The 102,156-nt window shown below is 37.2% G+C and overlaps 1 protein-coding gene across 1 annotated transcript; it reads right to left on the bottom strand.

The window, feature by feature from the left end:
- Positions 1-1,755: 1,755 nt before the first annotated feature.
- On the bottom strand, positions 1,756-89,966 carry cntn3a.1 (contactin 3a, tandem duplicate 1). Its single transcript, XM_051880840.1, is given in 23 exon segments — positions 1,756-2,792; positions 2,967-3,135; positions 3,326-3,438; positions 6,619-6,805; positions 7,152-7,267; positions 9,327-9,561; positions 9,962-10,032; positions 10,834-10,983; positions 12,852-13,010; positions 13,633-13,750; positions 13,878-14,053; positions 16,365-16,492; positions 27,791-27,941; positions 31,724-31,853; positions 44,220-44,362; positions 45,743-45,927; positions 47,147-47,249; positions 47,342-47,545; positions 50,892-50,987; positions 60,899-61,074; positions 67,813-67,945; positions 79,531-79,670; positions 89,539-89,966. Coding segments are annotated over 22 exon segments (3,078 nt in total). The 5' UTR covers positions 79,586-79,670; positions 89,539-89,966; the 3' UTR covers positions 1,756-2,712.
- Between the last annotated feature and the right edge of the window lie 12,190 nt (positions 89,967-102,156).

Here is a 102,156-nt window from a genome sequence, read left to right as displayed (position 1 = left end):
GGTAACCAACAGCCGGATTAATGGATTTAAGAAAAATAAAAAGTAAAAATGTAGGGTAGGGGCTTGATTCTGTTCATGATTTTGTTGATTAAATGGAGGCAGAACTAAATGTGAGCTTGCAGTTGATTGCAAGAAAGGGCCAAAGTTTAAGCAGGCTATTTGATTGGAGAAGTCACCAGAAGCTTGAGTTATGACATTTTGATTAAGAATTACGAGGTCAAATTAAAAAATGAAACGCATGTACAGTTAGAAAAAAAAACCTGTTTCAAGAACATGCTACCTGTTTTTGTACAGTTAATTAGCCAGAGCTTGATGTTTAATTTTTTTTCTGTATTTTAATAATTAAATTGGGCATTAAGCTCATTCTCAAAATAATAATAATAAAACATTTCCACCACTCATGAATTTGCATCTCTAAAGGTATTAAATGGGTTAGTTCACCCAAAAACGAAAATTCTGTCATTAAAGGTATCCATTTTTTCAACAACATTGTTTGGAAGTTAGTCGGGCGATGCCAACAACCAACGTGTAACCAATCAGCATTAGGGGGCTTATGACGGTTGAGGAGAGAGAACGAGCAAGAGGGAGATTTGAAAAAGAAAAAAAGAAAAAAACGCAAAAAGAGAAATGATGAGACAATACAAAACAGCTCAAAAGAATATCACTGGAATGAAGGTTTATGACTGGGCAAGCGCTTTAGGATTAACTGGGTGTACTGTACGTTCATTTTTGTGCTTCCTTGTCATTCGTTCATCAACTGTGCTTTATTTTTCGTGAAGCATTATTTTATTGTGCGTCAGCTGTGATAAACAGACATCCACTCTTGTATTGCGTGTGTAACAGTGGCTAGATAGTGAGAGTTGTGCAGGTAAACCACTGCACACTGACAACCGCTGGAGAATGTGGTGTTTAGCGTCATTGTTAGTGCACTCGCCTCGCCTGCCAAGCGGACAGACTCGGAGCAGTGTGGTTAGGATTAGAGTGTGAGTTTTGGAGGCGGAGCAATGAAGAGAGGGGTGGGTTTGTTTGGGTTGATTTCAAATGTCAACAATGTCCAACAGCGTTTTTGAAAAAATGGATACCCCACCTTTAATTACTCACCCTCATGTCATTTCAAACCCATAAGACCTTCGTTCATCTTCAGAACACAAATTAAGATATTTTTGATGAAATCCGAGAGGTATACTGTATGACTCGTCCATAGACAGCAATATAATCAACAATTTCAAGGTCAAGAAAGGTACTAAAGACATTGCTAAAAAAATCGACGTGACTGCAGTGGTTCAACCTTAATGTTACAAAGCGACAAGAATACTTTTTGTGCGCAAAAACAAAACAAAAATAACTTTATTCAGCAATATCTCTTCTGTGTCATTCTCATACGCTGTTTACGTTCAGCGCTTCCAGGTTCTATGCCAGAACATAGACTCATTATTGACCGGCTCCTGCGTCAGCATCACACAAATGCGTTGTGCTGCTCACTTGTACAGCCTCTGCCAAAACTGAGCTGGACCTTGAAAGTGGTTATTAAATTGCTCTCTATGGATGAGTCATACAGTATACCTCTCGGATTTCATCAAAAATATCTTAATTTGTGTTCCGAAGATGAACGAAGGTCTTATGGGTGTGGAACGACATGAGGGTGAGTACTTAATGACAGAATTTTCATTTTTGGGTGAACTAACACTTTAAATTTGCATTCTACAACAGTCGAAATTATGATGACTTACAAATATCTTAAGAACATTAGCCTACTTGGGTTCCTTCATTTATTAAAAGCAGACAGTCCATTCAAATACTGTATTTCAAGCCACTACAGAGCCAGTTCATGCTAAACAGCTTGAAAATGGAAAGTAAGCATTATGACCTAGGTATTTCAATGATCACAGCTATTACCTCTAGAAAGCACCTTGACGGAAAACGAAAAGCTGGTCTTTTACAATCAAAATATTATCTGTTATACATCAACAAATAATGGAATTGTAAATGAACAAACTAAACAAGAAAAGAAATCAAGACAACTATTTAAGGCTGTTCTGGTCCTGAGGATATTTTACATACTGTTTCTCATTAAAGAGGCACACACACTAACAAAACAAAGATCTCAGTGCATGACTGAAGGAACAACCAGCTCGAGCAGCCAATGAGCTCTTTTACTGTATAGGTAAGGCCAGCAGCATTAGCTTCGTCTTTCAAACAGACAGGGGGCATGTCAACACCGGGGGACTGTAAACTCTGTCTGATTTGAGGACGGCTAATTTAATGGGTTGATGTTCTTCGAATGAAAGTGTCTGTGAGGTATGGCAGAAGGGATTCTCTTCAAAGGAGTTTATTACTCTCAAGGTTCCTATGAAAAAGGCATTTGTGTGGTTCTCCACTGCCAACCGTCTAATGGATGAATATGGATTCATCTTGACTGCACAGATGTCCTTGTATGCGAATCCTTAAGCGTGAACTGTATGTCATTTTATGCCCTTAAATACCCAGTTTCTGGTTGGAAACCACGTGGTCTGTCGAAACATTCCTCCAAAAACAATGAGATAGCTCTTACTCCCCTCAGCTTTGGTGTCAGTGATCAAAACCAGGTTAGCAAACTTCCTCTTTTAAAAAAGCGAGAGGAAAACTTTCCATCCGAAGAGTCTCGTTTGTAAAACATACTGGAAAAAAACAAGTGGATCCACTTGTAGATGTCTGTACAGTTCAGTTCATCTGTCATAAGAAAGTCCTGACCGTACAGTAGAGTACTAGTGTTATGAGTTGTGGTAGTGCTTTCCTCTCTGGGGCAAATCCAACTGCAAATAAATAAACAAGATTTTTACAGTTTCTGAAGTATTTTTCACTTGTTTATAATATATAAAATAACTACAAAATGCATGATTGACGTGATAGGCTGAAAATTATAAACCACAAGTTCAGCATACTGAAGAACATTACTTATGAATGCCACAAGGGCCTTAAGTTCAGACCTGCTATCCTGGGGATGGTAATCTGTTTGCTGCTGCTTCCCTCACCACCTTCGCTGACTGGTTTAATCTGGATGATGTAATCCTCATCCACAGGCAGAGAGAGCTCAAGTGATGTGCTGTTAGTCTCCACCACGCTGGGCCGGCTCTGTCTGCTTTGCTTGTACATGACCTTCAAAACAAACACAGATACTTTAAAACTAAGTATATATGTACGGAATAACAGACGTTGAATTCAGGGTGTGTGCTATTATATATGGAGCTGTAATCTGTCAACCAATCAGAATCAAACATCCAACAATGTCGTGATATAAAAAAATTAGATATACAGATCAGAGGCAGTGGTGTTTGTATGATCATACCTTATAGCCCATAACTTCAGACTCATTCTCCAGAGCCTTCACATGATCCCACTTGAGGATGAGTTTGGAGTCTGTAGTATTCCACATGACTTTCACTGGAGACTGGCTCGGCGCTGGAAAAAACACATTCAAAGAACTGAAGGTCACATTTCAGAGCAGTTTAAAACTGTTGTACTTTTAAATGCTGGTGTTTCAAAGCATTGAAGGGATAGTTGAAAATGAAAATTCTGTCACCCTCATTCTTCAAAACACAAATGAAGATATTTCAAAAATATATTTTTTTAAAAGAAATCCATATGAATTTACTGCTTTTATTGACATCTAAGCATTGATTTGTGCACATACATAGACCTCATCAAATATGGCAAATGGAAGCTCAACCCTACTTGCTTGACGTGCAAAAACAATCATTGGTTCTTGTGCATCAAGAAAGTATGAGTATCTGTTTACCATATTTGAAGAGCTCAATGTATGTGCATTGATCAATGTTTATGTGTGAATAAAAGCCAAGACTTGGATTAAACCACTCTATTCATATGGATTCATTTTACAAAGTTTTAATGAACGTTTTGAAATATGATATTTTTGGGGGACTTTCAGTGCAGGGACAGAAAACTCTGGGGATTCATTAAAATATCTTCATTTGTGCTGCAAAGATAAAAGAAAGTCTTATGGGTTTGGAACTCAAATAACCCAAATAATTCAAATTTTTGAGTGAATTATCTTTTTCACTTTCCTTACTAATGATAAAATGGAAAAAATCCTGAAATATGCACTATAAAATAAACTTGTTTTTACAGAAAAAACAGAAACGCTAAACTGACAGCTGTGGTTGCCAGAAAAATCCAGTAAAAACATACTTACAGAAAAAACTGTAAATTTTACATTTTCAAACTGTAATTTAAATAACAGGGTTCCCACTGGTCATGGAATTTCTGGATTATCATGGAATTTTTAAAGGTCTATTCCAGACATTGAAAGTCAGGGAATTTTATATTTGTTTTATCCAAGTCATGGAATATCAGGGATTTTTGTTTATCCCTTTAAATTTTAGTTTCCATTTATCAAAATGCAATTTTTCTATACCTTTTTTTTTTTATCGCATTGTTTCACGCATTTTGCGTATTGTTATAGTTAGGCTATTTTTCAGCGGCATTTTATTCCCTTCCCACTGGTCAACTTAAGTCAAATGCAGTCACCTGTACCTGTTAACTAAGGCAAACATGTCAGAAAAATGTAAATTTCAAGAGCTTTGGCGACAAAATCACCACTTCAAAGACTGTCCTAAACAGCCGCAACACAACTATTTTTGAAATGGTTTCTATATTTCTGGTATTTTGTCACATGACCAAACCAGAAAACTGGTCTCATTGCATCCACTTGTCAGAGAAAGTGTTAACAGCAGTATGAACTGACGGCATATCTATGGACTTTTAAGGTAATCAGTGAAACTACCTAGTTCACATTGTTAAAGGTGTTTTATTCTATTAAATATGTAAATGTTACTGTGAAGAAGAAAAATGAAAAAAGCTTTTAAATATCTGCATTTCCGGAGGACATCAGTTATGCTCATCTTTGCTCGCTCTGTTTAAAGGGGGGGTGTAATGCTATTTCATGTATTCTGACTTATTTACACTGTTAAAGAGTTGGATACTCATGCTAAACATGGCCAAAGTTTCAAAACACGAGTTGGACGAATGACAGAGTATTTCTGTGCCAAAAATTGGATTTGGGTTTTTTTTTTCGAGTATGGGCCTGAGTGACGTAAACGGGGGCGGAATTCCTTGTACGGGCACTTCTCCCGGAAGAGCATGTGCGCACACACGTCGACCAGAGCGAGAGAGCAAGAGCACGCCCATCAACGAGCGTTCAGGTTTACAGAAATCGTCGGCAGCGCTGCACAGGTCACTGGACTTTACGAAATCAACAATGTCACCAAAGAAGTGTGTTTTTGGTTGTGAGGGAAAGATAACCTTGCTTCCCAAAAAACCCAGCATTAAGTAGAGCTGAGATTTTTGTGCTCACGCAATACATTGATGCGCTCTCAACATTTGTTATTAAAATAACCATAGAAACTGATAGTTGCAATCACTTTTTTATTGGTTCAAATGAATGGAGAATATCTCGTGTTTTTCCGTGGCTGCTCGAGCCCTCAGGATCGGTGCTTATGGTTTCATAAACAAGGCCCAGTTCTACGCTGGATGTACAGATCGTTTGAAACTGAAAGATGGAGCGGTCACAGCGATAATGATCCCGGTCATGAGTCGGAACCGCAGGTGGTGAGTAAAACTGCTTCAAATGACTGTTTTGTTGGCAATAGGCGCCTAAGTGCATATAATGTAAACAACACGAACGTAGTGAATTCATAAATTCATTATTCATTATTCACTATACGCTATATTCATTATAGTGATTCAAAAGTTATCCAGGGATAATGTGATGGTGTATTGTGTGTGTTTAAATACATCTGTTAAGCTGACCATTGATAGCTTGCAGCCGATCTCTACACAAAAGCTGCGCGTGCTCGTGATAGCTCGTCTCTCTATCTCCGGTCACATGTCACGCCTCCAGGAGCTCGGCTGTTTTCAGAAATACTCGGTACAGCGTATGTATCTTTTAAAAATATGATAAAACTAAAGACTTTTTGGATATATGAAGCATGCACTACTACTCTATATGTACTCAAGATTAACATGAGATTGGCAGAACCCCCCCCCCATAACCCCTATAGTTCAGAGGGAACAAGGACAAATGGACAATGAAAAGTATTTATTGCTTTCAGTTTGAACGTTCTTGTTTCCTTTAATTTGAATTGTCCATTGTTGCTCTCATAGTGGCTATTAAAGTCATGCAAAATGATGGGGGGGTGCAGAATTTTCAAATTGGTCGTGCGTAGCTGATACTGTCGTTTAGTCACCATGGTAGAATGAATAAATATGAATAAATTAATATATACACATTGGATAAACTGTTAATATTACTTCTGAAGGAAAAATATTATGGGTTTTCCAGGACTTAAATAATTAATAATTATTAAATAATTATTTCAGACTTAAATAATCATAACAACCATTTTACAGAAATAGCCTAGTGTCAAACAATCTAAGACGATCTGCAAAAACTAAATGTGAAGAAATAAAAAGACTGAATGATGAACTTGATGACAAACAGAAAATCCTCTAGAACGTTTAACCCCTAACTTAAAACTATAAATTAATTTCTGTAGAAATAGTACAGAAAAATATCAAAGTGCATTTAACATTTAACCATGGCCAGGGCCATGTCACACTTACGGGGTCTCTTAGTGGTGACGTTCACCACAGCACTATCAGGTCCAACACCAGCACTGTTATAGGCTTTGAGTTTGATGTGGTATGTACTGCTGGGGTCCAGTCCACGAATGACCGCAGATGTCCTGTTTCCCACAGTCCTCATCAGACTAGCTGTATCCGGTCTGTCCTTTGTACTCCAGTACCTCAGCTGAAATTCACAGTCAACTAGCTGTCATGATCAGCATCACAAAGTGTTGTTCATTTGAGAAAATTATTGGAGCTGTGGTGCCCATGTGAGCAATATGGGGTCACATGTAATATAGGTCGGTCTTGCCTATTAATATTCTATTTATAATGTAAAAATCTCACTACCTTAAAACAAAGATCTTACCTTGTTTTCGCCAAAATATTACTTCATCTTTATAGCATTGCTTATAGGTAGTTACTATATTAAGAACACTAGCAATGCTGTGAGAATTGTTATAAGAGCACAGGGAGTGTACTAACATAACTATAATGTACAACAAAGCCTTCTTTAGCTGTGTTGTCCTCACCTCATAGCCCATTATGCGTGTCCTACTGGTGCTCCATGGTAAAGGCTTCCAGCTGACCTCCACTTCTGAGGCTGACAGGCTCTTGGCACGGATGCGGCTGGGGGCACGACTCGGCTCTATGGTCAGAATAATCATTACTGTAATGTCTTAGCAACTTTAGGCTCATTATTAGAGCAATGATGCAATAGCAAATGTTCAGAACATTCAGTTCTCCCTAATCAAACTGTAGCTACAGTACATAATATTGTCTTCAGAATCTGAGCATTTCATAAACCTGTTTATACTTACATTTCTGATCTGGCACTGTCTTCCATTGTACAAACAAAAGTCATTGATTGAGCCAATGTTGCCTATGTTGAGCCACTCAAATAAAGAATATTGTTTCGGAGCACTACAGAGGCAGAGTGTTTTTACTTTTTAGGGTTTGAACTTGCAAATGGCCTATTTATACACTACCGGCCCTATCACACACCTGGTGCAATGCAATGCCAGGCGCGATGCAAGTGTTTTTTGCTAGTTTCAGCCCGACGCAGTTATCATTTTCACGTCCTGCTCCACGTTGTTTAAATAGCATGGGCGTGCTGGTCTGAAAATGAGGTGTGTTCAGGCGCATTGTTGCCATGTTGCTATTTTGAGGCAACTAAAAAAGCCATTGACCAACTGAAACCTGATCTAAAGTCAATGGCCCAATATTTTTTTTGTTATTTAAAGAGCGTGTTAATAATATGTGCCTATGCAACGCGTGTACATTCTGCTTGTTACACAACACAGGGGAGCACAGCAGCACACAAACATGGCAAATATTAAAAATAAAAGGATTACAATGTAAAAGATTTTTATTGTGCGCATAAAGATAAAAATGCTTTAGTGGAATCCGGCTTGTCCTGTAGATGGTCTGCTCGCGCACTTTATCCTCGCGCATGAGCAGATCCGTTTCCTCGCTAGAGAAGCATTCAGTTTTTCCGCTTGCAAATGTAAATAGCGAATCCACCATGGTGCGAGCGCACGTTACGGCCAAAACACACCCATTACTCATTAAGAGAATAGGGACAACCCTTTTAGACCATGTGCCGGGTGCGCTGACCATTTTTCCAGTTGTTAAACTAGCAAAAGTGGATTCGGACACGCCCTAAGTGCACTTGCGCCATGCGCTTTAGACCATGCGCATTAGATCATTATAGGGCCCCAAATGTTTTAAATAATTGCATTTTTTAAATGTTTTTGAAAGAAGTCTCTTATGCTCAGCAAGGCTGCATTTATATGAAAAATACAGTAAAACAGTAATAATGTGAAATATTATTACAATTTAAAATCGTTATACTTTTTTAGGATTTGATGAATAAAGTTCAAAAGAACAGCATTTATTTAAAATATTGTTTTTTTTTTAAAAAAATATTATTGTCTTTACTGTCACTTTAGATCAATTTAATGTGTCCTTTACTGAAGTACTATTTTTTTTTTTTTTAATTGTATTTACCCTAAATTTTGAATGGTAGTTTATCATGGGTTTCCACAAAAATATGAAGTAGCAAAAAATATTTTGACATTAATAATAAGAAGGATCATGTGACACTGAAGACAGGAATAATGATGCTGACAATTCAGCTTTGCATCACAGAAATAAATAACATTTTAAAATATATTCAAAAAGAAAACTTGTAATAGCATTTCACAATATTATAGTTTTCACTGTATTTTTCAGCATCTTGCAGCTTTGGTGAGCACAAAATACCTCTTTTAAATACATAAAAAATATATATTATTCCAAACTTTTAAACGCTAGTGTAGTTGTTTCTGCATATTAAACTTATTAAACAAAAAAAGCATTGTAGGATTGAAAAAAATTACGGTAACACTTTATTTTAGGGTCTTTTAACTAGTTGCTTATTAGCGTGCTTATTACTAGAATATTGGCTGTTTATTAGTACTTATTAAGCACATATTAATGCCTTATTCCGCATGACCTTATTGTACATTCTTAATCCTACCCAATACTTAAACTTAACAATTACCTTACTAACTATTAATAAGTAGTAAATTGGGAGTTTATTGAGGGAAAAGTCGTAGTTAATAGTTTATATGTGTTCCCTATACTAAAGTGTTACCAAAATTACACACTGCATCTTCAAGTTAATGAGTTTATACCATAAATGGAAGTTGGTAAGTTGGTTTTACCCTCTTCTGCTGAGTAGATAGTGGTCACAGGCCCAAAAGGACCTTCTCCTTTGTTGTTGTAAACTCCCACTTTCACATGAAATGGAGAGAATGGAGGGATGCTCTCGTTTTTGAAGATGTATCGAGATGCATCAGGAGACGTCACGGCTGCCTGCATCCAGCTTTGACTACCAAGAGGGCGAAAAGCAACCACATAGCCGAACCCTGGACCACACTGCAACTCTTCTGGGACTGGCTGGAGAGCCACACAAGCACACACAGACACAAACACAAGAAGAAAAAAGGGTGAGAGAGAAAGAGCAAGTGAAAGATAGATGCATCATTATATCACAGCAGTGTTATACAAGAGGCTTTGTCTCAGTATGCTCAGCACACTATGGAAAATCCCTTTCACGGTCCTTGAACATATTTTTCGCTTTTCACGTTTTGAAACATAATTGCCAAAATCCATAAACATTTTATCTGCCTCACTGTAGAGTGTCTGCCTTTTTTTTTTTAAACAAGGGCTGTTTAAATTACAGACCAACCAAGCTGACAGCATGATGGGTCTGTTTTTGATACAGGCCAGTGGACAGTCCACCATTCACAGCTGCTTTTGTGCACTTAAATGTGCAAGCAAGAGCTTGTTTTGTTACCTCCCAAGTGATGACAAGCTCAGAGCGACTTCCACCTCCTCCGCTGACTCTGGCTGGGGTCGTCCTTGGCACTGTGAGAAAAAAATAAATACTTTTAAAGCCAGTTTTAAAAAATGAGAAACACCAGAAGTGCAGACAGGGCATTTTTTCCCCCTCCATCTGTTTAGCATGATGCCACAGAGACAGTTTCCTGGCTGCTACTTAGTCCCTTTTTCTCCTTGGTTCCGCTACTTGATTCTGAGTAAAAAGTTTAGGTTTTATGGTTGGAAGAGTCAGTCTTATCAAATCTTGTAGAAGTGCCATGTACTATTAAAGCAAACCTGTAAACTTTAACAAACCTTATGAAGACCACACTTGTGGTGAAGTTCTTTTTTTGTTCTTTGCTTATAGGGGTAGAAAAAAGTTCGAAACAACTTTGCAGCAGCTATACTATTACGAACATCCTGACACCACACACAATGCTGAGAGCGAAATTTAGGTGAATATGTAAATACTGTATGTGTTGTGTGCTTTCCTCTCAATAACAATTCAGCACTCCAGTCAAGTCACGTCACATTTATTTATATAGCACTTTATACAATAGATTGCTTTAAAGCAAGCAGCTTTACAGTATTAAAGAGGAAAAAAAAGAGTGTCCGTTTTGCTTTCAATAAGAATTACAACTTCAATTTTTACTATAAAGCAGCTCTCCAGTGTTTGTTTTCACTCGCGAATGTCTGACCTTGATGGACTGAACAAAAGAAATGGACCATATCAAATTATGTCACACCAGTTCATTCTTTGATTTCACTTGAAGAAAATCGAGGCCTTGAGGTGACATTTAATGTGTGATAAGTGCCTGAGAGTAAACAAATAACTACATATATACGTACATGTGTCCTTGGTCCTGATTTTTCGTGAGGGTTTGCTGGGTTCCCCGGTGCCTATGGAATTAGTGGCCAGCACTCTGAACTCATATTCAACCCATGGACTCAATTCAACCACACGAGCTGTCAGCTGTTGCCCTCCCAGAGACTCTGGCACTGCAAAAAGATGAGGTAATATTAAGATATTTCAAGAAATCTGAAACTAATGAAAGGGTTAGTTCACCCAAAAATGAAAATTATGTCATTAATTACTCACCCTCGTGTCGTTCCACACCCATAAGACCTTCGTTCATCTCAACTTCAGAACACAAATTAAGATATTTTTCATAAAATCCGATGGCTTAGCGAGGCCTGCATTGCCAGCAAGACAATTAACACTTTCAATGCCCAGAAAGGTACTAAAGACGTATTTAAAACAGTTCATGTGACTACAGTGGTTCAACCTTAATGTTATGAAGCGACGAGAATACTTTTTGTGCACCAAAAGTAAAGCTTCGAAGCTTTGTACCTTTCTAGGCATTGAAAGTGTTAATTATCTTGCTGGCAATGCAGGCCTCACTGAGCTATCGGATTTTATGAAAAATATCTTAATTTGTGTTAGGAAGATGAACGAAGATCTTACGGGTATAGAACAACATGAGGGTGAGTAATTAATGACAGATTTTTTTTCATTTTCATTTTTGGGTGAACTAACCCTTGAATCACTTGGAGACTGAGTGAGCAATATGAAATGCAATCAATTATATGCTTTGTTTTTACATCCTGTGTACTCTTGTAAAAAAGAACTGCACTTAATTGTATTGAACGTGAACTTGTAGCGTACTTTGAATATTAAACGTATATATATATTTAAAATCTGTACGTGCAGATAATGGAATATTTTTTAAATAAAAGACCACTTAGGTGTATTTAAAAGAGTTCATTTTTATGAGTTTATTAACACAGGGAACTTTGTAATAATATCAAAGTAAACTTTTTACTTTAAAGTACTTTTTAAATCTTTTTTTAATAATCTTTTGTCATGCTTTAAAGAAGTACACTTATAACATTGCAACTTCATCATTATAAATGTGTAATTACAAATATATTTAAATACATGACATGCTGTGTACTTGTTTCAATAGAATTAAATTTTAGTTTGCTATAAATGTCAGTACATTTGGCAGTATACTTTAACCACATTTTAAAGACATAATGTACTTATATGTACTTAAATCCTACTTAAGTGCGTCAAAAAAAAAGCACTCTAAAGTTCAGTTAACTGCAATACATAATATAAATTTAATTATACTACAGGGCTGTTGAATGCTCGAATCTGATTGGTTGACCAGCGTTCTAAGGTGTGCAATTATTTTCAGGGAAACGCACGGCTAAAGTAGTTCTAGCAGGTCTTGACCGCATTGCAGTTCCATTTCACTTCGACAACATTTCAAAAGGTCCTTACAGCTTACAACCGCAAAAGCAATAAAACCCACAACGACACCGACCAAGCAAATAAATATAGTAAACAATAGGATGAAAACGACAAATTATTGTCATGGTTTTTGCCACAAAATACGTTATATTGTGTCCTGAAAGTGCATACTCTCTCACGCTCTCTCTTTCTTTCAAACGTACACATGTACTGTATAGTACGGACACACACTCGCACAGAAACGTTTGGTCAGCACTGCTCTGATGAATTAATCAGTAAAATAATTTAGCAACTTAAGATACATGACTCACCAGCAATGTAATAATTGTCCGGTTATTGAGATAAACTTATAGTTTCACTATTAGTAGAGACAGTGCTGCCATTAGACGCTTTGCGTCATGACCGCATTACCACCTCGGGTGTGCATTATTTTCTAAGGATTCAACGGCCCATCGTCAATTATTCCTTACATAATGTATTTTCATTTAATTGCAATTAGCATGCAATTGAATTATGCCAAACTAATCAAACATAAGTGGTGACTATACAACACTCACAGATCATTATGATAAACTATGCATTTTAATCCAAAATAACAACTCCTGCACACCTGTTTTGGCTGCCTGCCATCCGAGAGAGAAGGGGCTTCGGATCTGAATGTTGTAAGCAAAGACAGGACTGTGGTTATCAGGGCCTGGACTCCAGGACACAAAGGATGTTGTCTCTGTCACTTCATCAACTTTGATGTCCAGCGGTGGGTCAGGGGGACCTGTGAGGAAATGATTTTGAAACTTAAAACAGTAATTGCTGAGCCAATTTGTGTGAACATGATGGTTATTGTAGTTCTTCTGCAATCCAGAAAGGTTTGTTTGAGCTGCGCCCTCTACTGTACAGGCATGGATTTGCATTTCCTTCAGCTTTATTTATTTAACTTTTGGTATGAAAGGGCCTTTACATTTGCCAAAAACTTGTTGTTTTTATTGTTTTAAAAAACAAACAAGCAAGCCCAGCCCAGGTGAGGAATAGTAATGCAAAAGTAATGTAACACTTTACTTTCCATACAAAGTAACTAACACAATTAGTTAATATTTTAGGGAGTAACACAATATTGTAACGCATTACTTCCCCAACACTGCTTAAAACTAACCATACTTCCAAATCTGCCCCTAACCTCACCCTTAACCTCAATAGCAGCAAGTGTTCTGCATTGTAAATACACTGTACCTAACATTTTTTTTTATGTAAGTACGTAGAAGTTCAAGACATCTAATATAAAGTTGGACCAACTTTTTATTTTTATTCTTGGTGGGTTTTAACCTAGTGAGTTTTATACTTTTAAGTTGAATTCTAGTAGGGTTTTGCGTATGAAATTTTGTTTGGAAAAACTTTACCTCGTACCACAACATCTGTTGCTATAGATGCACTGTCCACTTTAGTCTGTACAGCACATGTGTACCTTCCTGCATGCCTTAGCTGAATGTTACGAATCATAACGTCCCCAGCAGATGTCTGTGAGCAAACACACAAGACAAATTTTGTGGTCTTGTTAGATTCTGTTTTTTTAGTGCCTTTAAAAATTTCACAAACACGAATATCCGAAAGTAAAATTATATCATGCTAAAAGAATGACACGTACCCCACCAACTTTTTCAAAATACCCCCCATGGCTTCCAAAATTGATCAACTGCTCGTTGAAAAACCATGTGAATCTCACGTCCAGGGAGGGGTCACGAGACACCTGGCATGGAATAACAACACTCTCTCCGACTGTAACATCCAGCTGGATGGCTTTAGAAGTGATGATGGTTGGCTCTGAAATAACAATGAGATGGACAGCAGCTAATACATTTATAATTGTACATTATCAGTAGCTTGGCAGATAAAACAGCAGTTGTCGTATTTAAGTATATTATGACCTGGTTCTTAAAAAAGAGCTTGTAGCTCAACACGTGTTAACCATTATTCGACCTGGTTCTTTTGAACTGAGGCAGGCAATGCATTGATCAGCACACTTCTGCCACCACTAGATGTCACTATGCTGTTAGATTTTCATCTTCTGAAAGAAACGACACCTCATATAATCAACAATTTTTAATGTCCCCCTAAAATAACTCAAATAAGCCCAACCTTTCAAAATATAACTTTATTTTAAAGAGTAAATCTATCTATCTATCTATCTATCTATCTATCTATCTATCTATCTATCTATCTATCTATCTTCACCACTGTAATTGTTTTGAAGTCACCGTAATGGTGATTAGTGTTCCATTAACCTGGAATATACTGTAATTTTACTCTAAAATATCTATCTATCTATCTATCTATCTATCTATCTATCTATCTATCTATCTATCTATCTACCTTCAGCACTGTAATTGTTTTGAAGTCACCGTAATGGTGATTTGTGTTCCATTAACCTGGAATATACTGTAATTTTACTCTAAAATTGTCTATCTATCTATCTATCTATCTATCTATCTATCTATCTATCTATCTTCACCACTGTAATTGTTTTGAAGTCACCGTAATGGTGATTAGTGTTCCATTAACCTGGAATATACTGTAATTGTACTCTAGAATATCTATCTATCTATCTATCTTGACCACTGTAATTGTTTTGAAGTCACCGTAATGGTGATTTGTGTTCCATTAACCTGGAATATACTGTAATTTTACTCTAAAATTGTCTATCTATCTATCTATCTATCTACCTTTTTCTTAATTGTTTCAAAACAACACATCAAGACACACAACAAAATATTAGTTATATCATCACACCTGTTTGATATTCCTCTGATGAAGTTGATTTAAGGGATGTCAAAGAAAAGGGTCAAGATGACAAAAACGACAATATTGCATATTAATAAAACAGCCGGTTCAGCTTTAATTTACGGGATGAATCATTACTGATTAGTAATCTCTGGATTCCCCTGTACTGAATTATTCATGCTTTATCACACACTATGCTGTGAACCTCTTGCATAGATGTCTTTTTAATACGGCAAACACGTGAATTTTGCTGGAGCAATTTTACTTAAACTGTTTGCAAATTAACATGTCAAATGAACATGTATTCAGGATTCAAGCTTTCATGTGAAAATGAGAACAAGAGAATAGACCAGATAGTTTCTATAGAAACCAATTTCAAAAACAAGAGGGACCACCAAACCGCCGTTCTACTAGAATGCTGGTATTGTTCACATCGTCTTGTCACATGGGTGAAGAATGGAGAAAGTTGCAAAAAAGGCTGTTTTAGATGGATCTAAGCCCTAATGAAACACAGCACAGTTATTCCCACACATATCATGCATCTCTAATGCTCGCTGAATAAATCAATTCCCCATTAGCCACGAGCACAGTTCATCTAGAGAGCGTGGAGATAAGGAGCTTGTGCTTTACTCTCAAAGTGCTCTCAAGACTGTAGTAAATCATTATTTCATCACCTTGGAATTAAAAGGTTCTATCTCACATTTTTTGTCAAAATTGAGTTATTCACATATTCTTATTCTGTGACAACTTATTTACATTATGTGATGTTTTTTTTTTCTTTTTTCTTTTTTAAGTTATGTACATTTTGGGAGGTTCTATTTACAAAGTCAAATGTAATGCAAAAACTTTGAAGCTCAATATCTCAAAACTACTCAGAATTCAAAAAGAACCTTATAATTCCAAGGTGGATATTTTATGTCATACAAAATATTATGTAGTTCAATATTTTATTATATACACTACCGGTAAGAATTTTGGGGTTGGTAAGATTTTTTAAAAATGTTTTTGAGTCTCTTACGCTCACAAAGGATACATTTATTTGATCAAAAATACAGTAAGAAACAGTATTATTGTGAAATATTATTACAATTTAAAAGAACTGTTTTCTATTTTAATATATTTTAAAATGTAATTTATCCCTGTGATGGCAAAGCTGAATTTTCAGTGTCACATGATCCTTCAAAAATCATTCTAATATGCTGATTTGATGATCAAGAAACATTTATTATTAACGATGTTGAAAACAGTCATGCTGCTTCTTTTTTTTCTTTTTTTTTGGGGGGGGGATAGAATTGTTTATAACAATGTAAAAATCAATTCAATGTATCCTTACTACTTAAATGTCCCAGCATACCTTTCACCACTAGTGTGCCTGCACTGCTTGCCACTCCAAACTGGTTTCTCGCCACACAAGTGTAAAGACCTGCGTCTAGTTTGGTGATGTTGGATATCCGGAGACTGCCATTATCCAGCACGGAGACTCTAGACAACAAAAGTAACATGATGAAACACCATTCATACCTACTGTATACAAACCAGTTATTATATTACACTGAAGATCAATGAACTTTAGTCTGGACACAGAGATCAATAGAACTTAAATAATAAGACATAATTAAACAATTTTACAGAACATTATCTAATTTCACATGTTAGATAATATTATTTATAATTTGTATTATAAATTTACATTATATTATAAAATAATCTGCAGCTAAAACCTGTGTTTTAACTGTATATTTTACTATTGTATCTCAGATAATTGGGCATTTGGTTTTTTACAATCATGTGAAATTAAACATGTAAAAGCCAAACAGCTAAAACAGCTCAGATATATTCACTTCCAAGCTCTTCCTCAAATGATTCTTCAGTAGTTTCTTCTGCTACTTTCACTACCAATGCTTTCCACATCCCATAATAACATCATTCTGGTGATTCTGTCACTATTTAATCACCTTCATGTAATTCCAAACCCATATTATACTTTCTTTATTCTGTGAAACACAAAAGGTAAACTGCTCAACAGTCAAGCTCTTAAAAAAAAATGAGCAAAAAAAGCACCATAAAAGAATGATAAAATTGAAAAACAGACTGATGATACTCTCTATATTTTGCCTTGCAAAATACCAATTAAAAGGGTTAGTTCACCCAAAAATGAAAATTCTGTCATTAATTACTCACCCTCATGTTGTTACAAACCCGTGAGACCTTCGTTCATCTTCAGAACACAAATTATGCAGTGGTTCAACCTTAATTTTATGAAGCGACGAGAATATTTTTTGTGCACAAGAAAACAAAACAAAAATATGGCAACAATTCAACAATATCTTCTCTTCTGTGTCATTCTCCTGTCATTTGTTTTTGCACACAAAAAGTATTCTCGTCGCTTCATAAAATTAAGGTTGAACCACTGTAGTCAATGACTTTAGTAGCTTTCTGGACCTTAAAGTGTTGATTATATTGCTGTCTATGGAGAAGTCAGATACCTCTCGGATTTCATCAAAAATATCTTCATTTGTGTTCCGAAGATGAACGAAGGTCTTACGGGTGTGAAATGACATGAGGATGAGTAATTAATGACAGAATTTTCATTTTTGGGTGAACTAACCCATTAAGCTTAATAAAATCTACATTACATGTTCTGCTACAAGTGCAGAAGAAAAGTGACAATTACGCTTTATTTATAGTAGTGCAGGGGCCAAAGCAATGAAAACTAGAGAAGAGACAGAGCATGAGATGTGCTTCATTTACACCGTGACCTTTCATTATGCAGTGGTCTTCTTCACAGCGCTGCTGAAGGGGGAGAAAAATCTGCTCCCACCACTATGGCAAACAGACCTTTTTTTATGAACATGCCAATCTTTGCAAGTGTTTAGTAAGTGCAATTTTTAGAAATGGAAGAATGTTGACATGAGAGCTTTCAGCAGGCATATCATCTCATGTCTCGTATTATCTTCAATGTTTTTACTCTAGCTGAGGCCACAATTGCTCTTCCATCAAGCAAATGATAATGTGGTACTTTTTTTTTTTTTTTTTTTTTTTTAATAAAAGAAGCAGTAATAGGTCGCATTTAGACTGCAGGTCTTGATGCCCAATTCCGATTTGTTGACTATATCCAATTTTTTTTAATGACCAGCTTACATCTTCTTTTAAAGTCCCCCTGTAGTCAATAATGTTATCCCTTAAAGCTCATCTTTGATCACCAAAATGACATATTTAAACTTTTTTCCTGTGAAAAAAAAAAAAAAATCTTCATTCCTTAAAATAGCTTGAATGTAACTCTACACCCTTGCCTCATTTAATATACTCTGAACCATGATTATGCGAATTAACCCCACCTCCACTCAGAATAGCTGATCTACTCAGTCAACTTTACTGTAGTAAACGGTGCACGATGGCAAGTGGAAATACTGGTTTAATTCAGTCATATATGTTTGAACCAGAATCTGATTCAGAAGAAGAAGAAGAAGTGGAAGAGTGAATTATACAGGCTCGTCGATGTATCAGATTGGTAATGCGTTTTATGTATCACTCTTTACAGCGTCGGACACATAACGGTAATTGATATGATTAGCCTTTTGCTTGACTACGTTATAGAACATATATATTGCTAAATGTACATGATATTTCATATCAACAGAAAAAATTAGCTGGATAACCTTGCTTCTCTTAAGACTCCCCTGCTTTGCAGCATAGTTAATGATAAGCTAAAGCCTGCCGACACATTGACGTGATTGGTTACAAGGTAGTTTGTGACGTAAGGAACACCAGCGATTTCAATCTCATACTCTGCAATGGTGTTGACTTGACTTATGAATTTATAAATTTGCACATGGTTTGTCTTAAAGCATATTAAAAAACACAAATAAACATAAGCAACATTAAAAACTTGATTTTCACCACAGGGGGACTTTAAAATGGACCCATATCTGATATCTGCATTTGTACTAACACTTGGTGAAACAATGCAAGATAGACATACTGACCTGGAAAAGCTTAGGCTGAAAAGGATGTAAAAACGGCATGATTTGCAATGGAAGCAGATAAAATGATAATACAAGCTTTTGCTTTTGCTTTAAAGGTCAGCAAAACATTGGTCTCTTAAGGTGGAGAAAAAAGAGGAGAGCCCTTGTTGCAGCCTAGGCGAATGTAGCAATGATCGTGACTGTAATCGCTGTGATTGGTGTCCAGCTGAGTTGACGTTATTCGCCACTGTCACTTTTTCATTGATGTACGACTCGCATTGACAGGGGAATATCCGATCTGTCCTCTTAAATGGCAGATATCAGATTTATATCAGATTTATTTCCACATATGAATGAGGCCTGAAACTGATCGGAGAATCCATGTGCTTTTTTCCTGCTTACACGTTCATGGGTCATATCCAATCTGTGCCACATGGGAGGAAAAAATCGGAATTGGGTCAACCATGTAATGTAAATGTGGCCATATAGAACACATTGCCTAATGTCAATGTGTAAATGAAAGCGGTGTTTTATTATATATCCTAATGAAAATTGGAGTTTCGTGGCTTTTCGTTCATGTCTTTTAGCATACTGTACATGTGCTAGGTTATTTATGAAAGTTAGCAAATTTAAAATTTGCATTCTTTCTCTTTCAGAAAAAAAGAAATACTCATCTTGTATTCATTGGCATATCCATATTTTTGTCTAATCAAATGCTGTCTAGAATGAGAATGTCCTTCTTGTAATAGAGTGCTGCAGGGATGACGTCAAAACCCGGAAGACTAATTCGTCACTGGTTCCCTTGAGATTTTCCTATGGGATTTTATAATGTTTTTTTTTTTTAATGAGTAAAATAAGGTCTGTGGTAAATAACTTGACTATACTTTGACGTTTTGCTCTATAAGGTTAACTGCACACACTCACACCCCAAACTTTCTTATCTAGTTACTTATTAAATAACAGCTTCAAAATTCATGTTTTCAATATGGGTGTGTGTAATTTACATTATAGAGCAAAATGTATTGCCAACTTATGTTTACCACACACTTTATTTTACTCATAGTTTGAAAAACCCCATTATAAAACCAGGTTACACTTTATTTTAAGCTGTCCGTGTAATTAGGGCCCGGGCACCGATGGTGTGAGGACCCTATTGTAATTGCTCAGTCAAATTCTTCTTCTTCTCTGAAATGAATTGCATTTTTGAGGGCCTAAACATGCTGGAAAACTCATGAAACTTTGCACACACATCAGAAGGGGTGAAAATTTACGTCTGATATAGGTTTCAGAATTAGGTGTGTGCAAAATGGCTTAATAGCGCCATCTGCAAAATTTCAATTAAGCGCCCTTCGCGCCACGTTTCAAGTACAAGTATGGAATTCAGTAGACACATGTAACAGCCCAATCCCTATAAATTTTTACCTGGGTGCAAAATCTGTAAACCCAACAGGAAGTGAGATATTTTGAGTTTTCTCTGTAAAATTTTTGCAGTTTTTGCCATTTCCAGATGTTGTACTTTAACGAACTCCTCCAAGAGATTTAATCAGATCAACATCATATTTAATCTGTCTAATCTAAAGGCTTTTGTGACGTTAAATTGCGAAGATCTAGACTTTTCACTGGAGGGTGTGTCCGTGGCAGCCTGGCAATGTTTTATGTTTCGCCATGAAACAGGAAGTTGTTGTAACTCAGGCATACAATGTCCGATCTGCCACAAACTTCACATGTTTTATTAGAGTCCTGGCCTAAAGACATCTACATGCTAGTATTCAGTTAATCATAGTGCCCCCTGTGGGTAATAGGAAATGTCATGTTTTACACTGTGATTAACTCCTTATAGAGATTAAACCAGTTCAACATCATATTTGGTCAGTCTAATCTTCAGTTAGTTATAGCGCCACCTGCTGGCAACAGGAAATGGCATGCTTTGCACTGTAATTCACTCCCAGAAACACATTTCAATATGCCATGAAGTACCAAACATGTTAGAAACACGTTAAATCATGCAACACTTGGCTAAGTGCTAAAGTATGCGATTAACACCACGAAACAGGAAGTTGTTGTAACTCAGGCATACAATATCACGTTTGATAATAGTCTTAGCCTGAAGACATCTACATGGCAATATTCAGTTACAGTCAAAGCGCCACCTGTTGGCAGCAGGAAGTGTGGCCTTCGAAATGACTTTGCCATATTTCTCCTGTATTTACTTGCTTACATGCGTGTCAACCACTGTTCACTGTTTTCCTAAGGCCACTGGGTGGTGGTGGCCTCGGGGTGCAAGGGCCCTTTCATCGCTGCTTGCAGCTTTAATTATTAGAGTATAAATACTGAGTAATAATAATTAACTACATGTACTTACTATAGGGTTAGGATGAGGGTTTGGTTTAAGGTTAATTGCATGTAATTATGCATAATTTATAGTTATTACTAGAGTACATGTGTAACAATGACACTGTAAAATAAAGTGTTAAAAAACCCCATAGGAAAATCTCAAGGGAAGCAGCGGAAAATTAGTCTTCCCTGCAGCACTCTATACCACTAAATATTCCTTGCACAATAAGTAGCAAATCTTGGAACAAGGCTGTGATGTAAAATAAAGGCTATCTATTTCTATTAAAGGGACAATCCCTTTGATATATGATGGCTAAAATTCAATGGAAATACTTTTGAAACTTTTTGCGTGAAGTCACAGCCTTACACCTGGAAAGCCAAACAAGGCTTTTCTCCATTGCCCGCCAGTTATTTTTTACCTGGATTGTACTAAGTACTTATGTACTAAGACAGTGATATTAAAAGAGTAAATTCAGCATACACCTTATTAATTATACATACTATGTACAGGTAAGCAGATTAACCCTGAATTTAAATCCAACACGCAGTTTCTTGCAGTGTTTTTCCATAGAAAACCATTATAAAGATGGTTCATATTCTGGGCTCATCTACTCGCCTGTATATAGTATGAATCATCAATAAGGTGTATACTGAATTTGACCTTTTAATATCACTGTTTTAGTAGGCTACATTAAGGCACTTTAAGTGTTTTTCACATTAAGCGTTTTAGAGTGTCCCGCTGTTTTTAGTGACTGAAATACTGCAGCAGGTGCTTTTTATGGATCACAAGTGCCCAAAACTTGCATTTTGTTCACATATTTTTATTTTTTTTTATTTTGACAGGTGATCTAAATATTCATGCCTTGAAACAGATAAAAAATTGATAGGCCTGTGCTGCAGATCTCTGTGGAGGTTTCGCCCTCCAGGTCACGTGACTGAAAACTATGAATATGTTTTATCTATATTAGTAAACGCAATAGCTAACATGAAATTGTCACGGTTCCTACCGTGTAAAGAAGACGAGGAATGCAGGATACAAATAACCTAAAGTTTACTAGAGAATGACTGGTAGCAAACAGCATGACCACATACAATGACCGACACAGGATGAACAGAACGGGGAGTACAAATACACAGAGTGATGAGGGAGCTAAACAGGTACAGGTGGAGGAAGTTAAACTAAACAGGGACTAACGAGAACAGGTGCAGACAATACAGGACATCATGGTGACATTACACCCTCCCTCGGAAAGGCGCGTCCTCGCGCCGTAACAAAGAAAGTCTATGAAGAGGAGAGAGTGCGGAGGCTTCGGTGGAGGGCGTGGAGCTGGTGACGGACAGGAGCCTGGAGGAGTTGGCCATGGGCACCATGGTGGAGTTGACGGGGGGAGGAGCCAGGGTGAAGCCCTGACTGCAGTGGCGGACGGAACCCTGGGACCGATCAGCGGAGGCGGAACCATGGTGAATGGAGGCGCCGGCAGAATGTAGTGGCTGACGGACCTAGGCGACATTGCAGGCCTGGAAGCCTGGCGCTGAGCTGCTGGCTCCCGGGACCGAGGCGATGACGGGGACTCAGATCACCGGGGTGACGATGGGGCGAGCGAGCACGACGGGGAGGTCGGAGGAAGGGAGGAGCCCGATGACGCTTTAGGGGTGCAGGGTTCCGGTGCAGCTGGAGTCACGGAAGTCCGTAGCGGAAGCTGGGCGTCAACCGCCAGAGGCCAACCTGGAGTGGCGAGTGAGCCCAGCGGAGCATCCGGACAGACGGCCACGGAGGCGTTGAGGGAGCGGTGAGCCGAGGCGATGGTGACAGGCTGACGGGTCGAGATGGAGACGTGGGCCTGGAGGCCTGAAGTTGAGGCGGGGACACGGCATCAAGCCGAGCTGGTGGAGGTGAAGGCTGAGGCGAGGAAGATGAGTCGCACGGAGTAAGTGGCTGGGACAGAGCCAAGGAGCTTGACGACACCGGTGGTACCAACGGATCCAGGGGGCTGGTCATGACCAGCGATGGAGACGGGACCAGGAAGACAGGCAGGGTTACAGGCTGAAGGTGATGTCTTTACGGGACCGGAGCATCCAGGTAACCGGACGGGACCGGCGAAGATGAGGAGGATTCGAGGGTGGGGACTTGGGTGGGAATTGGATCCACGGACCAGAGATCGATCAGGTCTAGATCTGCTCCTGGCTCTGCGGTGGATTGACCAGCCTGCGTCAACTCCGGGGCTTCGATGTTCTCTGGCTCCGGTTTTGGAATGACCTCGGTAGACGCCTCGGGCTCGCTAGCTGTGAGGGAGAGGCTGCCATTCTGGAGCATCCAGGCCAGGTAGCCCAGATACAGCCTGATTTCTGGGAGCATGAGAAGCCGCAGCGCTGGTGAGTCCATGATACTTATATCTTGTATCAGAGAGGTCGGTTATTCTGTCACGGTTCCTACCATGTAAAGAAGAAGAGGAATGCAGGATACAAATAACCTAAAGTTTACTAGAGAATGACTGGTAGCAAACAGCATCACCACATACAATAACCGACACAGGATGAACAGAACGGGGAGTACAAATACACAGAGTGATGAGGGAGCTAAACAGGCACAGGTGGAGGAAGTTAAACTAAACAGGGACTAACGAGAACAGGTGCAGACAATACAGGACATCATGGTGACAGAAATAACAACAAACAATACCTTTACTTGTTAATGTATTATGAACAAACATTAATTAACAATATTTCAAATTAACATTAACCAAGATTTAAAAACGCCGTAAAAATGGTTGTTGTCATTATACCTTTGCATTGACTAATAACAAATTGAACATTGTAACGTTACCAGCAATTTCACCACAGCGCATTTTTAAAATCTGTAAAAGCTACAGGATCTTGATGAAAAGTGGAAAAAAATTATAATTATGCATGAATAAATTTGTGCAACTGTTACTTATTTATGCACAAATGTGAAAAGCTGGAAACTGTAAAAGGCTACAATCATATTTGCATAGTACAGTCAGCATATTTCTAACAACTACTACATTATAAAAGCCAAATTGTGCATAAAAGACTGAAAGCAACATTTTCCCTTCCCGCATGATCATTATAGAAGAAGCCTGAAAAGCTGTTCTTCAGCTCTCTTCTTCTCTCTCTCGCAAACACTCTCCCAGTAGTGCAGCTGTGTTTAATGAGAGACCCTGTCCCTCTCCTACCCAGAGCTCTAGATCGTGGGTGGATGTTAGCACAAGGCTGATGGACAGTGATGGCTACTAATGATTTTCTTACAGAGGCTCCAGACTCAAGAGTTCACTGGTACTCTCTCCACGAAGACAGTGCCATACTGCTTTATTCCTCAATGGATTCATCTAAAGTGTATGCTAATGAGAATTCTGTGATGCTCTTCCTTACATTTAAACTTGAGTCCTTGATCTGGAGGCACTAACAGTGTCTGAGAGGAGGTTCGAAGCTGTTTTCAGGTTATAACCCAGTCATTTACATGCACATTCTTAACCCGATTATATGCTTAATAAGCCGAAAATGAATGTGGGCATGTAAATGCGTTAACCCATTTTCCTTTCTTTTGCCTGGCATGTAAACACACAAAAAGCATCATCTAGTAGATTTACGTGCAGCCAGCCATTTGGGGTCGGTAAGATTTTGCAATATTTTTGAAAGTCTCTTATGCTATTAAATATTATTACAAATTAAAATAACTGTTTTCTATGTTCACATATTTTAAAATGTCATTTATTCCTGTGATCCAAGCTGAATTTTCAGCATCATTACATGATCCTTCAGAAATCATTCTATCCTGATTTGATGCCCTGATTATTATCAATGTTGAAAACAATTGCTTAACATTTTTATGGAAACAGTGATACATTTGTTTTTCAGGATACATTAATTAGTAGAAAGTTCAAAAGAACAGTTTATTTGAAACTTTTTTTCCCAGGTTGGTCTGGACCACTCTTAGCTATACCTTATCACTGCTGACAGTCTATACAAATATAATTCTGAAGTTGTAATACACCCAGTGTTCAATTAGGATAAAGCCAGAGACAGAAGCGCTCAGCTCTTGTCATATATTACAACTATTCAGTGTTTTCAACCACATCAGGTTTATTTTAGGTTTCAGACATTAAAATACACATTCGAATGAAGTACTAGGCTATATAAAAAAGACATTTATAGTTTGTTAAAATCAAATTCCATACATTGATGTCTATGGAAGCTGCAATATTAACCCTTTCAAATATATAATTTGACGAAGTGTTTTATTCATATCAGATACACATTGTGTATGAAACAAAGTTCACTCTGTTCTTCTCCCAGTTCACCAGCCACATACTTTTATGTATTTCGGGGAAAATTTCATAAATCCGACAGCTCTGAATTGTGGTGCAAACCCATCGCGCAACAAAACACATTCATTTCCACATATTTTACAATCGGAATATATCATAAAATTCATGATAAAGTTAGCAAGTTTGTAAATATTTTGAATAAAAAAAGAAAAACGCTATAAACACGATACCTACATACAGTATCTGTCAGCTTCATGACGCATCTCCAAGGAATTAACACATTCTAAAATAATGTTCTAAAATAACGGTTGCCTTAAACTCATGCTGGGGCTCAGCTAGAATATAGAGCCCTCAGAATATAGATAAATTACAATATAGATGTAGTTTGCAATTTGCATTATTATTTTTATAAGATCCCATGAGTCCTGATAAACGCAATTTCTACTTCTGAAGTGCTTCTTTCATAAAGACCACCACTTTCTCACATAACACAGTGAAGCAGCCCCTGTATAGAGTGGATTCTCGAGCCATCGATATCAACCAATTCAGCAGCACCGTTATGGACAGCACCTGGTAACGGCACACTTAAGAAGATATACCTTAAGCAACCTCCTAAGGTATAGTTCGGGGAACACGCCTAGAAAAGGTATATCTTCAGTTAAGGTATACCTTTAGAGTCTTCGTAGCACGTTAAGAGACAACGTTATCGGGAAATCCAGCCCTGACTATTTCTAAGAATATTTCAAATAAAATAACAATGCAGATTTTACAAGGATATTTTGGTAAAACTTTATTTTAGTGTCATTTTCACATGTGTTAAATGTAGTTATTATAATACAAACTATAAATTATGCATAATTACATGCAACTAACCCTAAACCTAACCAAAACCTAATCTAACCCTATAGTAAGCAGTGCTGGGGTAACGCATTACAAGTATCTTGAGTTACGTAATCAGATTACTTTTTTCAAGTACAGTAACTAGTAAAGTAACACATTACTTTTAAATTTACAACAAAGCATCTTAGTTACTTTTTCAAATAAGTAACACAACTTACTTTGTTTAAATCGGGAGTAAGTGCAGAGGAATTGTGTGTGCTTGACATGACTGGTTCTAGACTAAATGTGAGCATTCATTTACTCATTTACCTCTTCTCCTGCATCCTATTCTTCTGTATTCCAGAATGGCAGCACAGCTGAAAGGCTTGTTTATTTGAACTGTGCCCACTACCTTACAGGCGGGAATTTGGATTTCCTTCAGCCCGAGGCTTATTCATTTCACTTTTGTTGTGAAAGGGCCTTAACATTTGCCAAAAAGAAAAACAAACAAAACAGCCTAGCTCAGATGAGAAAAAGTAACACAAAAGTAAAGTAACACATTACTTTCCATAAAAAGTAACTAAGTATCACAATTAGTTACTTTTTTATGGAGTAACACAATATTGTAATGCATTACTTTTAAAAGTAACTTTCCCCAACACTGATAGTAAGTACATGTAGTTATTACTCAGTACTTATACAATGTATTATTACATTGTAACAAAGGCACCTTAAAATAAGGTGATATTTTAATTTAAACAATGTTATGCACAATTATAAGGCAATTTCATGTTCTAGAATTGTGATCTAGGGAGAGATCCCTATTATTTATTGTTATTTTATTGTAAAAGCTCACAACAATTATTCTTTGCTTATACAGACTGCCGCTGACTTACATTATTAACCTAAATGAATGGTTACCATATATTGGTACATTTTGAAGAAAAAAATATTGGAAACAATTATATTAATTGTTTTTGAATGAACTGAATTAATTTTGTGATTGAATAATTTATGCATCAGAGGGTTAGACATTTAAATCAACCATCTAAAACTATTTAGAAATGAAAATGAATGTTGGAAAACAACAGTTGGAAAATCGAATTTTCTACTAAATACAAAGAAATAATGAAACTACAGCTTCAGTGGTTGGTTGATTGTTCAAGCACTTTTGATGCTATTCTGTGACCTGAATTTTTTTTTTCTTCTAGATCAAGTAAATGCAAATGCACTGTTGTGTTGAGACGTTTTGATGTGAATAATCAAGCCTTTGATCAGTAACAACTCTCTGCCTGACCTGAATCATATTGCTCTGTCTGTATCACTTTAATAAACAGGTTCTTGCCAGACAAAGGGAAATGGGTTGGTAAAAATACCTGTGGCTCTCTCGCAAGGCTTCTTTGCCCTTCCTCCAGGAGATCATCCCGCGTGGGGACATGCGAGGCCTGCACTCAATCAAAACATCGCCACCCTGCCGAGCCAATGTCTGTGCCTTTAGCACACTATTGGAGAAATCTGGTGCCACTGCTGATGTGAAGAGAAAAATAAGCATCTTACAAAACTGACAGAAAGAAAGATAGATAGACTGACGCCTAAAAGTGTAAAGTTCATAAAAACACGTAAAATGTAATTACATTACAAAGACAAATATCAAAAAGTGTCAAACATTTTAAAGAAAAGCAGCTCAAGAACAGTGACCAAACAAAACATTTCATGTTTTCTACACAATAGACGGCTTGGAATATACAGACACAATATTTTTTTTCTAATATTATTGTATCATTATTTTAAGAAATAGGTTTTATTATCAAGAGTTTTATTCTTCTAATGAGGCTTTTTTCTTCATTACAAAGGGTAAGTTCACCCAAAAATGAAATTTCTGTCATTAATTACTCACCCGCATGTAGTTACAAACCCTTCATCTTCAGAACACAAATGAAGATCTTTTTAAATCTGAGAGCTTTCTGTCCCTCCATTGACAGCCTACACAATATCACTTTCAAGCCCCAGAAAGCTCTCGTGTCAACATAGCACGCATATGTCACAGTGCTCTTGTGAACGTGCGTTGGAGATTAATATTTTGTAAATGAAGTGGTAAATTATGTTTTTTTTTTGTAAAGTAACATGTAAATGATGAGAGAATTTTCATTTCTGAAAAACTCTGAGATTTTTGTCCTTACACTTCCCCCAAAATAATATCAAATTTTAATTCAGGAATTTAAATATGCTTATCATAGAAGAGGTGCATTTAAGTCACTGGTGTATGAAATACATTTTTAATGTACATTGCCATTTAAAAGTTTGGGGTTGATTTGTTTTTTTTTTTGTTGGTGGTTTTTTTTTTATGTTTTGGAAGTCTCTGTAACACTATTTTAAGGGTAAGCATTTACATGTTACATGTACTTACTATAGTAATAACCGTAAATTATGCATAATTACAAGCAACTAAGCCTAAACCAAACCCTAACCCCAATATTAAGTACATGTTCCCCTGGTTTCACAGACAAGGCTCAAGCTAATCTTAGATTAAAATGCATGTTTGAGCTTTTTTAACTGAAAGTAACTTGTACTGACACATCTTAAAATATGTCAGTGCAATTGTTTTGTCTCAAGATGCACACCAGTAATGTTTTTTTCTAGTGTACATTTCTAAAAAATTACTTAAATATCCTAATTGAACTAAGGCCTAATCCTGGCTTAGGCTAAGCCCTGTCTGTGAAACCGGGCCGTAGTTAATTAAAACTACTTTTTTGTATAATTATACTGTAATAACGCCACATTAAAATAAAGTGTAAATGAAATCTCTTTTGCTTACCAAGGTATCAAAAATACAGTAAAAACTGTAATATTGTGAAATATTATTTACATTTACAATTTAAAATAACTGTGCTTCACCTTGGAATTATAAGGTTCTATCTGAAATTTTTACATACATATTTACATTATGTGATGTTTTTTAAGTTGTATACGTTTTGGGACTTTTTTTTAGAAAACAAAAAGTTTCTATCTACAAACGAGTATGGCATGCAAAATATTTGAAGCTCAATATCTCAAAACTGCTCAGAATGCTGATAGAACCTTATAATTCCAAGGTGGTGTATTTTCTATTTGAATCTATTTTAAAATGTGATTTATTCCTGTAATGGTAAAGCTGAATTTTCAGCATCATTACTCCATTCTTCAGATCCTTCAGATAATCGGATTTGATGCTCAAGAAACATTTATTATTATCAATTTTGAAAACAGTTGTGCTGCTTACTTTTTTTTTTTTTTTTGGAAACTGATATATTTTTTTCAGGATTCTTTGATGAACAGAAAGTTCAAATGAACACCATTTATAAGAAATCGAGTTGTTTTGTAACAGCATTACAAAACTTTATATTTGTAAAAGTCTTTACTGTCGCTTTTGATCAATTTAATCCATCCTTGCTGACTAAAAGTAGTAATTTACTTAAAAAAAAAAAAGGAAAAAAAACGTACTGATCCCAAACTTTTGAACGCTAATGTATTTTTGAGTTAATAAACAGGACAAAACATTTAGTTTTATGTCACTGACCCGTTTCTTCCACACAGCCTGTCTGCATCTCTGTTTGCTTCCCTCTTAGCTAAATTTGATCGTCGTTTCACTTTCCAGAGGCGGGCGAGAAGGATGTTTTTAATGCGATATACTCACTTAAGAGCACACTCAAGAGCTCACACTATCCCCCACACACCACTAAGTCAAACCGAGTCAAGCCAGCCAGCACAAATCTAACGGCTCTAAAGTGTGAAGACCTCACATCTCCCCCAGGCAGCAATTTCAGCATACTAGACTTTCCTGCCTGTTTGGCATCCATCTGCACTCAGTGCTGACAGCATCAAAGCACCCATTGTGCTGACAAATGACAGGACTAGGGAACAGAGCACTTCTCTCATCTGCCGCATGATAAAATGGCCTCGAATGTCAACTCCTTTAATCTTCACCGCAGAGATGGGTTTGATCATTGATCCTGTCTAAAGCTATTCTGCTCCTCATAATAGCGGGTCAACTGTTTTTAAATGCAGCGTAAAAGGGCGTAGTAAGACTAATGGGTGGTGGCGTTCACTGACAATGTGGTTGGAATGAGGAAACAAAACCCAAGTGCTGCTACACAGCACTGCTGCTCCAAACCAAAACAAACTTCACATCATACACACAATTGGAAACATATTGTATAACAGCATATGACCCACTGCATATTGGCTACATATTTCAGAGCATAAGAAGAGTTGAGGGGCTACATCCTTCATTGGGAAAACGTGCTTGTTGCGACATCTCTATTGTTGTACATATTGCGGCAGTTCAGAAATGAAATGTCCAGTGAGTGGCGCTGAAAGTTTAATGCTCTATCAGGTTTAAAATGCTCTACCACCTACACTAAACCCTATACATACCTGATAGTGTTAAAAAAAAAAAAAAAAAAAAAACATGAGATAAAAACTAAAAGAGATTAAAAAAAAAACTGAGATTTAAAAAACCATGCCATTTTAGCGGCTTCTACACTGTAAGAAAGAATGGTTGGTTTAACTTAAAAAAGTAAGTTACCTGGTTGCCTTAAAATTTTGAGTTCATTGAAATTAAAAAGTTGAGTTAATACAATGAAGGTGACTGATTTAATCAACAGAAACTCAAAATATGATGTTATCTGAACCACATTAATTATCTAAGTTGATTTGACAAAAGAAAAAAAAGTTGTGATAACAAATCATGAAAATCACATGAAAACATTTTTTACAAGTCTTTGAGCTCTTTTATCGTGACTTGTATGTAGGCAGAGGCATGTTTTTCCATTGAGTTTGTGTTGATCTTTAGCAAACGTCTGTTCACTCGGCGGCCATATTTGCAACACCTCCAGGCAGCTATTTCAGGCATCCAAGACCAAGTCCTATCTATTTGAATGGGGGAATCCTTAAATCTCAAAAACTGCTTGGCGAACTCACAATGGAATAACATATTTTAAATCAGCAACAAAATCTGACATGAACTGACATGACATGACATGTTTCTTATGCTCAAATAGCGTTAAAAAAAAGCTTTTTTTTCAGGCTAGATGAGAAAATGCGTATGAGCAGTCCTAAGCGCGAGTCTCGGGTTTCTATGGGAACCGGAGCTTCTAATGGCAGCTGCAGTGACACAATGACTTTATCAATCAGCGATTGGCTCTTTTACTTAGAAGGCGGGACGTATTCCACCATTTTGTATGTTGCCATTTCTCCCATTCATAACTAATAGGAGTGAACCATCTTTCTATTCTTTGTCTTTAGTTACTATGAATTTAGTGATCCCTTACCAATGGCTCTGAGTTCAGCGTTGGCAAACACCCGGCCATGACGGTTCTCAGCGATACACTGGTACATCCCAGTATCTGACAGGGTCAGACTGCTGATGGATAGTGCCCCGTTTACCACCTGGATTCTGTCCTGAAAACATAACAACAACAATCCCACAATACAACTTAAAACAAAAAGTTTAATGAAAATATTTCTTTTCAATTGTATTGGTATAAATTAAACAATCAGAGAAGTAACTTGAGTTACATATTGAAAAACTAACCTCAGTATTATTTTACATGTACACATATTCTACATAGAAATTCATTCTGAGAAATCACTGATATAGAGTATGTAATCTGCCGTTTTCCTCTTTTTTTGGTCCTTGTACACAATGTTCACATATTTAAACATTTAAAATGTGCAACTTGTCCATGAAACAACACAAAATCATAACCAAACAGTTTTGACAGTTTTGATCAACTGTCTCACAAAGCTTTCTCCTTCTGCTCTGTGGGTTTAAGTTTTTAGTGTACTCAAGCAGTATGTCATTGACAGAATTAGGGTTGTCCGCAATGAGAACACAAGCCGATAGGTCTCACCTGCCATCACAGACCATGGCCTTTCCCATCAGTCCCTTGCTGAATTACTGCTAGTGACCAAATAAAAGACAAAAAGTCACTCCTGAGTCATGGAATGTGAGGAAAATGAGACACTTTCTATGAATATGGTGTAAAATACCCTTTTCCATTTTATTCAAAAAATAGTCAGTGAAAAGATGCTTAACCTTTATAAACTTGCAACAACTTGCAGCAGTCACATTACATTTTATCTGAAATATTTTATTTTATATCCTTAAATATGGATCATTTATATCTTTGTATATCTGTGTGTGTGTGTGTGTGTATTTACACACTGTATATATTTTTTAATTATTGACCACAAGGCAGCGTCATTATTTCAACTAGGGGATACACATATTTCATGTGTTTAAAGGTTGTAACTTTTTTATTTATTTATTTAACAAAATATAAGTCAATATATCATCAATCCTTCTTCCAAAACATGTTTTTGTCTAATCCTGATTCACTATGGTAAGCCTATTATATGTTTATATTTCAGACCGGATGGAATGGTTTTCATGGTAAACTGTGTACATACGTCACTTGCCTGTGAGTGTCTCACAAAAAGAGAATGTGACAGAGCTCGTAATAAAACAAGAATCAACACTGGATTGGCTTTTTGGAGATGGCGAGAACTGAGGGATTTTAAATGTTGTAAAAGCGACATGGACATGGCGTTTTTATTGCTCAACAGGTGAGTGAGGTATTTTAGTGGCTTAATTTAGGCTTTTACTGGCATGTAAACATTGATCAGCGAACATCCTCTTCCGGAAGCTCAAACGTGCTTCATAACCAATGAGGTTCATTCTTGTGTGTTACGCAGCATGTTTGACCTTCCGGAAGAGGTTTGATCTTGTGCATTATTCATGTTAAGTTGAGCTTCTGCTTATGTTTGCTACTCAATGTTTACATGCGAGTAAAAGCCTAAATTAAATCTGTTCATCATACCAAGCGATCGATTCTCTTCAGAAAATTTGGACTAAACCACTCAATTCATATGGATTACTTTTCCGATCTCTTTATTAAGTTTTTGAAGCTTCAAAGTGGTAGTTACAAACACAGTCTATGGAAAGAAATCTGACAGCATTCTGTCATCAAACATATCTTAATTTGTGTTCCGAAGATGAACGAAGGTCTTACGGGTGTGGAACGACATGAGGGTAAGTAATTAACGACAGAATTTTCATTTTGGGGTGAACTAACCCTTTAAACTAGTTACAGCTTATGTTAGGTACATTTCATGTATGATACTGTTTTTAATATGTCAAAACAACAAATGCTTTTGTTGTAATGTTGTAATGCTTGTAATTCTTAAAAAAAGAAGTAATGGGACACCACCAAAGTGTACCATATTCATGGAAAGTGCCTACTATAAAATAATTGACCGATGTGAAGGGAGCAGAACGGAGGATGAATTTAATCCACAGTAGCTATGGATTGCTGCTGATGGGCAGTCTATATATATTTTTTATCCTGGCCAAACACTTACTCGTAAAGCCCCTGTTATGCTGCCATTGTGCTCACTTGAGTGTGAAAAATTTGAATGGTGCATTCAGGTTGAATGAACTGAGATTTAAAGAGCTCAGATATCTGCACTCACGCTCGGGCACTTCAGAGTCTGATGGCATTAGCTTTATGCCACTTGAATTTCATTGTTCCAGTTCAGCTAGGAAAATGGTGTAACTCTCCGCCCATGTGGTCCGCTCCGACATGAAGCATCACAATCTAACTGATATCATAAACAAAATGCTTCATACGTGTGGTGTTGACTGGGGTAAACTGAGAAGATCAGTACAGCCTCCAGCAGCAAAGACAAATGGTGGCATAAATCAGCTTTATGGGGGTAATTAATTAGGGGTGACATTCCACTGAAATCAGCACTTTCCCCCTCGACGGGAGAGCGGCATTTGAGTGGGCTGTGCTGCACCAGACTGATTAAGTTGCCCACCTGAATAGACATCACAAAGATTGCCCCAACATTATGGGTATTGGCTTGGCAGGCGAAATATTGTTGCTGAGGTAAACATTTACTCAAGCAGATGATGATTTGGTGGATTTGGTGTGGTATCAGGGACTATATATATATATATATATATATATATATATATACAGTAGTGGTCAGAATTATTGGCACCCTTGGTAAATATGATCAAAGATGACCGTAAAAATAAATCTGCATTGTTTATCCTTTTGATCTATAATTCATAAAATTAGCGAAAATCTAACCTTTCATTCAAGGAAAAGAATTGAAAGTGGGGGGAAACTCACATGATAAAATAATTGTTTTTCTCCAAAACACGCTGGCCACAATTATTGGCACCCTTTTATTCAATACTTTTTGCAACCTCCTTTTGCCAAGATAACAGCTCTGAGTCTTCACCTATAATGTCTGATGAGTTTGGAGAACACCTGACAAAAGATCAGAGACCATTTCTTCATGCAGAATCTCTACAGATCCTTCAGATTCCCAGCTCCATGTTGGTGCTTCTTCTCTTCAGTTCACTCCACTCATTTTCTTTAGGGTTCAGGTCAGGGGACTGGGATGGTCATGGCAGAAGCTTCATTTTGTGCTCAGTGACACATTTTTGTGTTGGTTTTGGATCATTGTCTTGATGGAAGATCCAACCACAGCCCATTATTGGATTTCTAACAGAAATGGTCAGGTTTTGATTTTTTATCTGTTGGTATTTGATAGAATCCATGATACCATGTATCTGAACAAGATGTCCAGGACCTCCAGCAGAAAAATAGGCCCACAATATTAAAAATCCAGTGTTATATTTAACCGTGGGCATGGGGTACTTTTTATCCATGTGTGCACCAAACCCATCTGGTGGGTTTGCTGCCAAAAAGCTCCTTTTTTAGTTTCATCTGACCATAGAAGCTGGTCCCATTTGAAGTTTCAGTCGTGTCTGACAACTGAATATGCTGGAGATTGTTTCTGGATGAGAGCAGAGGATTTTTCTTGAAACCCTCCCGAACAACTTGTGGGGATGTAGGTGCTGTTTGATAATTTTTTTAGGCATTCTGAGACTCAAGACTCAACTAATCTCTGCAATTCTCCAGCTGTGATCCTTGGAGAGTCTTTGGCCACTCAAACTTTCCTCCTCACCGCGCATTAGGACGATTTAGACACACGTCCTCTTCCAGGCAGATTTGTAACATCTTTAGTTGATTGGAACTTCTTAATTATTGCCCTGATAGTGGAAATGGGGATTTTCAATGCTTTAGCTATTTTCTTACAGCCGCTTTCTATTCTGTGAAGCTCAACAATCTTTTGCTGCACATCAGAACTATATTCTTTGGTTTTTCTCATTGTGTTGAATGATTAAGGGGATTTGGCCTTTGTGTTTCCTAATGTTTATACTCCTGTGGAACAGGAAGTCATGGCTGGACAATTTAATGTTCCTGATCACCCTGGTGTGCTAAGAAAATGTATATATGAATGGGAATATACTTCAGAGATATTTTACTCATAAAAAATTCTAGGGGTGCCAATAATTGTGAACAACATGTTTTGAAGAAAAACATTTATTTCATAATGTGATTTTCCCCCACTTTCAATTCTTTTCCTTCAATGAAAGGTTAGATTTTTTCTAATTTTATGAATTAAAGATCAAAAGGATAAACAATGCAGATTTATTTTTACAGTCATCTTTGATCATATTTACCAAGGGTGGCAATAATTCTGACCACCACTGTATATATATATATGAAGAGTTTGGTTCCAAAACACTATAACTCCATTTTGATTAATTTGAGTAAAAAGGTGTTTTCTTTACCAAGAAAGTGGAAAGATGAAAACCACTCTTTTCTGATTCAAACTTTCACATAGCATCTTTTGGTTATAAAAACATTAAAAATTCAAATCTACATTTTGATTTTAAAAGGTTTATTATAAAAACGGATTATTTTTTTCCCCAAAATGCAATAAATCCATGACACGTTTTTTCTTCTTCCAAAAAGCAATTCAACCATCAATATAAAACTTATTTTTCATATTGAAAATACACAACAAAGTAAGTTGATTCACATATATGACAGCCTCCGTCAATGTACCGAGTACATTGGTATTAAAAACGGCTTTTAAAAACTGTCCATGATTCAGTTTTGGGGACCGTGACAGAAGTTTGATGCTGTCGTGGAACAAGCAACAGCCAGCATTTTTCTTCCTCCCGACTCGAGTGTCAATACTGATTTTGGCGGAAACTCATTTTTTTTTTTAAAAAAATGGTGTTTATCGCGTTTTGGAACCAAACTCTTCATATATATATATATATATATATACATACATGTATATAAATGAGTCTTGTACCCAACCAACAAAAATATGTTCTAATAACATTTTGCTAATGTTCCCATTAAGTTATGAAAACATTATTTCTGAGTGTTCTATGAACGTTCTTATAAATGTTTTTTTTTTTCTTGCGTATGAAAACATTAAGGAAACATTGCATTCTATCATTCTTAAAAGATTATGGGAACGTTACTTTTGAATGTTCTCTGAATATAACTTTGAGAGAACCTTTCCAGAACGTTAGCCAAAGAGCTGGATGATGAGCTCTTTATATATGAAATTATATATTAAATTAACTAATTTAATAATTGATGATCTTTACAACGGAACTGAATCTGACTTCAGCTGACTTCAGCTGAACAATGACACTATTTTCTCTTTTAGAGCTGCTATACAGCCAAAATGAACTTTCAAAATGAAATTTTCCTGTTATGAAGTGAAGCAAAGTATGGTGTCCCATACCCATCCAAGTGCACACACAGAGCAGTGAGTATTGAACACACGCACACACACCGGGAGCAGTGGGCAGCAATTTTTTTGCTGCGGCGCCCAGGGAGTGATTGGGAGTTAGGTGCCCTGCTCAAGGGCACCTGAGTTGTGGGTTACAAGAGTGGAAGAGAGTGCTGTTCATTCACTCCCTTCAGGTTGCAAGTCTGACTCTCTAACCATTAGGCCAACTGCTCCATTATCACTGTAAAGCTGCTTCGAAACATGTATTGTATAAAATACATAACTAAAATCACATAGACTATACAGCAGTTCCAGTGCACTAATTTTACTCAATAAGTGGGGTTACAACATCGCTGATATTTTGAATGATAGCACTGGAATTTTACTATTTATATCTTCTTCTTTTTTTTTTTTTTTTTTTTTTGGACAAATACTTTCACTTCTGTGGTTCCAAAACCTGCCTATATTGTGTCTGAAATGTCTCTTCAGCCTGCGGCCTCATGCCTACTGGCAAATCACTGCTGTGCTGAAGTTCAGTACAACCAATGTGCCTTCAAGGCAAGTTATTTTACTTGATGGCCATCTTGGTAACGCCTAGGGCTATTTTCTATGTAGACAGTAAACAAACACACTGAAGAAAAAAAATAAATAAATAACTCACTCATGTTGTTCCAAACCTGTATGCGTTTCTTTCTTCTGTTGAACACAAAAGATAATTTAATATTTCAAAAGATATTTTGAAGAATGTTGTCAATCAGATTTTTATAGTATTTTATCCCTACTATGGAAGTCAGTGGCTACCGTCAACTGTTTGGTTAACAACATTCTTCAAAATATCTTCTTTTGTGTTCAACAGAACTCATACAAGTTTGGAACAACATGAAGGCAAGTAATTGATGTCAGAATTTTCATTTTTAGGTGAACTATTCCACAAAATATTAAAAATTCCACAAAACAACAAACAAAAAATAAATAAAAATTAATAAAAATAAATAAATAAATTGAGGTTGGTAAAGATTAAACAAAAATCACACTATCTGGTATAAAGCAACAAACTAAATAAATACTAAATGCAGCTAATTAAACTTAAAATATGGCCTAATTTATAAGTAAATTGAAAACAGAAAGATAAACTGTATTATTCAACTAAATCTTTATTTATTTATCAGAAAATTCTAAGACAGTATGTATGCTATGTAAAATGCATTGCTTGGACTTTTGGCAACACTACTGAGCGATAACTCAAACAAATCAAATGGAAACATTAAAATGAGCCATCTATACAAACCGATTTACTCAAATGAATCAGACTCGGACTCAATGCTACTCAATGATGAAAATCTAGATTTTACTTACTAGTAATCTAGATACTACTTACTGCTACTACAACTCACTGTACAGTTATTCTCTAACAGTGATTATATATGGAGCTTCTGTGATGTGCTCTGAATACTGCATTCGGGTGATGGTGGCTGGTAAGGAAATGCAAAGCCTTTGTCTGTTCATTGTAATCATCAAATAACAAACGACACTCTTCTGACTACATGGATGACCTTTGGTCTGGAGATTGATCAAAATGCTGAGGTAGACGATGGTGACATTTACAAAATGGTAACACCTAAGCTCATTAAGAGTGCAGCCTCACACGCTGAGATCTTGTTCGCTATCTCTCAGAGTGATGAAACAAGCTCCGTTGTACTCGACACTGTAATACAGAAACAACTTGACACTACAAAACAACTAAGAGGAATCTAAACCAGATCTCTGGAAATACACATACAGAATCCTAAAAATAAACAAACGTGATAATGAGCAACGCAATAGAAAGTCATCATGTCCTCCTTTTTATTTTTTTTCACTTGTTTTTAGAATTGCCATACATGTGATGTTGCTTCAATGTACCTCGACAGCCTTTGTTCCCATTCAGTCAGTCACGTTCGACATTACGTTGATACTGATGTAATGGGGTCTCGCCTGGGAGCCCAATCACCTCCAATCGAGATTGGCCAGTGAGATTTACATGCCGAGCCACACCTACCCGGCACATACAGGTATAAACAGGACCGGCATACTCAATTCATTCATACTTTTGCTTCGGAGCAGAGCGGTTGTACAGCGATCGCTCTTTCCAATTCACCTCTATTGAGAGTAAATTTCTGAGCAAATAACAGCAATTTTAATTGCTATCAGGAGAAGACTCTGAAAACAGCAATTCTTTATTGCTATTTTGCTTGCAGCTCATCGTGGGATCTTTCTGCAGGTGTGATGGTGCATTCCAGCAGTGTTTGCATCCAGCTTGCTGTGCACACAGGGCAGCATTCGCCCCTGGGCGCTTCGGCTAAGAGTATTTTCATATAAGAGCAAGCACGGGCAGCGAGCCTCTTTTTAAAGACGCCTCTCTGTCCGTGCATTCCTGTATGCGGTCATTTCCTGTTATCATCCGACGGCCATGGTCGCTCAAGGGAACATGATCACATCGACATGCAGGTCGTGACTCTCCTTTCTCGTAAAAGTTTGAGTTCCCTTTGTTGTTGCCCAGTCGCCGCTTGTGTGTAAAAGCACAGTCGTGGGTCTGTTCAACACTTTGGGAGACTGAAGGTTACAGCAAGAGCTTTCCGCCTGGAAAACCCCCGTGGATCTCCCGCTCCTCAGCGTGTCGTGTGCCGGTGTGCTGCCTGCTGACAGCGCATGCTGCCACAGCAACCCAGCACATCGTTGGCTGCTCTGGATGAGGATTAGATGTAGATAGCTGCATCGGTGAGAGGGCTATCGTTCTCTGGAGAGGAAGATGAAGCTGAGCTTCCCACTTCGGCGGTGTTTGCTCATGCTAAATCGGATTCAGAGTTGACAGCCATGCTTTCCCTGGCCGCCGCACACTCAGACTCATTCTGAACAATCGCAGCTGGACGACTGGTTCTGGGCTCTGAGCGCGATGCGAAAGATTGCCTCGCCGCGCCCCCATGCCTTTCTTCTCGGAAGTGCATGAAGAGCTTTGGCAGTATGGAGGTACATTAGTGCCAAAATTTGAAGATCAAAGTTTTTCTTCTCTCACTACCCTTGTCTATGCGGCGGTCAGGGGGTTCATGGGGCAGCACTTTGCGGGCATAAAAATGCACCGCAATTGCACAGTCCACCTGAGGAACCATCTGTGGCTCCCATCCAGTGCCTGTGAGGTGACGGCAGCTCTAGCTGTTAAGCCTCACAGTGCCACTGGACAGACCGCCTCCTCCTTCAATGCAATGGTCGTCCTGCAGGCCAAAGCAACACACGAGAGTAGTTCTGAGCCGGGGTTGATGCAGGACCTGCGTACGCTGACTGACCTTGCCCTCTGGGCGAGAGAAGTCACAGCACAGGCCCTCGATCAGATGATGTCCACCTTGGTGGTCCAAGAACGGCATCTCTGGCTAAACCTTGCGGAGATGCGAGATGTCGACAAAGTGCGCTTTCTTGATGCTCCCACCTCACAAGATGATTGCACAGCAGTTCCTGACAGTTCAGAAGCAGACATTTCTGCCACTGTGGTCCAGTCTGCTTGTGGGACCGTTATGAGACCGCTTCAGCACTGGCTACACAACCGAGTCCAGAGATGGACATGGCACCAGGGCACGCTACGTGTGGCCACCACACCGAGCCATCCCCAAACGTTCAGCCGTGGAACAAGTGTCCAGGCATGTTGTTGTCAGAACAGATGCCTCCACCACCGGCTGGGGTGCCGTATGCAATGGGCATGCTGCATCAGGCTCCTGGACAGGACCCCAACTGCAGTGGCATAACAATTGCCTTGAGTTGCTAGCAGTACTCCTTGCCCTGCGCTGGTTTCAGCCACTGCTGCACAACAAGCATGTACTGGTCCGGATGGACAACACATCTTCCATAGCGTACATCAACCATCAAGGTGGTCTACGCTCCTGTCGCATGTCGCAACTCGCACGCCATCTCCTCCTCTGGAGTCAGCAGTGGCTCAGACACAACTGTCCCTGGGGCCTACGCAAATACGCGTTTCCCCCAGTGAGCCTTCTCGCACAGACTCTGTGCAAGGTCAGGGAGGACGTGGAGCAGGTCTTGTTAGTTGCACCGTACTGGCCCAACCGGACCTGGTTCCCAGAGCTGATGCTCCTCGCGACAGCCCCTCCCTGGTGGATTCCCCTGAGGAAGGGCCTGCTTTCTTAGGGATGTGGCACCATATGGCACCCACATCCCGACCTCTGGAACCTCCAAGTGTGGCCTCTGAACGGGATGCGGAGGACATAAGTGGCCTACCACCAGCGGTAGTTGAAACTATCACTTCGGCTAGAGCCCCCTCTACGAGGCGCGCTGAGAAGTGGAGTCTGTTCGCTGAGTGGTGTTCTTTCCGCCGGGAAGACCCCCGGAAATGCCCGGTAAGCTCTGTGCTTTCCTTCGTACAAGATGGTTTGGAGCGGAGGCTGTCCCCCTCCACCTTGAAGGTCTATGTAGTCGCCATTGCAGCACATCAAGATGTGGTCGGTGGCAGGTCACTGGGAAAGCACAACCTGATCATCAGGTTCCTGAGAGGTGCCAGGGGGTTAAATCCTCCTAGGCCTCGCCTTGTTCCCTCTTGGGACCTCTCTGTCACCCTGGCAGGACTACAGAGAGCTCCCTTCGAGTCAGTCAAGCTTAAACATCTGTCTTTGAAGACCGTGCTCGCTTCCTTTAAGAGGGTCAGGGACCTACAAGCATTTTCGGTCAGTGAATCGTGACTAGAATTCGGGCCGGCTTTGTCTCACATTGTCCTGAGACCCCAGCCTGGATATGTGCCCAAAGTTCCCACCACTCCCTTTCGGGACCAGGTGGTGAACTTGCAAGCACTGCCCTTGGAGGAGGCAGACCCAGCCCTTGTGCTGCACGTTACGTCCCCTTGCCATAGCCCTGAACCACCGCTGAATGGCTGTGTTCCCTGTCTCAGCTCCTCAGCAAAATAGGAATGAGTATGCCAGTCCTATTTATACCCGTATGTGCCGGGTAGGTGTGGCTCGGCATGTAAATCTCACTGGCCAACCTCAGTTGGCTTGTTTTGTACCAGTTGGAGGTGACTGGGCTCCCAGGTGAGACCCTATTGTGTCAGTATCGACGTAATGTCTTCGTTTCCTCCTTCAGGGAACGGGGGTTACAACAGTAACCTAGACGTTACAACAACCAATGCTCCACAAACAACCAACTTAATTCAGTGTTATTTGTGTTAAATCTGAAACCAAATATTAATATTAGATGAAATACTTAAACTTACAAAAAAAAAAAATTAAAAATGTTGTCTTACCAACTAAAACACAGATCTCTCAAACTTCTCTCAAAGTTATGAACAAATGTTCTTCCATTAAAGTTAATAAAACATTTCTTCACAGGTCATCTGGTCTTCTTGTTCTCAAAATGAAAAGCACAAAAACATCATTTACACATCGTTCATGGAATGACTTTACCGGAGACTCCAGAGTGTTAAATGTTTAGTTGGATGTTCGCCAATGTCTTTTAAATGTTGCTACTTTTAAATGTTTCAAATGTTCCCATAATGTTTGCAAAATTATAAAATGGAATGTTTCCTTAATGCTGGAATGTTCCAAACAAGAAAAAAACATTTAAAAAAAAAAATGGACATTATGAATGTTCATAGAACATTCAGACATAACTGAATCTTTAACTTATTGTAAACATTAGTAAAGCGTATGGAATCTTGTTTCTGCCACGGAATAAAAAAAAAATTAAAGATAATTGCGACTTTTTATTTTACAGTTCTGACTTATTCTGACAATTCTGGCAAGACTGATTATTTTTCTCAGAATTGCGACTTTATATCATGCAATTCTGACTTTATAACTCGCAATTGCGAGCTTGTATCAGAAAAAAGTCAGAATTGTGAGATAAAAAGTCGCAATTACCTTTTTTATTTTTTATTCAGCGGTGGAAACAAGCTTCCATAAAAACGTTCTTAGACCATATTTTTGTTAAAATTTTTTAAAGTTAAGTATATTTATATATTTTTTGTTTTTGAGCGAGACAGGATAAGTATGGAAGCTTGTTTCTGCCACTGAATTAAAAAAAAATAAAATAAAATACGTCACAATTCTGACTTTTTTCTCAGAATTACATGATGCTTGCAATTGTGAGTTATAAAGTTAGAATTGCGTGATATAAACTCACAATTGGGAGATATAAACTTGCAATTGCATGTTATATAAAGTCGCAATTCTGCCTTTTTTCTCAGAATTCTGAGTTTACATCTCGCAATTCTGACTTCTTTTCTCAGAATTCTGAGATATAAACTCAAAATTGCGAGAAAAAAGGCAGAACTGGGAGAAAAAAGGTCAGAATTGAGAGTTCATATCTCGCAATTCTGACTTGATTAATAAAAAAATATTAAATAATTATATTTAATATAATTAAATCACAACGTACACAGAATAATAAAAAAAGATAATTGTGACTTTTTATCGCAATTCTCACTTTTTTCTCAGAATTACATGATATAAACTCGCAATTGGGAGATATAAAGTCGCAATTGCATGTTATAAAGTCAGAATTGCGTAATATAAAGTCACAATTCTGACTTTTGTCTCAGAATTGTGAGTTTATATCGCAATTCTGACTTTATAACATGCAATTGCGAGTTTTGAAGTCAGAATTTTGAGATGTAAACTCGCAATTCTGAGTAAAAAGTCAGTCTTTTTTTCCCCTCACAATTGTACTTTATAACATGCAATTTCTCACAATTCTGAGAAAAGTCAGAATTGTGAGATATAACCTCACAATTGCGAGAAAAAAGGTAGAATTGCGAGAAAAAAGATCAGAATTGAGAGTTCATATCTCGCAATTCTGACTTTATAACTCGCAATTGCGACTTTATATCACGCAATTCTGAGCAAAAATGTAAGAATTACCAGATGTAAACTTGCAATTGGGAGAAAAAAAGTCTGAATTGTGAGATAAAAAGTCACAATTATCGTTTTTTTATTTTTTTTTTTATTATTCCGTGTTGGAAACAAGCTTCCACAGAAAAGAGAAAGACTTGATAGAATTTAATGTCCATTTATGTTGAGATTTAGATTTCCATTATGTTGGGATTTACTTCCAAACTTCCTGAATCTGCTAACCTGGTCTTTCAGGTTCACTAAAAGGTACAGTGGACCGGATCACTCACCTCAAGGACTCGATCGGCTCTCCGTTCTTCAGCCACCTGTAGGAGGGTTTGGGCTTGGCGCTCGCTTTACACTCCCACAGCAGAGATTCATCAATGGCTTTCTGCACATCCTGAGGCTTCTCCACCAGATGAGGGGGAGCTGAGATCCATCAATAAACACACAACACACAGCGAGATATCAACATCTTACAATGTGCTGCTTATAAAAATGAATTTTCAACAGCTCCCTGAATCCCAGACACACTTAGAGCTGGATATTGATTAGCCCACAGTAAACCAGCCAAGCAGTTTATGAGCCAATTAATGAACAAATCCAGTTATTAATCAATCAACATGGCATTAGAATGAGGAAAAAAGCATACTACTTTATGAATAATTTACAAGGACATTTAGTATACCACATTCATTGAGCTGAAGAGATTACAGCACACAGCTCTCACTAAATGTGGGTCAAGTTTTATGGATCTTTAGGTCATCTTTTGTATATTGCTTTAATATTCATCTTGCTTTGATGAACAACACACACCTTCTCCAAACACGCACACATAACAGCACACAGCAAAACATCCAGTGTTAAATTAACACTTCCAGTGTCACCCGGTGTTTATATAATCCGGTGTGGATTATATAAACAATGGCAATGTTAATTTAACACTAACAATGTTCATTTAACACTGGAGGTTTTACTGTGCGGAAATAACAAAATAGGTGCTAGGAAGAAGTGCCAATGTTACAGTTTTAACCTTGATTACATATTTATACTCAGAGCTAAGTCGATTTTTTAAAAAAAATAGCTTGAAAACATATTAAAATGAGATTGATTCTCTTGGTTTTGATGAAGGTCAATGCAACTTGCAAAGGCTTAACTTTTCTCATAACTGAACAAGATGAGAGAATGGTGAATAAATCACAGAAAAGTGTGAGCATGGACAAAGTAGGATGCTTTATAGGTATCAGTCACACTTCTGGAGTTCATAATTTTGACTTCGACCATTATGTTATAAACAACAGTGAACCATATTGATTATTCCATAGCACCAACAGTGGTGATAGATGGAGAGTACAGTCTATGGGAGATTATGGATTTTTACCTGGCAAATAATTGCAGTGACAAATAATTACAACAAACAGACATCCTGGTTATAAAAAATCATGGGGTAATACATTAAACCACAGAATATTGATATTGAATATTGAACTCAAATATATAAGCATTCATAAAACCTTAATGGTGCACATTGATTGTGTGTTTGTCTGAATCTTATTTGAATGTCAAAACTTCTCTTTTCTATACAATGAAAGTAGTAGAACCAGCGGTAGTCACCACTCTCTTAAAATGAGAAATGTACTAAAATAACTCAAACTAAATTAACTACAATAGTATATCAATGATACTAAAATTACACTGGCTTCCTTTTGTGGTAAGAAAAAAAAAGTCATACAGGTTTTCAAATAGGGCTGAATTGTTCTTTCAAAAGAAAAGTGTGTTTATTTCATCCCTGAAATAATTCTGCCCTACCATAGAAGGAGAGCCGACCCTTCACTGTGTTTTTGCCTCTTGAGTTCTCAGCTATGCATTCATACGGCCCTGCGTCTTCCTGTTGGAAATATGGGATCTCCAGCACTTCACTGGATTTGCTAATGTCCACTTTTCTGGGAAAAGGAACTCCATCTGGTCTTCTCCAGCTAATAGCAGGTACTGGACTGAAAGCAAAAGGTAAAGTTGACTGATTAAAGTCACCATAAAATCAAAATGGTCTCTTGTGTTCTCTGATGATGTGTTTACTGGTTCGTGGCTGGGACAACCTGTCACTCACATGAGATTTACCAATAACAAACCACAACCATCCAATCAATCCCAATGGGCAAAATTAAGTCCCGCCCTACATTTTTTCTTATTCGGGAAGCTGTTTCACTCAGATATATGTCACAATAGGGAATAAAAGACTATCACAACTTCCGTTTCATGACGACTTTGATGAGGTATGTTTTTATTTTAAAGGGGACCTATAATGCCCCTTTCACAAGTTGTAATATAAGTCTCTGGTGTCCCCAGAATGTGTCTGTGAAGTTTCAGATCAAAATACCCCACAGATCATTTCTTATACCTTGTCAAATTTGCCCCTATTTGGGTGTGAGCAAAAACACACCGTTTTTGTGTGTGTCCCTTTAAATCCAAATGAGCTGCTGCTCCCAGCCTGCTTTCCAGAAGAGGGCGGAGCTTTAACAACAACAAATCAGTTGCTCAACAACAACAAAGCTGGAGAATCTCACGCAGCCAAAATGATGATTGTCAGTAACGGTGTTCAGCCTTACATTGTTCAAACCGGAGTCAGACACTGATGGAGAGACTCAGAAAGAAGTTACTTTTAGAATGCATTTGGATGTTTCTGAACGATTAGTGGATAAATTTATGTAGTTGCTGTGGAGTTGATTCAACTCATCGACTAGCATGTGCCATCATGTTCATCTTTTGTGCAAATCCAGCATTGAATTGACCCTCGTTTGTGAAGCAGTCTGGCGTAAAATGACAGCATGGTAACAACACTCTACTACAACAACTCTTCCTCTTCTCTAAAGCAGCCCAACATGGCCTCACCCCCTTTGTTGTATGTTCCCGGGGGCAGGGTTTATGTAAAGAAGAAGCTTGTTGTAGTCCCTACCAGCTGTTTGTTGTAGTCCTTAAACAGAGAATTCTTTAAAAGAAAATATCTCCCTTTGCATTGAACTTTGTGCGTCGTAACTTTGCAGACATTTTTTTATGCTCTAACAGCAACATTACACACTGACTAAAGTTAAAAAAGTGAAACCATAATCAACCACCCCTTTAAATAATATTTTACTGTGGAAAAAGTGTTGATGTCAGTGACCTTTGATATTATGTAAGTAGGCTATTATATAGAAAATCAACTGTAACATTTACTTTCCCAAGGCGAAGCACTCCAGTTTGACCGTCAACCCTTTGGCAACAGCCAAGACTTCTGGAAATTGGACCTCAATTTTTGGCTCATATTCTCCCATAATGCCTGAAACATAAAAAAACAAGTGAACATTTCATGTTTAAAACCACAAATGAGTCATTTTGTATGAGCTGAATACATATGGTAAGACCCCTCACCATCACTGCGGAGTATAAGCGGCGTGGGAGGTCCCTGCACTCTGCTTTGGGTCACAGTGTTAGTCACAACACAAGTGTAGTTTCCCACATCTGACGGCTCCACTTTAGCTATGTACAGGTTGCCTGTTTTCTGTGACACAAAGCGCCGTGTGTCCTGCTTCACAAATGAGGGATATTCATTGAAGATCCAAGAAAAGGTCAACTCTGTAGGGAAGACAAGAGGTGAAACTAGCTGTTATGCACCACATTGCTTTGTTTCAAAAATGTTTAGTGAATTTAATATTAATCCATTTCAGAAACCCAGTGATGTGAGTAGACTCACACAATCCTGTTCATGGCTGATAACACTTTACAATAAGGTTTCATTTGTTAACACTGGATAACTACATCAGCTAACATGAACTAACAATGACAAATACTTCTAAAGCATTTATCAATCTTAGCTGATGGTAATTTCAACATTTTAAAATCAAAATTTGATCATACAGTATAATTTAATGGACCTGAGCTAACAGTTGTATTTTTACTAACTAACATTAATAAATACTGTAATAAATATGTTGCTCATTGTTAGTTAATGTTAGTTAATGAATTAACTAATGTTAACTAATGGGATCTTATTGTAAAGTCTTACCAGTAAATCTAACTTAAAGGGTTAGTAGACCCAAAAATGAAATTTCTGTCATTAATTACTCACCCTCATGTCGTTCTACACCCGTAAGACCTTCGTTCACCCTCGGAACACATATTAAGATATTATTGATGGAATCCAATGACTCAGTGAGTCCTGCATTGACAGCAAGTTAATTAACACTTTCAGATGCCCAGAAAGCTATTAAAGACATATTTAAAACAGTTCATGTGACTACAGTGGTTCAACCTTAATGTTATGAAGCGACGAGAATACTTTTTGTGCGCCAAAAAAAAACAAAATAACGACTTTTCAACAATATCTAGTGATGGGCGATTTCAAAACACTGCTTCATGAAGCTTCGAAGCTTTACGAATCTTTTATTTCGAATCAGTGGTTCGGAGCGTGTATTAAACTGCCAAAGTCACATGATTTCAGTAAACGAGGCTTCGTTACATCATAAGTGTTTCGAAATTTCAGTGGTTCAGTGGTTTCAGTGGGTGTGACTTGGCAGTTTGATACACGCTCCAAACCACTGATTCGAAACAAAATATTCGTAAAGCTTTGAAGCTTCATGAAGCAGTGTTTTAAAATCGCCCATCACTAGATATTGTTGAAAAGTCATTATTTTGTTTTTTCAAAAAGTATTCTTGTCACTTCATGACATTAAGGTTGAACCACTGTAGTCACATGAACTGTTTTAAATATGTCTTTAGTAACTTTCTGGGCATCTGAAAGTGTTAATTATCTTGCTGGCAATGGAGGCCTCACTGAGCCATCGAATTTTATCAAAAATATCTTAATTTGTGTTCCGAAGATGAACAAAGGTCTTACGGGTGTGGAACGACATGAGAGTGAGTAATTAATGACATAATTTTCATTTTTTGGGTGAACTAATCCTTTAACTAGTAAGAATTGCCAGTATTTAGCCAATCCAAGTATGAAATAGCTACATAATCTATTTAGTAATTAAAGAAAACTGTTATTGCATACACAAGAAATGTGTTTCTTTTCAAGAAAAATGAAATGTTTTTTATGCATGAAAATACAAATTCTCTTTGAAACATATAATGTCATATAAAACATATAATTGTCTTCCCTTTCTCAGTCTCATCCATCCATCCATCCATCCATCCATCCAAAAGTGAACTTTTATCATGATTGCAATGATATATTTATGGGAAAACAATAAAAACTATTTAAAATAATTACAAGTATGAACTCAAGCATCTATTCTTTCTTATATTTCAAAACAAAATATATAATGAGAGTCTCGAGTCTATCAGTACAAAAGTGTCTGAGCTTTACCAAAAAGAACTCAGGTTATGTCCTGTTTTCTTTTTTCCCCCCTTACCACATAAAAAAAAACAAAAACAAAACAAAAAAAAAAACAAGTGATTTCAGCCTTCAGTAAGTTTTAAAAGGTCTGGCTCCATTAAAGCAATGAGGTCTGAAGTGTTCAGCCCAACACTAAACACAGTAATCAAGACAGCAGGGGACAGACGAACACAACACTAATGCAGCACAGCTGTACTAACTACTTTTCATCTCAGGCAGAGCTTTTTGATGAGAAGTGAGTAGCCGAGAATAGACCACTTTAATACATAAACATCCAAAACATGTTGTGTATTTGTAACATGTTGAAAACGTTACCTTACATTAGACAGCTTAAACATATTTTCTTATAGGGAAATGACACTGCTTATGAGATGTCTCAATTATTAGCAAATAAACATTGTTGACCTCATTTTACACATCAATGTAACAACAGCCTTTGCTGTTTGTCGTTTTGAAAGTGCCCTTTTTTTTAATGTTTTTTTTTTTGCAATTTCCACATGTTCAGTGCTTAAAAATGTCTACTATCTGATTGACGGCATAAGAAAAGGTTGAGTAATCAGTCCGTTCTGGGTTTTTAAAGTGTGGCCACTCATTGAGTTAATGGCAAAGAGCAAAAAGTTTGCCTTGCATAACATTTAACTTGTGATCTGTAGTGTGCCACTTAAGGGCACTAACTCAAGAGCAGAAAAAAGGAGGTAATATGTGTTTATGCTGTTATATGGGCAGTGAGGGTTGAAAAGCCTTTATGCTGTGAGCTAATTACAGTGGACTCTAATTGCTGCTTGGGGTGGGGGGTAGAGGATGGGGGGCGGGGTTAATTGCAACAAACAGTAGAAACTGCATAGTGCAAAGTCTCTCTGATCACACTTTGCTAACAGGTAATATCTGGACGTATAACTGTATAGCCTATGTGTGAGCTTTGAACACTCATATGAGGCACAACATATTGTAAACAATAATCCAAAGTTCAGAATGACAATATTATTAATCAATATTAAATCGTCATTCATCTTTTTTTTTTTTTTTCTTTACCATTCTATATTGGCAGATATTGGTAGACATTTAGTATTACTGGCAGAAGCCAAAGTTTGTCTCATTTTCTATCATTAAACAGAATTATATCATACATGTAAGGGGTAATGTACAGTCAGTCAGTCATTGTCCCAAAATAAACCTAGGCCTTGCGATACCCGGAAGGGTTTTATTTAGCAATAATGTCTGGCTGGATGTTCATTATCCAGCTATTACACGCTTCTTACCAAATAAATAAATAAATATACATGAAATATTAATTTGTGAGGAAATGGTTTTATTATATGAGAAGGAAAAGACCACAGCGTGATACAAGGGACATGAAAATTGTATAATAGTATCACACCTATGTAGAAAATTGGTTGCCAGTTTGGTCATTCAAGGAAAATATTAGACTTAAGAATCCTGCAACTCACTAATCAGAATCAAGTATTCCAGAGAGCCATGTAATACATTTTGTCATTACATTGGCCATGTCTATCCTGTTTTCTCAATATCCATTGAAAAACCCAAATCAGTCAACCAGTAATAGACAATAAAACACCTCACCTCCCATATGCGCTGGCGGCCCACAGAGAAGAACCACACCTTGTCCCTCTCTGACACTCACTGGACTTCTCCTCTGGGTTTTAAACTCCTCCAGATCTATTAAAAAACAAAACAAAAGTCAGATAGAAAATACTGAAATAAGCAATAATGGTAATATAAAACAATTTAATCTAGTCACAATTTAAACCTAACCGCATTAAAACAATGGCTTGTTTGATAGACAAAGTAGTATTTACTTTAAAAACAATTATATTTACTGTATTTAACATTGTATACCATTTTAAACAAATAGGAAATCATAAAGTTTGAAATCTACTTTCCATAAAAATAGTTTCCCCCAAAAATAAACTTCCCCTCATGATGCTATAGACTTTCTTTCTTCTGAGAAACACAAAAGGAGACGTTGAGCAGAATGTTCACGCTGCTCTTTTCCTCACAATCAATGTAAATGTTGATCAGGAGCTGTCAATCTTCAAAAATTATATAAAGCTCCAAAAAATTTACTGTATTTACTGATTATTGAGTCTGGCACCTCTTAAATCTCATTCACGTTTGCCTACACTCAAATGCCAATTATGTCAAATGTCAGCAGTTCTTGCGTGTCTCAAAACTGATCACGATGCACAAAACTTGAATACGGAAACTGCGTATGAAATCTGAGAGTCTAAAGATTAGATTTTCAGTCTGTTCTTTTTGGAAAAAAAAAATAATAAATCTGTGGCTTTGGAAGATTTTGAATATAGTGACAAGACTTGGAATATAAGTCACTACATTTATGATTTTTTTTTTTATTTTGCTTTGCTTTTCTTTTCTTTTCTTTTTTTTTTTTTTTTGAAGTCCATGGTCACCATCAATCACTTTCATTGTTTGATAAAGAGCAGCATGAAGATTGTGCCTAAATAACCCTTTGGTGTTCAGTAGAAGAAAGAGCATCGCTTAGGTTTAGAATAAGTGTGAATGATCAAAGAATTTTTCATATTTGTGTAAATTATTAAAATGAAACAATGCTTTTCTCCTTGATTGCTTTTAAAACCCACGAGGATAAAAAAAAGAATGAAAAATAAACCAACAAATAAAATAATAAACTGCATACTTTCATTAGTGAATATCTTAAGCTTTTTTTTCTGCGAAGGAAACAAACAGAGAATTGAAGTTGATGAAGGTTGTGTTTGCCTCACCTGCACCGAATTCAGTGAGGGGGTTGTGTCTAAAGAACGACAAATTCAAACGGAATATGCATGAACAACACATCCGCTCAAAACACAACAATCCCCACACGCCTCCGTGACACAAACTATTTCGACACCATCCGCAAAGTAGGGGTTTGATCAGGCTTTAAAGCATGTCTCTGGCAAGAGAGGGTACTTTTTGTGCTTCGCACGTAAGTTCCACTGAACTACCCACATCGAGAAAAGTTTTCTTCCAGAATGTTCAGTCGACAAATTTTTCAGTTCACATAATATCTCATTACAGAGTCCTTACAAGACATTTCTACGAGGCCAAAATAAATAAACCGACAGCTCTCTGCTATACATATGCAATAAAATCATCTGCTCCTTCGGATGCTGTACATATAAAGCATTCATCAAGAAAAAGACACACTCCACTGCCTCTAATTGGCTTCTTGGTTATCAACTATACGTTGTGTTCTATTCCTTGCTTTCAGCAAAGTAAACACCGTAAGCCCTTGTGAACCTGCAGAGATTGAATACAGTATTGTATTGAAAGTAATGAATTTGTGATCTGTAAAAGACAGGGTGAAGAAAAGTGCTTTGTCTAGCATCTCCATAATAATACGATAACAACGAATTTGCGAAAACCAAGAGGTTAAATGTATCATAATATTCCTTTAACACTTCAATTATTTTAAATGTACAGCAAATTAGCAATAATTAAGTGAAGCTCCTAAACATAATTTAGGGAGGAGCGAGCCCATCTAATCTTCCAATCAACAGCCAGAGTATATAAGCAGCTGCTTACCTCTCTTCAGTCTCAGCTGTTCCAGCATCCCTCCACCTCCCCAAACTCTACCTTCATCTCAGGTACCTTGCCCTATGTAATCATATCCTATATTTATTCACTATGGGGGGGTATATCAGAGCTCGAGTTGAAGCTGCTTCATCGAGCCCCTCCTTAGTGGACAGCAAGCCAAATTACCTAACCTAATACCCTAAAGATTATATGGGCAAACAAACTCATTAAAAACATATTTAAGTGTAAAGAAATCTAAACATTATCTTTGCATGCTTCTGAAAATAAATTAAATCAATGATACATAGGCCAATGCTGCTAATGGGATATTTCTGTAGCAGTTATTGGAATAGCAAAGTGATTTTTGGAAATCATCTAATACATGTGCATGTGAGATGAGTAAGCTTTGTTAATTTTGATGGTATATCTCTTTTAAATGCCACAAAATGATCTGAGAAGTTGTGACTGCAAAGAAAAACAAATTCTACTTGTACAGCAATAAAATAAGTAAATTTGGTAACATAGATTTTGGACACTGGAGGCCATTTTTCAGTTTATACATTCATAGTCATTTATAAGAGCCATAATCTGCAGATTAAACCAGCACTGCCTTAGGCAGACTGAATATGCAGCAGCACAAATATTTCTTTTGATTATTATGCAGGCATCTCATTCAATAGTACCCTGTTGTTCAAAAAAGCCAAATCTTTACTGTAAATAGACTATGACTAAATCAGTTTAATCATAAGTAGAGATTAAGATTTAACATGATCTCTAAAACATTCAACTGCAATGTCTCAGAGTTGTCTTAAAGAATCCAGGTGAAACATTTACTGAAATGAAAGGTGATGTACTTTCAATAGGACTGAGATGTAATTTACTACGATATGAAATATACTAGCAATTTCTGAGTGAAAAAGTAAATCCTACACCAAATTTGTTTCAGTGTGTGTTGGCAAAATGTCACTCAAGTTGACACATTTCCAAATTAAATTTAGCTTTGTTCTTGGAGCCATACTGAAGGTTAGGCTTGCAAACAATATTTTGAAACAACCAGAATTTATATCTGCACCCAGAAAAAGCTTTAGTCCTTCACAGCTTGTCCTCTGCTGTCTCCAGACACCAAAAATATATAGGGCTATAGTGGACCACACAGGAGATTCTCTCTAGGGTAGCTGTGGAAATGCAGTGCAGCTTTATTGATTTAACACTTTAATGCTTCACTGTAAACCCTAACGCTCAAAATACTTAATTGGTTTGAATAGGATAGACTTAAATGAAACAAATTAGTTAGTTATGAGTATCTATAACTTTCTTTCTTCTTTTGAGTTCACAGCACTGACATATTTCAAGTAATATGAACTGTTTCATTGTTTTGAGTTGTATGAACTCATTTCTTTTAATTTAGACTAACTTAAGTTTAACTGAAACTGGGCTGGGATTTTTTATTTCCCAGCATGCTTTTTTTTATGCTAATTTAGAAGAGTTTCTGTTGATGTGGGTATTTGGAGAGTTACAATCATGGTGATCATGGTGAATCATGGCGCATGTTGCTTGGTTTGAGAGCAGGTAAGTTACATGTTTTAAGTTGCTGTACTCACTCAGTATGCTATACCATGCTATTGTTAACATGTTAGCAAATTAGCAAGTTGGCATTTTCTGAATTAGTTTGTTATAGCTAGCAAAATATTTACATTGAGATAACCTAATAGTTTTAAGTTAAATGTATGAATAAGTGTACTCAAATAATTCAAGTTAAGAACAAAAAAAAAAAAAAAAAAAAAAAAACGTATCAGTACAAAATTAAAATCTTACTTAAACTTTGAGTATCTTAAATTTTTTTTTCAACTTTCTGGCAACTGATTAGGGTTTACATTGCAGTAAATAACTCGTGATTTGCAAGAACTCAAAATAAAACAGTTAATTAACTAAATCTTTTATGTTAATTGCTGAGTTAGCTAACTCAGTACTTCAAGTTAGGAGCAATTAAAAGTACTACAAACTCAAAACTTGATAGTTCTGCTTACTTAAAATTGGGAACATCTGTCTGCCTAAACACTGTAATCCTGAATAAATTGGGGTAACTCAAAAAATTTGAGGTAATAAGTTACATACATTTTTTTGAGGTACCCCAACTTATTCAGGATCACAGTGTTTAGTGTTAAATTAATCAGTCCAAAATGTTGTATTCTTCAAGTAAACATCTACCTTTAACATTCAGTGCAGTTATAATGTAGAAAGCATGAGCCACTCTGGCTCAACAACAATAGCCTTGCCGTAAAATGATTAACCATTCTCAGGTTGTAAGCGAATCATCATGAATTATTAGAGTACTAGTGTACCATGATAAAATATGCAGATGCACACATATGTGCCTCATAAAATTAAGGACATTCACCAGGGAATCATCAGCTTGTGAAGCATTTTAACTAACACAGCTTGCTAGCAACCATAGATACATATTAGATACAGATGTCAAACCAAATGAAGCAGAAAAGCACAAAAGATCAACATGATTAAGTGAAAGAAGAATAAATGGCTACGCTGCACCAAGTGACTAAGAGTTCTTAAAATAACTAATCAAGCTAACATTAATGGCTGATAGAACATACTAGGCTAGCATGAATATTTGGAGCATAGGTAAAGTAATCCAGCAAAATGAGACCAAAAATATACCTCACAATTTCACACATATTTTGTATATAGCAGGGGTGGTGAACTCCGGTCCTGGAGAGCCACAGTCCTCCAGAGTTCAACTCCAACCCTGTTAAAAACTTACCTGTCTGTAGCTTTCTAGGAAGCCTCCAGAGCTTGATTCGCTTGTTTAGGTTTAATTAGGGTTTAAGCAAAACTCTGCAGGACTGTGGCTCTCTAGGAATGACGTTCGCCACCCCTTGTATATAGTGTGATAAATTTAGCTCTTCTTTTTGAAATCACTTTCAGTCAACTTTAAATATAACCATGGCTGCAACACCTTTTGTATCACTCCGCTGGAAGCGACTGTCATGGCAGCCAAGGAAGTACACCATATATTTTACAAATAATACACTTGTTGTACCACGAACTGTAGTTATAAGAGAATTTTAGGTGATACTGTAGTTGTTTAGACCTGAAATATGTGACTCATATTTAATCATAGTGCCTATTTTACAATTTGTTTAGATGTTTTTATCAGCGGCCGTTCAGTGCTCGCGTACCCGCCGAGAACAGCTTCATCTCGGCCAGTGCTTTGGGGATTTGCTGCTGGCTCTTATAGTGTTTAAACCCAAAATAATATTCATCTTGGGTACATAAAAGAGGCAATCTTTGGTCTTATTATTCTATTACTTGTTCCTGAGCAAATTGAATTGGGCTATGTTAAATTTAATAATTTAATATTAAGGCTATATTTAACTTGCACCCTGTAGAGCACTGCTTTTGTACGTTTGACTGAATTGTACAATTGTGTTTATTTCCTATTGTCATTTATAATGGCTATTGTTAATTTAAATATTGTTGTTCAATAAATATTATTTTATCTAAATAATATGTTGTATTTGGTATTGAGAAAGGGTCCATTAGTGCGTAATATGGATTGAGTGGAAGTTACATTACGCTATTAGATGGGGGCAAAACTTTACGAGTAAATGAGTCGCAAGAGACTTTTAAACTGAAAGGGATTTTTTTCAAAGGAGTCATTGTTTTAGCGCTGTTATGGAAAATTGTAAAAAGGACAAATACAAAGATCGCTTTCCTCAACAGACATTCAAACGGATTTTTATAATGGATATAATATTATGGACATCATCCTGAAGAATGAATGTTATATCAGACACAGGTAATGCTCGCTCAGGCGATCTCTCTCTCGCTCTCTCAATAATACTGTACAAAATATGAGTTTCAACATTCCTTCGTTACTAGTTTGAAAGTGACATTTTAGAATTATTAACGGAGCCTTGGTCAAACTGTCAACCTGAGATTTGAATCCGTGGCGGAAGGAAGTAGTTCTGGACAAACCACTCAGCCTGCGGCCTCGTGCCTACAGCCGAATCACAGCCGTGCTGATACACAGACATATCGCACGGCTATGAGTGTGATATTGCTTATATATACTGTATAGAGGTTGAAATGAGATTGAGAATCTTAAATGCCCTGCACACATACTTCCCAGCCGCCCAGTATATTTTTTACTTTTTACTTTTTGAAGGTGACACAATGCCTTTCTGACCTAATTTAATCCTTGGCAACAGCCCATACTATAAAGTCACTCTTTGGTAAAGTTTCTGCTACTACTTGTGTAACCTGACCAATTTTGTGGACTAATGGAATTATAAACAGAATGTGTATTTTGTTTGTTCTTTTTTGAACAAAATACATACTACATCTCATTCAAATACTAAGCATTTCATAGACAAATCATTTTGTGACAAGCTGGATGCATTTTGTTAAAGGGGACCTATAATGGCCCTTTTTAAGAGATGTAAAATAAGTCTCTGATGTCCCCAGAGTGTGTATGTGTAGTTTTAGCTCAAAATATCCCACAGAGAATTTTTTATAACATGTTAAACTTGCCACTTTTTGGGGTTGAGCAAAAATGCGCCGTTTAGTGTGGTTTCTTTAAATGCACATGAGCTGCTGCTCATGGCCTAAGAGGGCGGAGATTCAAGGGCTGATGCTCCGAGCTCCAGTGACAGAACAATCTCACGCACTAATAATGTCAGAAACTCTCTGTAGCTGTGTTTAGTTTGAATCGGAGTCTGAAAATGATGCCTACAGAGCCAGAGAATATATGCTGCATGGAGACAGAACAGGTATAGTTAATTACATTTATATCTTATGTTGTCACCTTGCTTTTATCCACTATTAGTATGAGCCTGTTGTAGCGAACCCATCCAAATGATGGCCAAAACTTTACTGATGAGTTTATGAAGTTTATTGTACATCACACAAAAGATGACGCGTACGTTTTCACACCAGAAAATCACCATAAGAGCTGAATAAAACACAGTACAAGAAGTGCGCATTAAAGTCTTTTATCTATAAACTCTCCCTTGCATTATCATTAACGTACACAGCGAATTACACAAAAACACTTGTTACAACTAACAGTAAACAAATATATACAGACCTACCTTATGCCTTTTCGGGGGTGCTTAATAAACTGGTAAACTTTATATCCGTAATGGACTGTAATAAAGTGCGCGCACTCTTTCTCTGCCATGACCAGTATCGCTCCGGAGAGGATCACGTACAGTTTGTACTGACCCATACTTGAGTAGTAACTTCAACTACAGTGTCCTCAGTGACTCAGATGGAGGGAGTCTATGGAGCCTCGTATGTTCGTTGGTACATCCAACAACAGAACATTTGTAATGTTTTTGGGCAAAGACATTGTATATCTTTAGCTGATACAGCGAGTACACAGAAATGGCGGACTGCTTCTCGCTCAGGGGTGTGTCTATGCTAACAGGGCAGATCGTCACCAGTCATGGGCGGGGTTTCCCTACTCTTACGTAGGAGTAGGGGGAAATATCAAACAGCGTGTTCTGAGAGATTGGAAATGATAAATGGGGATTATAAAAAAAGTATTGGGTGGATTTTTACCATTATAGGCTGGTTGTTTACACACACTGTGGACACACATCTGTGTTCAAACACCTTAAAAAGTGAATTTTGCATAATAGGTCCCCTTTAATGAAAGGTGTTTTCTGTTGTACACAAAATGACATTCACTGTTGTGCATGAAATTGAAGCAACTTCAGTTAGTTTTGGGTCTAGAATTTTCTGCACAAAATATAGCGCCGACTTTACTGTACATTGCCATTGATGAAAAGCAATTGAATTGAAATTATTCAGGTCACGCTTTGAGCTCCTTACACTACTGTCAAACAGTTAGTCTTTGGCGATTATCTGCCACTAATGTATGGCAAACCTGTGAAAGCAACAGACAACTGAAGTGAAATGACAAATCATGTCAACTATTTCAATTTAATTTGTAAATATAAAACTCTATTTATAGTGTAAAACTATATATTTATTTTTTTAGGGTGTTCAGATGTGGTTAACCACTTTTTGTCTTCAATATAACATAGAGGAAGGTCTCAGATCAACCTCCCCTGCTGCTTTACAGGTGCTGGACAATAAGAGAGCGATCAATTTGGAAGCCACAGCAGGTCCAGGCAATCGAGAAAAAACATTGATAATACATAAAGCTTGAGGACCTGCATGCGTTCCACCTTCACTCCACATACAATATCACAGAAGCCAGAGCTGTTTTAAAGATCACACTGGGTTTGACAGCAGGAAACAGGTTCCTGAACTCAGTCTCACATCCATCACAGATGAGCCAGCTATAGTCATCAAAAAGAGAAGCACCAAGTTCACCTTGCCTCCAGAGTTCCAGCAGACATCACACAGAGAAAACAGGTAAACAAGGGCCATGAAACAGCACTTTCAGCAGCCCTACCAAGATCTCATCAGCCTATGATGTGGATCATAATGACTCAAAATCCAGACAACCGGAATGCTTTAAAATTCCAGTACAATAAAACAAACTCTTGTACACTCTTAATGAATCTTGCCAAATCATTTCTTATTTAGAGTTTAATCTGGAACCACACTGTTCAAAATTGTTGGCCTGTAATTTTTTTTTTAACATTTTCCAAATAATTCTCTTATTAAAAATCTTTTGTAACATTATAAATGTGTATGAGTATGAGTATATGAGTATATACTCATACTGGGTCACAAGTGGCTTACACCTGGTAGTAATGTTCTGTGACACTTTGGGATCAGATTTTGAGGGAATGGTTACTGATATTAAGTCTCTGTTTGGATTTTAATTGACAAATACTTAAGAGTCTATGGATGGATAAATATTACAGTGATTATTATGTTTGTATCATGTTATATGTTTGGTAACAGTTCTTTTAACACCAAAAAATGGAGTGTATAGCTTTTAATTTCTTAAACAACCATGTAGGAAGATTTATCATGGCCATATTCCAGGATGACAATGTCAAGATTCATCAGAGATAAAATTGTGAAAGAATGGTTGGGAGGGAGCATGAAGCATCAGTCCAGACCTTAAATTCATTGAAAGTACTTGGGATGTGCTGGAGGAGACTTTACAGAGTGCTCACCTCTTGCATTGTCATTACAAGATCTTGACCAAAAAATTATGCACCTCTTGATGTAAATAACACAACATTTATTTCCATCACGAGGTGCATCAATCTTTTAAAACCGTTTGAACTGTAAGAGGCGTTGCGCTTTCTTCCTAAGTTGAATACGGAAGGCGGTCTGGCGGAAGCTACTGTAGTTTTTTTTTTTTTTTTACACAAATGCGTCGCTTCGCTTCGGAAGACCTTTTTTAACCCCCCCAGAGCCATGTGGAGTACAAGTTTATGATGGGTGAATGTGGATGGAGACACTTTCTTCAGCTCATACTCGTTGGTATCACTCGCTGCCATTATAAAGCTCGGATGCATCAGGATATTTACCAATATATCTCCGATTGTGTTCATCAGAAAGAAGAAAGTCATATACACCTAGGATGGCTTGAGGGTGAGTAAAGCTTGGGGTAATTTTCATTTGAAAGTGCATTTTTGAATACCTTTGAATATGGTTTGATTGATCTGTTCACAAAATGTTTTGAAACTGTTTCGAAAGTTAGAACAATATGTTTAGCATTCATACAGTAAATGGTTATTTTATCTCGGAAGATCAAGGAAAATTTTACCATAAGCTGCAGAGAAAGTGCTTTGTAATTCCAGAAATACCAACCCTCAGTTTATGGTTAATTTGATTCATCATTAACGAGCCATTTTTATGTGACATGGATCATCTCTCCGCTGTGCTGCTTGCGATATTAACTCTGACTACATTCAGAGCCCATGCAGTATTTACAGGACCCACTTTAATGTACAATGTGTTTGCAGGTCGCAAAGGTGTAGCGAAAATCCACTGAAACCACCTCAACTGATGTAGAAAAGACTAACCAAGCATCATTGGTGCCTGAGTTTTTAGGAAGAGAAATGATTTAAACGGAGACTCACAAGCAATGTGAAGACTAGCTTCTCTGCTGAGAATGGTCCCGAAAGAGTTGGAGGCCAGGCATTGGTAAATACCAGCATCTTCTTCCTTATTGAGCTGGCTGATTCGAAGGTTTCCTCCTGAGATGCTGTATCGAGAGCCAGGTTGTGGGGAAATGAAGCTGTCATTCATTTTCCACCTATAAAACACAGGGGGAAGTTAGCAGAGAGTGAATGGAGAGTTTGGAGTACTTGAAGATAGTTTCCTCCTTATTTGAAGTAAAACATACTGAGATATAGTTTGATATTCGTAATATATATGGTATTTTCCACAAACAGAATACAAAATAGAACCTCAACCTTTTAAAAAATGGTCAGTGAAAGGTAGTATTGACTGTCCACCTCAAGCATTGTTATTGTTTTTCCCTATAAAACAATAAGTGCAAATAGCCCACCTTGTTTGCAGAGGCTTTTTAAACTAACTCCGCCCACTGATGTCTGATTGAGCCAGGCAAAATTATGGAAGACGCTAGATCGTAAACAATTACAATAGCGTAGGGGAAAGGCTTGTGGCAGAAAGTTTTGACGCAAATAGACCCGAGTTTGAATCTGCCTTTTGCTGAACTCGCTCTACTCCCTTTTCCCATCACATATTAGATCAGAAAGGCATTTATTTTCAATAAAAATGAAAAAAATATTCGAAAAGTGGAAATAAGGTGTCTAACGTGTGTTTATCGGTTAGAGTTATTGGTAGGTGTATGGAGGGCTTTATTGTCCCAACAAGGTGACATCCATTTAATAATTTTAATAAATATAATCATTTACACTCTATGTTATTATAGCATAACGTTTAAAGGATTAGTTCACTTTGAAATGAAAATTAGCCCAAGCTTTACTCACCCTCAAGCCATCCTAGGTGTATATGACTTTCTTCTTTCTGATAAACATAATCGCAGAAATATTAATAAATATCCTGACACATCCAAGCTTTATAATGGCAGTGATAGGGATCAATGAGTATGAGCTGAAGAAAGTGTCTCCATCCACATCCATCCATCATAAACGTACTCCACACGGCTCCGGGGAGTTGATAAAGGCCTTCTGAAGTGAAGCGATGTGTTTGTGTAAAAAAGTATCCATATTTAAACAAGTTATGAAGTAAAATATGTAGCTTCCGCCAGTACGCATTCTGTGTTGAGTTTACGAAGAAAGTGTAAACTGGCGTCACGTCAGTTACACTTTTTCCGTAAGTTGAATAGGGAAGGCGTAGGACGTAGCGTAAGCTTTGTGTACTGCAAGAGTTTTACACTTTCTGCGTACGTTGAATATGGAAGGCGGCTCGTGCGGAAGCTAGATGTTTTACTTCATAACTTGTTAAATATGGATATTTTTTGACACAACGCATCGCTTCGCTTCAGAAGGCCTTTATTAACCCCCTGGAGCCGTGTGGAGTATGTTTATGATGGATGGATATGGATGGATGCACTTTCTTCAGCTCATACTCATTGATCCTGTTCACTGCCATTCTAAAGCTCGGATGCATCAGGATATTTATTTATATTTCTGTGATTATGTTCATCAGAAAGAAGAAAGTCATATACACCTAGGATGGCTTGAGGGTGAGCAAAGCTTGGGCTGATTTTCATTTCAAAGTGAACTAATCCTTTAATGTACATCAACATTGAGGTGCAAATAGTATGTGCTACTATTTATAAGTATGAATGACATCTAACTACTATTTACACTTATTGAAATTAAAATAATTCTACTTGCACTTAGTATAAATAGCAGCTATAGCTTTTTGAACTTATTGTAAATAGCATCTATTGCTAAGAAGATATGCTAATCTAGTTGCTATGTACACTTAGTGTAAATTGCATTTATCGTTATTTGCACTTAGTGCTACCTAACTAAAACTACCAAAAAACTTTATTGTTAATTGAAATAAAGCTGAAATAAAATAAAATAGATGAAAAACTTAAAATTAAAAAACTTAAATGAAAATTTAAAATATTTCCTTAAGAACTAACTGAAATAAAATAAATTTAAATTGATGTACTAAAATTACTAATACTAAAACTGAAATAAAAATAAATAGAAATATAAAAACAAAAACTAATAAAAATGTCAAAATCACATAACATAATTACTAAAACTTCAACTAAAATTAACTGAAGATTGAAAACATGAACATAAAAGCTAATCCTAAATATAAATAAATATTGAGTTTCATTAAATGACCATCCCTACAGTATAAAATCCGGGTATCTTTTGTTTTTTGAAACCACACTAATGGGGAAGACTGCTGACTTGGCAATGGTCCAGGAGACAATCATTGACACCCTCCACAAAGAGAGTAAGTCACAGAAGGTCATTACTGAATGGGGTGGCTGTTTACAGAGTGATGTATCAAAGCATATTAAATGCAAAGTTGACTGGAAGGAAGAAATTGGGTAGGCAAAGGTGCACAAGCAACAGGGATGACCGCAAGTTTGAGAATACTGTCAAGTAAAGCCGATTCAAACACTTGGGAGAGCTTCACAATGAGTAGAATGAAGCCGGAGTCAGCGCATCAAGAGTCACCACACTCAGACATCTTCAGGAAAAGGACTACCAAGCCACTTCTGAACCAGAGACAACGTCAGAAGCATCTTACCTGGGCTAAGGAGAAAAAGAACTGGACAGTGAACAGTGGTCGAAAGTCCTCTTTTCAGATAAAAGTAAATTTTGCATTTCATGTTGAAATCATGGTCCCAGAGTCTGAAGGAAGACTGGAGAGGCACAGAATCCAAGCTGCTTGAAGTCTAGTGTGAAGTTTCTGAAGTCAATAATGATTTGGGGGGGCGTGACGTCTGCTGGTGTTGGTCCATTGTGTTTTATCAAGTGCAAAGTCAATGCAGCCATCTTCCAGGAGATTTTGAAGCACTTTATGCTTCCATCTGCTGACAAGCTTTATGGAGATGCTGATTTCCTTTTCCAGCAGAACTTTAGCACCTGCCCACAGTGCAAAAACCACTTCCAAGTGGTTTGCTGACCATGATATTACTGTGCTTTATTGGCCAGCCAATATGCCTGACCTGAATCTATGGGATATTTTCAAGAGAAAGATGAGAAACAGTCGACCCAACAATATACAGATGATCTGAAGGCTCAATAGTGCCTCAGCAGTGCCACAGGCTGATCACTTCCATGCCACACTTCACTGATGCAGTAATTTGTGCTACTAACCTAATATAATAAATAGTATATAAATAATGCTAAAATAACACTGACCTCAAGTCTAACAAGTCAACTGTTTTAATTTTTTATTCATATTTTGTTATATATTTATTCAAGATGTTTGCAAGTTTTGAAACCCCATTACCTTGATTTGAAACCTTGATTTGTGTAATTGTATAATTTTATAGAAAAAAATAAATTAACTTTAAATAATTATCTTTTCATTCTTTTAGCATTTAACATGAAAAAAAAAAAAAAAACAAGAACAAAAAAAGACAACAACAAAAAGAAAGAAAGAAAGAAAGAAAGAAAGAAAGAATAAAAAAGAAAGAAAATTAAATTTATTTTGATCTATCTAAAAGAATGTTCAGCATTCATGGACATAGAGTGACAAAAACACTACAACAGCAAAGGCTGTTAAGCATAAAGACATGACTTTTACAACAGATCGATGGCCCAGTCCAGTCACCCCTAAGACATCAGAAACCACAAAACCCAAGAGACACACATGAGTTCAGATCCACTGCTACAAAAGCCTCGTCTTTACGTCATCACACAATTAATCAATACAGTTGAGTAACATAATCACTGCCTGTCCTCATTATTAAATCGTAATCACTGGGGAAAAAAAAACAAAAAAACAGACCTCTCTGTCAATGTAACCTACAAATGAGAACAAATGAGTCTGCAGTGTACACCACAGAAAATAAGGGCCATTTTAATTGACGAACAGGAGAAAACAGAGAAGGGCACTATAGTGGCCATCTGGATTTAATGTGGACAAAGACATGATCCATGTCAATTACCTGTCTGAGTAAATGTGCAATGGAAATCAATATAACACACAAAAAACTGAAGATACCATGAGGTCATGTTTCCCTCCCACACACTAAAGGCCACGGCTACGACCTTTCCATACTGATAGAAATCTGTACCGTGCAGCACAAGTTAATGCATGGGACTTGGGAAATATATTTGCATGAACAGCCCACTGTTTGCTCTGCCTGTCACTCAAATTCAGTGACGCACTTTAAGAGAAAAAAAAAAATAAAGAAATAAATAGGTTCAGCAGAATGGAATTCTTTCAGGGACTATATGCTCTAGACATATTATATTCTGAATACGTTGAGCATGTTTTCCAGACTACTGAGGAGGGTAAACGCCCAAACAGTGCAGTTAGAAACATTCCACTCTTTTCAACTTCATCCAAGTGCTGAAAAAATATTCAAATTTATGATTTATCAACTGAACAGAAGTACAAAACTCCAAGGGCAGACTGTTTCAATGTGTCTAGTGTGGAAGAAATTTTGAGTTTCTGTATAATTTCCATATGATTTTACTTATATGTGTAAAACACTGAAGTGGTAAACATGTTCCTAATATGGTAAAAGGACAGAGGCTTCAGCCTTGGAGGTTAGAGATATAAAAGTGAGGGGAAGCTTTCATTCTTTGTCTTACACTCTGCAGCTACATGTGTTTGGATGAGACACTTGGACATTTGGACGAGTTTGTCTCTTATGCAGTAAAAGTTTTTATTTTGCCACAACACTAGCCTTTAAAATTGTGCACTTTAATTATTATTTTTTTCTTTCATTGTAGACTGATGTCAGAGCTTTAAAGTGGTGGATTTCCTTTCAAATGTTTTTTTTTTCTTCTTCTTTTTTTCCGGTTAAGATGAAAAAATGGAGATATATATATATATATATATATATTTTGCTGCCAAAACAGCCCTGACCCATCGAGGCATGGACTCCACTAGACCCCTGAAGGTGTGCTGTGGTATCAGATGTTAGCAGCAGATCCTTTAAATCCTGTAAGATGCGAGGTGGAGCCTCCATGGATCGGACTTGTTTGTTCAGCACATCCCACAGATGCTCGATTGGATTGAGATCTGGGGAATTTGGAGGCCAAGTCAACACTTCAAACTCATTGTTGTGCTTCTCAAACCATTCCTGAACCCATTTTTGCTTTGTGGCAGGGCGCATTATCCTGCTGAAAGAGCCACAGCCACCAGGGAATACCGTTTCCATGAAAGGGTGTACATGGTCTGCAACAATGCTTAGGTAGGTGGTACGTGTCAAAGTAATATCTACATGGATGCAGGATCCAAGGCAGAACATTGCTCAAAGCATCACACTGCCTCCGCCGGCTTGCCTTCTTCCCATAGTGCATCCTTGTGCCATGTGTTCCCCAGGTAAGTGACGCACATGCACCCGGCTATCCACGTGACCAGGCCATCATCAGACCAGGCCACCTTCATCACCTTCTTCCATTGCTCTGTGGTCCAGTTCTGATGCTCACATGCCCATTGTTGGTGCTTTCGGCGGTGGACAGGGGTCAGCATGGGCACCCTGACTGGTTTGCAGCTATGCAGCCCCATATGCAACAAACTGCGATGCATTGTGTTTTCTGACACCTTTCTATCAGAACCAGCATTAACTTCTTGAGCAATTTGAGCTACAGTAGCTCATCTGTTGGATCGGACCACACAGACCAGCCTTCGCTCCCCACGTGCATCAATGAGTCTTGGCCGCCCATGACCCTGTTGCCGGTTCATCACTGTTCCTTCCTTGGACCACTTTTGATAGATACTGACCACTGCAGACCGGGAACACCCCACAAGAGCTGCAGTTTTGGAGATGCTCTGACCCAGTTGTCTAGCCATCACAATTTGGTCCTTGTCAAACTCGCTCAAACTTGCCCATTTTTCCTGCTTCTAACACACCAACTTTGAGGACAAAATGTTCACTTGCTGCCTAATATATCCCACCCACTAACAGGTGCTGTGATGGAGATAATCAGTGTTATTCTCTTCACCTGTCAGTGCTCATAATGTTATGCCTGTTCAGTGTATATAGTATGTAAACACACCTAATTGACCCTAAATGTTTGAATGCACAGGTTAATTTTAGGAAAAGTTTGTGCCTGATAAAGACCTGACTGCTCAAAACATTGCGCTGTTTGGTAAATACAGTTTTGGAGCTGCGATTTCAGTGTGCGGACATCATTTTTCTTTGTTCATTTAGGTTACTTTCATGCCATTGAGGAGAAACACAATACAGGCTGTCTGACTGGAGAAACTTCCAGTAAATTTGTCTTTGAGCTTGAATAAAATTAAGTAAATTGACTATGACCCTTTTGTACCAAAATTATGTTTGATACATACACACTGCAGTTAAAATAAGATTAAATTCTGAAAACAAAAGAGATCAGAAATCAAGCACAAGGACAAGAGGGAGTCAAAGAAAGACAGCAACCACAGAAGAGAAGTGGCTAAAGAAAATAGCTTTTCAAAGAGAAATTAAATCCAATTAGACTCAGCATGGGTCTCCTGCAAAATAAATATATAAAACAGAAAGGCCAAACCAGCAGAGACTAGTTCAGATTGGTTTTAACTCAAGATGAGTCAAATCAAGGACTGTAGAGACAATGTAAAGGGTTCTCGACAATGGAGAGCTCCACTCTTTGATAAATGAATGTGTCCTTGGCAGCCTGAAAAAGAGTTCCCTTCATGTTAGAAATACCCAACATGTGCTCAATGCTCAGGAAAACTTCCAAGGTCCATACACTCAAACTCAAGCCTAAATTGAACAAGTTAATCAAGTATTAAGGATTGTCTAATGGATTGTCTATTTGTCTTAGCCACTGACAAATAAATAAATAAATAAAAATAAAGCTTGTCTTGGCCCTTTTATACCAAAATTCATAGGGGATCTCACCTGTAGGACGGGGGCGGATGTCCCTGGGCTTCACAGCTGAAGGTGACATCCCGGCTGGGCTCATTAAGATGGAGAGGGAATACAATACTTCCCGGCTGTTTGGTGAACACTGGCCTCAGAGGACCGCTGCCGTCTAAAGGTGAGGAGGAAAAGATCACAATTTCACTGCTAGTCAATGCTAAGTTTAGCTTAGCGTGCTTTTTACAGCAAAGCTGTTCTGAAAGGTATCCATCTGTTCACTGGATGAAAGTCTATCTGTCATTCAATAGTTGTCAAGTGGGCAGCATAAATTTGGCGCAATCAGAGTAATCTTAAAAACACTTGAGATTATTGTTGGCAGGATGTTAGCAACACTACACGTTCAAAATGCTAATATCACAAACCCCAAATGAGCAAAACATATGTTAAAATACAGAACTTTTGAGCTTAAACACTGTATTGAGGCAGTAAATGTCCTTATATACTGTATACTGCTTATCCACCACCTATGTTTACAATTCATAAATCTAGTCACAGAAAAAACAAGAGCTTATTCAATTTGCTAGAAACACATGGTGAGCCACTAAGCTTTCTAATGCGATTTCCTCATACCAAAGACGCTAACTTGCAGGAAAGTAGCTTAATTGTGTGTATCGTGTAAACACTTAAAAGTCTGGAAATTTTGTGGTTTATTATTCTCCGTAATTACATGTTGATGGTTAGCGCAAACCACTTATCCTGTCTTATTAAGCACAAATGGCCTTCAGCAAGATGAGACATCCACCCAACAATGAGCAGGACGGAGAGTTTTTATGCGAGAGTGAATGCAATTTGCATAATCTAAAACTCATTTTATGCCGATTAACACAACATAGAGCTTATGTTAGTGCATTGTGTCCAAAACTCCACAAAACCTTTCCATGGTTTGTCTCAAAAAATGTGATAAACTAAATTTTTGAGTATTTAAATGACATCTGCACTGTCTAAAACCATTCGACATGTCTTGCTGTATCTGCTGTTAGACTTTCATGACCTTTCAAACAAGATATCCAGAGAAATTAGCTGCTAATTTGCTAATTTTGTTACTAAAATAACTAACGTGAAGTCTTGATTTTCTAAAAAAGCAATAATCTAATTTATAAATGGTTTGTAGCCTGCTTTGCCTATGATGTGCCATTTCCTCAAACGCAACTTTTTTTTTATGTAATTGACCTTAATAATAATTATATCAAGAGCAATAATCTCCAATTTTTGTCATAAATGCTTTATCAGATGCTGCTTCTTTTCCACCATTGCACTGTAAAGATTGCTTTTTTTGATGCTAATACAATTTTTTATTGGTATAGTATTCTTATAGATTGAAGTAATTGGTTAAATTAGTATTTGACATAAAGAACAACAGGCCTTAATAGCAATAAAAAACAAAGATATGACATCCAAAGTATGTAAGGTAGTACAACTAGATCTCTTTTATTGAATCCAAAAGGTTTTAATTATATTTTGCTAGATATAAAGGTATTTTAAAGATTCTGAAGTGTCAAAAGGTCATTCGGTTTAACCGTCCAAAGGCCAATACAGCCATTTCATTTGTGATTAAAATATCTTGAAATGTAATAAATGTATATATTTTTTATTCTGGCATGATTTTATAACATCATATATCAACATTGAAATTATGTGAATTTTAATTTGAAATTAAAATTATGTGTAGAAGTCGTTGCTTTGTTATGAGAAAGAATGCCCGGAAAAATGAATTTCATTGATGTCATTCGGGTTAACAATATAAAGGGACCATTTTAAATCAAGTCATGCGGTCAATATCATGTGACAGGATGTGACATCATTCAGACACCTGCAAAGGACCACATGGTCATGAAGCAAAGTAACTAACTCTCTCTTAACTATTTTAAAAATTCATGTTTTCACTTGCTCATACGCATGTCCTGAAACATCAGGTCATTCGGTACAACCGCTATAAAACATGGAAAATGTTGTAATATTTTAAAAACTTGTACTAAATATAAAATGTTTGATTGTCCTTTTGTTAGCTAGCTAGATATTAGCCTGTTAGCATTCTTTGAAAATATCATCATTCGGTATAACCAAATGTGTCATTCGGTAAAACCACAATTTTGGTTAAACTGAATGACTTTTTGATGACTGATTTTTTTGTTACTGTTGTTTTGTTTTTTTTTAAATGCCTAAATTGTAAAAAATGTCCCTGGCAATCAAGTCCAAGGGGCAAATATTGCCCCTTAATGGAAAAGTTAATTTCTGACCTTTATATATTCCAGCGTAACTACTTCTGAAAATCTTTTTTCAATAGTCTGAGGCAACAGACATGCATTCACAGCTCACCAACTACTTTCTTAACCTATATTTAGTGGACTAATTTCAGGGGAAACCATCCTCTTGAGAAATTACTTCATGTTAAGCACATACTGCTGGTTGTTTATTTACCTTGTGCAGATATCAAGTTCCAGTGGGGTGCAAACTGAATTAATGCATCTGAAAATTCAGGACTAACAGTTTTTTCCATGCTAAATTGGCCTACCTAGTGTTCAATTAGCATCTCACTAACGCAGGAGAGGTGGAGTTTATTGTGAATTTGGGTGATAATAGAGCACAGAAGAGCTCTCAGTGGAGGTGTTTGAAATCTATTGAATGGGGAATACACTGCACCAGGGCTCATTTCAATCTCACTGTCATCAAGGGCTTTAACTCTTAAATGCAACAGGAAACATGAGAAGATGAAAAGACGTGAGTGAGAGCAAATGATAAAGTGATACTTCACAACCATAATATTGACTCAGATTTCCCATTAGCTACCACAGTGCTTTCCACTGTTTAGTTGAGTCATATTTCCAACTGCCCAGCCTGCTCACATAGCATCCTCCCTTATGATTTTATTTTTTTGCACTAAAATGTCTGTTAATGCTTTTACAAATAATACATGTCCTGATTTTGCGGAGTTTGCAAATAATGATTTTGCTGAGTTTGCAAATAATGTGCTTCCTGATTTTGCTGACACATTCCTAGGTCAGCATATTTTGTTAATCCTGGAACAACATTCCTGTCTGAAAATTTAGTCCTAACCCTATCCCTTACCCCTAAACTTAACCCTACCCAAAACTTATCCCTAAAATCAGAGGGAAATGAAACTGATGTACAAGCACTAAACTTGTAGAAGCCTAAACTTGACATAAACTGTAAACTTGTCCCTCAAATCTGATTGGTTGATTGGAATGTTGTTCCAGGATCAACAAAGATGTTGATCCAGGAACATGTTGTACTTGGTGAAATCAGGTTCTGCACAAATAACTGTGCAGCTAAACAAAACATCTGCAGCACTTACTATATACTACTACTACTAATAAACTACTATAATACATGTGCAGCAATATTCATAACTTATACAATCATAAACTCAACCCCATGCTCATGAAGAGGATTCATTTTCACGTTTTGTCATGGCTGATTTGGTTTAAATGAATTTTGGACATTCCTAATTTTGCTTACATTTCGGTTTTGACTTAATGATGAGAAAATCCTGCTCATCATGGGGCTGGATTCATGAAACTTTCTTAAGAATATAATTTTTCTTAACTGAGTTTCTTGTTATTAAGAAATATATATAAGAATATTGCGTAACACTTTAGTTTTGGGTCCAATTCTCACTATTAACTAGTTGCTTATTAGCATGCATTACTGGGATATTGGCTGTTTATTAGTATAAAGCACATATTAATGCCTTATTCTGCATGATACATCCCATAATCCTACCTAATACCTAAACTTAATAACTACCTTACTAACTATTAATAAGCAGGAATTAGGAGTTTATTGAGGCAAAAGTCTTAGTTAATAGTTAGTGAGAATTGGACCTAAACTAAAGTGTGACCAAATATTTTGTATTCCCAAAAACAGTTCTTAAGAATGTTCTTAATTTTTTTCTTAAGATTGTTCTGAAGAAAAAACCTAAGAAGAATTGTCTTAAATCACCAAATCGATAACGATCAATAATGTAAACAATGATCGGTCATGATTACGCACAATGTAAAGGGTTCTCTGTAATGGCGGTAATGGAGAGCTCCACTCTTTGATAAATTAATGTGTCCTTGGCTGCCTGAAAAAGAGTTCTCTTCATGTTAGAAATAGCCAACATGCTCAGCGCTCAGGAAAAATTCCAAGGTCCCTACACTCAAACTCAAGCCTAGATTGAACAGGTTAATCAAATATTATGAACTGTCTATTTGTCTTTGCCACTGACAATAAATGATCAAATAAATCTTGTCTTGGATTTTTATGCCAAAATCTAACACACAACTATGTCACCTTAAAGGGGTCATGAGTTGAGAAATCAACTTTTCCTTGAGCTTTTGATATATAAGAGGTCATCGTACTATAAGAATATCCTGTAAGTTTCAGAAGTGAAAACTTCCTTGTTAGTTCAATAAAAGCTTTTATTGACACCAGACCCAGCAAACGACTCGTCCCGGAATGTGCCTATAGGTGAAACGCCGCCTCCGCAGAATAAATCAAGGCCATCATTGCAACGTTAGTCCCACCCACTGGCGTGTTTGTGAGATGAGGAGGAGAGAAGAGCGATACAGGACTAAAAATAACATTACCTTTTAAAGGATCCTAATGCAACAACATGTAAGTAACTGTGTTTCTAATGCCTGATCTGATATTAATGTTTCATGTACAGTCAGATGTTCTTTGTCTATGTGTCAGTAAATCAAACCAGTGACTAAACGGTCAACTTCATGTTGTTTCTCTTAGTAGGATGAAAATAATCTGTTATTTAAACAGTGATTAAATTACATATAGAAACCGATCAAAGAACGCTTCCTTTACAATCGTTGGAGCTGTCAATCAAACAGCACAAGTTTATCAGTGACTTGCGCCCAAACTCCCGTTTTAGTCAACGAATCTCTTAGTTACATCGCGTTTGCCCTGTTAGTTATGGTGAAAGCATTCGTTAGTGTGCAGAAATTGAGTTGCAATGACGAGATCACTGCTTTCATGCGCTTAACAACATGTCTGTGATCGGCTACACTGTTCATCACTGCAACCTTTCATGCCACAATTTAAATATAATGCCATAGATCTAAATGTAATGCTATAATCAACACTTTTCACGATTAGTTAACCTTGAGAGCTGTAATAGTAAAACCATGCTAAATGTTTTCGAAAGAGTAATTCTTAGCTATTTCATATGCAAAGATGTTAGCCAATCACAGCAGTGGGCGTTTACACTGAAGTCTCACAGCAGACACGCCCCTTAAAGGGAACCCCTGGTTTTAAGACTTGTATGGCTTAATATAACTTAAATTATGTCTCTTACTGAAATATGCAGTAAAAAAACCCCTGAAAGATTTACATTATTTAAAAAATCCACATCGTTTTATACATATTTTGGACAAAGGGCAGCGCCATTTTGTTTAGATGCGCAGTCGATGACGTCAAATGGTTGCACTCAGCAAGCAACTGGCACTAACTGTTGCTATTTTTACCACAACACAACCCGAAAAAATATAATACGATGCCACATTGTGTGGCTTTTGGCTGTAATTTTCAGTCGAAGGGCAACAGGAGAAGTGATGTAAGTCTTCACTGCTTTCCTAACGTTAAGAAGAGGAGAAAAAATGGGAAGATGCCTGTGGACGAACAAAACTTCCTAAAGACCTGCGTCTCTGTTCTCTCCACTTTAACCCTGATGACTTTAAGGCTTTTAGTAGACCACAGCTACTGAAAGAGCTTTCAGGTGGTGATGGATATAAGCGTAGGCTTAAACAAAATGCCGTACCGTCGGGAGTCTAAACGCCCTCGGATATCGAGTGAAATCCGCACTGTGAAATGGCAGAGACAAAACACGCTAGATGCCATCCTTACAGGATGTAAACATGACACCACAGCCACTGACTGGGGAAGTTCAAGCTTGTTTGTGGAGGAACCTGATGATTCGTCAGTTTGTCGATTCAGTCAGTCAGTAATGACACATCAATCATACATTAGATCGATCCATAAACTTACCTTGAACAGATCCAGCTGTCAAAAATGGTGCCGCCCTTTGTCCAAAATATCTATAAAACGATGTGAATTTTTTAAATAACGTAAATCTCTCATGGGGTTTTTACTACATATTTCAGTAAGAGACATCATTTAAGTTATATTAAGGACGTCCCCTTTACAACACAGCATTCAAATAAAGAGGGCTAAAATCAGGGTAGGAAAAATGCCTTTTATTCCTAAATTATGACAATTTTTGATGTAAAAAGCATACTAACATTATAAGTGCACCCCAGGAAACATTATAAAACAATAAAACAACACAGTTTATGACCACTTTAAAATAAAGTGTTGCTGAATTTTTCAAGAAATGCACTTAGGAACATTTGTATGAACTTCTTAGAATTTATCTTTAATTTCTTAACTTTTTTCTTTAGAAGAATTTTGTGAATCCGGCCCCACTGCTAAAGAATCCAGCAATAACCAGCATGAACTCCATGTTGGTCAATGCTGGTTTATGATGAAAAACGTAACTATTTTACAAGCTTAATATTTCATCTGAATTTGTATGAATGGAATCGTACAAAAAAGTACAATAATTATTACAAAAAAATAAAAAATGTATACGCTAAACAGACCCGTCACAGATCGCACGAAACGTATGAATAAAATCACACAATTTAGCCAACAATCCCCCAAAATATGAAATAGTTATGAATTGCCATGAGATTGTTTTGAATGAATAGAGCTGGTATAGTGCTGGACTAGCTGGTGGAACATCATAGTCACGCTGTTCTCAAGCAAAACTGGTCCCAGCATGCAAAACATATATTATGTTGGTGACCATCAAAGCTGAATTTTTCAGCAGACTATTTTTTTTTTTTAATCAAAACTCTGAAAGATCATTTTAAATCATTTGTTCCTAATTTAATTTTCATGCTCTAAGCATCTGCCATTTCGTGACATCAAAACCTCCTACCGCCCTCTCTATTTTTTAAAGTAAAATCACGCCCATGGGATTTGTAGATATACAGTATTGTGTTCCACATGTACCCGCCAAACACTTCTTATGCAATCTTATGATGCACATGGACATGAAAGTCAGTCTGCTGAGATGTTATCAAAGGCTAAAACACACATTAATTATCAAGTGACTCATCCATGCTAAACAAAGACTGGTCTCATAATCAGGGGTCTGGAACACGTCAATTGGGGGCGTCAATATTGACACTGCACTAAAGCATCTGTCTCTTTCTGATCAAGCTGTTCAAAATCCGCATGAGCAATTTTCCATGGAACAGCTAAATGAGATATAATACCAAAATCTGGTACCAAAAGAGGTGAGGCATATGTACATAAAGACAAGGGTGAGAGAGATTTCAAAACTTCAGGTTGAGCTTGGAGCTGATGCAAACCTGAGAAATGCAGCAAAGTGCAAATTTCTATCACACAAGGAATTAATGCTGCAATTAAGGTTCGTATTTGCCAGAGGACAAGAGGACGAAACTGTCTGTTTCAGAAACACCATGTAATTACAAGCTTTAGTGATGCTGCAAATATTACAAGATGTTATTAAAATATTGATGGGGAGTAATCTGAAGCCATGTCGTCGCCTGTGGGTTTGACGTTACGTTGTGAGGATTCGGCTAAGGGCTTTACTGGTGCTGTGATTTCTGTCAACAGACCACAGCTGTCCAAAGAGACACACTGTCGCTGAGAAATTATCTATCTCTGTTCAGCACAGAATACTAACAAGAGGTTTACAACACAAAGCCCATCTTGGTGGAAAGGGAGGTCATTATTGAGGAAGTTGGAGAAAGCAGGTCGCTCTCTCTCTCTCTCTACCTGAGTGGAGAATTTATATGGCAGTGCAGCCCCCCGGAGCAGCACCGGAGCTGGAGGGAAAAGCCAAGGAGCAATTTGGAGGCCCAAATAAAAACTAATCTCAAATTCAATACCATCTGACAAGCCGATGAATTCGGCCAGCTTACCTCAGCATGAATATCCAGTCACAGACAGGGCGCACAGGGCGAGGGAGGGAGGGAGAGGGTTTAGACATTTGTGTGCCCTCCAATTCGTTTGATTCTGATTCAAGGGTTTTATTCATCAAATGAAAAAGCCAATCTTGGTAAGTTAAAATACACACCTGCACACACCCACGCAAACAGATACTCACCGCACACACAACGAGCCCTGAAGCTCTGAGTGTAGAGAACTGTACATTTAAGGAATTAAGTGTGGCTAACTCAGTTGTTAACTGTAACAAACTTGCAGAAAACTATGCAATAATGTAATATATCACAATGGATCAATTATGTTAAGTGTATTTATGAATTTGACCTTTTTCAAATTGACATTTCTGCTTAATCTTGTTACTGAAAGACAAAAATGCATCAATTATCTGTCAATAATGGTCAAAATATAATTTAATGATAACTATTCTTTGTAATTGTTTTAAGATGTGTCTAGCCTTGTGAAAAAGTGTGCTTAATTGTATTGAATGTGCATTTGTAGTGTACTTCAAAGCTTAAAAGTATATATTTAAAAAAAAACTGTACTTGCAGAAAATGTAATGTTAATGAAATAAAGTTCACCCAAAAATGAAATTTCTGTCATTACTCACCCTCACATCATTCGACCTTCATTCACCTTCGGAACACAAATTAAGATATTTTTTGATGAAATCTGAGAGCTTTCTCACTGCCCTATAGACAGCAATGTCATAACCAATTTCAAAAACCTTAATTTCTTTTCGACTGAAGAAAGAAAGACATGAACATCTTGGATGACATGGGGGTGAGTAAATTATCAAGAAATTTTAGTTCTGAAGTGAACTAATCCTTCAAATTGAGTCGAATTGAGATTTTTCCCAATCCCATTTCCCTTCATTCTCACCAGTATCTTTCTTACACTCTTTAATATATCTGCTCCTGATAAAAGTTAATAAAAGGGAAAAATCTTCCCAAAATGTAATTAAAGTATCTAATTCAGTTTGGCTTCAACTGGTGAGAAACACAACTAAATTAATCAGGACTACGAATATGTAAATGCTTTTCTCTGATTGTGCTCTGTGTTTTGTGTCTCTACTCCTCAATCAAAGCACATTTAATCAACCACAATTACATCCTTGTGTCCATTGTGTTCTACTGCAGTTAAAATTACCTGGCACCATATGCTCAAAAGATAAAAATTAAAGCAGACTGTTTAACTGGTTTAACTTTTTACAGGTTTTTCAGTTAAAACAAAGCAAACGAATGGAGTTATAGTGGCCATTAGCATGTCTTTTACACGACCAGGGACACATGTAATATTTTACTTTCAAAAGCGTATTGAGTGCTGGCAATTAAATCACAAAGGTATCCAATAATCATTTCGAGTGGGTTTGCTGTTAATGTAATTATTTGGTTGGAGTGGATGAATATCAGGACCATTTCACAATGCTGTAAGATCTGTTTTAGCAGTATCAGTTTTTTTTTTTTTTATTATTATTTTAAAGGGGTGGTTCATTGCGATTTCACTTTTTTAAACTTTAGTTAATGTGTAATGTTGCTGTTAGAGCATAAACAACATCTGCAAAGTTACAATGCTCAAAGTTCAAAGAAAAGGGAGATATTTTCTTTGAAAGAATTCTCTGTTTAAGGTCTACAACAAACGGCTGGTAGAGACTACAACGAGCTTCTTCCCAGGTTGGTGACATCACAAACCCTAAAATTTACATAAACCCTGCCCCTGAGAACACGCAACAAAGGGGTGAGGCCATTTTATTGCAATACAGTACGTAACACAAAAGCAATAGCATGTCATTAAAGCAAGATGACAACATGACAAGTTATAACTGTAATTAAACTAAACTATACCTGTTCTGTCTTCATGCAGCATATATTCTCTGGCTCTGTAAGCATCTTACAACAGTTCCCACACTAGCAATTTATAGATTATCATGACAGAATATGCTAATCAATGACTTTAAAATATCCCACATCAGCTACATAAATTCATCAACTAACCATTCAGAAACGTCCTGTTGCATTCTACATGTTGTCACTTCTTCTTGAGTCTCTCCGTCATTGTCTGACTCCGGTTTGTACATAAAAGGCTGAACAGTTTCTGACATTTTCAGTGAGTCTGAGGTAATCGCCGCTGCTAACATGAGCTCTTGAAACTCCGCCTTCTTCATAGGAGCAGCAGCTCATTTGCATTTAAAGGGACACACACAAAAACAGAGCGTTTTTGTCACCCTCAAAAAGTGACAAATTTAACATGATATAAAAAATTATCTGTGCGGTATTTTGAGCTAAAACTTCACATACACACTCTGGGGACATCAGAGACTTATTTTACATCTTGTAAAAGTGGCATTATATGACCCCTATAAAAATATGAACACCATTGGCAGAATGTAAAAGGTTGCATACATGGCATAAATTTATGTTTTCCGGACAAGATATTATGTGTGTTTTTATATATGAAGTTTATCAATAATAGTATCACTAATATACGTTTTGTATATTTTTAATAAATAGTTTTGTGATTGATAATCAATTCTCATTTTGCTAAAAAGCCAATAACGCAGGTTTACATTGTGACATCATACCCCATATAGTGAGAGATAATAATTCTACAATGTAACTGGCTAGCGAAGAAAAGAGTGCTTTCAAAAATCCTGAACATCATGTAAAAGAGCAAACAGCCCTTTTTAAATCAAAGACTTAGAGGATTAAGTCTGACCCTCCCAGTGACTGAAAGACAATGTAACTGCTTCATCAAAAAGAGATCAATAAAAGGGCTTTTGTGCTTCCACTTGGCTAAATGAGAACATAAATTGCGCTCTCCAATAAAATAATGGCTGGTAGATTCATTTGCACATTAACCTTTTCATGTCTCTCAAAGGGCTTGTTAAATTACATATTATCACATCTTTTCTCCAACTTTGACACAAAGTAAGATGGTCTTTAAATCACAAAGTCATGGTATAATACCCACACTGTAGGAGGTCTATACTCTAAAAAAAAAAATCTGTAAAAATAGGGCACAATGTACTGTATTAATTTAACAGAATTTTCCGTATTTGTTTTTTTACAGGTGTTTTACCTGTATTTAGAATATTGCACTTCATTGAGTTTTGTTTTAGGGATATGTCCGTAAAATAACTGGATAATGTCCAGGTAATGAGCTGCCAGTACTTTTTCCATTATTTTACAGATTTATTTTTTACAGGGATGTAATAGGGCACAATTCAGTGACAATGGAAATATGTCAAAGGTATGTTCTGCCCAAGACGGATGAGTATAAAGCCTAAACGTCAAATCCCATAATTTAAGATAACAATAAAGTGTTGCCAAGGAGAACATAATGGCACCTTAACACCGCTGCCATAAAGGCAACAGCACCTGTTCTCTTACCTACGCTACAAGTAAAACAACCCCACTCTAAATTCAGCCCCATGTCTCCTTGACCGCTTTATGTTGATTTAAAGTTTATTATTTAATATGATCCACCTCCCAGACTATCTCACACATTGTGTCTTTGCTCACCTCGACAGTGCCCACCTGAGAGAGTTCAACGGCTTTAGCGTTCACAAACAAAGTGAAACCTTTAATTGGTTCCAGAAGATAAGAGACATCCATGAATGGGAGGTCTGTCCTTAATAGTAAATGACAAGGACAAATGTATGCCACTGAAACAGACAGGAAAGTCTATAGAGCAGGTTATTAGGATGCCTACCTGAAAGGCATCCCATGAATAATTGCAGCACCAGCAGTTTCCATGACAACCCCATTTTAAATATTAGAGGTCAGCGAGAGCTCACATTCAATTGAGGGTAAATAGAATGCCGTCTTTGTCCAGACTTGAACCTCTGAGTCCTGAAATCAAAAGAAAAGATGAGAAGAGTTAGAATAAGCCAGACTATATTCAGCAGCATTTCAAACTGAGAAAGAAATCACAGCTGACATCAGATGAATATACCATTATTATACCATTACATTTTCCAATTGTTATAGTTTGAGTGTGAAAATGTAAAACTACAAAGAAGTTTTAATGTACAGATCAAGACCTGTCAGATGTCTAAGCAACATCTTAGAAATGCTTTACCACAGGTACTGTGATAATCTTAATCTGTGATCATGAAAAAATAAAACTGACAGACAGTGTGGCGTATCTACACTGATAATACTCAAGGATTTAATTAGAGCCTTTACTTAAATAAACCTTTTCTGCCAACATCACACAAGGCTTTTAGGAGGGTTAAGAACTTGGCCCAAGGTGCAAATCCCCTTATGCCATTCTCTGGCCTCCACAGCTCTGATCATCTGGAGGGCAGACTTCAGGCAGCTGGCTCTCACACATCTGCTCTAACACAAGATTACTCAAGATTACCCAGTACACACACTCAAGCCATTCCTCTTTTCTCTATATGTTCTTTTTAGTAAAATCTATCTATCTATCTATCTATACAACAGTTAGTTCTAGTCCTTGAATCTGATGCGATCTCATGCGATATTCCACCATTATACTGTTTACCATTTTGGCAGCATTTCTCTGAGCAAACGCAATAGCGGAAGGAGAAAACCCACTATAATTTTCTAAATACTCCTGTTATTGTGTCACGGAATGTAGTTTTAAGTGTTTTCTGCTGAGAATGTAATTTTTTAAACCTCAAATCTGCAGTTTATTTATAAAGATAGCGTCTATTTGAAAATTTGCTCTGATGATTTTGGAGTTGTGAGTTCCGGGTGAGTTAAGATCTTTGCACACTGACTCTGAAATTTTCGTATGCGTTTTTTTTTTTTTTTTTTGTATTCATCATCCTTAAAATTATCACACACAGAAACCTTGCACACTGAGTCCGATGCATATTAATGAATCTGTTGCGAAAAAATTCACAAAACAATACTAAATGGAGTCTTCAAGCAGTGAGGATGATTTTGTTGTCCTCTCTCTTCTTAAAAAGAGGAAAAGAAAGAGGAAATATTGGGTCCATCCAATCCTGAGATCGCGTAGAGAGGAAGGAGAGTTCCACCTCCTTATCAAGTTTACTTCAGGATGTCAGTGGCTAAGTTTGATGCTTTGCTAGCGATATAGTAAATAACTGTTTTATTCCTTTTTTTATGACTTTTAAATAAAAACATCTCAACCAAGTTTTGTGTCCAACTAAATGTTTTAGTTTGAGTTGGACAAGCATTAAAAAAAAATCTTTTTTTTAATGAATCCATTTCATTTCAACTGTATTTGATAAAATTAAGTTGGACCAACTCAATTACATTTCATTGCATGAAATTGTCTTTTATGAGTTGGGGCTACACATATTTATTGGATGGAAAAACTGCCCTCAATTAAATTGAGTTCATCCAATGAGTTATTTTTTTTGAGTGTATAGGAGCCACATATTAAAAAGAAGACCACCAATATATATGTATTCCGCACTTTGTTTGTCATACATTGCTTTGTGCTGCGAGACAACGTCGATCAACTTGTCAGATGCCATTCTGGATTTTGACGTTAGCATGTATGGTGGCTCTGAATTGTCAAAACACCTCTCAAAATGCTTGCTACGGATGCGAAAAACGCAGAAAATTGAACCAGATCCGAATTTTTTAATGATGGACGAAAGTTTTGGAGGCAGTGTGTAAATGTGATTGACACAACATGAGGTCGTATTTATTTTTTAATGTGCGAAAATTTCGGACTCAGTGTGCAAAGACCTTTAGGGTTAGGACTCGACGGAAATCATGTTCTTGGGAGCAGAGATCGCTCAGCGAGAGGGGCACCTAAGAGGGCAGAGGGGCAGTGGCTCCAGCCACCGGAATTGTAATTTTTTTAATGTTTGTAATTTTTATCCTATTGTTAGTTATATCTGTTTGCTTGGTCAGTGACTGTGAGTTTTGGTTGTTTTGCTATTGTAGGCTGTAAGGACCTTTGAAATAACTGAAATCATCTGGTGATATGGAACTGTAATGTGATTGACAGACCTGGAACTACTTCATATCTGTGCATTTAATGGAAAATAATTGCACACCCAAGAAGAGTCCTGCACGGGTCCTGTTTGGTAAACCTGCACCTCCCCCGCACCCGTAGTACTTAACAGAACACCCGACCCGTTATCCAACAGCAGCACCAATTTAAAACCAAATTTCTTTTGCCTACATCATGTGAACAATCTGCCCATATAGGCTATTTTGAACAAATGTGCATAAATCACACCATAGGCTATATAAATGCTTAGAGGTCTTAAAAGAACATAAAGCCAAATTTGAGCCTTTACTGTCATATAATATCGGGGATATTTTAGCGCATTTAAATCTGGTTGTCTCTCCTGAAACTCTGCAGTGTATACATGGCCACTGGTCCTCTTAGCAGCATAAAAAAACAACTTTAATTTAAATTTTGAATATATACAGAGAGCGAGCAAAGAGCCCTCTCTTTATAATGACTGAAGCTGTCAATCACTTCAGTTGCCGCACGATTGGCTGCAATGCTCAACGCTGCAAATCGCATTGTATTTAGAAATGGTCTTCAGACTACAGATCGTGAACACAAATAAGCTCAGGACTGTTTAAAAAGCAGCTGCCTGTCAGTGGGTAACAAATTGAGTCAAAATAGTCTTGGCTATTGGACCACCCGTGCTTATTGATTCCTGAAAGTAAATATTATTCCACCCGTTACATCAAGTATTAGAGGTTCACCCATCCGCGTGCAGGATTCTGCCTAAGAACGTTCGTCAACCAATCAGAATCAAGCATTCAGCAGTCCCATGGTATAATCAAATATTAACTTACATTTTGGAGACATTATTGCCAGTTTGTTTGTTCTTCCAACTGTCTGAAATCGCTCCCTATACACATATATAGTGCACTATTTGAGGAGACAACCATGACTCATCCGTCATGGTGTCCGAAACCATAGTTGACATTAAGTGCACTCATTTAATCCCACAATGCACCTCAATAACAAGTGTACAACCATTGGACACTCAACAGCAAGCCACTAGAAAATACATAAACTGTGAACGTCACACTGAACAAATTCCCACATCTTGCCAGAAGATGACAGGACTTCTGGAATACTGTTTGAATTCACTAATTCATTTAAATTCAGTGGACTAATGTAGGGAATAGTGAATAAGGATATAAAGGTGAGGATTTAAGCTACAGCCATAATGTTTTGAACAAATTGCTTGAGTGAACGATTCAATGACTCACCCATAAAAACACTTGACAAAGTCATTTGTCGCCACCTACTGGTGCAACAAATGTAACCTACAGAAAGAGTCACTGAAAATCACCAAAAACTAATGCACAAGGTCTGGAGTGTACCAACAAATTCAAGTGGAGTGATACAAACAGTGGAAAGTCCTATTTATCTATTTCAGTTTTGTGACTTTACAAAAATCCTGGATTTTTCAGTGAATTCAGTAACACCTAAACAGACAGCAAGAAAAAAAAATGTTAATCTTTGGATATGATTCATACCATGTATGGTATATAAATATGGAGGATGAGCCTTAAACGTCACATGACTCATATCAGGGCTCTTGGAACTCGCCTGGGCCAATGAAAACTCTGTTAATCCTTTGATCAATGTTTTGCAATCTGACTCTAATTTTATGTGATACTTTTATAGGCTGTAATACCCATGTTGTAATTTTAAAATGATATTCTTGATTAGCTTTGGTATCACTTGGCAACATTAAATTTATTTTACTAAAAGACTGCAGATGTGCAAGTGGTAAGGTCTGAAAATTGCCATGTTCAATGGGGCTTCAACTCGCAATGTTCATCCAGTAAGCAGGTGCTTTACGCAGCAAAACAAATTTGAGTTTATTCACTACCCATGCAAAAAATCAAATGCTCGAATGCTCACCAGTGGCAGACGTACTAGCGGGAGATGAACTGAAGGGCAGATTAAAAGTATATTATCCAGCCAACAACCCACATCTTTACCTAACCTTTTGGGAAGACACAAATTAGACATCCTTTATCTGTCACATCCAGGGAAGTCTAAAATTTCTGGAGAGAATTTTCCATTAGCATTGCTATTCATCTCAGACAGTTTCTTTACAAATCATATATTGCTAAAATTTTATTTTGCTTGAATGCTTGGCTACTTTTCAATAGCTGTCCATAGAGAGATGCCTTTTGCCCACATAAGGATGTGTATATGCCATCTACTAATAGCAGGGGTAAAATGACCATGTTAACCAGCCAAACCTTGACCCCTTGCAAAAGTGAAATAATACTCAGGCATCCACATATCACAAATCTGCGCACACAAAGACAACAAAAACAGCATCATTAACCATCTATTGTGGGTCTACATAAAATCAGTAAATGGGTCTTACAACATAAACTTGGAAAGTGACAGCATAACAATCACATGCCTCTGTAAAAACTTGTCTTTATCATCAGGATCCATGCATGCTATTAGGGCTTTAAATGTTTGCTTTGTTTGTGTGACTGGCAGTCCATCCATTATGGCCTGTGGATGCATTTCAAAACTCCACACGACATGCAATATATGTCTCACTGTAATGCTGCGGACTAAGCGCCAACAATCTGAGCTGAAAACGAGCCCATAGAGAATTTCTTTGTCCTTTAAATTCTGCTTGATGCCATAACTCTGCTTGATGCCATAATAAAAGCCAAAACATGGGATGTTTTATTCTTTAAAAAGGGGACCTGCCTGGAATATTTGCAGACATTCATGTTTGCACTGCAGTGGGACAAAAGGGAGCAAAAATACAGCACAGAGCTCCTATTTTGTACACCCCAAAAAACATATCTAAGAGCACGCAAGAAAGCATGCTGGCTTTAAAGGAAGTGCAGACGGTGAGCTTGACCTTGGTACTACCCCTGTCTAGAAATCCATCAATTTTTCAATGAAGTCCGTATTAATAGAATCTACACTCTGCTGTTCATGGGATTCACATGAAATGTATGTGTGCTCTCTACTTTTTAAACATAAATGAGACAGACACCCACTCTTTCCAGTTCTGGCACAATCTCGGATAGACTCTAAATCTTTTACCTGGTTCCCTTGACTTCACTTGATCCACAAACACTATCTCTGAGTTTCTCTGTAAACCCAAGCATGATTTCACCTATAGGCAACCAGTTCCTTTGGAGAGCAAAATGAACTGTGGTGTTGTTAATATCTCAGCTGACATGAACATTTGTGAGTAGCAGTTGACAGCACGGATGAGGAGCGTGTAAAAATTCTCCAGCTTCTATAGTGCACTCTGACTGAACTCTAATCTAGAGGGTGCAAATGAAAAATTAATGTTCAGCATCCAAAAGAGCCAAGAAACCACAGTTACGATTTATCTAGCTGGATACGACTGAATTTTGAATAAAGCACCAATGGAAATCTGCTGGTTTGCATTTACACTTCTATTCATCCCTTACAAAAAATAAGTATACGTTAAGTACATTTTATTAAGTATACTTATTAAGTCATGTTTAAGTATATTTTTAAGTATACTTTATGTAGTAATTATACTAATATCAAGTCTACTGTTTCAATACTACTTGGGACTAAATTGGCTCTTTACTACTACATTTTCCGTTTGTACTGCAACTGTACTAGAAAGTTTTCTGATAGTTTTCTAGTTAAAATACTAGCACGTTTTTAGTTTATGAAGTACACTTTAAAGTTTACTCAGTAAAATACTAGTTTTTGGTAGTTTTATACTGCAAGTATACTTGTAAGTTTTTTTGTTTGTTTGTTTTGTTTTTTTAAGTAAACTTAACATCATACGTATAGTTTTAAACAAAAAGCTGAGAAAATCACATTTTTGTCATAGACTACATCTGAATGGGATTTAGAACGATTATGGAGTCCATTAACGCCCCCGAAGCTTCACTGTCCTTTACCTCATCATGGGTTCGACATTTTTTTCAGTAACGACATTTCATTCAGTAACATTTAACAGTTTTGATTTATACACTGTTCAATGTTTGATGATCGTGTTATTTTACATTTGTGTAACCAATGCATCTATCACTTGTGTGTACTTCTTCATCTGTGTTGTGATCCGGAAATTCTGTAGTATTTCAGAAGATGCGTAATAATGCCCCCTAGCATATAACAGTGAAAACATGGATAGCCGGAAAATTCCGTCAATGGCGGGTAATAGTAAAGTTGATTCAAAGTAAATTCCTACGTACACCAGTGGACTAGCCTACACAAAATTTCAGATACTCAGAATTAGGAACATATCCATTTTCTTTATAAATCAATATTTTCAAACAATATAAATTTATAAGACAGTATGTAAAACTATGTGAAAAAAATATTTAATATATAGGCTAATAATAATATTTAAATATTGTTATGTAATGTAATATTTAAACTCAATCAAAAGAAAAGAAAAAAAAACACAACTACAAGCATGTAAGTATACTTAGAATAATGAATTATACTTTTAAGTAGGGATGTAATGATGCATCCGGAACCGGTTGAAAATCGATTAAAACGTGACGATTCAAGTCGGTTGAGATGCTAAATGAATCGCAATATATTTGGGGGTGGGGGTTTCTATGAATGTATAGCTGAGCCTGACTGGGTTCAGAAAAGTTTAGATGTTATCTTACTTCCGTACAATACATTTTAAAGTAGTTTTAGCGCACAGCGCTGCTTTGTTTATAGCGGTAACCATGGAAGCGCTGTATTGCCGCCATTCCATAAGCGCCACCTGCTGTCAAGACAGTGAATTTGCGTTCTCATGCAGCCCGTCTGCTGTTATAAAGTTTTATGTAGCATAATTTCACAAAGCTAAAGTCTGAACATTCTATTTTTGCTTCAGATTTGTTGGAATCATGATTAAAATGCAGTGGTTGCCTCTAATTTTAAATGGCTACAGATAGTTCAGCTTGTAAAAGAGCAAATAAACATCTTGTTCATGTACTCATATGAAGAGATTTCTTTTATTTGTATTATTTATTTATTTATTTGATTTAGGATTTGTTTTCAAATTTAAATTTAGTTAATTTCACAAAGAAATATGCAGCATTTTGTCTGAGAAATAATAAAAAGACACTTCCTCATTTAAATCTCATTTTGTTAAAAAATTTGTACGAAAATCGAATCGTGAAACCAGTATCGTGAATCGTATCGAATCATGAGTTGAGTGAATCATTACATCCCTACTTTTAAGTATATCTCGATCAAAAGACTGAGTACAAGTATAGGCCAAATATACACACCCGGCGCAATGCAACGGCAAGCGTGATGCAAGTGTTTTTTGCTAGTTTCAGCCCGATGCAGTTATCATTTTCACGCCCAGCGCCACGTTGTTTAAATAGCAAATGCACTCACGGCCATCTGTTTGCCCATGGGTGTGCTGGTCTGAAAATGAGTTGTTCAGGTGCATTGTTGGCGTGTTGCTATTTTGAGGCAACTGAAAATGATTGCGCCATTGACTTTAGACCAGATTTTTGTTGGTTCGACGGCGCAGTCATTTTCAGTTGCCTCAAAATACATTCTGCTCGTTACACACACAGAGATGCGCAGCAGCACACAAACATGCCAAATATTAACAATGTATTTAAACTGACTCATCAGGTTGAGAGTGTCTATATTCTGCCATGTAAATAGCACTCCGCCATGGTGCAAGCGCACTTGGCCTTTAAAGGGAATGGGAGAAGACACTCTGATTGGTTTATTCCACATTACACCCAAAACACACCCATGACTTATTAAGAGACTAGGTACAACCCTTTTGGACCATTTTTTTCCCATCGTTAAACTAGCAAAAGTGGACTCGGACATTGCACCTGCGCTTCAGATCTTGCGCTTAGATCGTTAAAATAGCGCCTTTTGACTTTTCTGCCATTATAGTATACTTAAATGCAGTTTTAAGTATATTTCTGAGAAATACATAAAGTATGTTTCTGAGATGTACAAAAAAAGGGCTGAAAGTATACTTTCTTATTTTTAGTTTAAAAAAAATACTAATAGCACACTTGAATAAACTTCTTTTTTTGTAAGGGATAGTATACCACTGTTATATATTATACCACTCAGTTATACACAATTTTTTGCTTGTTTTTACAAACAGAGGAATGAGCTAAAACTATTTTTTTGTAATATTCCCCAGCATCTATGGCATAGGACCCCAAATATTCCTTTATTCTCTCTTTTAATGACAGAGGTGTGACATTCAGACTGAAACTATTCATGCAGTTTTAACAAAACTCTATTATTTGGCTGTAAAACTGATGATGCAGAAATATAAAGCATGCACCAGCAGGTATGGCACATCTCACACCTCAGCCTCAACCTGCTGCATATAAACATCAGCTCTCTATGACTCAACAAGCAATGCTGGGAGAAGGGGAAAATGTAATATGTCACAGAAGACAAGCCTCCCTCCTTGTCTCTTCCCCTTTGACTTGCATCAACACAGAGGTGAGTGCAAACAATCTGGCTTCCCTAATGATGCCTTGAGAAATCATCCTGTTTTTTTATACTCTGACAAGCCAGCAGAGTGCAGCAAAAACTGCCTCTACCTCTAGTGCAAATTATTGCTACAAATAAATGAGTATTCATTTTTATTCTGGAATTTATTCTTTCTGCAAAACACTGCCTAACCTAAACACAGACTTATAGTCTTACAGTCTTATATTTGTGTATCAAGTCTCATTAAAATAAAACAAAACATGATTTTTCTTTTTTTGTATCAGAGATTCTAATTATATAAAGATTGTGATTGTGATTGCTCAGAAAAATGCACTTTGAAAACCTAAAATCATGAGAAATGTGATTTAAGGGATCAGATATATTGTCTTATGTGATTGCAGAGCTAGATTTAATGTCACTGCTTCTCAAATCTGCAGAGTAACTATGGGACTTTATCTCCTGTATGTTAAATCCAGCCCATTGTTAAGAAAAATACAATTTGGATTCGTCTTGAGAAAGAAATCTGTATCAAAAACATTTAATCAAAATATGGCATTAGGATTGTCAGTGAGGGAAGTCAAATAGTCATTTACCTCATTGTTAGAGCAAATGAATGAACTTGATGATTCAACACTCATTCAAACAAACAAACAAATAAATAAATAGTTAAAAAAAAAAAAAAAAAAAAAAGGTAAAATTTATTGCAATTATTCACAAGGACAGCTTGTCTCTGGTGGCATCATAAACACAAGAGGATTAATAATTTAGCAGACAGGATACATTTTTAATGATTTCTCACAAATTTTAGTGTTTTAATGGTTAGATAGACTGGAAAATATTCCACACAGTTTTTGTCCTGTATTTTATAATTCATTCACAGATGTCTAACTGAGAGAGGTCCAAATAGGCTGCAGCATGGCAGTGTCTGGACAGATGTTGATGTTGCTGAGGTTCACTGACCAAATATGGTTGGAAAAAATGGAAAGTTTCTATAGAAAATCTAAGAATGTGGACTAATTGTGCAATATTAATGATATGAAAAGAGGAGACAGGAATTCTCAATCTGAATGACAAAGTTTGCAATTGCAAAAATAAAGGTTCTTGAGTTGGTATATAGTTATACGGCGATTAAAACATCTCTTCAGAACAGTATTTTGGTTCGTAACATTCATGGTTTTCTAAAGAACTTTTCTGGAGCTTGAAATGGTTTTTATATACAGTATGACAACAGACGTTAAAACCTGTCTGGTTCTAACTGAAACCCTTATTTTTGGAGAATAGAGCCAATTAGAGGAAAAAAAAAACTATTCGTGTTTCTTTCTCAAACTCGTTTACCTGTTTGACTTCCCACAGTTTTCAGCCTCTTCGCGTCTGCCACTGTAACAGCATCTCTCTAGCCATTCCACAATGCCAGAGACGAGACGAGCGCGCTTCACAGGTGCAACTGCCACAGAGGAATTCTTTCTCCTATTTTCTGCCTCCGGATATCCAAGATACTCCTTGAGAAACGGTAAGACGTCGTGACGATACCCCACTGGACTATTGTGCAGAAAATGAGAAGTAAAGCAAACGCGTTACGCGTGGAATATCCTCAGTTCAGCCTCACAGACAGAGGTGAATGCGCGGATCCTCTCCACACTGCGCCACGCGTCAACGTGTGTGGAGTCGCTCGCGCTCACATCCCCGTTGTGACGCAACACAAACTTCACATCACTTGATCTGCTGTCAGTTCATCGGCACTTGAAAGAAAACACCGCATCCCGTGGAAAGAGAGTGGGAAGGATATAAAAAGACTTGAGTCATAAAAAGTGTTAGAAGATCCATCAATAATGGATTAAAAACATGATATCAGGTTTAAAATTTCCTTAATGTTTAAGACGTGCTATTTACTTACTCGTTATTCTCTATATTGGGTAAAAGTTGGGGTTGAGCTGAGCTGTATTACTCTCCTCTAAGATAAAGGACATTTAGAAAATCTATTCATTTTAAAGTACCTCATGAATTAATGAGGAAATAAAACGTATCCCTCGGGCTTGGGCAAAATCCACAATTGAAGAATTGGCTTCTTTTCAATTCATGAGTGTGAATTTGAATTGAATTGCCCATGTGCCCACAGGATATTGAATTGTAATGACAGGAAGAGGATTTTATTAAAGGTTATGCAACAAGCCTTAAAATATATATATTATTAATTATGCCTATTTATTCCCAGATATGTTGAACATGACATTTTTCTCAACTAATTAGTCATATTTAACTAAGCTCAATACATTACAGCATTTATTCAGCTGGATATGACTGAATGTTGAATAAGGTGCCACATAGAAATCAGCTGGATTGAATTCATGCTTCTATTCATATTATGCTCTCATACTTACAGATATCAACTTATTGAGCCTTATTCAATACTTTTTTATGTGCTTATCATTTTATATATTATAAGCAATAAGGCATTCAATGCTATGCTGTATTGTGAAAGTCACTCCACCATGTGTTATATGGGGTAAAAGTTGAATTTTAATTCTATTTTCTTAACCTAAAAATAAAATTCTATATCCTGCATTCTCACTTCAGTTTCACACTGATATTCATTCAATATTCAGAGATCAAAATCAGAGGCTGCATCATCCTTTCAGCAGACTTCATGTTCCTCGACTTTATGCCTTTCCATTCTCATTAGGCTTGCATAATCAGTGTGTCATGTTTCATTAAAGAGAAGTGAAATGTCACATTTTTGTTGAAGTTCCATTAAACATTCCAGGATGGCTCTGTTGAGATGAACAAGTGTTGGAGGTCTTTATTATTTTTTTATTTTTCCACAACCACCAAAAGTAAAAAAACAAAACATATCACACACGTTATTTGACAATCACCAATGAGTTTATATTAAAAAGTACTTTTTGTAGTAATATTCGTGCATAATTTGCAAAATTCTGTAGAATGAAATGTTAAGATGTGTACAACTGAGTACCACAGTACAGTAGTTGAAAGCTTTGTCAAATTAGTAAAAAAATGTTAATAAACAAAGGGCAGAGAATATGTAGAACTGTTTGATTGTTGGGCGTTTCAAATCTTTGGAAATCTGTGGAAGCTTCTGGAGTTTTGTGTGTGTTGATTCCATGTGGGCCTGCTAATGACTCATGAAGCTTGGAGCTGTCTCTTTGAAAGAGGGAAACCGCTTATGGTTTTTAAATCATGTAGCATCACTAGAATTATTTACGTTTATATAAGATGTTGTGATAGATTTTGCATTATACATTCCAAAAGTCTAGAAGCTTGAATTTCTGTATAAATAGCAGCATCAGTGATTTTTTCTTAATGTTTATCAGTTAGTTAAACAGCAAGTAAAGATCAAATCATATCTTCAACATCTTATATAAAAAACTTCCTGAGGTTGACACAACAGTGTGCAGAAGTCGACAACTTTCTGCAGAGTCAATAGCTACAGACCTGTAAACTTCGTGTGGCCTTCAGATTAGCTCAAGAACAGTGTGTAGAGAGCTTCATGGAATGGGTTTCCATAGCCGAGCAGTTGCTTCCAAGACTTAGATCACCAATTGCAATGCAAAGCGTCGGATGCAGTGGTGTAAAGCACGCCGCCACTGGACTCTAGAGCAGTGGAGACGTGTTCTCTGGAGTGACGAATTACGGTTCTCTGTCTGGCAATCTGATGGACGAGTCTGGGTTTGGTGGTTTCCAGGAGAACGGTACTTGCCTGACTGCATTGTGCCAAGTGTAAAGTTTGGTGGAGGGGGGATTATGGTGTGGGGATGTTTTTCAGGGGTTGGGCTTGGCCTCTTAGTTCCAGTGAAAGGAACTCTTAATGCTTAAGCATACCAAGACATTTTGGAAAATTTCATGCTCCCAACTTTGTGGGAACAGTTTGGGGATGGCCCCTTCCTGTTCCAACATGACTGCACACCAGTGCACAAAGCAAGGTCCATAAAGACATGGATGAGCGAGTTTGGTGTGGAGGAACTTGACTGGCCTGCGCAGAGTCCTGACCTCAACCCGATAGAACACCTTTGGGATGAATTAGAGCGGAGACTGCGAGCCAGGCCTTCTCGTCCAACATCACTGCCTGACCTCACAAATGCGTTTCTAGAAGAATGGTCAAAAATTCCCATAAACACACTCCTAAACCTTGTGGAAAGCCTTCCCAGAAGAGTTGAAGCTGTTATAGCTGCAAAGGGTGGGCCAACTCCATATTAAAACCTACGGATTAACACTCAGAAGTCGGGAAACGCACTGGTGCGTTTTGCTGGATTTTTTTCACATAGCAGCAAAATCAATTTAAAATACTCTGTCATTTTTTGTCATAGAGACAGAAGTAATATATCAATTGAAACTATGGAATGCCTTCTTTTATTTGTCTACTCTCACAGTAAAAACTAAATGTTGTGCTTTTTGCAAAATAAAGAAATCTAACATGATGCGCGACCTGTCATCTCTCTCTGAATGAAGTCCAATCTGATACTCCCTCAGAAAATGAACTGTAACTTAGTGAATACTTATCACATACTTTAGACATCACATACTTTAGAATACTTTAGACATATGTCTAAAGAAACATTGAAATGTCAGGTTTTAAATTATGTAAGTCAAATCAAAAACAAATATTCTCATTTTATGTAATCTGTTTGAAAAGAGAGACATGTCAGTCGTTTGCGAGTTAGCTCATTATCCGCTGTTTTTTTTTATCCCTAAATTATTTATTCTAATCCCAATATAGGCTTGTGTCTGTCAATATTAAGCCGCAAAAACACTGTTTAAACATGAATCTTGCATGTTCTGTGTCTCTGTGTAAATGATTATTGGCTTTTCCCAAAAAAATATTGCTATACTGAGATGAGTGAAATTGACTGAAATAAAATGTGTTAGCAACATATTAAACTGCACATTAACATTTATAGGCTCTATAATATAACAAATTATATACATAAAATGTCATAGCAATATGAATGTTGAGACAATATTTCTTATGGCCTGTTTTGGACATATTATGAAGAGTTTACTGTAAAATAGCCTATATAGTGCCACATCAATGAAGCTTTCGTTCGCAAGGAATGATAAATAAATTATATTTTAAAGTATATTAAAATAGAAAACATGATTTTTGTGATCTCATGCATGCACTTATAATTGCATATCCTGTGAAGAAACTTTTGTATAGGCCTATATTTTTAATTAGCCTACAGTATTATTATTCATAATGTTTTTGAAAGAAGTCTCATGCTCATCAAGCCTGCATTTATTTGATCAAAAATACAGAAAAAACAACAATACTGTGAAATATTATTACAATTTAAAATAATGGTTTTCTGATAAAAGTGGACATTATATTAATGTTAATACAATAGCTGATATGATCCTGTTATCAGCATGGTCACAGGTTTTTTTTTTTTTTTTTTACTTTTATCTCACAGATTTGAGAATCATAGTGACCAGATATTTGCCCACATTGGACTGCATGAATACCGAGATCACTGACTGGAAGCAAGAAATTTTTTTTTTTTTCTTCTTTTTCTTTTTTTTTTTTCTTCTCCAGTGCAGAAACACCAAATGCCAGGTATGTGACGTTCACTTATATCTTTGAACAGGATTTATTTCCAGGTATAACCGTGTACTCAAAATGTGTCTTTGACTCTCATTTATATAGTTAATTATATTTTAAATAAACTTCAAACAAATGATATATTTCTTTTGTCATTGCATTCTTTCTTAGTTGACTCAGTCACATTCCTGACCTAATGGCTCATTATGCGGCTCATTAGGGGCAGGGTCTTAATCTCCTCAGGTGTGAATCACAGCATTATTCCTGAAGATTCACGCCTCTTCGCGTACAGCCTGTGTAAACAAAAACTGTCTCAGAAATATAAAATCAATACATTGTTTTATGCGTCCGAGTAGGCAGGATAATTTCCACATCATTTTGAAGCAAAAACTCTAGACTAAAATATACAGTTCCCAAAAGTCTTGTGAAAAAATTTTTTTGTATGTATTTTGAGGCCTTATTTCAGTGACTTATTTTTTATTTATTTATTTTTCAAAAACCACACATATACATAATTCTCTCAAAAATACAAACATGTACATACTTGTTGCTCACATATTATTGTAGCCTAGTTTCTGGTATCCCAGCAGGTATCAAAAAACTTTTGGCAATATAGTGTATTTCAAAAATGTTAAACAAAATGTTAATTATTCCAAACTTTTGACCAGTGGTGTATCATATATAATATTATATATTAGGGGTGTGATGAGATCTCATGCCATGAGATCTCGCAAGATTAAAATGTGACAAGATTTCTCGTTGAGGTGAAAAGCAGTGTCGCAATATTGCCATGATGAGGTGTGAGGGTGAAATTAGGATAGAATATGCCACCGCTACTTTTACACCACTGTTGTTTTGCTTTCCATAGAAATAAAAGTCATTTAATTCAGTTGGTAATGGTAACTTCAATTCCAGAATCAGAATCAGAATGAGCTTTATTGCCAGGTATGTTTACACATACTAGGAATTTGTTTTAGTGACAGAAGTGCACAGTGCAACAGAGTAACAGTGACAAGACACAGATAATATAAAGAATAGAAGAATAATATACAAATATACAAGATAGAAAAAGTACAAAAAACAATATGTAATATAGACAATTTGTATATACAGTTATGATGTGTGCAAATTTGAAGTATAAAAAAGTATATGTTATTAAGTAAATATATAATAGTGTTGTGTGTTCCGTGTTTGTCAAGTGTTCATGAGATGCTTGAGGGAAGAAACTGTTCCTGTGTCTGGTTGTTCTGGTGCTCAGAGCTCTGTAGCGTCGACCAGATGGCAACAGTTCAAAGAGGGAGTGTGCTGGATGTGAGGGGTCCAGAGTGATTTTCTTTGCCCTTTTTCTCACTCTGGATATGTACAGTTCTTGGAGAGTGGGGAGGGTTGTACTAATGATTCGCTCAGCAGACCGGACTACCCTCTGTAGTCTTCTGAGGTCAGATTTGGTAGCTGAGCTGAACCAGACAGATATAGAAGTGCAAAGGACAGATTCAATGATGGCAGAGTAAAACTGTTTCAGCAGCTCCTGTGGCAGGTTGAACTTCCTCAGCTGGCGAAGGAAGTACAACCTCTGCTGGGCCTTTTTCACAATGGACTCAATGTGGTTGTCCCACTTCAGGTCCTGTGAGATGGTGGTGCCCAGGAACCTGAATGACTCCACTGCAGTCACAGTGCTGTTCATGATGGTGAGTGGGGGGAGAGCAGGGGGGTTTCTCCTGAAGTCCACGATCATCTCCACTGTCTTGAGCGTGTTGAGCTCCAGGTTGTTAAGACTGCACCAGACAGCCAGATGTTCAACCTCCAGTCTGTAAGCAGACTCGTCACCATCCTGGATGAGGCCGATCAGTGTGGTGTCATCGGCAAACTTCAAGAGCTTGACAGAGGGGTCTTTAGAGGTGCAGTCGTTGGTGTACAGGGAGAAGAGCAGTGGGGAGAGGACACAGCCCTGAGGGGCGCCGGTGCTGGTGCTGGATGAGAATTTTCCCAGCCTCACTAGCTGCTGCCTGTCTGTCAGTAAGCTGGTGATCCACTGACAGACAGAGGTGGGCACGGAGAGCTGAGTTAATTTGGGCTGGAGGAGTGATGGGATGATGGTGTTAAAAGCAGAGCTGAAGTCCACAAACAGGATCCTCACATAATGCATAATGCAGTCCCATATTGACTGCATCATTCACAGACCTGTTTGCTCGATAAGCAAACTGCAGGGGGTCCAGTAAGGGTCCAGTGATGTCCTTCAGATAAGCCAAAACCAGTCTTTTAAATGATTTCATGGCCACAGACGTTAGTGCCACAGGTCTGTAGTCATTAAGACCAGTAATTTTGGGTTTCTTTGGGATGGGGATGATGGTGGAGCGTTTGAAGCATGAGGGGACTTCGCACAGCTCCAGTGATCTGTTGAAGATCTGTGTGAAGATGGGGGCCAGCTGGTCAGCGCAGGTTTTCAAACAGGCTGGTGAATCGCTGTCTGGGCCTGGTGCCTTCCTTCTCTTGTTCTTTCTGAAGACCTGGCGCACGTCATCTTCACTGAACTGAATTGTAGGTGTGGGGGAGAGGGGGGGTTGTTGGAGGTGTTAATGGTGATTTTTCAAACCTGCAGTAAAACTCGTTCAGATCGCCTTCCAGTTGTTGATTCACCACAGAGCTGGGGGATGGTATCTTGTAGTTGGTGATGACTTTCAGACCTTTCCACACTGAAGCCGTGTCATTAGAAGAGAACTGATTCCGAAGTTTATCGGAATAATTCCTCTTTGCCACTCTAATCTCCTTTTCCAGTGTGTATTTGGCCTGTTTGTACAACACTCTGACCCCATTTCTGTGAGCATCTTCTTTGGCCTGACGGAGCTGGCTGAGTTTTTCAGTGAACCAGGGTTTGTCGTTGTTGTAAGTTAGATGAGTCCTGGTAAGAATGCACAAATCTTTGCACAAGTCTTTGCTACAGGTTTAGCTGATTTCAGTTTCTGCCTGTAGGTCGGTATGAGATGAACTAAACAGTGATCAGAGAGCCCCAAAGCTGCCCGTTGCTGTGTAACAGTGATCCAGTATATTACTGTCTCTGGTGGGACAAGTAACATGCTGTCTGTATTTTGGAAGTTCACGTGAGAGAATCGCTTTATTAAAGTCCCCGAGCATTATTAGAACAGAGTCCAGGGTGTTGTTGCTCGCTCTCTGTGATCATATCAGCGAGTATCTGTAAAGCCGAGCTCACGTGCGCTTGCGGAGGAATGTAGACGCTCACCAGAATGAACGAGCAAAACTCCCGCGGCGAATAGAACGGTTTGCAGTTAATTAAGAGTGTTTCAATATCGGGACAGCACATCTTCTTTAACACAGTTATATCTGAACACCACCTTTCATTGATGTAAAAGCACGTCCCGCCGCCGCGCGATTCCTTCCAGTTCATCCAACACGAGCTGCAGAGTTGTATGTAGTGGCAGCAGGAATCAGAGCTCACTGATCATGTGAGGAGAGAAAGTGGCGAGATGACTGACAAGACCATGGCGGAGGATTTGTTGCACAAGAGAGTCTAAGCGTCTGACAAATGTCTTATCTTGTAGAATGATAAACGAGAGTGCGCACTGAAGCGTGGTTTCAATACCCTGCATTTTGAAAGCAGCTTCCCGATCACCCTATCTTAGGCTGGCACATGTAGTTGTAACCATCTCTCAGCTCTGTATCATGCTTGAAGAAAATGGTCTCTGTTTGCGCTTTGAATATTGAGAGTGTACTTTGATTATAGCTGTACTTGTTGTTTGCACTTAATAAGACTAAGAGAAAACTGTGTTATTCATTTTTATTTATACTGTTTTTATTTCTGTGATCAATTTTTGGAAAGGAGTTCAGTTAGGAGGTCAAAAGTTGTAGAAGCTCATAAATAATGTACAGTAAGGTCTGAAGAGACTCACATGAAATCATACAGGAGAGAAGCCAGTCAGTTGAGTTTGTGGCAAAATCTTTTACAGTGCTTGAGTATTGTTGTCTTTTACTGCATATGATAATTCATCCTCAGAAAGAAGAACTGTAATTACATTCATTACAAGATGATTAGTTAAAACATTTCAAAATGCACCTGCAAACCTTTTTTTCTAGTCATGTATTTCATCACTGAGGATTTCTTTTAAAAAATCTCGTCTCATTCTCGTGAACTCAATCTCGTGTCTCGTCTCGTCTTGTGAGCTAACTGTCTCGTCACACATTATATATGCATTATTGAGACTCAAATCGTCACCATATACTGTTATACATATAACTATATACATATAACTGTATATTTGGACTGAGCACTTCAGTAGCAGTGTTCATGTCTCTAGGCCTTTATTCAGTGGGCCATTCCCACTAATGAATCATTGACTAACATTAATATCATTCATTATTATGCAATTATTTAAAAATGTGCTTTTATGAAACGTATTATTATTGAAATTGAATGATTCCTTAAGGTAATGAGCAATAGATAGCAGTCAGGAGTGCACTGGAAGACAAGGAGTTTTGTTCAATTTAATATAATTATCTTAATGAATGATGTGAACTGCATTTAGTATCATGAGGATTACTATTGGTGATATTGGCACCACCACTTGCTAAAATGTAAGGATTTTCACCCCAGCTCCTACGCTTTGCCTCTTTCTTCTTCTCTGTTTATCTCCCCACTGATGTGTATCCACAAGTTAAATCTTTATTCTACATCTCTGTTTCAGTATTTGAGGCTGTCATGCCATGTACCTTGGCCTCTTTTCCCACCAGGTCTAAATCCAGGTATCAGAGGGCTGGAGTGGTGTTTGAAAAGCAGGGTGATAAGGCAGGCCTTTCATAGCTCTGACCCCTCCTTCAGAGTCCACCTCTGTAGCTAGCTTTGAATAATTCACTCTGAGAGACCCCTCAACCAATGCTGATAAAACCCTTGTTCAGCATTGATTTCTTTCCTCATCTATCTTTCTATGGTGCCTTGGAGACGGATGTAGCATAGATTGAACGAAAGAACGATAGATAGAACGATAGATAGAACGATAGATAGATAGATAGATAGATAGATAGATAGATAGATAGATAGATAGATAGATAGATAGATAGATAGATGAGTGAGTCAAGGTGAGTTAATATTTTCATATTCCTTGAGTCTGTGAATGTTCAAAGTGAGAGCTGCACAGATTTTCTTTTAATATGGCGATTCTTTGTGAAGAAATATTGAACAGATCTGCTTTGAAATGCAGAGTTTTTTCCTTTAAATCAGGCGGTTATCAAACAGTGTTCATTGAGGCAGAAGCTTTCAAATAAATCTCCACATGCTTCTTGGCCACAGGGCTGGGATAGCCTACCTGGAGCTTAGCCATTGTGACCAAAAACACTGCAGGAACATTATGTTTAAAAAGGATTTGGAAAATCTGATCTGAATGCTTAACCCTCAGAGATCCACGGAAGAAAATTTGCAACAAATGTTTAAAGAAATTTAATATGGCTTTTCCCTAAATATGGGTTAAATTACACGGAACTGCCGAAGGCTTGGCAGGAACACATTTACAAATTGAATCTCTCTGCATGCCAACAAAACAATATGGTCACTGCCTAGTGACACCACTGGTGACATTTTATTTGTTTTGTTTTTTTGCATGTTTAGTGGGAAAAAAAACCCCAAATTAAACTGCATAAATACAAAATGAACATTGCAATGGTGGGCTTTGTAATTGACTCAACAGAGCCAATTCAGTGAATCATAGATACATATTCCAAATTATTTTCAATTAAGCCTAAGAGGCTTTCTAGTGCACTGAAAAGTGTTTTATAGAGGTAAAAGAAACTGCACCGTGGGCCAATATAAATATACATTTCAGACACTTTACAGGGGGTCAGTGATGTGTAGGAATATTCAGGATCATGAAACTTCAGAAAGTGTCTGAGGACTCCTCTAACATGAACATATCAATATTTCAGGCTCCTAGCATGCTGGGAAGGATTCTCCAGAAAGTCAAAGTTTATACTTGTAATTCATTATAACAATTGTGAGATGTTGCAACCTTGAGATTTCATTGTTGCAATGTTTTTTTTTTTTTTTTCCTTCACAATTTCCCTCAAAGAAAATATGCACAAACATCAGTTTTTAAAAACATCTAAGGGGAATAAAGAAATCACATTCTTAATACTTGGCCTCATTCATTTATAAAGAGATTTCAAAACTCTATTTAATCAATGAATAAAAAAAATAATAATATAAAATATTGTTGGCAAATAGCAAAAAAAGCCATTAGTTATTAGTTATCAGTTATTAAAACAAACAATATTGTTAATCATTATTCTTGTAAAATGAAAGAAAAGATTTAAAACTTGCGTCCACCTCTATGGAACATGTCTATAACAACAATATGCTTCTTGAACCTATTAATCTTGATTAATATTCTCGAATGCCCTATTAATAACCTCTGCCGGTGAGGCTCGTAGGAAGATTATTACATCTTACATTATGCATCTGTGTAAACACTTATTCATTAGAGTGAAAAACATTAATTACTCCTGAGGAAACATTACACGGAACATCTATTTTAATCAGAGCATGTGGGTTGCAAAAAATGAGATATTAAAATCACCTGCACTCAACAACAATAAGGTTCCCTTGGTGTACTGTATGACTATCAACTGTCATGTGTCAGCACTTCAAAAACAAGCAAAAAGAAGCGTATCCACATTTTTTCACATTAAACAAAATGTGCACCACAAGGTTAATTCACTAAAAGCTTGAAAATAAGAAGAGTACAATTTTGCCAATGCTCCCCTTGTTAGTCATAGGAAAAGCATGACTTCTGCATGAGCTGCATGATTATATCAGGAATAAAATAAGTCTATCACTATATAAGTGGGCTGGTGGAAGTAATCTAAGCTACTACAGCTTGTATAATGTAGCTTGAAGATGGTCACCATGGAGGTCAAAGCTTGCAGTCTTCAAGGAAAAATACTCAATCTTATATTAGATAATTCATTGTAATACTCAAAGCTGTTTTTCTCTGAACTGGAATGGAAAAGAAATCTAGTATCGTCCTAGAATTATTCTATTACATAAAAAGTCGGTGGTTTATGTAAGGGGTTGACAGTATAAGAGGCACCAAGGTTTTGCCCTTGATTTTTATGTTGTGTTCTGTGTGGCTGAATTAGGCGGCTTCACAGCATGATGGAGTTGGAAGGGACTGGAGTGGAGGGATGCAGAGGCGACTGAAGGGAAAGGGATTATAAATGGCAGAGAAATTAAATTTTCGGCCTTCTCTCCAACTGAAGCCACCATCTGCCACTTATTTGACAATTTCAGATTGAATTAAAGAGAATCCCTTTTCGTAATTCACAGCCGAGTAGAGCTGATGCGAAAAACTATGCTAGAGAAATCTAATGGCAGCACCATTGTTTGCAAGGCTATCAGGTTTTCATGGAAATCAGAATGAAAGACATGGACATCCACAGCATGATATACAATTACAATCACAAACACGTCCAAAAACTGAGTCGAGAGGGAATAATGAATCATTTGATTCATTGTGTGAAGGAACAGCTCAGTGTGACTCTAATGGCAGCCTTCAGCTTGGTGGACATCTTTCAACTAGATGAAACTTATCAAACTCACTACTTGCTGTATTATAATTAAGCAATACCACACGTTTGTTCCAAAATTTCATAACTATTTTCGAGTGTGATTTTGCTTTTAGACAATGGTTCAATTAAGCTTTACAATCTCACAGAGTCCTGTACTACAGAAGCTCGTATATTTGTCAGGAAAAATTGTGCCAACATAAAAAAAGAAAATCAACCCAGGCTTATTGGAAAAACGAGCTTGTGTGAACATATTACGTTTTTTTTCTTAATCGTTTCGCCAATGAGTGCCTTAATGCCCCCGTTAATATGTTAACATAATGAGACTGCATTTTAGCAAAAAATCACTACTTGCTAAGTATACAATTAGTATAGTATTGTGCAAGGAACTGTACGAAAATCTTCATTAATTGATAATCTGCCTCTAATCACGGATGCCAAATCTACAGGTTTCTACTTTTCAGGGGTTTTTTTTACCAGCAGGTTAAAGGTTTGACATATTGCTTAAATTATATTTGACTAAAATGCTTGTATTGAAATATTATCTATATATAATTTTAAATATATCTATATATCTACCAATGATAAAACTGTGCTAGATGATGAGAGAGAGTAAGATGATTTTTGTGAGGAAGGGGCACTGGTAGGAAGGAAGCCTTAAAGGGATAGTTCACCCAAAAATGAAAATTACCCCATGATTTACTCACCCTCAAGCCATCCTAGGTGTATATGGCTATCTTCTTTCAGACAATTACAATCGGAGTTATATTAAATAATGTCCTGGCTCTTCCAAGCTTTATAATGGCAGAAAATAGAGGATGAGATTTTGAAGC

The sequence above is a fragment of the Ctenopharyngodon idella genome, chromosome 22 (assembly GCF_019924925.1).
Source record: "Ctenopharyngodon idella isolate HZGC_01 chromosome 22, HZGC01, whole genome shotgun sequence".
Classification (NCBI taxonomy): domain Eukaryota; kingdom Metazoa; phylum Chordata; class Actinopteri; order Cypriniformes; family Xenocyprididae; genus Ctenopharyngodon; species Ctenopharyngodon idella.
Note: the sequence above shows the minus strand (reverse complement) of the source record. Positions and strands in the feature narration are given on the sequence as shown.